The 102400-nt window shown below is 43.0% G+C and overlaps 3 protein-coding genes, 1 long non-coding RNA gene and 1 pseudogene across 7 annotated transcripts; 3 read left to right on the top strand and 2 right to left on the bottom strand.

Moving 5' to 3' along the window:
• The first annotated feature begins 15447 nt into the window (after positions 1-15447).
• On the top strand, positions 15448-17523 carry LOC311150130 (SPRY domain-containing protein 4-like; annotated as a pseudogene). The gene is made up of 3 exons (XR_014615669.1): positions 15448-15580; positions 16469-16948; positions 17272-17523. The product of XR_014615669.1 is annotated as an SPRY domain-containing protein 4-like (transcript).
• A 264-nt stretch (positions 17524-17787) lies between these two features.
• On the bottom strand, positions 17788-42752 carry LOC311150113 (glutaminase kidney isoform, mitochondrial-like). The gene is made up of 18 exons (XM_084187399.1): positions 40226-42752; positions 37164-37248; positions 35420-35541; positions 32762-32891; positions 32495-32574; positions 32080-32243; positions 31153-31211; positions 29436-29468; positions 29279-29337; positions 29097-29163; positions 28920-28970; positions 28077-28253; positions 27488-27619; positions 27070-27162; positions 21953-22014; positions 21532-21608; positions 21251-21314; positions 17788-20944 (listed from the first exon to the last, which is right to left on the bottom strand). Exons 1-18 carry the CDS (start codon positions 40432-40434, stop codon positions 20788-20790), a joined length of 1821 nt encoding a protein of 606 aa, XP_084043525.1. The 5' UTR covers positions 40435-42752; the 3' UTR covers positions 17788-20787.
• LOC311150140 lies at positions 37469-38530 on the top strand. Of its 3 annotated transcripts, none has more exons than XR_014615077.1 (3): positions 37469-37561; positions 37619-38072; positions 38463-38530. It is a non-coding gene; the product is annotated as an uncharacterized lncRNA (long non-coding RNA). The 3 variants fall into 3 exon arrangements; XR_014615078.1 differs by having other exon boundaries at positions 37494-37577; positions 37609-38072; XR_014615079.1 differs by having other exon boundaries at positions 37499-37561; positions 37614-38072.
• On the top strand, positions 40640-89395 carry LOC311150108 (uncharacterized protein; the record flags this gene model as incomplete). The annotated part of the gene is made up of 54 exons (XM_084187394.1): positions 40640-40721; positions 42071-42161; positions 67655-67674; positions 67942-67974; positions 68924-68956; positions 69130-69183; positions 69758-69859; positions 70340-70417; positions 71068-71112; positions 71444-71497; positions 72226-72279; positions 73042-73095; positions 73341-73394; positions 73593-73646; positions 73782-73826; positions 73946-73999; positions 74568-74612; positions 74971-75024; positions 75414-75512; positions 75640-75684; positions 75832-75930; positions 76116-76169; positions 76292-76399; positions 76538-76591; positions 76895-76993; positions 77145-77198; positions 77416-77514; positions 77713-77766; positions 77965-78018; positions 78324-78377; positions 78496-78549; positions 78976-79020; positions 79177-79275; positions 79455-79562; positions 79688-79741; positions 79892-79945; positions 80058-80111; positions 80603-80656; positions 80763-80870; positions 81067-81120; positions 81227-81280; positions 81399-81560; positions 81838-81945; positions 84996-85103; positions 85646-85699; positions 86320-86427; positions 86514-86567; positions 86687-86794; positions 86961-87014; positions 87637-87744; positions 87852-88140; positions 88351-88538; positions 88832-89068; positions 89249-89395. The coding sequence occupies exons 5-54, from the start codon at positions 68954-68956 to the stop codon at positions 89393-89395; spliced, it is 4086 nt and encodes a 1361-aa protein (XP_084043520.1). The 5' UTR covers positions 40640-40721; positions 42071-42161; positions 67655-67674; positions 67942-67974; positions 68924-68953.
• A 1946-nt stretch (positions 89396-91341) lies between these two features.
• LOC311150117 (aladin-like) lies at positions 91342-101166 on the bottom strand. Its single transcript, XM_084187407.1, has 17 exons — positions 101015-101166; positions 100685-100799; positions 100359-100486; positions 100209-100264; positions 99991-100082; positions 99850-99896; positions 94571-94669; positions 93819-93962; positions 93586-93706; positions 93329-93453; positions 93171-93231; positions 93000-93090; positions 92774-92867; positions 92624-92691; positions 92445-92523; positions 92245-92329; positions 91342-91910 (listed from the first exon to the last, which is right to left on the bottom strand). The coding sequence occupies exons 2-17, from the start codon at positions 100784-100786 to the stop codon at positions 91755-91757; spliced, it is 1548 nt and encodes a 515-aa protein (XP_084043533.1). The 5' UTR covers positions 100787-100799; positions 101015-101166; the 3' UTR covers positions 91342-91754.
• Positions 101167-102400: the final 1234 nt, after the last annotated feature.

The raw sequence follows: 102400 nt of genomic DNA on the forward strand, positions 1-102400 counted from the left end.
TCCAATGCACCTGTCAATAAAAGTAATAGCTATTTAACGACTAGTCGCCCGAACGTGCAGAAAACCAGCGTGAGATTTGCTGTCGCGTGGTTATCATCATTCAAAAGGCGGGATGCAAAAACCCACCAAGGTTTCCCTCCTCCAAGTCAGGCGCGCATGAATTCACAGTAAGAGTTAAAAATAAACCAAATAATTATAGAGTATGATTCACCAAGGTGATCCTATTTCCCGTATAAAAGTCCCCATCCTCAGTGGACGGCGTTGGGAGACGCTGTGCTGTCTTGTCAAGTCCAGGTAGCCGATCTAAAAAAAAAAGTGCAAGGCAATAGCCTACAGCGGTGAATAATATGGACCACGTCGGTCGTAGATGAGGAGGCAGTAGCCTACAGCGGTGAAAAATATGGACCACGTCTGTCGCAGATGAGGAGTTAGTGAACTAGGTCTCGTCCGTGTTGAATGTCCAGCTTCAGTTCCTGGTTGAAGAGTAGGCTAGCTTGTTCATATCCATCGTTCCGTTGCGTCTGTCTGTTGGCAGAACCGCGGTTTTATATCCGCAGGGGAGAGGTCCGAGACTGGAGAAGTTCCTAGGGACTGGGGGCTTCGCGGTTGGATTGGTCGGTTGTGACTTGCGAGCGTTTTTTCTTAATGCGTAGTTTCTAGCAATGGTAGGTGGCAGTGAGAGCAGAGTGCAAGGGAGCGGACCTGTCCTGCACACTGAGAGATGTTAACTGTGGCATGCAGTTGTGATCTATGAGTAAACTCTTCTATCATGCAAGCAAATGATGGAGAATGCAACAGAATGCACCCGCCCTATCATTATTTCAATCTCTCCCTCTCTCTCTCAGGGTGTAGTGGGTGTAAAAGCCTGTGTACATTTGTGTAGGCATAGGCCTATGTGAGTAATATGGACTCAGTGAGATTATCCATAACACCAAATATATATATATATATATATATATATATATATATATATATATATATATATATATATATATATATATATATATATATATATATATATATATTTGGCTAAGGTGTATGTAAACCTCCGACTTCAACTGCACATACAATATACAGTTGATCCCTTTAGCGCGTATCGTTGAAAGCTAGCTCACCTATACTGTAGTTTGCTTTTAAAAGGTAGTAGCTAGGTTACCATCTGGGGTAGGCTAGTGCAGTTGTTATACTAACCCTAGGAAGCCACAGTGTGCAGCTACAGGGTGTAGCAGTGGGCTTCTGGTGTTTCAGTGGTGGGCTGAAGCAAGATTGCACACCTGTCTCTAGTCAAAAAGACCAGGGTTGCTGACAATGTCTACAGATGCCTTTAATGCAACAGTGAGAATATAGATATATATGTATATATACAGTGAATTATAAGTGAAATAATCTGTCTGTAAACAATTGTTGGAAAAATTACTTGTGTCATGCACAAAGTATATGTCCTAACCGACTTGCCAAAACTATAGTTTGTTAACAAGAAATGTGTGGAGTGGTTGAAAAACGAGTTTTAATGACGCCAACCTAAGTGTATGCAAACTTCCGACTTCAACTGTATATGCGTGTTCATCAATAAACCAAGACACAATTAGCCCCCAATGGGATACTGGCATGAAAAATGAATCTAGTTCTGTAACATGGGAGTAATCCATGCCTTACTAATATAACAAAATATTTATTATGTGCTATTAAATATGTATTGCGCATCTCTCCAATGAACCAGGGATGTGGACGAGCACTTATAAAAGCCTCGCTAAATGGAAGTGTTTCATTTGACACTGGTAGAGTATTGAGGGACACTCCTAGCTACCTCTAAGATATCATTGACTTGAGTCAGTGCTTGAGTTTAAAAATGAATAGCTATTTCTGTATTAAAATTAACACCTGTAAGTAATTGACTGGCTGCACATTCTTAAAAATAAAGACAATTTCCCCACACCAAGAAAACATTAGGCCTATATTCAAAGCAAATAGTTTTCTTCTTGTCATTGACTGATAACCTACACCTATCCCTCCACCTGCAACCTGGACTCAGGGGTAGACATAACATAGTAAATGAAATTCCGGGACGCTCAAATTAGTCAATGTTATGTTTGGTATGGTATGTATTAATTTGTGCATGTCTATCATCCATTTTGTATGATATGTTACGAATTACAATTCGTATGATATGTTACGAATTGCAATTTGTTCAATAAGTTATGAATATGCAATAGGTATGATATGTTACGAATTCCAATTTGTTGTGGCTAACATTAGCTAGGTAGTGTCCCAGATTTTCATTTACTATGTTACGTCTAGTCTATGAGACCAGCCTGATCCCTCTCCTGACATAGGCCTAATGGTAACAAAAGAAAACTAGAAAGTCAAATATCTTATGAAGATGTGTTGGCTACAGGCCTACTTAAACATTTGAAACAACTTAGTCATTGGTTTTAGAAGCCATAATCTAAATAAAAGTGTATGCCTACCGCGGGACAGAGCCCACCTGTCTGTTGAGCCATCACCAGTCAAATCAGTACTATGGACAGTGCCTAACCAGGTTTCAATGGTATGTGTAAATGTAATCCAGTGTGTTCAATGCAGTCTCCGCTCCCGTAGATGGCGCCATTTAGAAATAATCCTAGCTAGATGAAGATTTACCAAGAAGGAAATAGCTCTGCCAGAGACGGAAGAGGAAGCGAGACACCCCACTCACAGTTTTTTTCTGGTTTAATGAAAGTTAATTAACTAAGTAGACCAGACCCAGCAGCTGCTATTGCATTGGTGTCTATGGGAGACACACCCATTGAAGTAGACTGGAACTAACCATTGTTTTCAATGGGTTGCTCCCTCAGCCAGTGATAGATCTAGGTTTGCTTGAGAGGGTAAGAGCTGTTGAGGAAGAAGTAGATTCAGTTGTAAATGAACATTTAAGAACACAGCACTATGCTTTCTTGAACATATTCACAGATGGATCTAAGGACCCTAAATCAGGGAGGCAGGTGCAGCTTTTAGTGTTCCTGAGTTTAAGGTGGCAGTGACAAAAAGAGCAAAGGATAATTTATCTGTTAACACAATGGAGTTTCTGGCCATACTCTTGGCTGCAGAGTGGGTGGAGGAGGTGAGGCCAGACAGGGTAGTCATCTGCTCTGACTCCTGTGCAGCACTGATGAGCTTAAATTAGTTTGTGTCTCGGAGCAGACATGATGTATTGTATGAGGTTTTGCAGTGCTTGTATAGGGTAAGACAGATGGGGGTATTTGTGATGTTCCTCTGGGTACCAGCTCATGAGGGAGTAGAGGGGAATGAGGAGGTGGAGGTTCTCGCCAAGCAGGCTCTTAAACATCCTAATGTTGAGATGAAATTGTCAATCAGTAAAGCAGAAGCCAAGGGGTTGATAAAAACAGTGGTTAAAAACAAATGGCAAGAGCTGTGGAACAGGGAGAGAAAGGGAAGACACCTGTATAAGATCCAGGAAAAGAGAGGGGCAGGGTGGTCCTCAGGTCGAGAGAGAAGGCGGGAAAGTCTAATTGCAAGGCTGAGACTGGGACACACAAGGCTCAATAGTACATTGAAATTGGTGGGAAAACATCAGACTGGGAGGTGTGATCATTGTCAGGAGGAGATGGAGATAGTGGAACATGTTCTATTTCAGTGCCAGCAATATGGGAGGGGAATGGAGCGATTGTTATTAGATTTAAGGAGTAATGAGGTTGAAAGCCAAGATTAAGTGAAATGCTGGGGAAATCTTCAAAGGATGTAGTATTTAATTATGTATTTAATTTCCTTAGGGAGATGAGAATATTGGGTAGGATTTAGACCTTCCCTGTCTCTGGTCCACACTCCAGTCCAGTTGGTGGCGGTAATGCACCTTAAAGTTGGTTGCCAACCGCCATATAAAATCCACAGAAGAAAAAGAAGAAGAAGAAGAAGAAGGTAAGCTGTTCAAAAAGAAGTGGTAGGCCACACAAGCTCACAGAACGGGACCACAGAGTGCTGAAGCACGTAGCGCAAAAACATTGTCTGTCCTTGGTTGCAACACTCACCGAATTCCAAAATGCCTCTGGAAGCAACGTCAGCACAATAACTGTTCGTCTGGAGCTTATTGAAATAGGTTTCCATGGCCAAGCAGCCACACACAAACTTAAGATCACCATGCGCAATGCCAAGCGTCGGCTGGAGTGGTGTAAAGCTTGCCGCCATTGGACTCTGGAGCAGTGGAAATGCGTTCTCTGGAGTGATGAATCACGCTTCACCATGTGGCAGTCCGACGGATGAATCAGGGTTTGGCGGATGCCAGGAGAATGCTACCTGCCCGAAGGCATAGTGCCAACTGTAAAGTTTGGTGGAGGAGGAATAATGGTTTTTCATGGTTCGGGCTAGGACGCTTATTTCCAGTGAAGGGAAATTCTAGATGATTCTGTGCTTCCAACTTTGTGGCAACAGTTTGGGGAAGACCCTTTCCTGTTTCAGCATTACAATGCCCCCGTGCACAAAGCGAGGTCCATACAGAAATCGTTTCTCGAGATTGATGTGGAAGAACTTGACTGGCCTGCACAGAGCCCTGGTTGCAGACAGTCTGAATAGCTTTTTTACAACTATAGCTAATACAGTGGCTTGCGAAAGTATTCACCCCCCTTGGCATTTTTCCTATTTTGTTGCCTTACAACCTGGAATTAAAATGGATTTGTTGGGGGTTTGTATCATTTAATTTACACAACATGCCTACCACTTTTAAGATGCAAAATATGTTTTTATTGTGAAACAAACAAGAAATAAGACAAAAAAACTGAAAACTTGAGCGTGCAAAACTATTCACCCCCCCAAAGTCAATACTTTGTAGAGGCAACTTTTGCAGCAATTACAGCTGCAAGTCTCTTGGGGTATGTCTATAAGCTTGGCACATCTAGCCACTGGGATTTTTGCCCATTCATCAAGGCAAGACTGCTCCAGCTCCTTCAAGTTGAATGGGTTCCACTGGTGTACAGCAATCTTTAAGTCATACCACAGATTCTCAATTGGATTGAGGTCTGGGTTTTGACTAGGCCATTCCAAGACATTTAAATGTTTCCCCTTAAACCACTCGAGTGTTGCTTTAGCAGTATGCTTAGGGTCATTGTCCTGCTGGAAGGTCAACCTCTGTCCCAGTCTCAAATATCTGGACGACTGAAAGAGGTTTCCCTCAAGAATTTCCCTGTATTTAGCGCCATCCATCATTCCTTCAATTCTGACCAGTTTCCCAGTCCCTGCCAATGAAAAACATCCCCACAGCATGATGCTGTCACCACCATCTTCACTGTGGGGATGGTGTTCTCGGGGTGATGAGAGGTGTTAGGTTTGCGCCAGACAAAGCGTTTTCCTTGATGACCAAAAAGCTCAACTTTAGTCTCATCTGACCAGAGTACCTTCTTCCATATGTTTGGGGAGTCTCCCACATGCCTTTTGCCGAACACCAAACGTTTTTTCTTATTTTTTTCTTTAAGCAATGTCTTTTTTCTGGCCACTCTTCCGAAAGCCCAGCTCTGTGGAGTGTACGGCTTAAAGTGGTCCTATGGACAGATACTCCAATCTCCGCTGTGGAGCTTTGCAGCTCCTTCAGGGTTTTCTTTGGTCTCTTTGTTGCCTCTCTGATTAATGCCCTCCTTGCCTGGTCCGTGAGTTTTGGTGGGCGGCCCTCTCTTGGCAGGTTTGTTGTGGTGCCATATTCTTTCCATTTTTTTATAATGGATTTAATGGTGCTCCGTGGGATGTTCAAAGTTTCGGATATTTTTTATAACCCAGCCCTGATCTGTACTTCTCCACAACTTTGTCCCTGACCTGTTTGGAGAGCTCCTTGGTCTTCACAGTGCCGCTTGCTTGGTGGTGCCCCTTGCTTAGTAGTGTTGCAGACTCTGGGGCCTTTCAGAACGGGTGTATATATACTGAGATCGTGTGACAGATCATGTGACACTTAGATTGCACACAGGTGAACTTTATTTAACTAATTATGTGACTTCTGAAGGTAATTGGTTGCACTATATCTTATTTAGGGGCTTCATAACAAAGGGGGTGAATACATATCCACGCACCACTTTTCCGTAATTTTCTTTTAGTTATTTTTTTCATTCCATTTCACCACTTTTGACTATTTTGTGTATGTCCATTACAGTGGGGAAAAAACGTATTTAGTCAGCCACCAATTGTGCAAGTTCTCCCACTTAAAAATATGAGAGAGGCCTGTAATTTTCATCATAGGTACACGTCAACTATGACAGACAAAATGAGGAAAAAAAATCCAGAAAATCACATTGTAGGATTTTTAATGAATTTATTTGCAAATTATGGTGGAAAATAAGTATTTAGTCAATAACAAAAGTTTCTCAATACTTTGTTATATACCCTTTGTTGGCAACGACACAGGTAAAACGTTTTCTGTAAGTCTTCACAAGGTTTTCACACACTGTTGCTGGTATTTTGGCCCATTCCTCCATGCAGATCTCCTCTAGAGCAGTGATGTTTTGGGGCTGTCGCTGGGCAACACGGACTTTCAACTCCCGCCAAAGATTTTCTATGGGGTTGAGATCTGGAGACTGGCTAGGCCACTCCAGGACCTTGAAATGCTTCATACGAAGCCACTCCTTCGTTGCCCGGGCGGTGTGTTTGGGATCATTGTCATGCTGAAAGACCCAGCCACGTTTCATCTTCAATACCCTTGCTGATGGAAGGAGGTTTTCACTCAAAATATCACGATACATGGCCCCATTCATTCTTTCCTTTACACGGATCAGTCGTCCTGGTCCCTTTGCTGAAAAACAGCCCCAAAGCATGATGTTTCCACCCCCATGCTTCACAGTAGGTATGGTGTTCTTTGGATGCAACTCAGCATTCTTTGTCCTCCAAACACGACGAGTTGAGTTTTTACCAAAAAGTTTCATCTGACCATATGACATTCTCCCAATCCTCTTCTGGATCATCCAAATGCACTCTAGCAAACTTCAGACGGGCCTGGACATGTACTGGCTTAAGCAGGGGGACACGTCTGTCACTGCAGGATTTGAGTCCCTGGCGGCGTAGTGTGTTACTGATGGTAGGCTTTGTTACTTTGGTCCCAGCTCTCTGCAGGTCATTCACTAGGTCCCCCCGTGTGGTTCTGGGATTTTTGCTTACCGTTCTTGTGATCATTTTGACCCCACGGGGTGAGATCTTGCGTGGAGCCCCAGATCGAGGGAGATTATCAGTGGTCTTGTATGTCTTCCATTTCCTAATAATTGCTCCCACAGTTGATTTCTTCAAACCAAGCTGCTTACCTATTGCAGATTCAGTCTTCCCAGCCTGGTGCAGGTGTACAATTTTGTTTCTGGTGTCCTTTGACAGCTCTTTGGTCTTGGCCATAGTGGAGTTTGGAGTGTGACTGTTTGAGGTTGTGGACAGGTGTCTTTTATACTGATAACAAGTTCAAACAGGTGCCATTAATACAAGTAACGAGTGGAGGACAGAGGAGCCTCTTAAAGAAGAAGTTACAGGTCTGTGAGAGCCAGAAATCTTGCTTGTTTGTAGGTGACCAAATACTTATTTTCCACCATAATTTGCAAATAAATTCATTAAAAATCCTACAATGTGATTTTCTGGATTTTTTTTCCTCAATTTGTCTATCATAGTTGACATGTACCTATGATGAAAATTACAGGCATTTCTCATCTTTTTAAGTGGGAGAACTTGCACAATTGGTGGCTGACTAAATACTTTTTTTCCCCACTGTACATGAAATCCAAATAAAAATCCATTTAATTTACAGCTTGTAATGCAACAAAATAGGAAAAACGCCAAGGGGATGAATACTTTTGCAAGGCACTGTACATTAGTTAGCAAGTTACCTTTTCAATCAGGTTGCTATGGGGAGAGTCAAGTCCAGTAGTTTTACTCACAACAGGGGATTCAAGTAGATGCTTCTTCATTTGAAAAAGTGTCTGAGTCAACTGTGCTAAAGATGCTGAAAGAACCTGACCATTCCAAATCAACTGGCCTTGACAACATTCCTGACAGATTTCTAAGGGATGCTGCGGTAATTATCACCCCCTGTGTAACTCACATTGTAAATCTGTCTATTGAACTAGGGTTTTTTCCCAGTGAACTAAAACTTGCAAGGGTCATTCCTCTATATAAAAAAGGGAATAAGTTAGATCATGGAAACTATCGGCCGTCTCAATCCTGTGTATTTTATCGAAGGTCATGGAAAATATTATGTTTGAGCAGATTGATAGTTATATTTCCTTACATAACCTACTATATGAGCTCCAATCTGGCTTTAGGAAATCCCATTCCACCGACACTTGCCTACTATATTTAACTGACCTTATCAGGAAGGAGGGACATTTTGAGGTATGGTTATGTTAGCTCTCCAAAAGGCATTTGATACAGTGGATCATGAGATTCTGTTAATCAAACTAAGAGCCATGGGCTTTAACAACTTAACCGTAAAATGGGTTAGTTCTTATCTGCAAGGAAGAAAACAGATGGTGGATGTGGATGGGACCCTGTCTAAACCCAAAATCTTGAACTGCGGGGTAACCCAAGGGAGTGTGCTGGGTCCACTTTTCTTTCAGTTGTAAATAAATTATCTGAAATATGCCTGTACATGTGACATTTTCCTCTATGCAGATAATTATGCACTGTTGGTTTCCCACAAAGACAAAAATGTGGTTGAGAAAGCCCTCAGAGCTGAATTTCTGAATGTCAGTAAATGGCTATATGACAATAAACTGTCACTTCACCTTGGAAAAACATATTGTTCGGGTCCAAAGTTAAACTGAGGAAATCCCCTGGTTTTAAGGTGGTAGTAGGTGATATAGTAGTCACAGAAAAAGACTAAATTCTAAAATTGATTTTTTTTTTTTAAGAATCCTCATCAATCTACACACAATACCCCATAATGACAAAGCAAAACAGGTTTAAAAAAACACAACAAAAAACAGAAATACCTTATTCACATTAGCATTCAGACCCTTTGCTATGAGACTCGAAATTGAGCTCAGGTGCATCCTGTTCCATTGATCATCCTTGAGATGTTTCTACAACTTTGTTGGAGTCCACCTGTGGTAAATGTAATTGATTGGACATGATTTGGAAAGGCACACACCTGTCTATATAAGGTCCCAGAGTTGAAAGTGCATGTCAGAGCAAAAACAAAGCCATGAGGTCGAAGGAATTGTCTGTAGAGCTCAGAGACAGGATTGTGTCGAGGCACAGATCTGGGGAAGGGTACCAAAACCTGATGGTCACTCTGACAGAGCTTCAGAGTTCCTCTGTGGAGATGGGAAAACCTTCCAGAAGGACAACCATCTCTACAGCACTCCACCAATCAGGCCTTTATGGTAGAGTGGCCAGACGGAAGCCACTCCTCTGTAAAAGGCACATGACAGCCCGCTCGGAGTTTGCCAAAAGGCACCTAAAGGACACTCAGACCATGAGAAACAAGATTCTCTGGTCTGATGAAAACAAGATTGAACTCTTTGGCCTGAATGCCAAGTGTCAAGTCTGGAGGAAACCTAGCACCATCCCTACAGTGAAGCATGATGGTGGCAGCATCATGCTGTGGGGATGTTTTTCAGCGGCAGGGACTGGGAGACTAGACAGGATTGAGGGAAAGATGAACGGAGCAAAGTACAGAGAGATCCTTGATGAAAACCTGCTCCAGAGCGCTCAGGACCTCAGACTGGGGCGAAGGTTCACCTTCCAACAGGACAACGACCCTAAGCACACAGCCAAGACAACGCAGGAGTGGCTTTGGGGCAAGTCTCTGAATGTCCTTGAGTGGCCCAGCCAGAGCCCGGACTTAAACCCGATCGAACATCTCTGGAAAGACCTGAAAATAGCTGTGCAGCGACGCTCCCCATCCAACCTGACAGAGCTTGAGTGGATTTGCAGAGAATAATGGGATACCCAAGAAGACACAAGGCTGTAATCGCTGCCAAAGGTGCTTCAACAAAGTACTGAGTAAAGGGTCTGAATACTTGTGTAAATGTGATAGTTCAGTTTTTAATTTTTAATACATTTGCAAAAATGTCTAAAAACCTGTTTTTGCTTTGTCATTATGGGCTATTATGTGTAGTTTGATGAGGGGAAAACACGATTTAATCAATTTTAGAATAAGGCTGTAATGTAACAACATTTTGAAAAGTCAAGGGGTCTGAATACTTTCCGAATGCACTGTATCTTGGATGTGTGCTAGATAACCATCTGACATGGCAGAGCATGGCACAAAAAGTTATCTCCAAAGTGAACCATAAAATTAGGTTTCTGGCAAGAACCTCCAAATATCTGGATAAGAATGCAATGGTGGCATTGGCAGGGGCTCTTGTTCAGTGCGACTTTGACTATGCTTGCTCTTCCTGGTACAATAGTACCCCCAAGATAATTACAAATAAATTGATTATTCTTAAACTTCCAGCACGTACTGACCATTCCCACTTTGAAAGCCTTAGATGGCTCAAAGTGGAGCAGAGAGTCTCTCAGATTAAATTGTGTCTTGTACATAAGATTGTGCACAGTATGGTCCCCAGGTACCGGACAGAGAAGTGGAGCCGGCCGGCTTCACCCTGGTCAGAGCGGACCGCGATCTGACACAGTCACAGGGAAAATCGATCCTGGTAAGAGAGCGACTCTGTACCCCCGACATTGAACTGCTTTCTGTGTCACTGCGACCTTACTATCTGCCCCGTGAGTTCCCCCAATTGTTTGTTACCGTTGTGTACTGTTGATAATCACAAGTTTACTGGAGAACTGAGACCAAGTAGAGACTTTGGACAGGGTGGATATGGTATAATAAAGGCAGTTTATTCAGAGGTAAAGATATCTGGAATCGCGTGCACGGACTCGTTCGTCAAACTCTTAGGGAGCTATCTGAAGAGAGCCCCGAAAACATTGTGTGCAGACATTTTATACAATAAATGATGTAGGTTGAATCTAGTAGTTCTGATCTTCTGATTGGTCCTGATGAGTTGGGCGAGGTCCCCTCCACTGTTGCATTGGCTCTGAGTCGGGTTCTCTGTCTTCAAATGTTCAGCCTAAAGAGAGGGGATTTTTTTGTGTGTGTGTGTGTGTGTGTTTAACAGTGATGATGTGTGTGTGTGTGTGTGTTATCAGTGATGATGTGTGTGTGTGTGTGTGTGTGTGTGTGTGTGTCCTCAGAGCAAGAACTCGTGAGTTGGAAGAACTGAGAGACCTATGGCGTGGGTGTTGTCCTTGGCCACCTGCTGACAAGGCTGACAAGATAGGACTCTTTTGTCCATTGTTATAGGATAGGAACAGCATTGATTGAAAACAAATGCCCAACACAAAATGGGTCATGCACAAGATTTTAGTCAGACCAAGCTATAACATTATATATTTACTACGACAGTACATTCAACCAAAAGCTAATATAACAAAGGCATCAGAGATTATTTATAATCTGTCACAGAAACTGGAATCCATCTCCCCAGATCAGTCAATAAATGCTTCTGGTATTGATTTATATGCTGCCCCTGTCTTCATGTTGTTGCTGGACATATCTTTTTTAAAATGTGTGTAGGTCACCTAAATCATCAGAAAAATTGCCCCTCCTGAGAATTTTTTCAGGAGCCGCCACTGGGTTGGAGTCATTAAAACTTGTTTTTCAACCGCTCCACAAATGTCTTGTTAACAAACTACAGTTTTGGCAAGTCGGTTAGGACATCTACTTTGTGCATGACACAAGTAATTTTTCCAACAATTGTTTACAGACAGATTATTTCACTTAATTCACTGTATCACAATTCCAGTGGGTCAGAAGATTACATACACTAAGTTGACTGTGCCTTTAAACAGCTTGGAAAATTCCAGATAATGATGTCATGACTTTAGAAGCTTCTGATAGGCTAATTGACATAATTTGAGTCAATTGGAGGTGTACCTGTGAATGTATTTCAAGGCCTACCTTCAAACTTTGCTTGACATCATGGGAAAATCAAAAGAAATCAGCCAAGACCTCAGAAGAAAAAGTCTGGTTCATCCTTGGGAGCAATTTCCAAACGCCTGAAGGTACCACGTTCATGTGTACAAACAATAGTATGCAAGTATAAACACCATGGGACCACGCAGCCATCATACCGCTCAGGAAGCAGACGCGTTCTGTCTCCTAGAGATGAACGTACTTTGGTGCGAAAAGTGCAAATCAATCCCAGAACAACAGCAAAGGACCTTGTGAAGATGCTGGAGGAAACAGGTACAAAAGTATCTATATCCACAGTAAAACGAGTCCTATATCGACATAACCTGAAAGGCCGCTCAGCAAGGAATAAGCAACTGCTCCAAAACCGCCATAAAAAAGCCAGACTACGGGTTTGCAACTGCACAAAGATCGTACTGTTTGGAGAAATGTCCTCTGGTCTGATGAAACAAAAATAGAACTGTTTCGCCATAATGACCATCGTTATGTTTGGAGGAAAAAGGGGGGACTTGCAAGCCGAAGAACACCATCCCAACCGCGAAGCATGGGGGTGGCAGCATCATGCTGTGGGGGTGCTTTGCTGCAGGAGGGGCTGGTGCACTTCACAAAATAGATGGCATCATGAGGATGTCACGATTCTCTAAAGCAGAACCCAGAAGCAGACCAGGACAAGGCAAGTAGAACGAAGGTGAGTATTTATTTACAGACTCAAATATGGAAGCAGAATAATCCAGGAGACGGAGCGGGCAGCGGAGGTGAGTTGGTGGGAGTGAATAGGCAGATCCAATGGTGTCACAGAAGCCACCGACGACCAGGCAGGAGTGGGATGAATGTTCCGGGAGAATGACTGTAGACAGAGTAAACGGAGGTGAGTACACGGCAAGCAAAAAGTACAGAACAACAAAACTAACTCTAGTAAACTTGAGGCTAATACGCTGACACAACATACTGTTCATGGCTAACGATCCGGCAGGGAATGGATGTCAGGTCAGAACTTATGAAGTGGAGAGGTGATGATCAGGACCAGGTGTGCAAATAGCTGATGAGATGCAGGTAATCTAGAGATATCCCTCCTAGCCTCGTCGCCCGGCAAACAGACAGGGTGCGTTCAGGAACCTCAGGAAACAGACTCCAAGACAGAGAACAGGCAACTCAGGCAAAAACAGACTCAGGAAGCGGGATTCATGACAGAGGAAGGAAAATAAGGTGGATATATTGAAGCAACATCTCAAGACATCAGTCAGGAAGTTAAAGCTTGGGCGCAAATGGGTCTTCCAAATGGACAATGACCCCAAGCATACTTCCAAAGTTGTGGCAAAATGGCTTAAGGACAACAAAGTCAAGGTATTGGAGTGGCCATCACAAAGCCCTGACTTCAATCCTATAGAAAATGTGTGGGCAGAACTGAAAAAGCGTGTGCGAGCAAGGAGGCCTACAAACCTGACTCAGTTACACCAGCTCTGTCAGGAGGAATGGGCCAAAATTCACCCAACTTATTGTGGGAAGCTTGTGGAAGGCTACCCAAAACGTTTGACCCAAGTTAAACGATTTAAAGGCAATGCTACCAAATACTAATTGAGTGTATGTAAACTTCTGACCCACTGGGAATGTGATACAATAAATAAAAGCTGAAATAAATAATTCTCTCAACTATTATTCTCACATTTCACATTCTTAAAATAGAGTGGTGATCCTAACTGACCTAAGACAGGGAATCTTTACTAGGATTAAATGTCAGGAATTGTGAAAAACTGAGTTTAAATGTATTTGGCTAAGGTGTATGTAAACTTCCGACTTCAACTGTATGTAACTACTTTAACTTGTGCCGGGATAACCATAACTATTCCACTAGAAGGAGTGAAACTGACGTTGTTCCTTTTACATTTACATTTTAGTCATTTAGCAGACGCTCTTATCCAGAGCGACTTACAGTTAGTGAATGCATAATTTTTTTTTTTTTTTTCCTACCCCCTGTGGGAATCGAACCCACAACCCTGGCGTTACAAACGCCATGCTCTATCAACTGAGCTACATCCCTGCCGGACATTCCCTCCCCTACCCTGGACGACGCTGGGCCAATTGCGCGCCGCCCCATGGGTCTCCCGGTCGCGCCGGCTACGACAGAGCCTGGATTCGAACCAGGATCTCTAGTGGCACAGCTAGCACTGCGCTGCAGTGCCTTAGACCACTGCGCCACTCGGGAGACGAAAGTATCTTTTAGATTTACTGGGAAATAAACTTTATTGTACTCAGCTGCCATTGTTTGGAATAGTCTTCCAAAGAATTTGAAACGTATAACCTCCATAGGTAGTTTCAAGTTCTCACTGAAAAATTGCTAAATAGTAGCATGTCTCAAAAGTGAGTCGTAAGATTATAGTACGTGGCTGAGAAGGAAATGCCCGGGATAGCAAATAGTCTGCCTTTTGGTGCCTGTTGTGTATCATATTGTGATTGTCTTATATATATTAGGGATTGATTGTTTTATATATTAAGGGTATGTGAGACAAGGGAGATGTTTACTAGGAAATGGAACTGTAGTAAATATCTCACATTATGAAACAAACAACAACTTTGTCTGTCATTGTCTGTTGCCACTACAATTGCCGCCTAACCTTGCTGCATCCCCCTTCCCCCTCCAAAAGGACCACAATAAAAATAAGCTTTTAAGCTTTATTGTGTTATCCTTGATGATTTTCTTAAATTGTATGTGGAGGCGTCACCGGCTGGAGAGCCCTTATGTATGTATTTCTAAAATGGTCTAATAAATGCAATCAATCAATCTGAACGCCGACTGCGAGCCAGGCCTAACTGCCCAATATCAGTGCCCGACCTCACCAATGCTCTTGTGGCTGAATGGAAGCAAGTCCCCACAGCAATGTTCAAATATCTAGTGGAAAGCCTTCCCAGAAGAGTGGAGGCTGTAATAGCAGCAAAGGGGGGATCAACTCCATATTAATGCCCATGATTTTGGAATGAGATGTTCGACGAGCAGGTGTCCACATACTTTTGGTCATGTAGTGTATGCGCTTCAGTAAGGTAGGTTTCTTGGCATTCATAGCTATGGTTGTCAGATGTACTGTAGAAATAGATCGAAAGTCACAGAAAATAGAGGTTGTGGTGGCAGCGGCAGAGAAATACTTGGGATTATAAGGTTTTACTGCAGAACAGTTGCAGGGGGTGTTGAATGGTAGTGTTCTGTCCTCACAGACCGTTGGTCTGGAGTAGGATTGTATAGAGTAAATAGTGGAATGAGGTGGTGTTTTTTTGTTTTTTTAGAGAGGGCTAATAGTTGGCAGGGTAATTTTTCCTTTTCCCCAATTTTATAGTACCGTATCACAAATAATTTAATGTAAGTAGGCCGTGAATGGCCTCACACTCCATCCAGTACAATAGGTGGCGGTGTACGCACCTTAAATTGGATGCGAACTGCCAACACAACCCCAAAGAAGAAGAAGAAGAACCGTTTTCAATTTTAAACTACCTTCATTTTGTCAACCATCTTTGGCTCTGATGTGTAAGTGAAGATGGCGATGCTCTTTGGCATGGGACATTATTGTCGCCTGGCAGGACGAGTTGTGAGTGCACTGTCCCACAGACAAATGCATGTGACGCTTCTTCCAGCGACAACATGGTATAGCACCCAAACGACTGGCGATAGTGAGTAGAACCTTGCACTGTGACTGCAAGGGCCCGAGGGGACACTGAGCGACGCGCCCTTTGCCTTAGTTTTAACGCATAGCGAACTTGAGGTCCGAGCAGGGGAGATTGCATAATAACAATTCTGACCACCTGCTTGTTTTGCCTTGACATCCACGCATGTGTAGGCCTATTTTTGAAAGTTTCCGTGCGTCAATTAACTTTAGTTTTGAAATCTGACATTTCATCAAGTTTACAGAATTTACAACAGAACATCGTTTTGAAAAGTTAGGTTACATTGTGGTTGGAAGGGCAAGTAAACTGCATTTCAGCTTTCTATAGTGTAGTTGAATACAGTAACTCAAATCGGTTTGATAGTAAATCACTGGTGGTTACCGGTAGGCCGCATTCCCGATCCTCAGACGGTGGTCAATTTCGAGATGTGTCATGCCGATCATAAATACCCGACGTCCTGCCAGCTACGGTGACATTGTGTTGATTAGCAATTGTAGTTCAAAGGTTTACAATGTGGATTTCAATTCATTACCGACAGGATGTCATCTGAACATCACACACCCAGTTTGGCCTTGTTATGTCGTATAACGCTTTGGGGGAGATAAATACGTTTTATGAACAATTTATTAGCCTATTATGCAAGATAAAGATAATATTTAAATAATGTTTTTAGATATCGCATGCCATGTATGTCTCCACTTTCACCAAGCATAAGCCTATGTATTTGCTCTCTAGAGCAGGGTTTCCCAAACTCGGTCCTGGGGCCTCCCCTGGGTGCACGTTTTGGTTTTTGCCCTAGCGCTAGCGCCCAGGACAGAGTTTGGGAAACCATGCTCTAGAGAACATTCTGTAGTTGTCAGTATCTATTAATAATTTCTGATCTTCTCTCTGTAGATCTGCAGTTTAAGTTGGATGACAGGACAGCCCACAGCAGTCTGGAACTTTTTAAGAAGGACACAGGTGTCATCTACCGCATCTTGGGCCTGGACCCCAGCCATGTCCAACAAAACTGTGAGCGCTTCCATGATTGGGCCGTAGTGTTCGGAGACGGGCAAATCACAGGTGGCTGCCACTAATGGGAGGAGACGGTGGAAAAGTCCTCAGAGTTCCGTTTGGGTGTGGCCTTGGTGGCGATGTCACGGGACGACTGCGTGGGCACCAACAGCTCCTCCTAGGTGTTCGGCTATGTCCAGCGCAAGTGGTTCGCCATGACAACCAACCAGAGAGTGCCAGTGCCACTGGTGGGGAAGCCTGACCGCGTGGGCATCCTGTTGGACTACGAGGCCGGCCTGATAAGCCTGGTGGACATCCCGAAGGCCAAGGTGATCCACAGCTTGAGGGCCATGTTCAGGGGGCCTCTCTGCCCAGCATTAGGCTTTTTACATTTACATTTTAGTCATTTAGCAGACGCTCTTATCCAGAGCGACTTACAGTTAAGTGAGTGCATACATTTTCATACTGGCCCCCCATGGGAATCGAACCCACAACCCCGGTGTTGCAAACGCCATGCTCTACCAACTGAGCTACATCCCTGCCGGCCATTCCCTCCCCTCCCCTGGACGACGCTGGCTAATTGTGCGCCGCCCCATGGGTCTCCCGGTCGCGGCCGGCTACGACAGTCTGGATTCAAACCAGGATCTCTAGTGGCACAGATAGCACTGCGATGCAGTGCCTTACACCACTGCGCCACTCGGGAGGCTTGTGGGATGGAGAGCTGCTTACACACTCAGGTCTGGGGGAGCCTGAATGCTTGAAGTGAAGCATAAGTATCTCTCTACTGATGATGAAAATATGGTAGGGAGGAAGATAGTGGTGATGGCAAGGTGAGAGGGGGACAGGAATGGCGATGTGCATTCTGACAACTTGGTTTTTGTCAACTGAACACTTACAGCAGGCAGCACTTAAATGTCTTTCAATATTCTCCATCAGAATTTGGAGAACAGGGAGTTTGTCCAATGTGTCGTTTCACTGCCATACAGACTCAGGAAACTCATCACAATAAGCTGTGTTTTTGTTACCTCTTGTGTAATATTTTTTACATGTGAAATAATATGTAGCCGTCTTGTGTGTAATGAGATCATTAGGTACTGGGAATGTTACTACTATTGCTTAAAGTCCTGACATCCTCCATTATCTTGTCAAACTTCAATAAACCAAAACCATGCCTTTTTTAGACTTTTGATATGATAAATTGTATGCCGAAATAAAAACTGTTGCACATTTTCACTCATATTTATTTACAGCAGAGCATAACATACGTCAATCAAGCACACATTGACACTTTAACCTGAGGAAGCAGTCTGTAGAACAGCAGCACTTAATCACAGTAAGAAAATCCTGGATGTATCTTTGGTTCTATAACATATCAAAACAGTCTGTTCTGCAGTGAATAGACATTCATCTAAATTTGTGGATTAATGTACATGTAACAGGAAACGCTGATGGGACACTATCATACATGAATATTAATTAGTCTCAATCACTCAAAAGATCCCATTTAGACATGTTTCTATAGTAACATAAAAGTTGTTTATCTTATCTTAGGCCAATTCATGTTAAGTATTCACACAAGGAAAAAAGACCAGAATGAAAATTGTCAAATATCCCATCCTCACGTCTTCAGACCTGCTTATGAAACTGTTTCTACTTCCTATTGAGGTAGATTAATATATAATTTCCCACTTAATATATTTATAGCCTGGTAATATGTAATGTTACAATGCTGTGTACGTTATGCAGTCATATGTACAGTGTAATGAAATCCCTTAACAAAATATCAATGCTTCATACATGATTAAAAACATTGTATAAATAAAGTACAAACAGTGGTCACATACAGTCGCCATATATACATAACGTGTGTCACAGTGGCATTTTAAGTGACGAGTAAGGACAAAGTGTGTGTGTGTACTTACATCAATAACTGCTAAGTTCACCTGAGGGGTATACTACAAAGCAAGATCAATGACTTAGCCAGCCAAAATATTCAGAAATAACTTTTAAAAAATAAATAAAGATAAGCATGAAATGTGCATGGTCTAATTGACTCAACAACCAAAATCATATCTAAGTTTAGGTTTCTTAATGAACCAGAAAATCTATAGTTATTTCTGGTTGTTAATCAAAGTTAGCTGGCTAATGCATTGATCCTGCTTTTTAGTATACCCCCCTGACTAGCAACTGATCACTTGTTGGTGTCATCTCAACTTTATACAGTGCTACCTTGATTCTGTCCACTCCTAAAGACTCCTAAAGCTTTTATGTGCAGCGTCTGGGACAAAGAAAGTGCGCTTGTGACCTTTATACATAGTGACGTGTGACCATATCAAATATATTCACTCACTTAGCTACAACTCTTCATGACTCTTGGCACAAAATGGCTGCATTTCATTACGAAACGTTGTCGCCCATCTATAGCTGAAGTCGGAAGTTTACATATACCTTAGCCAAATACATTTAAACTCAGTTTTTCACAATTCCTGACATTTAATCCTAGTAAAAATTGCACTTTATTTTAAGAATGTGAAATGTGAGAATAATAGTAGAGAGAATGATTTATTTCAGCTTTTATTTATTGTATCACATTCCCAGTGGGTCAGAAGTTTACATACACTCAATTAGTATTTGGTAGCATTGCCTTTAAATTGTTTAACTTGGGTCAAACGTTTTGGGTAGCCTTCCACAAGCTTCCCACAATAAGTTGGGTGAATTTTGGCCCATTCCTCCTGACAGAATTGGTGTAACGGAGTCAGGTTTGTAGGCCTCCTTGCTCGCACACACTTTTTCAGTTCTGCCCACACATTTTCTATAGGATTGAGGTCAGGGCTTTGTGATGGCCACTCCAATACCTTGACTTTGTTGTCCTTTAGCCATTTTGCCACAACTTTGGAAGTATGCTTGGGGTCATTGTCCATTTGGAAGACCCATTTGCGCCCAAGCTTTAACTTCCTGAGTGATGTCTTGAGATGTTGCTTCAATATATCAACCTTATTTTCCTTCCTCATGATGCCATCTATTTTGTGAAGTGCAGCAGTCCCTCCTGCAGCAAAGCACCCCCACAGCATGATGCTGCCACCCCCGTGCTTCACGGTTGGGATGGTGTTCTTCGGCTTGCAAGCATCCTCCTTTTTCCTCCAAACATAGCGATGGTCATTATGGCCAAACATTTCTATTTTTGTTTCATCAGACCAGAGGACATTTCTCCAAAAAGTACGATCTTTGTCCCCATGTGCAGTTGCAAACCGTAGTCTGGCTTTTATATGGCGGTTTTGGAGCAGTGGCTTCTTCCTTGCTGAGCGGCCTTTCAGGTTATGTCGATATAGGACCTGTTTTACTGTGGATATAGATACTTTTGTACCTGTTTCCTCCAGCATCTTCACAAGGTCCTTTACTGTTGTTCTGGGATTGATTTGCACTTTTCGCACCAAAGTACGTTCATCTCTAGGAGACAGAAAGCGTCTCCTTCCTGAGCGGTATGACGGCTGCGTGGTCCCATGGTGTTTATACTTGCGTATTATTGTTTGTACAGATGAATGTGGTACCTTCAGGTGTTTGGAAATTGCTCCCAAGGATGAACCAGACTTGTGGAGGTCTACAATTTTTCTTCTGAGGTCTTGGCTGATTTCTTTTGATTATCCCATGATGTCAAGCAAAGAGGCACTGAGTTTGAAGGTAGGCCTTGAGATACATCCACAGGTACACCTCCAACTGACTCAAATGATGTCAATTAGCCTATCAGAAGCTTCTAAAACCATGACATAATTTTCTGGAATTTTCCAAGCTGTTTAAAGGCACAGTCAACTTAGTGTATGTAAACTTCTGACCCACTGGAGTTGTGATACAGTGAATTATAAGTGAAATAATCTGTCTGTAAACAATTGTTGGAAAGATTACTTGTGTCATGCACAAAGTAGATGTCCTAACCGACTTGCCAAAACTATAGTTTGTTAACAAGACATTTGTGGAGTGGTTGAAAAACGAGTTTTAATGACTCCAACCTAAGTGTATGTAAACTTCCGACTTCAACTGTACCTGAGAAGATGTTAGTTATAGCTTTCCGCCATATTGTTTTAACCAACCCAGTCTTATCAGATCTGTTATGGGGAGTGCTTGTGAACAAGGATATAGGGGAAGGGGGACAACTATCTGGAATGAAACTCTGCAAATGCCTCTTGTATTAAATACAATATGGTTAGACATCTCTCCTGTCTAGCTCAAACCACAACCTTCACTGTGTCTAATTTTCTCTGGTCTTCGGTTTCTGACTGGGACCCATTACTGCATGGATACATCCGCTGGTACTCCGTCAAGGCCGACACCACCCCGTCATGACCAAACTGCCTGGCATCATCCAGGGGTGTGTTTCCCCACCTGATAGAGAGAGCGATATAAGCGGTCAGGAAAAAGCTTTGAAATACCGCTGCAGAGGCAAATGTGATGCAAGGCAAAGGAAACAAGGGATAGTGTGCTAAGTAATGCTCCGACTGAGTCTCAGAACAAATCAGGTCATAATAGCCCTTGACTAGTCTGGTGTAGTTGGGTGATTTTAAAGACCTGGACACTTTTAAAACCACCAGTCTCCATTATGCATTCTTCAAGGACCTTTACAATGGAACATTTCTCAGAGATGTGTGAGTTATTGAAAGTGACAGGCAGATGATGAAGTGGTGTCCCTACCTATCCTTTATATGGGGGTTCACTTTACACGTCTCTGTTAGGAAGATCACCGCTTCCACATGACCTGAACAAACAGGAAGGAATAATTAAATCTCAATATACGGTAATGAGTTTGTGCAACCAACCATTGATGCATTCACATATCTATAGTTATCCCAGCGAAGCCATCCACTCCAATTAAACCAAAGCAGACACACTTGAATTACAACTGTGAACAATAAGGTGAAGTACATGTTATGTGGGAGAACAGTATTATCCTCCCCCAAAATATATAGGTTCACCTTCAGCTGACGCCACGTGGAGACCTGTACGAGAATCATAGTCTTTCTCCTCCATGTCAACAGCCGAGAGAGCAAACCTAAAGGGGAGGACAGGAGCGAGAGAATGAAGAAAAGAAAAGAAGAGAACAACAAATGGTTAATTGGAATGACAGATGGCGGAGACTTAGAGATAATTGATTTGAGACAAATTACTTTGTGAAAAGCTCTATAGTATTTATGAAGTTAACTGAAAATGATTTGATACCAGGGGTGGTCTGTTCCATGCTGCACATAAATGTATTATTGACGCCATATTCTTCTTGTCTATCTGGCGCCAGCGCTTGCTTATGAAAAGGCAAACTACAATTTCTTGCAAATCAGGACCAACTATAATGGGTTGGGTTTATTTAACTAGTCTACACTCCCAAGAACCTGTCTTTACCTCCTCAGGGCAGAGACATCACCACTGTAAGCTGCAAACATCAGGTTCACCACTGACTTGTTCTGATGGGGCAGAAGAAAACATCACAATAATATGCCATTTAGCAGACGCTTTTATCCAAAGCGACTTACAGTCATGCATACATTTTATTTTTATTTTTTGTGAATGGGTGGTCTCGGGGTTCGAACCCACTACCTTGGCGTTACAAGCGCCGTGCTCTACCAGCTGAGCTACAGAGGACCACAATGATGGGTTATCAACATAGAAGAAGGATATTGAAGCACAGAGATGTTTCAGATATTGTGACGGAAGCATAAACATTACACATGAATCTTCCCAAGAGGTACAGTACATTTGAGAAACATTTAGTTGGTATTCTTAGGGCCCGATTCCAATTTAGGAAATTATGCCTTTCTTATGCACTTCTCAGTAGTTGGTATTCAGACTTAGCTTATAAAGGTGTGTAATGGGCTTTGCAGGCGTGGATCCCTTGTGCGCTCTGAATAAAAGTAATTCAACCGCAGAAAACCCTCCCACTTGCTGGCCAACAGATTTTCTCGTGGAGTTTTCAATTAAATATGGTTTTCAGTACATTTATCTTAAGCCATCCCTTTAAATACGGTGTACCTTTAATTTGAATTTTGTCGACAGACTAGAAAACATCAAGAGAACAGGTGCAGAAAATAGGGATCAATGAAAGAATGCCATCTATGCATCTTCATCTCCGTTTCAGCACCAACTGGTAGATAAAAAAATACTCTGACTTTGTAGATTATTTAGGCACCTTTTAGGGTTAGGAAAGTATGTTTGAAACATTTTTTTAAAAGTTTGGAGAGCCTTTATGCACAAAATATATTGTTGAATAAACAGTGGTTTGATTCAACCTGAAAGTTGTCACATTCAAGTTCAATCCATTAAATATTGTAAGGTGGAAAAAAGTTTACAATAGGGGTTGAACAAGTCCTATAAATAAATCTACTCTAATTCTCACTAAGCATGGAACTGTATGACAACGGTCCAGTCGTCATGAACCGTGCGCCAGGCTCCTGGTTTAACCTGCTACTTGTGGTCTGAGTTCCATAATGATTCAAATAGTCTACATGTCCCAACTTATTGCCCAATATTAGCCTAATATGATCTACTAATGCTAGCGAGCCTAAGGAACAACTTACATAGACGTGACAGAGGAAAGAAAGGTCAACGGAATGGAATGATGCTAAATGTAAGCTACAAATTAGATAAAACTAACACTAAAGTGACAGTTATAAATGTATGTGGCTCCCGAGAGTGGCTAATAATTAACATGATACAAATTGTAAAATAAAACAGAGAAAAGCCTGGGCATAGGCTATAATTAAAACATTCTAAAGCGCATACATCAACTCGGCAGGTTTAGCCCTACAGAAGCCTATAGTTTGGGTGTCCAAATTTCATCCACAGAAATTATGAGGGCACGCAAATAAAATTCAGAATAATGTCACAGCTATTTATATCCTATTTCACTGTGGAAAAGGGGCTTGTTGATATCATTTTCAGTTTGCTTCCATATGGACGGTTTCACATTCCTCTCCAGGGATCATAAGGAAAAATCACCTATAACTATTGCTATGTGTATTTACAATCCCCTTCTTCAAACTGATTACTCATTTACCTAGGGTCCGGTCGAAATTTAAGCAATTGTTACCTGGAAGAAAATGGGGGGAGGGTCATGCTTTTTCAATTTCAGTCAGGGGGAGGGTTTAGTATTTTTTTATTTAGTCCAAGGGACTGTCATGTAATTTGTAATCGATTAAATGTCAGTATTTGGGAATTTTCTTATTGAATCTGACTATGTGTAACTTTGGTGTATAACCCTGCTTTCTCTCTCTTTCTCATTTTCATCACTGAGCCCGGCTGGGTGGGCATTTCGCTTTTACCTTTCCATTGGCTGTTCGATCAGTCCCTCTATTTGCTTGGCGTATCCAGAACGTGGGCATGTAGAGTATCTGGTGAATCAAATAGCGCTTGTCGTGATGACGTAGGGAGCTAGCGCGCAACAAGAACAGAGGTAGGAATGCCACAATTCAAAACAACTGGGAATTCTGAAATCTCCGACTTTAGTGTGTTCAAGACAACTGTGAAAAAAAACGAATTCTGACTGGGAAAATAGTTTTGAACGGTCATCCAACTTGGAATTCAAAGTCGGAAACTCTGGCATCTTTCTAGAGCTCCAACTTTCCGACCTGAAGATCACTGACGTCATGAATTGACCTCGTTAATTTTTTTCCCCACAGTTATCTTGAAAGCACCATAAAAATGTGTTTTATCACAACAACAAGCATGGTGTCGCACAAGTATGCAAGGACCACAGCTCGTGAAAAAAGTTATCTTCACAATAATTAAGGGTTTCTTTGCAGTTGGTCTGCTGAAGAGAGTCTAGAAAAGTTCAATGTAATTTTGGAGTCGAAAAGAGATGGTCCCTCAATGCAGAAAAAAGTGAATGGATTAAATCGGGTGTTGGAGGAATTGCTACCGAATAGGGAGGACAACAGTCCATGTGGATGGCTGGACTATCTCTATGCCTACGAGTTGCCTACGAGTTGTCTTTTTTCAAGTGATATGTTTATCTTAGGCTACCTGTAATGTCATATAAATCCGATTTAAAAACATTGGGTAGGCCTATAGGCTATTCACTGCAGTATTATTCCTAATAATTCCTCTTTAGCTCTTGGAGTCCCAGGAAAAGCTAGACTAGCCCTACAATAGCTTGTTTTATTCATTCTGTTGAAAAATGTTTCTTAAACTGAACGAAATGGGGAGGGACCACCATATGAGTAGCCTGCTAATGTACCTTTCTGGACCTTGTAAACCGTCGAGAATAGACCCATAACTGATCCAAATGGTTGCAAAATTAGGCCTAGGCTGCATGGTATTCCCTCTATATAGCTCAATTTTGGTGTATTTTATTTTACTATTTTAGTAACACAAGTGCAAGCATTTCATGGTAAAACCAGTTGTATTTAGAGCATGTGACAAATACAATTTGATTTGATTTTATGCAGTTATTTCGGCATGAAGCATTCAAAACAGCAGTTTGAGCGGTCTTTCTCTTCACTGTAATCAGAGGGATAATATCAATACTATGCATGCCAGTCTCTCTTGGCTAAAAGTAAAGGAGAGACTGACTGCATCACTTTTTGTTTTTAGAAGAAGCATTAATTGTTTGCATAGTCAACATACACACAGCACTGACACACAGACTTACCCCACCAGCTGCTATGTGTGACATTTTGCATTTATGTAATTCTGTCAGTAAGCTGTTCTTGTCTATTCATGTTCTGTATTATGTCATGTTTTGTGTGGACCCAAGGAAGAGCAGCTGCTGCAATTGCCACAGCTAATGGGGATCCTAATAAAATAAAAATAATTACAAACATTCAAATTAGCCTACATCCCTGTAGTTTACAGCCCTAGCCAATAATTGTGTACTCATTTGATAACAATAATACTTTCCTCATTGCACTGTTGTTGTTGTAGCCTAGGTAGAATAATGTTATTGTCTAAAAACGTAGGCCTAATCAACAGTGGAGCTTTGTGTGCCCGACTGCTGCAGAGCGCAGCCAGGAGGAACGCACAGATCTGCCATTTCATCATCTGTTGAACTTTTTTTTCTTGCACTTTGACAGGTAAATATTTATAGGCCTAATATTTAGTTAATGAGTGGCCTAATATCTAGCTAATATTTAGCTTCTTCGGCTACACAACTCTAGCCTCTCTTTTCCAGCTATAGGCAAGGACGCAAGCCTCTCCACTATTCCTCATCTCGTGAAATCCCACGAAAAGCTATAGGCTACAAATACTAAAAGGCTTTTCGTGGAGAGAAGCAGGCTTGCTCTTGCTAATTGCTGAATGTAAAATAGGCCTAGGCCAAAATAACTGTCGGGGAAAGTTGCAGAGAGAGAGAGTGCATCACTGGCCAGTGATGATAACGTTGTTGCACTGATGTAGCCTATTAAATGGTTGCACAGGACAGACAGTGATGAGCACAGTGAAAAATAAGATCCAAATGAATTGACATCCATTAGAAAAATGGAAATCACTTGCAAACCACTTGAGCAACGAGGCAAGCAATTGCATGATTTAAAAGATGCGCAGGCTGAACAGAGTTTGTTGTTGAATTTCTACATTTAGTTTAAATACAAGTTTCTATATAATGTTTTTCATTAGGCTACGTGTAGCCTACATTGAAGTATTATTTGCAGTTGTCACTTTGACAATGAAGACACCCTGAAGCACTGAATGCTCTGTATTACCACCTTACGCCTACAGCGTGCAGTAGGATGATTGGATCAGTTGACTGACAGGTGTAGGCTACTGTAGAATGATAAACGTTCCTCTAGTGTGGATGCTCGCCAACGTTTTATAGTTATGTATAATTTATCGCTATAGTTATCGTCCTTGGTGTGGACGGCCCTTAACGCTTAAATTGGTAAATGCCGCCCTCTAGCAGATAACATGACTATGGTATCAATACAGTATTGGTTCTCAACCAGGGGTTGGTTTAATAGAAATCAAGACTGCAACATTGATAGTCAATTAAAAAGGGATTTAATATACCCTGCTGTTTTGTTTTAATTATCATTTTGGAGGGGGAGGGTTACATATATATTTTTGAAATGCTCGGGGAGGGCCAAGTAAAAATATATTTTCCTCAGGGGGAGGTATAACGTTCACTCCCCTAGCTCTTATCAACAGCTCTTATCCACTTATAAATTACAGTGTGCATGGAGAATGCTGTTATTTCTATCAGAAAAAAGAAAGATGCTTTTTCCACTTGGAACCAGCAGGTTCGTTCGACCTTATTCATGGTTTCCTCTCGCGTAAAGGTGGTAGAATTACGAGGGAATTAAGTCAAGGTCAGAATACGGCTTATCTGTGTAGACACACCTCTGCCACACCTTCATTTCTTAGATCTCCACCCCGAACGAATAGCGGTTGACTAGCATGCTATTCTCATGCTTAAGTTCAAGTTCAGAATACGCAGAGAGAGAAAAAAGCATAAAAAGAGAATAATGTTCCATTTACACACTCTTAACTCGGGCCGGAATCGGGACATTAGTGCATACTCTATCCCTTACCCTATCATCAAGTGAGAGTCTGCGAGGGTCCAGCTTCCTTGCAAAGTGTCTCAGGTTGTCGTAGTTGTGGAAGTTAAAGAGAGAAACCAGCTCCTGCTCAATCAGCAGATAGAATGGGAAAATGACAGATTTTTCTACTATTCAATGTTCTATTCTTTTTTAATCTACCAATTTTACAATGTCTAATACAGCAAAAAATATATAAACTCAGGTATGACATTGAAATGACTTTTGATATGTCAAAAAACAAGGTCATCACTGAGAATAAATATCTACTGCTGGGTATGGTAAAAACTAAAATTGTACATTTACATTTTAGTCATTTAGCAGATGCTCTTATCCAGAGCGAATAAAAGTTAGTGAGTGCATACATTTTCATACTTATCATAGGGGATTGAAATTCTTCTTGTCTGCATACCTGACAGAAGTGAATGCCTCGGACACTATTTCCGACACGGTCTAACGGAGGAGACCAACACATTATTCCCATGACATTAGGGACCACCAGCAGCACTGCACCCGACACGCCAGACTTGGCAGGCAAACCCACCTGGAAAAAAAGATGGGACAAACAGCAAGAATGAAGTTTAGTATGACACTTATCACCGGGTGCATCTGAAATAGTCTAAAATAGATACCTCTCCCTGTCTCCTCTCTTTTAACTGCACTGATCTGACAACACAGGATAGGTGAGAGCAATATGGCACCTCTAAGATAAAGGGGAACGTTCTAACTGACCACATACAGTATGATAAGCAAAGATGTTGGATAAATGAAAATGTCCCACTCAGGCAGTTTACCATTGAAAAAAATGGTCAGTTCCGGTTTGCTTAACAGGGTGGCTATCCCATAGGCACCAATGCATTAGCAGCTGGGTCTGGTCTGCTTAGTTCATTGACTGTATATGAACCAGAAGAAATGAGATGGGGATGTCTCACTTCCTCTTTCGTCTCTGTGATAAAGGCACCTCAGGTCATTGACCTCTTGTCTGTTTCTCAGTGACTCACATGGAAGGCGAACTGGCCAGAGAAGTCGTACATTCCGCAGGAGTGCATGAGGCTTAGGGTGTTCCGCACGGCCTCTGCACTCAGCACCCGCTCGCCTGTGATTGGACAGATGCCCCCGTTGGCCAGTGTGGCGGCCATGACACTGCCTGACTCACAGGTCACCTCGATGGAACACAGCTGAGAGGAAAACAGAGAACAGTTGAGACCTCTGGTTTATTGTACAGGCAGGGTTGAGGAGTAACTGATTGTAATCAGGTACATGTAATATGATTACAAAATAAACTGTAAATGTAATCTTACTTAACCAGCAAAAATATTGTAATCAGATTACAGATACTTTTGAAAAACTAGATGATTACTTATTGGATTATTTTAAATTCAGAAAGGATGTTTGTGAAAAAATACATTATGACACCTTTCTGTTTTCTCAATGACATTCAATTCAGCATTGAAAAAAGGCACAAGTTTAAGTTTGTTCCACCTGAGTGAGTCTGACCACAAGTCAGAGACCACTATGATGACACACCAAATGCATTTGATGGATCCTTTTTGTCTTCTTCTAATGCCTCTTAAGAGGAAAGTAATCCAAAAGTAACTGAAAGTAATCAGATTATGTTACTGATTTACTGAGTTTGGGAAATCCATAAGTTATGTTACTGATTCCAATTTTGGACAGGTAACTAGTAACTGCAATGGAATACATTTAGAAAGTAAGCTACCCAACCCTGTGTACAGGGTAGCACTTTACTCACATACAGAGTGTTTCCACCAGGGACACACACTAGGAAAAAGCTAAAGACCGTCTTGGCTACATCAGCAAATCTCTTTAAACATGAGTCTCACCTGGAAGTAGAAGTCGAGGGCTGCAATCATATCTGCATTCTCAGGAAAGCACTACCAGGCAAAATGAGAGAGAGGCCACCGTTTCAGGACACAATCAGCAGGTAGCATAACTCATAGTTTTAGAGTTTAGGAATTGGTATAACTATTGGGAAGACTCTGTGAAGCTCAAACACTCACTTTTTTCTCCTTCAGATAGTAACCAATAGCAAAATTCCTATCCCCGGTCTCCTTCTCTGATTGAAAACTGTGAAGGCAAAACATTAAAAGCTGTTTATCACACCACAAATTACAGTTACTGTATGGTCTGAAATATTAGATAATTTCATTTTTCATACTATAACGTTCAATTTGACACTCACGTGGCGTTGCTGAAGCCCACATACTCTGTGCCAGCAATCTTCTTTAAGTATTCCATTACCTATGATAAAAGATGTATGTCAGTTTTTCCATTACATTTTTACTAATAAGAAGCAATTGTAGACATGACAGAAGTCTGAAACCTTAAAGGATACTCACATAATCAAATCTCTCTGCCTTATTCGAGTTAGGCTGTAAAAATAAAGAAGAAGAAGGAAATCACTTTCGTACAGTGTTCTTGTGCTGTAGTAATTCTTTATTGACACTATATAGAGAGCTGTTCTGTCCCTAGGTGTCAGTGTTTGTGTTTTTTTTGCACCAAGGGCACAGTGTGCTGGTGAGTTAGACAGATTCTGGGTGGGTGTGTGGGGTAGGATTAGTCGCTGTGTCCGTCTGTCCGTCCGTCCGCGTGATGTGATGAGTATGACATGGGCTAGCAGCTCGAGGGCAGATTATTGCCCTGCTTAAGTTTCAGGGTCCAGTGAAAGATCACTAGCAAGTCGTTAAGTCACCATAATGGGCAGAGACTGGTACTTCACCATCCTACTCTTGTTGAGTGATCCTCAAGGAATAGGTTTCTTCAGATGTGGTGCAACCCTGGGTTTATTGGTCAGTGACACTCTGATGAAGTGCTTCTGAGTGATGACACGTCTTTCATTTTATTTTTTGGTAGTTACAGTCTTGTCCCATCGCTGCAACTCCAGTACGGACTCGGGAGAGGCAAAGGTCAAGAGCCATGCGTCCTCCGAAACACGACCCCGCCAAGCCGCACTGCTTCTTGACACACTGCTCGCTTAACCCGGAAGCCAGCCGCACCAATGTGTCGGAGGAAACGCTGTACAGCTGGCGACCGAAGTCAGCGTGCATGCGCCCGGCCGCCACAAGAAGTCACTAGAGCGTGATGGGACAAGGACGCGGCCCGCTGCGCCACTCAGGAGGCTGATGACACGTCTTTCCACTCATAACTTCAGAGAGTTCTGCTCTCTCTGAAAGATGAAGTGAACTTTGCGCATTATTTATAAATGAATTGCATAAACTCCAAATAAAACGTGCTAGAAGTGCTACACTGACTTGGAAGAGTACAAGTCCTCCCCTCAACTTGCCTAGTGCAGTATGTGCTATACACTATTAGCCAATGAAATGACTCAGCCATCTCTATCTGTTCTCTCTCCCTGTACTTAAAGTTGTCAAAGACATAAATCATAATACTTATAATTGTCAGACATAAACACATACCCACACAATCACACATACAGTTTGTAAGTCGCTCTGGATAAGAGCGTCTGCTAAATGACGTAAATGTAAATGTAAATGTACAGTGTCTCACCAACAGACAAACACACCTTCTCTTCCCAGCCGTCTCATTGGCCCGGCTAACACACACACCCATCCTGTCAGTCCCACCCTCCCCCACTAATGTATGTGACCTGCATGGCCTAAGAGGCAGCTGGAGAAGACAGGCAGCTAGGCAGGGAGAGGAAAACATAGCAGAATAGAGGTCCATGTCTATATAGAGGCCTGCCCTCTTTCCCCACTGCTGTAGCTGTTAGAATGAGGGTAATGCTGACTGATAGGGATGGTTGGTGAGTCAGCTGGTGATAGCTTACTGACCTCTGTCCACACTGTATTGGGCCATAGGGTGAATTGGTCAATGATTGAGGGTGGTCTGACTGTGACACTTGGCTGTACTAGTTACAACAGATTTCCTGATTTCCTGTATATTTGATGTTGGAGTGGATTTGGTGTACAGCAGTTTGTAATGTACTCCTGATATTGTTTCAGTTAGCTAGCAAAGATTTGATCTGTACTCTAATTCCAAAACCTCATGAAAGGTTATAGGAGATTATAACGTCAGTGCACCCAGGAATCCCCTTACCTTGAGCAGAGAACTGATGACGATAGCCCCCGCATTCACCATAGGGTTGTGTGGTTTATCTGTCCAAAGAGAGAGAGGACAATGCTATCACTGTCGTGCATTCCACCACCACCATATAACCTAAAGATATGGCCGCTAAAAAAAAATCCACTAATATAGTGAACACATGTATGTGCGTGCCAGAGGTGAACATGTGTAATGACACCTAGCCAGCCTTAGCCAGCTTAGAGGGAACCTGCAGATAAGATGTCTTGACTTGTTAATGATCAGATGTCCTGTTCTTGCTTGTTCCTGCTCTATCGACTATCTCACCAGTCAAGACCTACAGCATGTTGTAATCATTGATCAATGTTTCTCAATCACCTCCCACTGGGCAAAAACTGGTTGAATCAATGTTGTACCCACGCCATTGCAAATCAATGTGATGATGCTGAATCAACGTGGGAAAATTATTGAATTTGCAAAAAGTCATCAATGTTTGGGAATTTAGTCATTTTTTTACCCAACTTTTAACCTAAATCCAATCTCATGGGGAAGTTTTTTGTTGATTTCATGTTGAATTCATGTTAGTTGACAACAACCAAATTTCAATCAAAACTAGACGTTGACCTGACATCTGTGCCCAGTGGGCTGTAGTTGCAGAGAGGTTGGTTCTCTTCTCTTTACACAGTTGTTTACTGAAATGTGTAATTGTTTGCTTCCACAGTGTAATGAACTATTTATTACCCTGCGATCGAGTTAGCTTAGATCAGGAGATAGGTCAGAGTTATAATTTGAGAGTTCAATGTAAGACAGTTTTTTCCTCAGTACTCCTCAGATGCATTCAAGTGTGGGGCATCTACACAGAAGTGGACACAGAGACATTTAGTAGGTATGTGAGCCTAGCCATAGGCAGACAGGGACAGGGTTAGGGTTCATCTCTCTCACCCTCCTCATTCAGTGACAGCTGGTTGAACTTGAGTCCGCTAGGCTCTTTGCCCACGTAACGGTGCACATGCTCAGTGCCGATCTCGTGCACAGCGATTGCGTACTCCAGTGGCTTCACACATGATTGAAGACAGAATGGAACCTTGGTGTCACCTGCAGAATGTCTGATTCACACCAGCAGGGGAGAGATCATGGGACAGTGAGAGGAGGGCTGAGGTGACAACAGATACAGTGGAGGATTTTGTATAAACAAGGTGGGCAGATACTGATAGGGCAAGATGAGGGGATGACATGTGGACTGCCTGTTCAATGCTCTTCATTTCAGTAACATGGGTTATGTGTCATGATGGAGGGCAGTGGTGATATACTGTAAAAAGATACTATGCACATAGATCAGATGATGCTGTAATCTTACCTTTGTCCATCCACGGTGCATAGAGACACTCCCCACAGATCAGGGCTGAATTTAGCCAGTTGAGGAATGTAATCTGCTACCTAAGCAAAGACACACACAAAATAATGGAATGGAGGAGTGTCATGTATGTCAAAGTCAGGTACTGTATGTATAGTACATGTGTGCATGTATGCACGAATGTAGTGTGTGTATGCTTTCATTCAGTACGTGTGTGAGTGAGATTATTTATGCCAATGTGCATAGTGTAGGCATCCTAACAGAACTCACATGTCCCCCCTCCTGCCTCTGGGTACTGTAGTACAGCTGGTCGATGTTGGACGCAAACACTTCAAAGTCTGGGATGATGAACTTCCTCCTGAACGCCTGGGTCAGCAGCAGGATGTTAGCACCCACACACCTGAAACACGACACACATTCATAAATATCACACATCAAAACTTTGTTTATCACATAGGTAATGGCTAAGTGTGACTCAGCTGGTGGAGTGTGGCGCTTGCAACACTAGAGTTGTTGGTTTGATTCCTGCTTGGGCCAACCGCAGGAAGATGTTTTGCGTTGGTGGTGCTGGGGAGTATTTTTGTCCACTCATACAGGAGTAATAAAGTCCTAGTTCACACAGGAGTAATATACATTTGTGAAGAATTGTATTTAAAATATATATATATACATTATATTATTTTATATTTTTTTCAATTTATGATGGGTGCTGCTGCACCCTCAGCACCCCTACTTCCCGAGGCTATGCCTAGCGATAACCTCTGCTGAGGCTGTTATGGTTTTCAGGGGAAATGGAAAGAGAGCCTGTGATGTGACTTCCACTTTTGGACGTTAACAAGGCGACTCTCCATTTAAACTCCTCCTCCACATTTACTGGGTTGGTTGAACAGTGCAGAAGAGAACCTCCCCCCACAGTTTGTTTTCTTCTTGTCAAGACCAGTATGTAGGGGATCTAGTTTCAGGCGTTTCTTTTACTCCTGCTACGTTTGATTAGCCTAGCGGTTAGAGTGTTGAGCCAGTAACCGAAAGGTCGCTAGTTCGTAATCCCTGAGCCGACAAGGTGAAAATCTGTTGAAGTGCTCTTGACCAAGTCACTTAACTCTAATTGCTCCAGGGTTGCCATTAATGGCAGACCTGGCCGTGACCCTACTCTCCGAGGGTGTGTCAGGGAGTGTAGGGATATGTAAAAAACATGGTTTTCCAATTCACACTTGTAGTAATATACACTTGTACAAATATAAGCACCCACCAAATTATTATTAATAACCATACAAAAAATGTCAGTCACTTTAGATTATTTACAGTATATAGTATTACTACTTTATTAATACACACAGTGACCTTTAGCACTGATACACGGCTGCTGACTCCTATGCGGCGTCTAGGAGTCAGCCATGTATCAGGGCTAAGTGGAACAGACACACTACTGATCCTATGATGAAATCCTAATGACATCAACAATATAAAACTGGACCCCAACTGGGACCAAATTAAATGCTGAGAATAGACAGCCTATCATATTGTAGATACACACCTGTCTTTACCATTATATATAAACAAAGTGCTAACTTTAGTAAGCACTGATGTGATGTGATCTCACAGAATGGCATTCACAGTCTCTCATAGCTGGGTTGAGCTGAAAGATCCGTCCCCCGTTGCTTGTTAATACACAACTTGTTTAGAGTTTGGGACACTGGGGAGGCAAATATAGCGATTGCATAATTTACACATTCACCAGAAATGGGAGTTTTTTTATTTCTAGTGGCCTTTTTCTAGTGACCACCTCAGAGTGTTCCTCAATGGGAAGAAAATATTTAATCACAACACAATATTGTTCTTCTCTTCTCTATTACTTTATTTGTGTCTTTGGCTCTAGTTTCTAAATAATACCAAGTACAACACCAAGTCTCAATCTAAGATGAGCAAAGGGATGGTAGATATGCAGTGTTCAATCACAGGAACATAGTTATTCAATGGAAGAAGAAGTCCACCAGACAGGACTCAGTGACCCACTACTGTAGCAGGCCAGAGTCTGAATCATCACTGCATTCATTAAGTTAGCTTTGCCACTTAGGAAGTAATACTGTTTGGACAGCAGTCTAGATTCCCTCGGAGCTTGTTGATAAGCTGAGCTCCTAATACAACTGGCACCGTCTGCAGTTCACTCACTATGCTGGACTTTCATTAGCTCCCGTCCAGACCTAAGCCCTGCACAGATGTCATACTCTGTTCGCCAACAATTCCAGAGCTCTCTCTCTCTGCATCTCTCAGTGTGTGTGTGTGTGTGTGTGTGTGTGTGTGTGTGTGTGTGTGTGTGTGTGTGTGTGTGTGTGTGTGTGTGTGTGTGTGTGTGTGTGTGTGTGTGCGTGCGTGTGTGTGTGTGCATGAGTAAGGTTCAGAGGCAGCTGTTGGCCATAAAACTACAGACGCTGTCACTCTGTCTTTGCCTCACATTAACCCCAACACAAACACTACAATACAACCACAATCAAACATCCTTGACTCTTAACCTTTCATAACAAATCTCTACCTGTCCACTGTAGAGGCATGCAGAGCAGACATAAATACACACAGAGATAGTGGGGGGAAAGTATTGGAAGTTTCTAGTCAACACTGGGGGCAATAGCAAAGATAGTTCCTTCGCACATTGAAATACCATATAAATGTCACTTTCATAAAATTGCTATGTAAAAATGGGATAAAGTGTGTGTGATGTTTTGCCAATCCGCCTGAAGAATGAGAATATGGTATGTGTGATCGAGAAAGACATAATACATTATGCTAACTTTATGAATTAAAGAATCATAGTGTTTACTATAGTAAATAATCTCTTCATACCATCCTACTAGAGGATGTATATGGTAAGATAAAAGAGCCAAATAAGGCTATGTCCATCCCATCCAAAATAGAAAATAGAGCATAACTCACTTCCTGAAAAGTTTCTGGTCCATCATGACTGTTCCGGCAGATTCCCGCATTGACTGGCGCAGCTGATGCATACAATCCCTCAGCCTGGGATCAGATGTCCACAAACCTGTGCTCCTCAACGCCTGGAGGAAGGAGAGACGAACATTTAGAGAACGAGAGTGAGACAGATTTTTAGCCAAACTCCTGTGTCACTGTTCCCTGTCATGCCAAACACATACAGCATAGCATAACAATAAATAACAGATCTCCCTCCTCCAAACTGAGATCAATCCAAGGTCAAAGCAGATGGCATCTGTGTAGTAGTAGTTCTTTAAAGGTGTGAATGATGTAAGAATACCAAGCTTTGCATCATTCTGAAATAAAAGATTAAACAGGGCATACATACTATACTCTGAATGCTCTGGTTGAGGTACAACTTTGTGTCGTTCAACTGCTTGAGAATGCAGTGTCCAGATACAGTAGTTATTTTTCATATCATATACTCCCTTACCTCTGTGACTAACCACTAGAAATTCCTGTGCATCTACCCAACCCCAGTCTATCCTTAGTGGTGGAGAGATTGGCAGACCTGGGGTTTGAACCCCTGCTTCCAGGGGCAAGGTGTAGTCCAGAATTGTCAGTGTTGCCCACCACGGGACCAAACTCCATCACCCCATCCCTGTGTTACAGCCATCTAAAAGCTATGACCAGTGTTTCTGTGATACAATGTTAAAATGCTATGTTGATGAAGACACAAAGGTCATAAGACAATGTCCACTGTAGTTCCTCGGACAAAGCGAAAGCCAACGTGAACCCAGGGGAGTAAATGGTCACAGGTCTGAGCCAATGGCCTGTCAAATATCACGCTGTGCCCCAACACCACCCAGTCTTTTAATAGACCCCTGTACCCTATACTGTTAAGTATTAATTTGAGTATGCATATGAGAGGCACCAAGCAAGGGTCTGAAGGTGTGAATTATGGTGTAAAAGCACTGGGAGTGGTCGTGGACACTGGACACAGAGTTTCTTCACACATCGTAAAATGACTGTGGGTCAGTGTGCGTGCAACTATGGATGAATGTGCTTCTATGACATTCTCACCAACTGAGCTACGACTTCTGTGATGTTCTTCTCGACTCATGTGACCAACATTCCAGAGGTCCTTAGGCTATTGTTGCTTGGAAATGGCTGGTGGTCATTGATGAGGTAAACAAAGTTGTTAACACCTAGCTTGAACTCTGTTTCATTTGTGAGGTGATGTCAGAGCAGTTCAACCACCGCCTTTTTAATCAGCTTATACTGAGTTATCATTGTTTAAGACGTCAATCATTTTGGGGTTTAAGAGGATTCACTTCTAGCCTCGACGACGAGGCTACACCTGTCTATTAGTCATAAAGTTATACAAGGCGTTTCCTCAACACTTTTAAAACCTGAACCTGAACTGGGCAGGTGACATGGTGTGATGAATTCCTGCCTGGCTCGTCTTACACTCTCTGGGGTTTGATCGGTATGCATTTAGCTCAAGTGAAAACAACAAGGCCAAAGGTCTCTTTAGGAACTAGAATGTGTTGTGGTACAGGCAGTACTGTGTCAACTTTAAAAGGACGTCACGGAAAGTCAAGGGAACTGTCAATACAATCAGAAAAAAGGGCATTCCAGATTTTTAAAAAGGTTAAATAACCAGAAAAAAACTCTGTACTGTATATAGGTTAGGTGTTGTATGGTGTCGCACAGTGAGAGAGGACGTGATTAGATGGAGACTCACAGAGACGAACTGAGAGACAGAGATCATCTCTTTGCCCTCTGTGATGGTGTAGAAGAGAAGGTCCATCCCAGAGATCAAGCTGTTCCTGTGAAGACCAGACAGCACAGTGCATGCACCATGTCACAATACTAGTGTAGGTCTTACAGGGACATTCTTAAAGATCACCACTGCATACACGTTTTACACTGTGTTTTGATTATTGACTAATCTGTAGAACTTTTCTCAAGACATACTGTACATGTGCAAAAGAGCACTTAATCATTGACAACTGTGTATGAACAAATGTTCTATGTTTTTCTTTTCACCCCAGCACCAAAAGGAGAGTGTAGTAGAGTGTGTAGTATAGTGTAGGCCTAGTGTAGTGTAGTGTAGTGTAGGCCTAGTGTAGTGTAGTGTAGGCCTAGTGTAGTGTAGGCCTAGTGTAGTGTAGTGTAGTGTAGTGTAGTGTAGTGTAGTGTAGGCCTAGTGTAGTGTAGTGTAGTATAGTGTAGTGTAGTGTAGTGTAGGCCTAGTGTAGTGTAGTGTAGTGTAGTGTAGTGTAGTGTAGTGTAGTGTAGGCCTAGTGTAGTGTAGTATAGTGTAGTGTAGTGTAGTGTAGGCCTAGTGTAGTGTAGTGTAGGCCTAGTGTAGTGTAGTGTAGGCCTAGTGTAGTGTAGTATAGTGTAGGCCTAGTGTAGTGTAGTGTAGGCCTAGTGTAGTGTAGTGTAGTGTAGTGTAGTGTAGGCCTAGTGTAGTGTAGGCCTAGTGTAGTGTAGTGTAAGTGTAGTGTAGTGTAGTGTAGTGTAGGACTAGTGTAGTGTAGTGTAGGCCTAGTGTAGTGTAGTGTAGTGTAGTGTAGTGTGGTGTAGTGTAGTGTAGTGTAGGCCTAGTGTAGTGTAGTGTAGTGTAGTGTAGTGTAGTGTAGTGTAGGCCTAGGCCTAGGCCTAGGCCTAGTGTAGTGTAGTGTAGTGTAGGCCTAGTAATAAATAATAATAATAATATGCCATTTAGCAGACGCTTTTATCCAAAGCGACTTACAGTCATGCGTGCATACATTTTTGTGTATGGGTGGTCCCGGGGATCGAACCCACTACCTTGGCGTTACAAGCGCCGTGCTCTACCAGTTGAGCTACAGAGGACCTATACACTAGGCCTACACTACACTACACTACACTACACTACACTACACTAGGCCTACACTACACTACACTACACCTAGTGTAGTGTAGTGTAGTGTAGTGTAGTGTAGTGTAGTGTAGTGTAGTGTAGTGTGGTGTAGTGTAGTGTAGTGTAGTGTAAGTGTAGTGTAGTGTAGTGTAGGCCTAGTGTAGTGTAGTGTAGTGTAGGCCTAGTGTAGTGTAGTGTAGTGTGGTGTAGTGTAGTGTAGTGTAGTGTAGTGTAGTGTAGTGTAGGCCTAGTGTAGTGTAGTGTAGTGTAGTGTAGGCCTAGTGTAGTGTAGTGTAGTGTAGGCCTAGTGTAGTGTAGTGTAGTGTAGGCCTAGTGTAGTATAGTGTAGTGTGGGCCTAGTGTAGTGTAGTGTAGGCCTAGTGTAGTGTAATGTAGTGTAGTGTGGTGTAGTGTGGTGTAGTGTAGGCCTAGTGTAGTGTAGTGTAGTGTAGTGTAGGCCTAGTGTAGTGTGGTGTAGTGTAGTGTAGTGTAGTGTAGTGTAGTGTAGTGTAAGTGTAGTGTAGTGTAGTGTAGGCCTAGTGTAGTGTAGTGTAGGCCTAGTGTAGTGTAGTGTAGTGTAGGCCTAGTGTAGTGTAGTGTAGTGTAGTGTAGTGTAGTGTAGTGTAGTGTAGGCCTAGTGTAGTGTAGGCCTAGTGTAGTGTAGTTTACACTCTTAGAAAAAAGGGTTCGGAAATGTATTTTTTTCGGCTGTCCCCATTGGAGAACCCTTTCTGGTTCCAGGTAGAATCCTTTTTGGTTCCAGGTAGAACTATTTTGGGTTCCATGTAGAACCCTCTAGGGTTCTACCTGGAACCAAAAGGGTTTTACCTGGAACCAAAAAGGGTTTCTTAAAGGGTTCTCCTATGGGGACCGCCAAAGAACCCTTTTAGGTTCTAGATAGCACCTTTCCTTTCTAAGAGTGTAGTGTAGTGTAGCCTATAGTAGTGTAGCCTATAGTAGTGTAGCGTAGGCCTAGTGTAGTGTAGTGTGCTGTAGTGTAGTGTAGTGTATAGTAGTGTAGTTCATGTTAATATCTGCTTTCAAACCAATTCCACTGACTACTCAGCTCGAAGTTCTTAAATGTAGTCTATGATGAAATTAGTTTTCGACTGGGCCTATTTGTTACCCTTGTTTGCATTGAGTAGCCTATAATTGGGAATTAAATGTCCACTTCGTCTCCAAAACAAACTATCTGAAGATAAAAGTCTAATTTCATGTTCTGTAGACAGCCTAACTTGAATACAAAATCAGTAACTCATTATTAGGATGTCAACAATATAATTTAACTCTGAGACAACTTGTTACAACTTTCTAACTACAGGTAACTGCCAAAATAAAGGAAACACCAACATAAAGTGTCTTAATAGGGCGTTGGGCCACCACGAGCCAGAACAGCTTCAATGCATCTTGCCATATATTCTATAAGTGTCTGGAACTCTATCGGAGGGATGCGACACCATTCTTCCACAAGAAATTTCATAATTCTGTGTTTTGTTGATGGTGGTGGAAAACGCTGTCTCAGGTGCCGCTCCAGAATCTCCCATAAGTGTTCAATTGGGTTGAGATCTGGTGATTGAGATGGCTATGGCATATGGTTTACATCGTTTGCATGCTCCTCAAACCATTTAGTGACCACTGTGCCCTGTGGATGGGGGCATTGTAATTATATGTGGGCATAGCCATGGTAGCCAAAATAATGGCCACAATAATGGCCAGCCCAGCCTTTTATACATGACCCTAAGCACGATGGGATGTTAATTGCTTCATTAACTCAGGAACCACATCTGTGTGGAAGCACCTGCTTTCAATACGTTGTATCCCTCATTTACTCAAGTGTTTCCATTATTTTGGCAGTTACCTGTATATCCTGTACATATTCCCTTATTGGTAGATAATGTGACTGAGTAAGTATTTACCTGCACTCAGCTTGGTCCAAATCATTGACAGCTTGATGATGTTGCTTACTGTTGTGGTGCAGTGCTGCACTCGTGCAGAACAGCTGAAAGGGTTGCTGGCTCCTGGATAAAACATTGCTGTCACTCCCAACTAGTGCGGAGTTGACAGCATGTTTAAGCAGTTGTAAAACTCCCGCATTAGTAGTACGCAGACGTTTAAGACAATGCATTATTAAAGGGTGGATCGCAACCAAAATAAATATATCGCTGGGTTAAGTTAACAAAGTTAGAATAGAATAAAAACTGTAGAGACATCAGATCTGTATCCAGTGCTTCGTTCCTCGGAGGCTTTATATCAGTTGTTATGCATGCGAGCGCAACTAAGGACATGATACTGTCGCGTGGGGGGTGGAGTTGTGACTGGCAGAAGTTGGTCGACAGATTAAATGGGCCAGTGCCCAATGACAGCTGAATCCAGACCGGGAAGAGCGTGAGACATGTACGATCCATGGACCAGGTATGATTTCAATGACGTATTGAGTGGTGAGGGGCACATTACAAATCTACTTTTAGGCTACTTTTCTTCTGAGCAGTATCTATGGAAAACATTGCCAAAACCTTTAAAAGCCTTGCTATGTAGGATGTATTATTATGTAACCTTGTTTGTTGTTCACAACTGTTGAACCTGTAAATAAATGTGAATATATAAATTATACTATTATCCACAATTATTTGAATTCAACTGCTTACAATTTGATAGCCACATTGGCTAGCCACATTGGCTATAGTGAAATGAAGGCTACCAATAAGGCGCAGAGATGGCATTGGGAATTTTCTAATAATTTGTAGCTTGTGTAGCGACACCATATGGTAGTGTATCACACTACATGTGGGCCTACTATTAGCTCGTAGCCTACTATGCCATAGTCTATGCCCCATCATCTGTGTAGTGATGACATTAGCGGACATTTTTACTTGTTATGTTTGCATATCATCATATTACATTCATATTAACATTATTATAATCCCCCTTTACACAAAGCGGTTTGCTACTACACTGTAATTACACTGTAATAGAGGTCTGCGCAGGACTGATTTTTTGGTACAGTGCTGCTCGCTCCCGCGAGATTTCATACCGCATCCGCCCGCTCCCCAGGTTTTTGCCGGCATCCCACCTGCACCCGCTAGATCTCATCCAGCTCCTGCCCAGTCCCGCAATGTTAAAATTACACATCTTCAAAACCACATGCATTATAATGTGCAATGAATGCATGATTTCATAAGACAAAGTATTTGTATTAAAACAAACTCGAGTGTAAACAAACACATTTGAAGCAGCCCAGACAAACAGTCTCTGCAAGACAGAATATTAAAAAAAAAAAGTGGAACGAGTTCACCTTGTAAACTTTCCGATTCCAAAATAATCTCAACTCGAACTGTCAGTAAAATAAAGGAAAGGCAACACAGGCTATTGATAGGCTGACTAGTGACCAATCATAATAGCCATTATTTCATTACCTTTAGAAAATGATTAACAACATAGTTTCCAGTGAGAACTGCAAGCTGACAATTGCTTTTATAATTGCTTTTATAATTAATCACAAGTGACCACATAAACTCAATCACATCGGAGAATTGTTTTTGCCACCACTACTGTTTGAAGCAGGCGCGCGAGCCGGTTGTGTAACTTGAGCCCCGGTTAGAGGCTGGGAGAGGGTAGGGACACAAGCAGCCAGAATGACAGAGAGTGATTAATGTGATATATAAGTGATTTTATAACAATTCACAGCGCATTTAAAATGACGATACGACCATTATGAAATCATATTTTAATTCCGAATGTGTGGTTCTGACCGCCCTCTGCAGCATGAACCATTCTGACCAAGCCACACACTTCTCTGTCGGGGTCCCGCGGTAATGAAGGGCCCTACACTGTAACTACCGCTGTAGCTACCATGTAAGTATTGGTGTCGGTACACGTGATGAAATGGACCAAATTATCAAATGATACCCTTACATTTCATGTTCAATTAAATCTAGGCCTACATCAACCTTGTAGTTAGTGTGGTTATCTGTATGGAGCTTATAGCCAACTTCTGATATAGATTTATGGATTTAAATTACATTCCATGTTTAAAATAACAACCTGTCCCTATTTGCCCTATAATACCCTTTCAAATCCATAACCTTGAAAAACAGTAAACACACAATCATTTTTAGATCAGTAGGGCAGGGCAGTAGGCGGTTTTAATTTCCAGGCCGCGGCAACTCCATAATAATAATAATTTTGTGGGTGCTTATATTTGTCCTATTTCACACATGTATAAGTGTTCATGTTACCCCATAATAAACTAGTAAGACCTGTTCTGCTGTCTGTTTACATCCCTGCCTGTAGGTGTCACACTCACTCCAGGTCTCAGGTCAGGGTTGATTGCCACTGTCTGTGTGTCTATTGTATCCACGAGAGGACATCTCTCAGGGGTCTGTCACACACACACACACACACACACACACACACACACACACACACACACACACACACACACACACACACACACACACACACACACACACACACACACACACACACACACACACACACACACACACACACACACACACACACACACACACACACACACACACACACACACACACACACACACACACAGTGTTCCTACCCACAAGCCTTTGAGTGAAGGGACTGGCTTCCTGTCTTGTACTTCAGTCTGTCTGGGCAGCCTGCCCACGCATCACTGCTCACCTCCCACTGGGCACAGACTTCAGTTCAATGTCTAGTTTTGATTTACATTTGGCTGAGTTGTCAACTAACGTGAACTCAACGTGAAATCAACCAAAAATGTCACCCTGTCATTGAATTTAGGTTAAAAGTTCAGTGAAAAAAAGACGAAATTCCCTAATGTTGATGACTTTTTGGAAATCCAATCAGTTTTCCACGTTGATTTAACATCATCACATTTAGTTTTTGGTTGAAATGACGTGGAAACAATGTTGATTCAATCGGTTTTTGCCCAGTGGGCTCTCTGTACCTCTCGGATCCTTCATGTGCTCAGTATTTGTGTACAACACACTAACAGACCTTTTCTTCAGCATGATCAATAATATAATAATAATATAATATGCCATTTAGCAGACGCTTTTATCCAAAGCGACTTACAGTCATGCGTGCATACATTTTTGTGTATGGGTGGTCCCGGGGATCGAACCCACTACCTTGGCGTTACAAGCGCCGTGCTCTACCAGCTGAGCTACAATATTACCTCCATTCCCAAATAAACGAGGCCTCATTCGGCGCTGGTGCAGCCTTTGGATTTGCCTCCATAGGCATGCGACCTCCAAAAGGGTTACATGCTAGAATAGCCTCTCTTGGGAAATGATTTGACTGGTTAAGCCATTACGGGCTACTAGAGTAAACATAAGATAATAGGAACCTACACAGGTGCATTTATAAACTTTTTCTCAAATCTTTAAACAGTTACCTTATTGGATATCTATCTCTAATGTAATATGAAAAAACTAATTAAGGAGAGGATCATCATAAATTGGGGGATTACATTTACCAAGATTCTAACAAGAGGAGCTCACTTCAAGGCACTTTGCATTCAGGAGACATGATTGTTGTCATGCAGACAGTCAAGGCCCCCAATGGTCCCCAGACTCCCCACCCATCAGTCCTCGTAGTTGAAAAATTCCTGCACACACCCGAGTGGCGCAGTGGTCTAAGGCACTGCATTGCAGTGCTAGCTGTGCCACTAGAGATCCTGGTTCGAATCCAGGCTCTGTCGTAGCTGGCTGTGACCGGGAGACCCATGGGGAGGCGCACAAGTTGTCCAGGGTAGGGTAGGGAATGGCTGGCAGGGATGTAGCTCAGTTGGTAGAGCATGGCGTTTGCAACGCCAGGGTTGTGGGTTCGTTTCCCACGGGGGAACAGTATGAAAAATACAAAAATTATGTATGCACTCACTAACTGTAAGTCGCTCTGGATAAGAGCGTCTGCTAAATGACTAAAATGTAAATGATATTATATTACATGAGTTTTAGACCGTATAGGCTGTACTGCCGATAACCGTTCAGACTCTGCCACTCTCCTCCTGGTGAGTAGAATGCTATGGTATCCACTTCCAGTCCAGATTGACTCTAAGAGGGGACATAATATTACCTCCATTCCCAAATAAACGAGGCCTCATTCGGCGCTGGTGCAGCCTTTGGATTTGCCTCCGTAGGCATGCGACCTCCAAAAGGGTTACATGCTAACCCATGGTCTCCCTGCACTACCTCTGCCGGTTGTAGCTTCTCTGTTTTCAGGAGAAAATGTTTTCCATTCCTCGGCCCATGAATGCCAGCTTTGTCCCCCCAGCCTCCATCTTGTGTAAGAAAGCCCCCATGCCCCGCTCTCCATGCCTGCACAAACTTCACCTCCCCCTTCACCGTCTCACACAGGAAAATAAACATACTCGGAGGAGCCTGCTGCTTTGAGTCGGCCTCAGTAGTCTGTCAGCCTGGATAAAGCCCTGGAGCTTAGAAGAACCCAAAATGGACGGTCAGTTTGGAAGAGTTGAAGGTCGGTGATGCTGTATTTGGGCAGAAATATGAGGTCAAAAAGTAATCCAGTGAAATATAGTAGTTAACAGATTCACCTAAAAAGTCACCATGTTTTTTCTTTATCAGAAAGTGTTATGCACAACATGCAGTGGGCCTTTGCCTAAGGCTACAGTGGCCAGCTAAATGGGCAGCTTGATTGAGATGACGAGGAAACAATGTGAAGAACCATACTCATGATATCCTGGATTTAGGAGAAACTGCTATAGATTTCTGTTGGGTCCAAAGCTTGTCTGGGATTCCTTTAGCAGTTCAGAGTGTCTCAAATAGTGCTATCTACGTGGCTAATAGCAATGGACGATTTCACACAAGCACATTTCAGAGAGTGCACACGACCCTAAAACACAACTACTTCATGAAGTGCTAAAGAAGAGATCAAAGAGGAGTGTTTTGCCCACAGTCTCCAATTACGCTGTTGTTCTCTGAGGAAGAGGGGATGTTGTTTGTTTTTCTGACCCTCCCTAAACCCTCTTGGGCAAGAGGTAGGCCTTTCTTGCTTTGCACCGCAGAAGGTTAGAATGATGTTGAAAAAAAGCCAGTGATGAAAAAAAGTGTCAGTGACACCTTCATTTGATGCTTTTCCTTTCCGAAGGGAATTTTTACTTTCCAATCTCAACATATCCCCCCGCTTTCAACTTTAGATTACTTGTTAGGTGTTCATTTGGTATTGGTCATAGCGAGAGCAAAATTTGAATTGTGAGTGGTGAAACAAAACTTTCTAATTAGAGAATGTTAAATGCTTGTAGACATATAATGAATAGTTAGATCAATAATAGATCAAATTAAAGTACACAGCCCATTAATCCATCTACCACCCAGCGTGAATGGAATACCCACTCTTTGCCAAATTTACTCTCTCCCACATTCCTCCACATAGTGACACACGGACGTACAGGCCTGGCAGTGCACTCACACACACACATTTACATTTTAGTAATTTAGCAGACATTCTTATCCAGAGCGACACACACACACACACACACACACACACACACACACACACACACACACACACACACACACACACACACACACACACACACACACACACAGGCCTGGCAGACACCAACAGGATGGTAACTACGTAAAAACTGAAGCTTTGTTGTGCCATGCCAGACCATGATGAGTGAAAACTAAATGACTCATCATAAAACATTCATGCAATATATTCCCAGTAGTGGAGCTCAAACAGATACAAATACATGCCAAACCCAAGCTCTTCTAAATGGTGACTGGACAGTGGATGGCCAGAGCTAGAGTAGTCAGTCAGTTCTACCAGACTTCCACTAGAGGAAGTTTTTTCACCAAGACATCTTCACACCAGAGATGTGCACTGACATCCAAGTATTCTCCTCATTCTCCTCAGCAGAAGTTAAGAGTTCCTCCAGTTGAACACAGTGCAATTGTACAGTGTTGAAAAAAAAAATAACCCTTGTATCTGATCACCTTTCTGGTCCCATGGTTTCTGGTAATCTATTATTTGGGTAACTTATCCAACTTTCAAAATGCACCATTTACGAAATTATAATAGAAAAGGATACAATAAGTAAGATATTTTATAGACAGAGAATGTACTTGCATACAGGCCCTGTCCAGATACCGCTCCCCTGCTCTCAGTGTACTTAGCAAACCACAGCCACGCCTCCACAGCGGTCACTGTGCCGAAACCTAGACACCCTCTAGACCCCTGGAGCCTCTGTGCAGCTCGTACAGTCCTGAAAGATCAACCCCCCTCCCTCTCCTTCCGTCACCACCACCCCTTCCCATACCCCCCTAACCCCAACCCCTCCATCCTCCTACTTTCCCCACCCTTCCTCAATCCCCCATCCTCACCAGGCAGCTATCCCCACTGCCCTGCCATCTCGCAGCATTCCGTGGGCCCTGCACACAGAGGCCTATTGTGTGCTCAGGGAGATGGAGGCAGCGTACAGTTAGGGGAAACAGAGAAATAGAATGTCTAGAATGGACAGGCTTTTCTTTTTTTGAGAACTCTGTTTAATAAGTTTTACACACACACAGACAAGACAAAGCAATATAAATAATATACTCAACTAGACAAAAATACAAATAATACATATAAAAAAAAAAAAAAAAAAAAAAAAAATAATAACTTTAAAGATACCATACTTTAGACAAGTTAAACACACCAGGCAGAAGGCTACAAAAGGTTAAAGGGCAATCTCTAGTATAGGGACAGAGCAAATACCTCACCATTGTTCCTGTAAACAGTTAAGGGATGGGGTGGAGAAATGCAACCACTCACAGACAGTCAAGGCCACAGACCAATCATCCACTGGACCAAAAATAAAAAGTTACAATGCTTTAAAAATAAAAAATGAATATTGATAATTTTATGTAGGCGTGAACAGAATTAAAAAAATTAAAATAACTGGGAAAAACAAGCTCACACCTTAGTCTCTGCCCGGGCGAGATGAACAGGGCATCCGCAGGTCACAATCAATAAGCACATCAACCGTAATGCCCCCCACCCCCACCCCAGAAAAAAAACACAGAGAAATGCTCATCCAACCCCTAAGTCACAGGGGGGTCAAATATAGACTTATTTTGGTTTTAATAGGAATGCTATCAGAGGATGGACTGTTTAAAGTAAGACCGGAATGGAGCCCAAGCCTCATTAAACAGTTTGGGGTTCCCACGTGAATTGAATTTAATTTTTTCTAGCTTCATAGAGCACAACACATCTCTCACCCAATATTTATAAGATGGGGGAGCTGCCATCTTCCAGTTCTGTAGTATTAGCCGTCTAGCTAAAAGAGTTGTATAAGCAACAGTGTCCGACTGGATTCTTGACAGGGGGGTGCTTATGGGCAGTACTCCAAAAAGGGCTGTAAGGGGAGAGGGATCTATAACAGTGTTATATATATCAGAGAAACATTTAAATATTAATTCCCAGAAACCTGACAGTTTATGACAGCCCCAGAACATATGCAACAGTGTGGCCGGTTCAATTTTACATTTGACACAGGTAGGATCAAAATCAGAGAATATTCTTCCAAGTATGGCCCCAGACCAGTGGATACGGTGAACCACCTTGAATTGGATGAGGCTGTGTCTAGTGCTAAAAGAGGACGAATGCACCCTGCGCAGCACAGATTCCCAGGTGTCTTCCCCAAGTTCCTCCCCCAAATCCTTTTCCCATCGAGTCTTTAAAGGCACCAAAGAAGGGTTCTGTAAGTCATGAATGATTGCATATACATCTGAAATTGCGCCCCTAGGAAGCTTGTTCAGCTCCAGGATGCTCTCTATAGCTGTATTCACAGGCCTATGGGGAAATTCAGGTGTGTTAGCTCTGACAAAGTTCCTAGTCTGGAGATAGCGGAAAAAGTGGGATTGGGGGAGGTTGAACCTTTCCTGTAGCTGAGCAAAAGAGGCAAATGTATCATCAAAGAATAATTGGGCTAGTGAGGAGAGGCCTAGTGAGTGCCAGATGTCAAAAGCCCCATCATTCAAAGATGGAGGAAATAAAATGTTCTGATTGATTGGGCCTGATAGAGAAAAGCCTCGGAGGCCAAAGGCTAAGCGGAACTGATTCCAAATTTTAAGAGACTGCTTTACAATTGGGTTGACACACCTTTTGCCAAGGGACACTGGGAGAGACGAGCACAACACAGAAGAAAGTGCAGCAGGTTTACACGATTCAGACTCCATCTGGACCCAGATTGGTCTAGGGCCAGTAGGATCAGTCTGCAGCCAGTACAGAAGGGCTCTGAAATTTGCAGCCCAATAGTATGTCTGAAAATTTGGTAGAGCTAAACCCCCCAATGACTTAGGCTTCTGTAAATGTTTCCTACCAATCCGTGGTACCTTGCCATCCCAAATAAAATGCATGAATGTTTGATCCAGTGAAATAAAAAAAGACTTTGGAATAAAAATGGGTAGACATTGAAATAAATATAGAAATTTGGGCAACACACTCATTTTAATGACATTAATCCTTCCGATAAGAGAAAGAGGTAGCGCTTTCCAAAAAGCAAAAGATTGTTTCAAACTGTCTGCTAGAGCAACCAAGTTTTCCTGAAACAGATTTGAATATTTCCTTGTCACTTTGACTCCCAAGTAGGTGAATTGATCCCGGACAATCCTAAACTGAGAGCTTGTAAAAGAGCACTTTAAAGCAGCCTTGTTTACAGGAAAAAGCTCACTCTTGCCTAGATTCAGCTTGTACCCTGAGATTGATCCAAACCTTTTAAGAACAGATAAGGCGCGTGGCAATGAGGTATCAGGGTTAGAGATAAACAAAAGGAGGTCATCCGCATATAGCGAGACTTTCTGCTCTGAGCCCGTCCGGGTTATTCCTTGAATGGCATCATTAGAGCGTAATGCAATGGCGAGAGGTTCGATTGCCAAAGCAAACAACAAGGGGGAGAGTGGACAGCCCTGTCTGGATCCGCGGTGCAAGGGAAAATAGTCAGAGGACAAGTTGTTAGTCCGTACCGAAGCCATGGGGGAAAAATAAAGAATCTTTATCCACGTAATGAATTTGGGGCCAAAGCCAAATCTATAAAGGGTGGCTGTTAGGTAATCCCACTCAACGCGGTCAAATGCTTTTTCTGCATCAAGTGAGACCACCACCTCTGGGTCCTCCGACGCAGGGGAGTACAGTATATTCATAAGGCGCCTAATATTGAAAAACAAATGCCTATTTCTCACAAAGCCAGTCTGGTCAGAGTGTATTACTTGATGCAGCGAGCCTTCCATACGGATGGCTAAAAGCTTGGCTAGGATTTTGTAATCACAGTTTAAAAGCGAGATTGGGCGAAAGGATCCACATTCCATAGGGTCTTTGTTTTTCTTTAATAGTAATGAAATTGAAGCTTGATAAAGACTAGGCGGTAGCTTTGAGGTATTAAGGCACTCTGCAAATAGTCGAAACAAGAATGGGCAAAGCAGACCAGAAAACGTCCTGTAAAATTCGGTTGGAAAACCATCCGGACCCGGTGATTTACCGCTTTTCATTGCGGACACTGCTGTTGCAATCTCCTCAGGTGTAAATTCTTCTTCTAGATAGTCATGGGTGTCTGTATCAATTGAAGGCATATTCAGGCCATTAAAGAAGGAATCAATCAGCAAAGGGTCTTGAGGGGATTCAGAGGTGTATAGCGCAGAATAAAATTGTTTGAATTGATCATTGATCTCTTTATGTATAACTGTGGTGGCACCAGACGGGGTCCTTATTTGTGGGATTAAACGTGAGGCCTCAGATTTACGGATCTGATGTGCAAGGAGTTTACTGGCCTTGTCGCCTTGTTCATACACTCTGTACCGAGCTCGCAAGAGTAGCTGTTCAGCTTGCCTGGTAGAAAGCTCATCAAATTCAGATTGGAGTAGTTGGCGCTCTTTATGCAGATCAGAGGAAGGAACCGTGGCATACTTCTCATCCAATGTGGCTATGGATTCGCTCAGGTCCCGAAGTCGCTGAGAGCGAACTCTGTTTTGGTTGGCTGTATAAGAAATAATTTGGCCACGTAGGTATGCTTTGAGAGACTCCCATATGGTAGAGCAGGACATACCTGGTGTTGAATTAGTTTCTAGGAATAAGGTGATTTCAGAAGAAATGAAATTGACAAACTCCTTATCTGAGAGTAAAATGGGGTTAAGACGCCATTGATAACACATAGGAGGTCGCTGGGGAAACTCTAGTTCAAGCACTAATGGCGAATGGTCCGAAATAACAATACTCTTGTAAGTACACTGCCGAAGGTTAGGCAAAAGTTTTTTGTCCAAAAAGAAGTAATCAATTCGGGAGTATGTTTGATGAACATGAGAATAAAAGGAATACTGTCTATCTGTAGGATGTAGGAAACGCCAGGCCTCAAACATGGCATATTTCTGAAGAAAGGCTTGAATAAGTAGGGCACATTTAGATGGGCCTGTAGTTGTTCGTGAGGACTTGTCAAGAACTGGGGACATTTTGCAGTTGAAATCCCCCCCTAAAATCAATAAATGAGAGTCTAAATTGGGTATAGCAGACAAAAAGGAAGAAATGAAACTTGTGTCATCCCAATTGGGAGCATAAACACTAGCCAAAACAAGAGGGGTAGAAAACAGTTTACCGGTTACTATGACGTATCGTCCCTTAGGATCAGCGATAACCTCAGAAGCTACAAAGGGAGTGACTTTATCAACCAAAATGGCAGCCCCTCTTGATTTACTATGAAAGTTAGAGTGGAACACTTGACCAACCCAGTCCCTACACATCCTGAAGTGCTCACCAGTCCTCAAGTGAGTCTCTTGTAGAAATGCAACATTTGCATTCAAACCCTTTAAGTGTGTCAACACCCTCTTACGTTTCACTGGGTTATTAACCCCTTTGGTGTTCCACGAAATGTATTTGATCGCATTGTTTCGGCCCCTCTGGGCATTCCCGTTATACAACCCCGTCATTAGAGCATAGAATGGAAAAGCAATGAGCGCCCAGAAACCCCAGAATAACTTGTCTCAGAGTAATAATGTACGGTGGTAGATGTTGAGAAAAAGTACCGAAAAAAAAACAAAAAAGACAGAATGACAACATTAGAACTGAACAATTCAACCCCTCCCCCCACCCCCTCCCCCCATCCCAGACAGTACCTCCCCAAACGAGGTACAAGCCTAAATAGAGCATGTTCTCTTCGCACAGTATGTCTGTGAGAGTGCGGTCTTAAACCTAAACCCACAGTCCCGCTCTTTAAAGTCGTGTTTTGTTAGTGGATCAAACAGCAAAAAGAGATAATCATTTTTTAAATAAAAGAAATTAAGGTGAATCCCTTGTGCAGACGAAATTACAAAAGCACCACTTGTAGATGTATATAATTATATTCCCAGTCTTATAACAGGCATTTGAGAGAGAAAATAAAGAAAATAAATAGAATGTGTAACGGCTCTCAGCCGAAAACCTAATTTGAAGTAAGGAAATCGTAGTAAGACAATCAAAAATGATAATAATTATTATTATTATAATAGTTGTCTAGTTGAATGCTGAGACAGCTTACAACCAAGACCAAAAAACTACGTGTGCGCAACGTTTAACGCTTGCTGGGCATAAATGACGCTCTGAGCCTTAAAATTTAAGTGAAGACCCCAAAAAAACGTGTCGCCTCGGGAAGCATTTACTGTTTACTGGGTCAATGCAAACGGATGCAGTAAGCAAATAACCAAGAATATTTTGAGTCACTGAGACACTATGTAAACAAACTGAATAGGTGAGCAAGACAGCCTAGAAAACACAGGAGTATAGTAAAACCGCAATACAATGAGATTAAAATGACTGAATGCTTGTAAGGCAAGCACACTAGATGATCAAAACATTAGATCACATCAAATAAGCCTGAATGGGTACGCCAACCCCCCAACTATACAAAATTAGCATGTTGTAGCTAAACATAGTTGTACCACAGGTGGGTTACTTACTATCCACAGTTCGCTAGCAACAGTTGCTGATCTATGAGCAAGTTCAAGACTTCTTGATGTGACGTTGAATGTGAGAGAGAGCCTCATCCGGAGATTCAAATGTGTAGTCTTTACCATCATGAGATAGCCATAAACGGGCCGGGAATCGCAGTCCGTACTTCACACCTGGATGGTCCCGAAGTAGTCGTTTGGCCTGTCCGAAGGCTGCGCGCTGCCTGGAAACAGTGGGGGAGTAGTCCTGGTAGATGGAGGACCTCTGTCCTTGAAAGCTCAGAGTGGTATTGCGGGCTCGTCGGAGAATCTCCATCTTCTCATGGAAAAAGTGCACTCGAAGAATTATGTCACGGGGCCTCTCCCCCTCCCGGGGCTTTGGGCGCAGCGACCGGTGGGCACGATCAATCAGGGGCTTTTCATCCAAGGCTAGAACATCCTTCAGCAGCCCAGAAACGAAATCCGTGGCGCGAGGCATTTCCGCTGACTCTGGGACTGATACAAGTCTCAGGTTATTGCGGCGAGAGAATCCCTCCAAACTTACACAGCTCTCCTTCACCTTTTTCAAGTCCGCAGCTAGGCGTTTCACGTCAGCCTCCAGGGATGTAGTTAAGTCGGAGACATTTGTAGCGAAGGTCTCCAGTGCTGCGATCGTTGTAGTGTGCGACTCCATTGTTGTTTTGAGTGATGCGATTGCCGGCACTGTCTCGTTCCGCAGGATGGTTAAATCTGCTTTTAAAGTATCAGAAACCTCCTTTATTCGGGCCTCAATCGTAGCAACCACCTCCGTTTTCATTTCAACTATCTCAGAGCGTAGTAGTTTGATGGCCTCGAGAATGTTCACTTCAGCGCCGCCAGGCCAAGCCGCCCCCCCGGGTAGAGTATCAGTCCCCGGGTCGTCAGGCTCAGGGGAGGGCGGTGATGAGAGTGTGTCTTGTAGGCCGGGTTTTCTCAAAGTCATGCTTTTGGCCTTATGTTTCGTCGACATGCTGATATTTGGAAGTAAAGTAGTCTTGGTTTTTACGGGAAGGGATCACCAAAATAATATATGAAAATAAATACGGTTTTGCTGCAAAATTCACATAAACTTTAAAAATACCACGGGAGCAAACGGAAAACACGTCAGTCGCACATGGCGTCCCTCCAATCCCCCTGGACAGGCTTTTCTATCACAGGTTTAGTTCTCTGGATGGACCTAGGCGACCAGTGTGGTGGCACAGTTGAATTGACCCATTGTTGTAATCTAAAGGTATAGAATAGTTGGCCTACATTGAGAAATGCAGCAGTGTGTATCAGTAAAACTGAACATTCCAAATAAGTCCCCAAAATGGCCGTCTAGTAGGCAAACAGTTGAACGATGCCTTCAGTGCAGATTGCAGTGCTATATATTCCAGTTCAATGTTAGGTACTTCTGATTCCCCATCATCATGATCACCTTTAAGATGCAGTGGACAGAAGCAAGAATTCCATATTCCCTTCGAGCCCTCTTCTCTTTCATTCCCAATCTCTCATTTTCTCCTACAATGTTTATCTTAGAAATCTGCCACTGTCATCTGAGTTACCACCTCTGTAGTCTTTATCAACCTCCTTACATTTTAGTCATTTAGCAGACGCTCTTATCCAGAGCGACTTACAGTTAGTGAGTGCATACATGTTTTTTTTTTTCATACTGGCCCCCCGTGGGAAACAAACCCACAACCCTGACGTTGCAAGCGCCATGCTCTACCAACTGAGCTACATGGGACCTTCTATGGTAACAGTAATGTGAGGATGTGGATTGGAATCTGAGAGGAAGAAAAACTCTGAATAGCGTTGATGGGATATTAAGTGATTGAGGGATCCCGGAGTAGGTGGACCACCACCTATGTATGATTGAAAACAGCTGCATTTATCATAAAACCCTGCTATGAAGTAAGAAGTGATCACTACCTCCGTACCTTATCAGTTTTCCTAACAATTTACTATAATTAATTTACAATTACTAGAGTAATTACTGAATTACTACAAAGGTATAAGAACAATTTAATGTATAATTTTATACTTTTTATGCTACTTGACCCGTAGCACTCACGTCTGTAGCCATGAAGTGCTTTGAAAGGCTGGTCATGGCTCACATCAAAACCATTATCCTAGAAACCCCAGACACTCCAATTTGCATACCGCCCCAACAGATCCACAGATGATGCAATCTCTATTGCACTCCACACTGCCCTTTCCCACCTGGACAAGAGGAACACCTACGTGAGGATGCTATTCATTGACTACAGCTCTGCGTTCAACACCATAGTGCCCTCAAAACTCATCACTAAGCTAAGAACCCTGGGACTAAATACCTCCCTCTGCAACTGGATCCTGGACTTCCTGACGGGCCCAGGTGGTAAGGGTAGGTAACAACACATCTGCCACGCTGATCCTCAACACGGGGGCCCCTCAGGGGTGCGTGCGCAGTCCCCTCCTGTACTCCCTGTTCACCCATGACTGCATGGCCAGGCACGACTCCAACACCATCATTATGTTTGCCGACGACACAACAGTGGTAGGCCTGATCACCGACAACGATGAGACAGCCTATAGGGAGGAGGTCAGAGACCTGGCCGCGTGGTGCCAGGATAACAACCTCTCCCTCAACGTGATCAAGACAAAGGAGATGATTGTGGACTACAGGAAAAAAAAGAGGACTGAGCACACCCCCTTTCTCATCGACGGGGCTGTAGTGGAACAGGTTGAGAGCTTCAAGTTCCTTGGTGTCCACATCATGGTCCAAACACAACAAGACAGTCATGAAGAGGGCACGCCAAAGCCTATTCCCCCTCAGGAGACTGAAAAGATTTGACATGGGTCCCCAGATCCTCAAAAAGTTCTACAGCTGCACCATCGAGAGCATCCTGACTGGTTGCATCACTGCCTGGAATGGCAACTGCTCAGCCTCCGACCGCAAGGCACTACCGAGGGTAGTGCGTACGGCCCAGTACATCACTGGGGCCAAGCTTCCTGCCATCCAGGACCTCTATACCAGGTGGTGTCAGAGGAAGGCCCTAAAAATTGTCAAAGACTCCAACCACCCTAGTCATAGACTGTTCTCTCTGATACTGCATGGCAAGCGGTACCGGAGCATCAAGTCTATGTCCAAAAGGCTTCTTAATAGCTTCTACCCCCAAGCCATAAGACTCCTGAACAGCTAATCATGGCCACCCGGACTATTTGCATTGTCCCCCCCACCCCACCCCACCCCCTCTTTTTCACGCTGCTGCTACTCTGGTTATTATCTATGCATAGTCACTTTAACTCTACACACATGTACAGTGAGGGAAAAAAGTATTTGATCCCCTGCTGATTTTGTACGTTTGCCCACTGACAAAGACATGATCAGACTATAATTTTAATGTTAGGTTTATTTGAACAGTGAGAGACAGAATAACAACAAAAAAATCCAGAAAAACGCATGTCAAAAATGTTATAAATTGATTTGCATTCGTAATCACAGAGGTCAGATCTTTCTTGTAGTTGGCCACCAGGTTTGCACACATCTCAGGAGGGATTTTGTCCCACTCCTCTTTGCAGATCTTCTCCAAGTCATTAAGGTTTTGAGCCTGACGTTTGGCAACTCAAACCTTCAGCTCCCTCCACAGTTTTTCTATGGGATTAAGGTCTGGAGACTGGCTAGGCCACTCCAGGACCTTAATGTGCTTCTTCTTGAGCCACTCCTTTGTTGCCTTGGCCGTGTGTTTTGGGTCATTGTCATGCTGGAATACCCATCCACGACCCATTTTCAATGCCCTGGCTGAGGGAAGGAGGTTCTCATCCAAGATTTGACGGTACATGGCCCCGTCCATCGTCCCTTTGATGCGGTGAAGTTGTCCTGTCCCCTTAGCAGAAAAACACCCCCAAAGCATAATGTTTCCACCTCCATGTTTGACGGTGGGGATGGTGTTCTTGGGGTCATAGGCAGCATTCCTCCTTCTCCAAACACGGCGAGTTGAGTTGATGCCAAAGAGCTCAATTTTGGTCTCATCTGACCACAACACTTTCACCCAATTCTCCTCTGAATCATTCAGATGTTCATTGGCAAACTTCAGAAGGGCCTGTATATGTGCTTTCTTGAGCAGGGGGACCTTGCGGGCGCTGCAGGATTTCAGTCCTTCACGGCGTAGTGTGTTACCAATTGTTTTCTTGGTGACCATGGTCCTAGCGGCCTTGAGATCATTGACAAGATCCTCCCGTGTAGTTCTGGGCTGATTCCTCACCGTTCTCATGATCATTGCAACTCCACGAGGTGAGATCTTGCATGGAGCCCCAGGCAGAGGGAGATTGACAGTTCTTTTGTGTTTCTTCCATTTGCGAATAATCGCACCAACTGTTGTCACCTTCTCACCAAGCTGCTTGGCGATGGTCTTGTAGCCCATTCCAGCCTTGTGTAGGTCTACAATCTTGTCCCTGACATCCTTGGAGAGCTCTTTGGTCTTGGCCATGGTGGAGAGTTTGGAATCTGATTGATTGATTGCTTCTGTGGACAGGTGTCTTTTATACAGGTAACAAGCTGAGATTAGGAGCACTCCCTTTAAGAGTGTGCTCCTAATCTCAGCTCGTTACCTGTATAAAAGACACCTGGGAGCCAGAAATCTTTCTGATTGAGAGGGGGTCAAATACTTATTTCCCTCATTAAAATGCAAATCAATTTATAACATTTTTGACATGCGTTTTTCTGGATTTTGTTGTTGTTATTCTGTCTCTCACTGTTCAAATAAACCTACCATTAAAATTATAGACTGATCATTTCTTTGTCAGTGGGCAAACATACAAAATCAGCAGGGGATCAAATACTTTTTTCCCTCACTGTACATATTACCTCGACTATATTTTACATAACACATTTTTTCTTAAAACTGCATTGTTGGTTAAGGGCTTGTAAGTAAGCATTTCACTGTAAGGTCTACACCTGTTGTATTCGGCGCATGTGGCAAATAAAATTTGATTTGATTTGATTTCATATAATGAGATATTTTGCAAGCAAAGGGAAGTCCCATTATCTATTCAAGTAGAATAAATGTGCTTTGGGGCTATACACCTTTTTTTCTCTAAAGATTGGCCCTTAAATCAAGACACCTTCCCCTTAAACCAATGCTGACCCTCCATCTTCATTCATGTAACCAGGCCTTTGACCTGACTTGACCTGGTAAACTGGGAATGTGTTATGGAGAAGGAGAGTGTGCTGTGGTCTATTGTCTCAATAGAACATATTGTAGCAACCTTAACCCAACACCTAGTGACCTCGTCAAGATGTTCGGACCTCTTGGCGTAACGATTAAAGTGTTGGCTTGACAGTCACTGGACCCGGGTTTGAGTCCCTGTTGGGACTACCCCCCAAATTCACTACAATATTATTGGTTCAGCTGGGACAGGCACTTTAAATTCCAGAGAGATTAATGTGAACTGGACTTTGCTGGGGTCATCGGCAAATTGGGCATCCTTGATGGTCATTTAAAACAAAGCTAATCTCTCTGACAGACATTCAGAGCTAGCTGCTCGCTATAGTTGCTTCAAGAATAGACAATAGCATGGTCAGAAATGAGGATGGTATTGGACAATATGCTTCCTATGCTCTTACATAACAACTGATTTCCGATCAACTCTCCCTTCCCCAATCCTAACCTTAACCAATATTCACTAAACAATAAAACTGTCCCTGGATCAGTTGTTACAGTAAGAGCAGAACGTGACCCAGGGTGAGATGGATGGAGGGTTCAGGCTCTTTCTTCCCTGTATGAGTAATGAGGGGGCTCTCTATTAGGTCATGATCCTGGAAGGACTGTGCCTTTCGACTCAACAAAGACCCGCTTTCAGGCTCTCTCACCTGGCCCTATCTGCCACAGAGAGGTACATGATAAAGATCATACATACAGACATTTCATCCCCTTTCATCTCCATCCACCACTGCAGGGCTTCACAATGAAGAGAGTCTGACGTGTTATCTTGTCTCTATCAGGAATGTTATGGTTCTGGCGAAGAAGCGAACACTGCCATGGCCCATTCTGTTTGCCTGGAGGGGCTGTTGGGCATCTGAACACATTGTGGCATGTTAGCATTACTATATCAGCAACAAGCTCCATGTATTAGTGGACATTACTGTCATGAAGGGCAATGTGGTCACAGGGCAATGACGCTGCCACCACCATGCTTCATTGTGGGGATGGTGTTCTAGGGTGATGAGAGGTGTTGGGTTTGCGCCAGACATAGCATTTTCCTTGATGGCCAAAAAGCTCAATTTTAGTCTCATTTGACCAGAGTACCTTCTTCCATATGTTTGGGGAGTCTCCCACATGGCTTTTGGCGAACACCAAACGTGTTAGATTATTTTTCTCTTTAAGCAATGGCTTTTTTCTGGCCACTCTTCCATAAAGCCCAGCTCTGTGGAGTGTACGGCTTAAAGTGGTCCTATGGACAGATACTCCAATCTCCGCTGTGGAGCTTTGCATCTCCTTCAGGGTTATCTTTTCAGGGTCTCTTTGTTGCCTCTCTGATTAATGCCGTCCTTGTCTGTTCCGTGAGTTTTGGTGGGTGGCCCTCTCTTGGCAGGTTTGTTGTGGTGCCATATTCTTTCCATTTTTTAATAATGGATTTAATGGTGCTCTGTGGGATGTTCAAGGTTTCGGATATTTTTTTATAACCCAACCCTGATCTGTACTTCTCCACAACTTTGTCCCTGACCTGTTTGGAGAGCTCCTTGGTCTTCATGGTGCCGCTTGCTTGGTGGTGCCCCTTGCTTAGTGGTGTTGCAGACTCTGGGGCCTTTCAGAACAGGTGTATATATACTGAGATCATGTGACAGATCATGTGACACTTAGATTGCACACAAGTGGACTTTATTTAACTAATTATATGACTTCTGAAGGTTGCACCAGATCTTATTTAGGGGCTTCATAACAAAGAGGGTGAATACATATGCACGCACCACTTTTCCGTTATTAATTTATTTGTTATTTTTTTCATTCCACTTCACCAATTTGGACTATTTTGTGTATGTCCATTACATGAAATCCAAATAAAAATCCATTTAAATTACAGGTTGTAATGCAACAAAATAGGAAAAACACCAAGGGGGATGAATACTTTTGCAAGGCACTGTACATGTAGTTCAACTAGTAATTTAACTACATTTTGCAGTAGCTTGGTGGTGGTTGAACTAAATAAAAATCAACATACTACTTTTTTTGCTCAAATAAAATATGGGTGACGTAGGCAATCATTTACTTTCTCAGCATCAGACCTGCCTGATTATCACTTGAAACATTGTTTGTTGTGTTTAATAGGATAAATTACACATTCTGTTTTACATGTGACCCCAAAGTGATCTATTCTTGCAATTTATAGTCTATGACATTTCAAATGTACATATGATAATTTTTCACGAAGTAGTTTGGATGAAGTGAACTACTTTTTCAAAGTAACTTTAGTAAAGTAAACTATTTTTCCTTGGGTAGCTTTAGTGTAGCTTAACTTCTTCCAGTGTGAAGTAATTGGTAGCTTGGTAAACGATATTTTCAGAGTAGATTCCCAACACTGTTGATGAGTAGCTACAGCTCGTTATAGTTGGTTTATATATTTTGTTCACTGTTTAATTGTTTTCAAGCCAACAGTATTACTGGATATTAACAACATTTACTGGAAATGCCGTCAACACGCCTACAGTTTTCAGCCCTTAATATCCATTGCAAACAGTGGTGGAAGACATCTTCTTTTAACTGGTTCTCACAGCCTCATGTTAACTGGTCTTTGCCCAAAGAGGCCTCTTGTCGAAACTCTGACTGACCCTTAGTACACGGTCATTGACTGGAGTGCTCTACACACCCAGAGATTGCTTCAGGTCGTGCAATAATTAGATACCCATAAAGCCATAATCCAAGAATCTTTCTAGAATCTGACAGGTTAGATTTAGTTAATCCTCAGTGACACGCTGGCCAGTTCCAATGCCTTCAGCGCTCCCTACAGTAGTTCACACCATGGTCCACTTAATCTACCCTCAACTCCTATTGTTAGCAACGTTTTTTTTTGTTTTTTTTTACACATGTAGGTTTGTTTCAGGGCCAGAGGATGAACACCATGTTTAGTAACAAAGGTGTGTAACAATTTTTATAATTCTTAGAGAAAGAGGCAGAGACAATTCTCTGTTCAAATGTTGAAATTTTAGGCCTACAACATTTGCCATGCACAACCAATGCTGAGTGTGAGGGCCTGTATAGGCAGACAGCTCAGCAGTTTAATTCACTTTCAGGTGTGAGTGACATGATTGACAGTCGGCTAGGCAAACCAAGTGAGGAGATCTGATTCCAACCTTCCTCTTGGGAGAATCCATGGACTTTCAAGCACTATTTCAGAGATGTGTGGGATTTAACCAGCTAACTTCACACAGGAGCTGATCTGTTTCTCACCTGTATGGGTCCTAGGGAGTTGACATAAATTGCAACTGTATGTGACATAATCAGAGCTACACTACCATTACCACATCAATAGTAATTTATTCAGATCACATATTAGGTTATTGAGTTACAAATGTGTATTAATACACCCATAAAATAGAGTTGGCTATTTTACATGCCAATAAAATGAAGCCAATGAATGAGTGTAGACCTACTCTTATCCAGTGAAGGCCTCAATGCACCTCGCCACCTGCAAACGGTAAAATCATAATTATGTTGTTGACGACTTTCTTAATAGGTCTAGGCCTACCTCAAATATTCTAATCTCCATATTGTGAAGCTGTCTATCGATATGAGTTTGGCAGGTGAGTGGCCATACACTCCATGCTATTGTAATGGGGTGTTGGGAGAGAACCAAAAAGTGTGACTTACAGGTAGCCTACCTCATCTCCACATGTCACAGGAGGAATGGGAGAGAGAGGTCCCTGGGAGAATAGAAGCTGATAGAGTGGAGGGGAGGGAGATGTGGGTTGAGTTTCAGCTCCACTGGGGGTCGGGGGGAGGACTGGTATTTTGGAATATACGAAGATTCGTAGAAGGCACAGTGGACATAAAACTGCGGTTCTTGCTCTGACGCGGTGGGTGTAAAGTGCCGTCTGGGGCCCCGCGTTGGATTCCACTTCGATTTTGGAAGGTTGACTGCATGGTTCCCTTGTAGTCTCTGGGAACACACAATTACACACCACTGAGAGAGCTGCGTCTGCTCTGTCCCATCTTTTTTCTCACCCAAGGTCCTGCATGTCTAATATTTAGACATGTTCAGCTTTGTGGATTCACGGACTGTTCTGCTACTCGTAGCATCCCAAGTTGTTTTACTATCCATTGTCAGATGTCAGGAAGAGGATGACCGTAAGTTGCATCTTTCTGTTGAATCTTCTTTTGCAAAAGTTTGGATTCTTCTGATGATCGCATTTTATCAACTCATCTTTTTCTTTTTGTACGTCTGTGGCACTACCTTGGCATTTCAACTTTACAGTTTCTGCACAATTCTCGCCTGCAAAATGAATAGGCAGAGTGTTGAATGTAAAACTGCTGCAAACAAGATATGATATACAAGATATATCAACATTGACATTGATGGAGGGGCACAAACTCAGAAAAGTATCTGTCTGTCATTGGTGGAATTGTACAATTATGAATTACAATTCTTGCAGATACAATTCAGAGATTAAATATGATTTATCTGGACTGTTATACAGTCCATGATATCAAATTAAGAAATTACTATTTAAATAATGGTATTGAATTGAACAGTATATCCTAATACTGGTTTGATTTTGACATAGTTAATAACAATATTTTAATTACATTGTAAGTGTCTGCAGATATACAGGGCCTATGCATTGAAAGAGTTGACATTCCTTTTGGGAGGATAGGTGAGGCTATCAAGGCACATCTGTGTGGGATGGAGGACTAGGTGAACAAGTGTCAGTTTATTTCACTACTGGATATTCACTGTGGAACCCGTCGCTGCACAAGCGCTCTCTCTAGTTGTGGTGCCAGTATTTAACAGCACAAATCTATTTACATCAGACAGACACAGTGGCTCTCTTGAGATGCTTTGGCAGTTCCAGAGATTTTTAGGCAATTTAGATAACTTTTACTGTTGTCCAGCGTGGCATTTACCCTCCTGAGAAAACAACATGATCAGTTCTGATTTCAAATGAATAGTTATATTGTTTAAGGTGACTATTTGTTAGAATAGAGTGATTGAAATTGCTTGAGTTTCTGGGTGGTGGCTGAAATACAGTAGATGACATAGTTCATAATTTAAAGAGACAGGGTCAGACACAGATTGACCCCAGACTAGTAGGCTCAAAGGGTAGCAGGAAGTGAAAGGCAGTTGGTCACTTAATGAGAGAGGAGTGGGTGTTTTATGAAGAAACTATGGAACAGGATACTCTCTGTATGTTGCTAGAGAGATGGGCTATACTACATCATGCAATGTGTAATATATAATGTGCTGCTTTACAATCAACATATTCATGGCCCTGTGTTACATAGCCTCTCATTTTTCATCCATTTAGTACTTCAAATAACAGCATGTAGGGGCCACATGCCCAGTGTGCTGGTAGTTTTAAGCATTTAGTAATGAATTAGGGATTGTGTGTCCATATATATATATCTCACCACAACTCAAAGAAAAGTTGTGGAACACATCTTATGTGGGGAAAGCTTAAATGGACTACTCATGTTATATAGTATAGTTTGGTAGCAGGTACGTGCTAAGAACCACTTTCACACTAATGCAAGAAAAACAAATAGTTGTATTTAGCCTAGCAGGCCAATCCTTAGACCTTTTGCATGAAAGCTCCCCATTCTCAATTCTCCAATGTGTTTGAACTGGTGCTTGACCCAGCTATGAGATCCAGATGGAGAATTTTAAAAGGACCCCCTGTTTACTTAAGGCAGCAGCTTGTCAATTGGGCACAGTCTCCCAATGTGAGGGACTCATTCATGCAGGTCCATTGGTCACCAGAGAGTGCAGCAGGCCTACAGGTTAAATATACTTACTCCACTGCGCGAAATACCTACTACTGGCTTTAAATGGCACTGCTAAATGTACTCTTTGTTGGTTGCATTGAAGCTGCTTCCTGCATATGATTACTGTAATCTGAATGGATGTTTTTGGTGCTTTGGCTTCTTTCTAAATCTAGCAGTTTGGGTGTAGGATAAATAAACCTGGGGGAGGCTTCCTGAGATGTGCTGCTTTATGAAAATAAACCACAGGCTGGTGGTTAGATCTTGTGAGACTGAGGCCCCCAGGTAAAACCAATGTCCCGAATCAGCACCCATCCAGACCAGTGCCTTGAAAGATCCTGTCTGCTCATGCTGCCAATCCATGTTGTAGCATTTTGAGATTAGTCTATTAGTGCTAATACCTGGATATGATGGACATATTGATGCCATACGTTTTTGATTAATTATGCTGATATGCTTCTGTCTTTAATGTGGTTGATAATTAATGATTTTGTGTGATGCTGGACATTGATGTGTGAAAACTGTTGATAGTCCCCCATTGGGGGTGGAGACTCCCTCAAGCGTTGTGTGAAGTCATGTGTGTGAGAGTGTTGTGATGCTGTGCATGTGGTGTGAATGAGGCCTCATGTTAAGCTGATAACTTGTGTCTCTCTCCCTCCTCCTCCCAACTGCCACCACTCACCTCCACCCCCGTCTCTCTGTGACCCCCACCCCTCTCCTCCACCCCATCTTGCCCGCAATGCCCATCCTGCTCGCCCTCTACCTTATCCTGCCAAAAAAAAGACCCATGGCCCCCCTCATGCTCCCTCCTCCTCACCTATCTACTATGATCACTGTTGTGCCCCCCCCCCCCATCCTACCACCCACACATCCCTGTTTACCCCTTTCCTGACACTTCCCCCATCCACCACTACCCTCCACCCCATCTCTGCCCCATGCCCTCTGTACCACTCCCTGGTGATGGCCACAGAGGGGGCAGGGAGCTGCATCCAGGAAGAACATCGCTATAATGATAAGGATGTGTGGAAGTCAGAGTCCTGTCGTATCTGTGTGTGCGACAGCGGGTCAATGCTGTGTGATGAGATAATCTGCGTGGAGATAAAAGAGTGTGCCAACCCCATCATCCAACCCGGAGAGTGCTGCCCTATCTGCCCTGCTGCCCCCACTGGTTGGAATTTATTTGGATTCATCAGACCAAAGGACAGATTTCCACCAGTCTAATGTGCATTGCTCATGTTTCTTGGCCCAAGCAAGTCTCTTCTTATTATTGGTGTCCTTTAGTAGTGGTTGCTTTGCAGCAATTCGACCAAGAAGGCCTGATTCACGCAATCTCCTCTGAACAGTTGATGATGAGATGTGTCTGTTACTTGAACTCTGTTAAGCATTTATTTGGGCTGCAATCTGAGATGCAGTTAACACTAATGAATGTATCCTCTGCAGCAGCGGTAACTCTGGGTCTTCCTTTCCTGTGGCAGTCCTCATGAGAGCCAGTTTCATGTAGCTCTGTAGCTCAGCTGGTAGAGCACGGCGCTTGTAACGCCAAGGTAGTGGGTTCGATCCCCGGGACCACCCATACACAAAAAAAAAATGTATGCACGCATGACTGTAAGTCGCTTTGGATAAAAGCGTCTGCTAAATGGCTTATTATTATCATAGCGCTTGGTGATTTTTGCGACTGCACTTGAAGACAGTTCTTGACATTTTCCGGATTGACTGACCTTCATGTCTTAAAGTGATGATGGACTGTCATTTCTCTTTGCTTATTTGAGCTGTTCTTGCCATAATATGGACTTGGTCTTTTACCAAATAGGGCTATCTTCTGTATAGCACCCCTACCTTGTCACAACACAACTGATTCGCTCAAACACATTAAGAAGGAAAGAAATTCCACTAATTAACTTTTAACAAGGCACACCTGTTAATAGAAACGCATTCCAGGTGACTACCTCATGAAGCTGGTTGAGAGAATGTCAAGAGTGTGCAAAGGGTGGCTACTTTGAAGAATCTCAAATGTGCAGTATCTCACAAAAGTGAGTACACCCCTCACCTTTTTGTAAATATTTGAGTATATCTATAACCCTGAAGAAATGACACTTTGCTACAATGTAAAGTAGTGAGTGTACAGCTTGTATAACAGTGTAAATGTGCTGTCCCCTCAAAATAACTCAACACACAGCCATTAATGTCTAAACCGCTGGCAACAAAAGTGAGTACACCCCTAAGTGAAAATGTCCAAATTGGGCCCAATTAGCCATTTTTCCTCCCCGGTGTCATGTGACTCGTTAGTGTTACAAGGTCTCAGGTGTGAATGGGGAGCAGGTGTGTTAAATTTGGTGTCATCGCTCTCACACTCCCTCATACTGGTCACTGGAAGTTCAACATGGCACCTCATGGCAAAGAACTCTCTAAGGATCTGAAAAAAAGAATTGTTGCTCTACATAAAGATGGCCTGGGCTATAAGAAGATTGCCAAGACCCTGAAACTGAGCTGCAGCACGGTGGCCAAGACCATGCAGCGGTTTAACAGGACAGGTTCCACTCAGAACAGGCCTCGCCATGGTCGACCAAAGAAGTTGAGTGCACGTGCTCAGCGTCATATCCAGAGGTTATCTTTGGGAAATAGACATATGAGTGCTGCCAGCATTGCTGCAGAGGTTGAAGGGGTGGGGGGTCAGCCTGTCAGTGCTCAGACCATACGCCGCACACTGCATCAAATTGGTCTGCATGACTGTCGTCCTAGAAGGAAGCCTCTTCTAAAGATGATGCACAAGAAAGCCCGCAAACAGTTTGCTGAAGACAAGCAGACTAAGGACATGGATTACTGGAACCATGTCCTGTGGTCTGATGAGACCAAGATAAACTTATTTGGTTCAGATGGTGTCAAGTGTGTGTGGCGGCAACCAGGTGAGGAGTACAAAGACAAGTGTGTCTTGCCTACAGTCAAGCATGGTGGTGGGAGTGTCATGGTCTGGGGCTGCATGAGTGCTGCCGGCACTGGGGAGCTACAGTTCATTGAGGGAACCATGAATGCCAACATGTACTGTGACATACTGAAGCAGAGCATGATCCCCTCCCTTCGGAAACTGGGCCACAGGGCAGTATTCCAACATGATAACGACCCCAAACACACCTCCAAGACGACCACTGCCTTGCTAAAGAAGCTGAGGGTAAAGGTGATGGACTGGCCAAGCATGTCTCCAGACCTAAACCCTATTGAGCATCTGTGGGGCATCCTCAAACGGAAGGTGGAGGAGAGCAAGGTCTCTAACATCCACCAGCTCTGTGATGTCATCATGGAGGAGTGGAAGAGGACTCCAGTGGCAACCTGTGAAGCTCTGGTGAACTCCATGCATGGGTTAAAGCAGTGCTGGAAAATGATGGTGGCCACACAAAATATTGACACTTTGGGCCCAATTTGGACATTTTCACTTAGGGGTGTACTCACTTTTGTTGCCAGCGGTTTAGACATTAATGGCTGTGTGTTGTGGTATTTTGAGGGGACAGCAAGCTGTACACTCACTACTTTACATTGTAGCAAAGTGTCATTTCTTCAGTGTTGTCACATGAAAAGATATACTCAAATATTTACAAAAATGTGAGGGGTGTACTCACTTTTGTGAGATACTGTAAATATATTATTTGTTTAACACTTTTTTGGTTACTACATGATTCCATATGTGTCATTTCATAGTTTTGATGTCTTCACTATTATTCTACAATGTAGAAAATAGTCAAAATAAAGAAAAACCCTGGAATGAGTAGGTGTGTCCAAACTTTTGACTGGTACTGTACATGTGAGAGTCATTATTGTACTTCACTTTACCAGACTTGACCCAACCTACTCCCAGGCTCAACACACAATATATAACATTAACAAAGAGAAGAAATGCAAAGATAATATTGAGTGCGAATGTACTTACTATTAAGATTCGAGGATTTATTCACTTTGAATGTAGAATAGTCATATTTGCTCATCAAACACCACAACTAAGCCAAAGCTGTTTTCACATTTCAGTCATTGTCTATGTGTTATGTCTTTCTTCTCTGAAACAATAATTTTCATGCATTTTGAAAGATTTAGAAGTCTCTTTAAAAACTAAACTGTAATGACTTTAAGTGCTTGAAGATATTTATCATCAGTCTATCATAATAACCATGTAATGTGCCATTTCATAACAGGATACTTTCCTCCTAAGGCCATTTATGCTTTTAACTTCATAGGCTGTGTCAATGTACTCAGTTGTAGGCTCCAAAATATGCTATAGAGACAAATATTTTTGGTATCCAATACACTCTGAGGATTTGATCCAAACATCTGTCCCACCCCTTGGCTTTGCTTGCTTCTGCACCATCTCCCTCAACATGGAACTACAGCTTACCCTCCAACACACTCTACAGCTATTGGCAGTCTCAAGTTCACCCTTTTTTAATGTTGTTTTCTCTCTCTTCCTCATCCCACCCATCTGCAACATCAGACGTGGCGATTGGTGCTAAGGTGAGACCATGGGCAACGATGATATGATAGCTACTCTGAAAGCTGTTATGGACAAATCACAATACAAGGGTATTTTCTGTTGTTGGATCAGCAATGTGTTATTTTAGACCGTGTTATCAGACTGTATCATATTACGTGATCATCTAAACACTGCATCCACACACTCAAACTAAACAACACTTTAGACGTACATGATTTGAGTATTTGTCTTAATACAGGTACGTTTAAATGATGACCACTGACTTTCTTGTTAATGTACTCTATTAGGGCCAGAAAGGGGAACCCGGCGAGATTGCAGATGTAAGTATGCACCCTCAGCCTTACAGTGTAGTAAAATTATTTAGCTGCTATTCTTGACACAGGGAACCTCTTGATTTTTATTATCTCACGCACTGATTTCTTCTCAGTATTGTTCATGTATACAGTAGCTTATGGGCTGCTGTATACAAGGTCATGCACTATAGCTCATGCTTACTCAGAAAGACATCAGAATATTTTTTTGTCAATCAAATCAAAGTGATAAAGGGATGTTTGGTAAGTGAAGGCACTGAAGGTTTGTTTTAAGTACCCATGCATGCCATTGCCAAGCATTCGCGAACAATGGCATATAACGTTTTTCAAGACTATGTGACTATGTTACAATAGCCTCACTTACAACTCACATACATGCAGTAAAGCTATCCAAGTCAGTTTTAAATCAGTATCTGGGTTGACTCTCCTCAGTATCTTGGATGGACAGTCAACATTCCATTGAGTGTTACAGATTACCAATTTGCCCATTGTTCTTCTTTTTTTTGGGAATCATGTGATTCCAAGAGAGCCAAAGCCTCCAGTTGATAAGTGATTAGCTACCATGCTTTGAACCTGGTGGTTTTAGACAAATATTTTTTTAGGGCCTTGAATGACAACATGGAAGGAAGCTTACATTCCTAGGACATAATGGATCCAAACCAATCATCATACGTCCATTTAGTTACTGGTATGCAAGGATTCTTAGAAAACGAACCCTGACAAGCAGAAGATGTTTTCAGCTAAACTAACTTGTCTGTCAACAGACTTCCTGGTAAAGTCTATTTTGTGTTATTTGTCCATGGCCACAGTGTCCTGGAATGTTCTTTCCCAACATCTTAGCTATTCAAATCAGTGCAACCCCACACTGTATCAAAAACATCAGGCCTTTGACAAGACTACTTTCATCCCAACAAGTATTGATATCTGAACAAGCTATCCTTTCTGTTCCTTTATCCAGGTTGTAGGAGCAAATGGACCAGCAGGCCCTATGGTAAACATACTCTCAAATATGTATTTGCTCCATGAAATATTATATGTGTTGTATCTTGCCTTGCAGAATATCTTTGATGAGTTCTGATGTGCATCTTGCCCCAGAACATTATCATTGATGAAGTACTCTGTGTGTTGAGCATATTGCCCATCCTAATATGTTTGTTTGCGCAGGGCCCCCCAGGCGAGCAGGGACCACGTGGAGCAGCCGGAGATAAGGGTGATAAGGTAAGACAGAATCCCTGTAACTTTAAGGGATCCGTCTGTGGTATGGACTGAAATCAGGGCTAACCATTCAACATCTGTAATTGCTGTGAGAGATCACTGCATAGTTTATTATGTATGAGACTTTGAATTTAGCTCCATGATAGTAAGATATATATGCTGCCTTATTTTGGAAAACCTCCCCAAATGGAGAAGATTCCCCTTTATAACGGCTAAAATAATACAATAAGATTCAAACAACATAGTGGCATGCATCCCTAAAGCACCTCAATATGTTCTCTGCAGTTATTCCACCACTGGCCAGGCTAGTAATGCAGCAAATTGAAAGGTTAATTTATGCATTACAGTTGATTGACTGGTTGATTGGTTGATTGGTTGGTTGGTTGATTGAGTGATTTGTTGATTGATTCCGAACAGAATAACATTCAGTAACAGTCTCCTAAGGCAGCCTCAACACCATCAAAGCCATGCAACAATATCGATCACTCACTTTTCCCAATTAAAGGTCATAATACTGAACATGTTTAGGTATTGAACCCATTGTTGATTGTGTTTGTCCCTCTCTCCTTTTCCCTAGGGAAATGTTGGCCCCAGAGGTAGAGATGGCGAGCCTGGCACCCCCGGGAACCCCGGACCCCCTGGCCCACCCGGACCTAACGGACCCCCAGGCCTTGGCGGGGTAAGTGGCATAAGACAGAGGAGAGGACAGTAGATCAGATGAGAGAGGACGTCACAGCCACAAATCTCTGTGCCTATGTCTTTGTCTGTGTGGTGCAGAGAAGCACTCTGCACTCCCTGTTGACAGACTGTAGCAGTAGAGTATCTGGAAAATTCTGCGTGTGTGTGTGTGTATGTGTGTGGGTGAAAGAGACTAAGCTCTATTTGTTAGTAGAATAAGGATAGAGAAAGAAAGATGGATGGATGACACATTACTAAGCTACTGTACCACAGTAAATCTCACCAATATTATCCCTCCTGGCAACTACTAAGTAAATCTGCCACCATATTTTTTGTTGCGCCAGAGAAGTGGTGAGGTCAAATATCATGTATGGCAAAAATACAGCCTGTGAAAGCTTTGGTAGATACCAGGGGGCAGTGAATCTACTGTAGACACTCAATTCAGTAACAATGTCTCTTTACCTTTGTTGTGTTTCTGCAGAACTTTGCTGCTCAGATGGCTGGTGGATTCGATGAGAAAGCTGGAGGCGCACAGATGGGAGTGATGCAAGGACCTATGGTAAGGGGACAGGAGACGTTACTCTACATGAATTTAACAGAATCCAGAGGGATTAAAAATACTTTAAAATTAATGAATGAAACATGTAAAATAATAGTGTTAAGCTAAAGAGATAGGTAGGCATATGATGAATGTAGGGTGGTAGTAGCATGCTGTATTACAGACTTGAAGACCGTATTGAAGCCAGACTGCCACCTTGTGGTAAAATTGAACTACTGTATGGAACATACTGTAGTATAGAGTGTGCTGTCCTATTGGTATAGAATATTCTATAGTGACAGCCAGTAATGAATATACAGAAATGATCATGAAGTATATCTTATTTATATTATCTATGGACTATGAATTTACGTATCTATGGATACGTACTGCAGCATTTGGAAGCATATGGCACCCCCCATCCCCCATAAGAGTCAACCTAGAGTATATTATGCCATCCATCGACCCATTGACATATACTGTATAACCATAGCCTGAGAACTAACTAATTGTGCAACATCATAAGACACATACACCATGCTATTCGAATACAATGGCTTGCCTGACAATTCAAAGGGTTTTGTCATAAGACATGACTAATTAGCAAATATCCCAATAGTCTTTGAGCTATAAATTGTTATAAATATTATGTATTTCCTCTCCCTCTGTAGGGCCCTATGGGTCCCCGTGGTCCACCAGGCCCTTCTGGAGCCCCTGTAAGTATACACACCATCATTACTGTGGGCTGGACACCTCTCTAAGCCCTAGTAATAACCATAACAGAAGGATAATGTTGTTTAATTGCTACAGTAAATTAATAGCTAATAGCTACAGACATTGTGTTAGATGTCTATGTACATACGACTCAGTGCTGTAGAATATTGCTTGACCCTTTAGAATTCTGTATTGAATGGTTAAGACATTATTTTATGGACTATCTGTATTCTAATATGCAGTATTGATCCCTATTGTGGACACCCTAAGCTAATAGCAATATGCAGACTATCAGGATGTCTTTGACTAAATGTTCCTTCTAATCAATTCCAGGGCCCACAAGGTTTCCAAGGTAACCCCGGAGAGACTGGAGAGCCAGGCCCAGCTGTGAGTATCCAAAACTATCCCAGGGTGCACCACAAATCTCTGTGTCACGATGCCAATATAGAAATAGAATGCGTAGATCTTGGCAGCAGCACCACCACATTCTAGTATTAGCTATCTAGGGAGCCATTTTCTATTTTACGCTATATGATTGCATACTTACCACATGAAACAGAGAAATGAGGGTTTATAGTGAAAGTGTCTAATAAACCCACTCAGATGGGCAATATAATGAATCAATTCTCACCCTCAGCACTGATAGTTGTTTTATGCATGTAGTTTCTATAAATGGCCCTTATCCGACCCAGTTTGACCTATAATCCCTGACCTGTAGAAGTGGATGGAATGTCTGCCCATGTGAGGATCACATGGACCTCCATCCCCAACAGAGCTCAAGTGAAAATCACCAACATCATTACCCTTCATTAAAATCAAACCACCAGCAACAAGAAAATGCCACCGTCCTGTACATGCTGTGAATGTCAGAAATAGACAGGGTTCCCTTTTTAACATAACTGCCTGCTACATAACAGTTTCATTAGAGTTGGCATTAAGACTTCGAAGTCAAGGTTGAAGGCACTTAAGTTATGATGTAAATGTGGAATGGCATTGTTTCATTTTAGTTAACTATAGGAAGGTAGCTTCTTACAGTAGTTTGTTCTTAGTCACAACAATTAAGCCTACAACCTCCAGCCTAAACAATAACAACCACCTCTCTCTCCTTATACTAGGGCCCACTGGGACCCCACGGACCCCCTGGACCTTCTGGCAAACCAGGAAGTGATGTAAGTATTGTCATCTACATTAACAAAACCAGAACCATGCCAGGCTTAAACCAGATCCATGGCTCAGGTCTGAGTTCTGTTGTCAAAGCCATGCTCAAGTAGAGCACAAGCACAGACCATGTTATTTTCACTCTGAGGACAACGAGGACAAAAAGCTTCACTATCAGATGTAGAGCTCTAAATATGCTGTGTTACTTCAACTTCCTCATATGTACATAGAGCACATTATCCTTTGGAAAACAAAGCTCTTACCACCTGCCCAAACTATCATAAACATATTGACTTGCCATACTCCAGTAGCCTGAGAGACAGTCTGTTTCTGCTCTCTTGCCAACTTCTTATGGAATTGTCATGCTTGACAATGAGAATGGAGAAGGCAAAAGGACAAACAGATCTGGGACAGGCCATACTCCAGTGTCCCTTGTTCCATCATGAAGAGTGGACCTTGTTTCTTCCCCACTGTTTAAAACCACAAGCATGATTCTCTTTGACACAGTATCACAAAGCAGTTCACAAAGCACCACACTTGCCTACCATTGTCCCCCATTGAATATCTATAGTGCAAATAATCTTCTGCTCTATGTCCACAATCTGCAGTCCCATATTTACCTCCCCCCACCCCCATCACGTACACCTGTGCATTATCTTCCTCTAGCTGAATGAATCCGCTTGAAATATAAAAAGTTAAATTAGACATTTATTATTCAGTTGATAAACTCCTGATAATCATAATCAATCATTTCTCCCTCTCTTTATTTCTAGGGTGAGGCTGGCAAACCTGGAAAGGATGGTGAGCGTGGACCTGCAGGACCTCAGGTAAACAGAGAGACAGAGGATAGTCCCAAAAAGTATACAAATCCATATCCAAAACATTAGAGCACATTACCATGGATCATCGTTCTCTAGTTTTTTATCATCAATTGCCTTTGTTACATCTTCATATTTACAGATCAATTCAATAAAAAATTGAATATCTTAAGAAAGATAGAAGTTCCTTTAACAGATGAATCCCACACAGAATCCTTTAGTATCCAATTTCCTAATTTATCTCTTTATTTCAGGGAGCTCGTGGATTCCCCGGAACTCCTGGTCTTCCTGGAATCAAAGGACACAGAGTGGGTGTTTCATTATGCTTCATTTATAATCACTACTCCATCAGAAATGATATTATGATGTTACACGTCCAACATGATTAGCAAGATAATATATTAGCTAATTAGTGTTAATTAATCAGTCTAATGAGGCTGATGTAGATGATGTGACTCTTTGCTGTGTCTGTCTGTCTGTCTGTCTGTCTGTCTGTCTGTGTGTAGGGTCACCCTGGTCTGGATGGAGCTAAGGGAGAGGGCGGTGCTGCTGGAGCCAAGGTAAGACTGCTGCCTAGTCTTCTACTCATCAAATTGTTGAATTTCTATTCCTGTGTCTATTTGTGTCTGACTATCTGACTGACTGTCTGATTAGCAGTCTGATTGGCTGACAGATTGACTGTCTCGTCTCCATAGGGTGAGGGTGGTGCTCCCGGAGAGAACGGCGCACCTGGACCAATGGTAAGAGAGCGTTACACCTGTGCATTACCTGAATATTATGAGTAAAAGCTCTTATTCGCCTACTGTATCTCTTAACGTGACCAAGCTGAGTGTTCATCTCGTGTCTCTGTCTCCTGTAGGGACCACGTGGTCTGCCTGGCGAGAGAGGCCGTCCCGGACCTTCTGGAGCTGCTGTGAGTAACACAGACGTGACTTTAACTCTCTCTGATTTAAATACATTTACATTTTACATTTTAGTCATTTAGCAGACGCTCTTATCCAGAGCGACTTACAGTTAGTGAGTGCATACATTTTTTCATACTGGCCCCCCGTGGGAAACGAACCCACAACCCTGGCGTTGCAAGCGCCATGCTCTACCAACTGAGCTACACGGGGCTAATACACTCTTGAATAATACATGAACTCAACAATCCAGGTAATAATACACCAAATGATCCAAATCCCTGAATGATATGCCTAATAGCTTTGAACATTTATGTCCCCAATCCCAATCAATCCTAACCAGACCCAGTGACATTCTGTACACTAGCCTACCAGACAATCCCAGCCCAGTGTTTAGGACTTTCTCTTTGGTTAATGTTAACACCTGATGACCTACTCAATATGTGCTGTGTAGCAAATCAATTAATCAAAATTACAATTATGTTTAGGTAAGCGTGCTCAATGGTGTAAATGTGTCCATCGATTATCACCCACAGTACTGTACCATCATAATGTCTCCCATGTCTGCTCTCTCCTCAGGGTGCCCGTGGTAATGATGGCTTGCCTGGCCCTGCTGGTCCTCCCGTACGTATGGCACTCTTCATGTTGCTTCCTCACTGTTTCAAAGACATATAGGTTTTATTATTATTGTACAACAGTGGTTTCCATCCAGGGGTACTCCGGGTAGAGCAAAATTAAGTTGGTGGTACAGTAACCGAAAAAGGTTGGGAACCACTGGTTGTACAAGATACCATCAATGCAATGCAGAAATCAATTATGCACTTCACGTATTACAACACAATCACAATTGTACCCATTTTCAAATACTTTTGAATAGATTTAGAATTGGTTGACTGTTTCTTCCAGTCAATGTTGTATTTTTGTGAAATAATAGCAAAACCAGGATGTAGTACGTTTGTGAACTGACCTCTGATCCCTACAGGGGCCTGTTGGACCTTCTGGAGCACCCGGTTTCCCTGGATCCCCAGGAGCAAAGGTTTGTACTATTTACAATTATGTGTCTATAGTGCATCATGTCAGTCATAACCCGATTGAACCCAATGGAAGCCTATTGATGTGACAAACGGTGTGTCTGTTGATTTCCCAATCATCATGGAGGTCAGACATTTAATTTCACTACAACGCTAGTGAAAGCTCTGATACGATGATCAATAATGATAAGCTGCAATGAGATGAGATTCTCACAGAGTCACTCTACCTCAAGGACATATTGAACAGTCACTGTATATCTATCGATCACATCTCTGGGAGACAAACTCCAATCACCATACCATTTGACTTCATCACTGAGTACAGTTTGAATAACAGTTACACAGTAAAGCAACAGCAGTCCTAATGGTCATCTGAATCTCTTCCATCCTACAGGGAGAATCTGGCCCCACTGGTGCCCGTGGAGCTGAGGGCGCACAGGGACCCCGCGGAGAGGCTGGCACACCCGGATCTCCTGGACCCGCTGGCGCCTCTGTACGTAACATCCAGGCCATCTGTGATAGAGTCTGAAGTGGATAATCTCATACTGATGATCTCTCATCATTTAACTGATGCATTGTTTTCATCTCGTAACCTTGTCTCTGTTCCTCTGTTCCTTTAGGGCAACCCTGGTACTGATGGTATCCCCGGAGCTAAAGGATCTGCTGTAAGCATATTCTTACACTATATGGGTTTAGAATGTACTCTCTACACGCTTTATATACTCAGCATGAAATAAACACTGCTCTTATTTCATTATCAGTCTACTACTCAGTCAGTAATACTCAATTACTTTCTCTCTCTCTTTCTGTAGGGCGCTTCTGGAATTGCTGGTGCACCTGGTTTCCCAGGACCCCGTGGCCCCCCCGGACCTCAGGGAGCAACAGGACCTCTTGGGCCCAAGGGACAGTCTGTAAGTTCCCTATATTCACTCCAAAACCTGGACACACCAATTATATGTTGGTGGTGCTGTAGGTTGGTTTACATTGGTTAGTCTTGGAGGGTGTATGGGGAGGTGGGGTCATGACAGATAATGTGCTGTGGATCACATTGCTCCTATTTCAGCTGTTTTTGACTTTGCCCCTGTTTATGTTGTAGGGAGACCCCGGTATTCCTGGCTTCAAAGGAGAGGCTGGTCCCAAGGGAGAGCTTGTGAGTTCTGTTTTGATGGAACATATATCATTCATATCAAATCTGCACTTTTTCATTCTACTGAGATGGAGCTGGAAGTATGTTTGGAATTAATCTGGTATCTTCTTGGTCACCCCCTGTAGGGCCCTGCTGGTCCCCAAGGTGCCCCTGGCCCTGCTGGAGAGGAGGGCAAGAGAGGAGCAAGAGGAGAGCCCGGTGCTGCTGGACCACTTGGACCTCCTGGCGAGAGAGTAAGGATCTGAACCATCACAGATCTCACCACAGATTTTGTTTTGTTTTTGTTCTTAGTCATTGGGTCATATCAGTTCTTCCCATATCCTATTCCTCATCTTGGAAATCTTCTCTCTTCTCTCTGTCCTTGTTTCTAGGGAGCTCCCGGTAACCGTGGTTTCCCAGGTCAGGATGGTCTTGCTGGTTCTAAGGTAGGTCTTACAATGCTGATTTGACACTTTTACAGTTCTCAATGCCACGTCTCACCTGATATGCAGGAATGGAGTAGTTGCAAAATCACAATAACAACAAATTCTAAATAATGAGTCCCTAACTGTAAGATGTTGTTGTAGACTGCTGAGTAGTTTCAAAACAACCAAACCTGTTATATTGTACTACTGTTATCCTATTGTAGCAGCTATGATTAATACAATAGCCAGTCACAATTTATAAACCATGTAGTTTAAGCTTGAGTGATAAATGCATATAATACTAATACCTCTCTTCCTCCCCAGGGAGCCCCTGGTGACCGTGGTGTTCCCGGCGTGGGTGGGCCTAAGGGAGGCACTGGTGACCCCGGCCGCACAGGAGAGCCTGGTCTTCCTGGAGCCAGAGTGAGTAGTAGTACCCCTGGTCCCCACCACCGCCATCATCACAATCAGCCAGAACAGTCATACACAAGAGCTGTGGCTCATCATGGCTTTAAATTGGTGTCCGTCTTCATGTATTAGGTTGACACTCTCTCATTATGTGTGATGCTCACAGGGTCTCACTGGTCGCCCTGGAGATGCTGGTCCTCAAGGCAAAGTTGGTCCTGGTGTAAGTATGCATCTTTTACCGTCTAGACCACATACTGTATTCCACTCAAACATTTTGCCATACAATTAACCAAGATTTGGTGCAGTAATACAGAGTTTTCCTTTCTAAACCCATGAGATGTACAAGATATCACTGGAGATCTTGTACATGTAATACCATGTACGAGATCTCGAGTGATGTTGACATGCTCCTCTCTCCTCGGTATGTGGTACTGTAGGGTGCTGCTGGTGAGGACGGTCGCCCCGGCCCACCTGGTCCTCAGGGAGCACGTGGCCAGCCTGGTGTGATGGGATTCCCCGGACCAAAGGGAGCCAATGTAAGTGTCACAGGGGTTTCCAATAAAGTTTTGATACCCAGAGGGAAGAAATTGCCTGTAGATCTGCCTCCAGCACCAGATACAGACAGTATCTGACAGTACAGGCACAGAACTATGTAAACGTCCCCTTTAAGTCCCCTTGCACTTGATGTCCATGCTTCTTCTCTGTGACTGACCAGTGTTTTTTTCCTTCGACAGGGTGAGCCTGGCAAGGCAGGAGAGAAGGGTCTTGTGGGTCGTCAAGGTCTGATAGTAAGTAGATTAACGTTTTAGATTATCTTCCTGTAACCCTTGGTCTTAGCAAAGTTGAGTTCATATCTGTACAATTTTGGTGTGTAAGCCCCACAAAGTTTGAAGAAATAAAACAGTGGAGGACCGGACATCGATCCATGTCTTTCCTTTGCAGTGGTGGTTCATGAAGAACTGATAAATGTTTCTCTCTCTGAAAAGGGTCTGGCTGGTAAAGATGGTGAGACTGGTGCTGCTGGACCTCTCGGCCCTCCTGTAAGTGTTCAACCTCTGACAGACATATTGTAAAATACAACACAGCAATATGAACTCTTTTAGACAGTTCTTAAGGAGACATCTATTTTAGACATGACAACTGCACCCCATAGTAATATAATCAATTTCTTTGGTGCACCCATAACAACATAAGTGTAGCCATAGTATCTGTAATAGCTAGCATCTCTCTTTGAGCACGAGAATGCAATGGCATTCCCAAACTTACACACAGCTCCACAAGGTGCTAATGCTGTGTGAATCACCTGATCACCAGTTTTGATCACCTGAGTTTGCTTCCATCCCAGGGACCTGCTGGAGAGAGAGGAGAGCAAGGAGCTGCTGGACCTTCAGGCTTCCAGGTGAGTTCACCTTACTTTTCTGGATCGGCTAGAACATAAATGATTATATTCGGAATAACTTGATGTCAATTTTTTATGATGTCATAGGAATCACTGATTGTCTTGTGTTGTTGTGCAGGGTCTGCCCGGACCTGCTGGCCCCCCAGGAGAGGGAGGCAAGCCTGGTGATGCGGTGAGTGTCCACACTGCCACAGCAACACACCAGGCCTGTCCAGGTCCCTGATTATTGAACACATTAGGAACATCTAACCATGTTACTCACATCATTTTTTATTTACATTTTACTCATTTAGCAGACGCTCTTATCCAGAGCGACTTACATGAGCAATTAGGGTTAAGTACCTTGCTCAAGGGTACATCGACAGATTTTTCACCTAGTCGGCCAGGGGATTAGAACCAGCGACCTTTCGGTTACTGGCACAAAGCTCTTAACCACTAAGCTACCTGCCGCCCTACATCACATTTGTTATCAAACACCTCAGCACTTTATCCTGATCAAGTTATACTAGCAAACACAAGCACCTGCTGTATTCTAAATGTATTATTTATCTACTGTAAAAGTACGCAGCTACAATGTCTCTCTCCTCTCTCTCTGCAGGGTGTTCCTGGAGAGGCTGGTGCTGCTGGTGCTACTGGACCTAGAGTGAGTTTTCATTTTTACAATAAGTCTGATTTAGATGTTTTTCTCTCTTACTGTCATAATCATCTACTTAGCCACCGCCATCTACTTGTCAAACCTTTAAGTCTGTAGTCCTTCCTGTTTCTGCCTCTCACCTCCTGTCTCTCTGCTCCCTTATAGGGTGAGCGTGGCTTCCCTGGTGAGAGGGGCGGTGCTGGACCCCAGGGTCTGCAGGGACCTCGTGGACTTCCTGGAACTCCCGGAAGTGATGGACCGAAGGTTAGGAGCCACTCCTTTCAGCCAACCTTGTCTTCAATAAGAGTTTCCGCTGTTATTGGGCACTTGGAGAACTTCTGAATCCCTATAGTCTGGCAATCACAATGCCACTACTGAAGAGAGAAACATCAGAAACAGTGTGATCAGCCATCTTCTAAATCCATGTTCCTCCTCTCTGACAGGGAGCAATTGGGCCAGCTGGTGGTGCTGGAGCTCAGGGACCCCCAGGTCTGCAGGGTATGCCAGGAGAGAGGGGAGCTGGTGGAATCTCTGGAGCCAAGGGTGACAGAGTGAGTAACAACCCTAAAGAAGATACTCTAATCATAGTCGTTGAAAACTAGACGGTGGATTGCAAGGTTATATCATGGTGTCTGCTAGATACATACTAAGATGTCATGGTCTTCTGTGTCTACAGGGTGACAACGGAGAGAAAGGACCTGAGGGCGCTCCTGGAAAGGACGGTTCTAGAGTGAGTACTCAGCAGAAGCAGGGAATATAGCCACACTCTCCTGTGGCAACTCTGTCAGCATATCAAAATACAATGATCCAATGACCCCATGTGAGGTCGATAATAACCCCATCTCTCTCCTCTCCATCTTTCTTCTCTCCTCCCTCTCAGGGTTTGACTGGTCCCATTGGTCCTCCTGGCCCTGCTGGTCCCAACGGCATAAAGGTGAGAATTACCATAGGAATGACGAAATACACCTGTTATAATGTTTGTAATGTAGTAAATGTACAGTATGTGTACAGTATGGGTTTGTCACTCCTCTCTCCTTCCCTCTCAGGGTGAGGGTGGACCTTCTGGCCCAACTGGTGCTGCTGGTGCCCGTGGTGCTCCTGTAAGTTGGATCTCTCCGCCTCCAGTTTCATATAGTCCGTTTTTAGATTTGTATTAAATCAATCATGTTGTCAACATGCCCAGGTTTGAAATGTACAAAGTGAAACTACCTTAACTACAGTACAGAGAGCAGGAAGAAACTAGAGAACCAGTCCCTACCATGAAACAATGTAGAGCTCTACAGATCCAAATATTTAGTCAAAGTCACCAGACATTATGATTTCAAGATATTGTTCATATTGATTCTAAGAACACTCACTATCCAAGTTTCCCGGCATATACAGTTATGATTAGTAAAGGAATTTCCAAGTACACCATCTTGAATCCCTCAGAATGCATTTCATCCCAAAAATTTTTACTTCTTGAGTATAGCCTCCTTCACGTTCAATCACAGCACCTGCAACTTGATGGTCAGGACCACATACATGTACAGTTAGATTGTCTTTCTCTGTGGACCTGTTTTGAGCCCATCTTTCTTCTCTCTTCCTGTAGGGTGACCGTGGTGAGGGTGGTCCTCCCGGGCCTGCTGGCTTCGCTGGGCCTCCTGTGAGTAGAACCACAGCAAGCACATCAGTTTCAATGTAAACAATAATCGAATCCATATAAAACGTTGGATCTTTATTGACCTGCATTTCCATCCTCCAACCTCCAGGGTGCAGATGGTCAGCCTGGAGCCAAGGGAGAGTTGGGCGAGGCTGGACAGAAGGGAGATGGTGGTGCCCCTGGACCTCAAGGACCCTCTGGGGCACCTGGACCTGTGGTAGGTACCCCTTGAAATTCACTTTGAGATACCAAATACCTGTATGTCCCAGAGACAGATGTCTTATTGCCCAAGACATTACCATTCTATAAGTCTATAAGAAATGGAGAGTATTTGAGAACACAATTGATGCACTTCTTGTTTCTTTGTTCTTGTTTCTTTGTCTAATTGTGTTTCTGGTTGATTTTTATTCCAGGGTCCCACTGGTGTTTCTGGACCTAAAGGAGCTCGGGGTGCCCAGGGGGCTGCTGTAAGTCCACAGTTCCAATGATAAGAGATTATTACCCAATAGTAAGTGACAATATAAAATGCTATGTTCTGTAATTGCTTTTACTGAAATATTGTCTTGTTGGTAGGGTGCTACTGGTTTCCCTGGTGCTGCTGGAAGAGTTGGTTCTCCTGGTCCTAATGTGAGTATCACGTCATCACAAATATCAATAGACAATAGAAAGTCACCTTTTCATTCAGATTACCTGTGTATATCTGTGTGATTGAAATATGCTGCATCTCTCCATTTCCCTCCGTCAGGGTAACCCTGGTGCTGCTGGCCCCGCTGGTCCTGCTGGTAAAGACGGTCCTAAGGGAGTTCGAGGTGACGCTGGCACTCCAGGAAGACAGGGAGACGCTGGGCTGCGTGGAGCTGCTGGAGCCCCTGGCGAGAAGGGAGATGCTGGAGAGGATGGTCCCCCTGTGAGTCTTCCCCCTCCACTCTTATATGATATCTCATGGAGGAAATGTCACCCAGCCTTTTACCCCTTGTAGGCTTAGTAACACCAACTCAGCCACCTTGGTTATCTATCACTTCATTTCAATGTGCCTGACTTTCTAGAACTGGAGTTGTGAAGTCAATGAGCTAGAGCTGGAGTTGTGAAAATGAGCTAGAGCTGGAGTTGTGAAGTCAATGAGCAAGAGCTGGAGTTGTGAAGTCAATGTATTAAACTGATCTATTGTCTCCTCTATCTCTAAGGGTCCCGATGGTCCTTCAGGTCCCCAGGGTCTGGGTGGGTCACGTGGTATTGTTGGTCTGCCTGGGCAGCGTGGAGAGAGGGGCTTCCCTGGCCTTCCTGGTCCTTCTGTGAGTATCTCACCCCTGATAGTACTACTACACTTGCAGTAGGCTATGAACTTGAAAGCCAGGTCATCGTTACGGAACCATTGCTCTTACTGGTCCAGTTCTATGTTAAGCTCTCTTTATAAGCTATTGATTCAAAATGTTCATGACAATTGGCTTGAGAACCTTTAAATCCAGGTTCATATAACTCCCACTAGTCCTGCACCATTGAGTAGTAACTAAGCAACATAGATACCCTAATATCATATCTGGGATGACTGGAGTGATTGTCTGTGTAATATCATGGAGTCTTGATATCAACATACACTACCAGTCAAAAGTTTGGACACACCTACTCATTCAAGGATTTTTCTTTATTTTTACATTGTAGAATAATAGTGAAGACATCTAAACTATGAAATAACACATATGGAATCATGTAGTAAACAAAAAAGTGTTAAACAAATCAAAGTATATTTTATATTTGAGAATCTTCAAATAGCCACCCTTTGCCTTGATGACAGCTTTGCACACTCTTGGCATTCTCTCAACCAGCTTCACCTGGAATGCATTTCCAACAGTCTTGAAGGAGTTCCCACATATGTTGAGCACTTGTTGGCTGCTTTTCCTTCACTCTGCGGTCCAACTCATCCCAAACCATCTCAATTGGGTTGAGGTCAGGGGTTTGTGGAGGCCAGGTCATCTGATGCAGCAATCCATCACTCTCCTTCTTGGTAAAATAGCCCTTACACAGCCTGGAGGTGTGTTGGGTCATTGTCCTGTTGAAAAACAAATGATAGTCCCACTAAGCCCAAACCAGATGGGATGGCGTATAGCTGTAGAATGCTGTGGTAGCCATGCTGGTTAAGTGTGCCTTGAATTCTAAATAAATCACAGACAGTGTCACCAGCAAAGCACCCCCACACCATAACACTTCCTCCTCCATGCTTTACGTTGGAAAATACACATGCAGAGATCATCCGTTCACCCACACCGCGTCTCACAAAGGCACGGCTAGTTGGAACCCAAAATCTCAAATTTGGACTCCAGACCAAAGGACAAATTTCCACCGGTCTAATGTCCATTGCTCGTGTTTCTTGGCCCAAGCAGGTCTCTTCTTCTTATTGGTGTCCTTTAGTAGTGGTGTCTTTGCAGCAATTCGACCATGAAGGCCTGATTCACACAGTCCCCTCTGAACGGTTGATGTTGAGATGTGTCTGTTACTTGAACTCTGTGAAGCATTTATTTGGGTTGCAATTTCTGAGGCTGGTAACTCTAATGAACGTATCCTCTGCAGCAGAGTTAACTCTGGGTCTTCCATTCCTGTTGCAGTCCTCATGAGAGCCAGTTTCATCATAGCCACTTGAAGAAACTTTCAAAGTTCTTGAAATGTTCCGAATTGACTGACCTTCATGTCTTAAAGTAATGATGGACTGTCGTTTCTCTTTGCTTATTTGAGCTGTTCTTGCCATAATATGGACTTGGTATTTTACCAAATAGGGCTATCTTCTGTATACCCCTGCTACTTTGTCACAACACCACTGATTAGCTCAAATGCATTAAGAAGGAAAGAAATTACACAAATTAACTTTTAAGAAGGCACACCTGTTAATTGAAATGCATTCCAGGTGACTACCTCATGAAGCTGGTTGAGAGCATGCCAAGAGTGTGCAAAGCTGTCATCAAGGCAAAGGGTGGCTATTTGAAGAATCTCAAATATAAAATATACACTACCGTTCAAAAGATTGGGGTTAGTTGCAAAGTAAAAGCCATATCTCAGACTGGCCAATAAAAATTAAAGATTAAGATGGGCAGTCTGAGATATGGCTTTTTCTTTGCAACTCTGCCTAGAAGGTCAGCATCCCGAAGTCGCCTCTTCACTGTTGACGTTGAGACTGGTGTTTTGCGAGTACTATTTAATGAAGCTGCCAGTTGAGGACGTGTGAGGCGCCTGTTTCTCAAACTAGACACTAATGTATTTGTCCTCTTGCTCAGTTGTGCACCGGGGCCTCCCACTCCTCTTTATATTCTGGTTAGAGCCAGTTTGCGCTGTTCTGTGAAGGGAGTAGTACACAGCGTTGTACGAGATCTTCAGTTTCTTGGCAATTTCTCGCATGGAATAGCCTTAATTTCTCAGAACAAGAATAGACTGACGAGCTTCAGAAGAAAGTTATTTGTTTCTGGCCATTTTGAGCCTGTAATCGAACCCACAATTTCTGATGCTCCAGATACTCAACTAGTCTCAAGAAGGCCAGTTTTATTACTTCTTTAATCAGCACAACAGTTTTCAGCTGTGCTAACATAATTGCAAAATTGTTTTTTAATGATCAATTAGCCTTTTAAAATGATAAACTTGGATTAGCAAACACAACGTGCCAATTGGAACACAGGACTGATGTTTGCTGATAATGGGCCTCTGTACGCCTATGTAGATATTCCATAAAAAATCAGCTGTTTCCAGCAACAATAGCCATTTACAACATTAACAATGTCTACACTGTATTTCTGATCAATTTGATGTTATTTTAATGGACAAAAAAAAAAAAAGTGACCCCAAACTTTTGAACGGTAGTGTATTTTGATTTGTTTAACACTTTTGTGGTTACTACATAATTCCATATGTGTTATTTCATAGTTTTGATGTCTTCACTATTATTCTACAATGTACAAAATAGTAAAAAATAAAGAAAAACCCTTGAATGAGTAGGTGTGTCCAAACTTTTGACTGGTACTGTACATTCAATATGACAGATCTACATCAAGACTTCTTTCTCCTTAAAACTGTCACAAAGAAGTCAATCACTCAGTGACCCATTGGCTGTAACGGAGATGCATTCAAAACGTTAATTTCCATCATACTACGTCCTACAACAGACTTCTAATGGGGTTTTGCTGCTTTTCTTAGCACATAGGGGCTTTTAGCCAGTTGCTGAAGTCCTACTTTGCATGCAAATGAATAGTTAAGTCCATTAATCCATTGACTAGTCAAATGTTACATCCTTGCGGTTATAGTGATGACGTCTGACACTTACTCGCTGATGTTGAGTCTGATGTCCATGTTCTGTGTGTCCCAGGGAGAGCCCGGTAAGCAGGGAGCTCCTGGTGCTGGTGGTGATCGTGGACCCCCTGGGCCTGTGGGGCCTCCTGGACTGTCTGGACCTGCTGGTGAGCCCGGAAGAGAGGTCAGAACTAAACCACAACAACACAAGCCACAACAACAATATAAACCACAACAACAAATATAGGCCACTGTAGCTGCACGCAGCAATTACCGGGGTAAAGGCCATAGCTGCACTATAGTGCCACCAGCTGGCCAATATAATTACACCTCTAGGTTGAGCTACTGCAACAACCATAGCAACGACAACAGCAATATAAACAACAACAACAATACCCACAACAACATCAATAATCACCAGAACAACAGCAACTTTCCAAAACAAAAACCCTCCCTCCACACACATATACAATAACCACAAAACAGAAATGTAAACAATGACCACAACAGTAACAATAACAACCAAAACAAACAACAATGACACAACAGAAAACAAAAAAACACAACCACAACTACCATAGTCAATCGCAAACACCAACAGCAACCATCTGTATTTCTACAGCACCATTAACCCATGGATCCCAAACGTGTTGCTTTGGCAGCTACTTCACGACTGGAAGCCAATACATTTCATTTATTGATTAAATCTCTGTCTCTACCTCACAGGGCAATGCTGGATCTGATGGGCCCCCTGGTAGAGATGGATCCACCGGAGTCAAGGTGAGACACACCAAATTTTATAAAATGTTATTTGTCACATGCACCGAATATAACAGGTATAGGCTACAACTGTTGTATTCGGTGCATGTGACAAATAAAACACTGTGTAGTAGACCTTAGAGTGAAATCCCAGCAAACATTCCCAGAACATTAGCTAAGATTTCCATTAAGTTAGGGTTTTATCTAACATTAGGATGATAATCACAAAAACATTCAAATAATATTTTTGATAACAAAATGTTTTTGTTTTCTTATGTTTTAAATGAAATATTCAAACATTCACAAAAATGTTGTGCATAACATCTGTAACAACCACCACAGACCATTCTCCAAACGTTCTCATTAGGTTTCCAGGTAATGTAACAACACAATATACCAGTAAAGAATTAAATGTGTTCTGGGAACGTTCTTGCAATATCAGGCACACAACTGGACAGTTTATGTGTTATGAGAACATTTGCCGCATCCCAACAAATGTTCCAGGAACTTTCACATAACGAATTTTGGTTTGCTGAGATGCTTACTTTCCTGCATTATACACCAATCAGTCCAATTGATGGATAAGATATCAAATGTTCTTGAGATGTCCTTATATCCTATGATCTTCTCTCCACCTGTAGGGTGAGCGTGGTAACACTGGTCCTGCAGGTGCACCTGGTGCCCCTGGCGCTCCCGGTGCCCCCGGCCCTGTTGGCCCCCTTGGCAAGCAGGGAGACAGAGGAGAGGGAGTGAGTACCCCTACAAAACTATACACAATATGAATTAGAGAAATGTTGGTGTTTTGTAATTGATAGTACCTCACTCTTGTTTTTAGGGTGCCCAAGGACCTGCCGGACCTGCTGGACCAGCTGGTGCTAGAGGAATGGCTGTGAGTGTCAACGTTCATCATTGTGAAACGCATATACCATTCTCTAATAAACTATACCTACTGTAGCTGTACCCGCATTGGCACCCTGAGTTGTGACACTCTCTGCCTCTCTACATCAGGGACCCCAAGGACCACGTGGAGACAAGGGAGAGGCTGGCGAGACAGGAGAGAGGGGACAGAAGGGACACCGTGGCTTCACCGGTCTGCAGGGTCTTCCCGGACCTCCAGTAAGTCACCCAAATCCTCTGGCCACTCTGCACCAGTTATTATACCTCTCTATCCGCATAGAACTATATTGCCTGACTTTCAATGTAATTTGCCAGTCATTCAATACACTCCATGTGGAATAAATTATGTTCCCTGACTTCCTGACGTCATTGTCTTAACTAACAGGGCTCCGCTGGAGACCAGGGAGCTGCTGGACCTGCCGGACCTAGTGGCGCTAAGGTGAGTCCAGACGAAAGAGAAGAGGTGGTGGAGAGAAGGACAGAACACTTCTCTAATCCCTCCATATCTGATAAGACAAATAGAGACTACTCCTATACAGTAGTTATCCCATGCTATGATAATGAGGGGCACAGGCTAGTCATAATCCACCAACACCAATTATAATCTAGTTATAATCCTCCAACACCATAAGGTAGAGGATGGAAATAGCCACTGTGTTTTTAATTAGCCTATTCTATGATAACAGGGAAGGCTAATGCTTTTGTGATTACCACATGTTATGGTAGAGTGGAAGACAGACAGGAGAGGCTACTACTTTAAAAATAATCCATAAAGATTAATTACATGATAAAGAGGAGGAAAGGGCTGGCCACTACAACGTGAATCATTTTGACCCAAAGTGAGATAAATGCTACATTTGTGATGTCCGATAAGCAGGTTGTTCTTGAATTAAAGAGTGTACTCTCACTCATAATCAACAACAATTGAACAAAAACGTTATATCAGGTAAAAGTTTAAAACAATGTGAAACTAAACACTTAAGGGAGACTTCCATGCATTCATGCTATGCTAGCATCCATGTGAATGAGCCATGACTGACCCACCCTATCTATCTCCTCAGGGACCCCCTGGCCCAGTTGGTCCCGCTGGTAAGGATGGATCTAACGGTCAGCCTGGACCCCTCGGACCCCCTGGACCTCGTGGTCGTTCTGGAGAAACTGGCCCTGCTGTGAGGAACGCTTGGCAACCTTAGACTTACCTGAATATACTATATATACTGTACATGTAGCAGCAAAGTCTTCATATTTTAAACATGTCATCTCCATCCTCCTTCAGGGTCCACCTGGTAACCCCGGACCACCTGGTCCTCCTGGTCCTCCCGGCCCTGGCATCGACATGTCTGCCTTTGCTGGCCTGTCTCAGCCTGAGAAGTCTCCGGATCCCCTGAGGTACATGAGGGCTGATGAGGCGTCCAGCTCCCTGAGGCAGCACGACGTGGAGGTGGACTCCACACTCAAGTCCCTCAACAACCAGATCGAGAACCTGCGCAGCCCCGATGGTAGCCAGAAGAACCCTGCCCGCACCTGCAGAGACCTCAAACTGTGCCACCCCGAGTGGAAGAGCGGTGAGTGGGGGAACGGGCAGAGGAGAGGGAAAAGATAGTGAATGGAAAGAGAAAAGAGAGAAATGGAATTATGGAATTTTGTTTTTCATTCATTGAGGAAGATTCCCCCAAAATATACAGTGTAGAAAGGTAAGAACACGTGTATAACATGATCAGTCCAAACAGTGCTAGGGTTTGAACCATTTGTCCTCTGATCCTCTCGTTCTCCAGGCGACTACTGGGTGGATCCTAACATTGGCAGCACAGCTGACGCCATCAAGGTCTTCTGCAACATGGAGACTGGCGAGACCTGTGTGTACCCCAGCATAGCCAACGTGCCACAAAAGAACTGGTGGACAAGCAAGAGCAAGGACCGCAAACACGTCTGGTTCGGAGAGACCATGAATGGAGGATTCCACGTGAGCCTCTTCTTTATATGAATAATAATTTCACTGGCACCTTTGAGTGAAACATAGCTACTCCTTTAGTAGGATAACTTCATTTCAAGGGTTACCCTGATCATCAGTCAAACCCTTCCTCAGTGTTTCCTTTTATGAATTACAGACTGAACTTATATTTCAGCCTTGCAGATAATTGATAGACATCACATAAAGTCCTACCATCCATAAAACTATGTATGACCTCCATTTTTGTGACTGCCCTCTTCCTTACCACGTCACATTTAACCCTCCCTCTCTGGCTCCCTCTATAGTTCAGCTACGCTGAGGACAGTACCAACGCTGCCAGTATCCAGCTGACATTCCTGAGGCTGCTGTCCACGGAAGCGTCTCAGAATCTCACCTACCACTGCAAGAACAGTGTGGCCTACATGGATGCATCCACCGGCAACCTGAAGAAGAGTCTGCTGCTCCAGGGCTCCAACGAAGTTGAGATCAGAGCCGAGGGCAACAGTCGCTTCACCTACAGCGTTGTGGAGGATGGCTGCAAGGTGAGAGGGATATGCACTGTAAAGTAAGGTCAGGGAAAATATGGACATAGTAAAGTAGGACCATGGGGGAAGGCACAGTGAAGTCAAGGTCTAAAAAAACAGCATTTTTCTGTTATTGTAGTCTATGGGAATATATAGTGGTTTAATGTGCTTCAACACGTCTCTGTTGTCGTCCCACAGAAACACACAGGCCAGTGGGGCAAGACTGTCTTCGAGTACAAAACACAGAAGACCTCCCGTCTGCCCATCGTGGACATTGCTCCCATGGACATTGGAGGAGCGGACCAGGAGTTCGGTGTGGACGTGGGTGCAGTCTGCTTCTTGTAAAGTGAAATCAACACAACGGCAAAAAAACTAAAACATGAAAGAAATAACTCAACTATGAAACAATACACACACTCCACAAAAAAGAAGACAGTAACTTTTTAAAAAAGAACATTGATACTTTTTCTCTGACAAAGTGCTCTCCAAGTTGTACTCCGTGGATGTTAGCACTGAAGGGCACCGGCGTTCCAGCATTCCCTGTCAACCCACTTCCTGAGATCCAGTCATGTTTCCCATGGCCCACAGTTGACGGGAATGAGTTTGCGCCAGGAGGAAGAGGTACCAAGCCAAGGGAAGAGTGATGAAGAAACAGAAACATGACTCGATGTCACTTATTTATTGTCTAAACCTTACATGGGCAGAGGGGAGGTACAGTAGGACTGGGGGGCTTCACCATAAGAGCAACACAAGCCCCTCCCACTACAGAACACCTAAAACATCCCACTCCACCTCCCTCCCTCGTCCGCTCCCCGACCTAGCTACAAATACGCCATTTTGAATCAATGTAGACCAACAAATATTTTCAGTAATTATAAACAAGTCCAGGTGCTCCAAATGTTCTTTACCATCAAGACAAGGAGCAAAACTTTTACTGTGTATTATAAATCATTGGTTCTATTGTTGTAAAAGTCTGTGTTTATAAAAAACCAGATGGTTTTCTATATATTTCCACATTGTGTGTACATGTGTCTAGCTATATGCACACCAACACTTTTTGGAAAGTGAGGTTTCATTTGGGCTGTATTTTTCCATTGTCTTTTACCCCTTGACTGCCCATTAGAGGAAAATATCTTACTCAGTTCACAAACAACCTACATTTTCTAATAAAATTGGGGAAAGTTGTAGTCATCCTGATTGTTTAAAGCTACCTCACGCTGAAAAACAAAGTGAAAACGTTGACCTTAAATCTTGAGCTGACCAAAATTTGCTTTCGGGTGGAACTGGGGCTGAACAGCCATCTTTGCTTTGGGTTGCTCCGTCTTCAGAAGGTGCTATGAGTTCTAGAATTCAGTCACTGCCATTACCCCCCCCCAATTCCCACTAGCCTCACACCACACACACACAACCCACCCTGGAGGACAGGTGCAGCCGGCAAGGCAGAACTAAGGGGTTTCTGGGTAGCATCATATAGGATCCATGCCCCACAAATAGAATCATGGGACTCCAAGGAGAGCCGCCCAAAACAACCAGGGTGGGTTGTCTCTGTGTGTGTGAGAGTGTGTATATTTTTTTGTTACTATTAATTTTATTATGATCATGATAATTTGTTTTGTTTTTGTTTATTTTGTTACACTTTTAATTGATGTAAATTGGAAATAAAAAGGAAAAACCAAGTAACAATTAAGTTGATTTTTAATTGAGTTTATTTTAAATAAGTACAGAAATGGCATGGGGGTTGAATAGCTTTTTTTGGTAACTGAACCCAAGGTCTGTGTATTTTGTTTTTGTTATAGTTGTTGAGAGGTCAGTTACCCTTTTTGAATGTTTGTGAGTGCATTGGATGTGTGTGTAAGTATGCATGTGTGAGTGTGTTTTCCTATGAGAGAATGTCATAACACAGGAATGAAAGTACTGTATTCATTCACCGGTTTCAGGGTGGGGTTGGGCATGGTTGGCTTCTTTTTGTTTGAACTAATAGGCATAAATAAAGTAAAGAAAATGATGAGCTGAATGGAATTGTGAAGTATTTTGTACATTAACAGGAATGATGCTTCAAGACATGGTCACGTAGGTGTTTGTCAGCATTTGGTGACCCGCTTGTCTGTTTCCCTTATCCTCTACACTTCCGTTCTCCTCTCTGTCCCTCTCCATATCTTTCTGCTGAGCAATAAAAATTAGACTGAAAAGACTAAACAGTGATATATTCTTCTTTAAAGGGAAATTATTTTTGTTATTACAAACCTACATTGACATTATCACAAAATTACAAATGTTACATTTTAGTTTACCTAAATCTTTTAGATTATTCTTGACCGAAAGTGAAGGGCAAATCTGGAAGGTAAAAGACGAAACGATCCTATTAATGCCAGATTGTTTTAAGATAAGTATAGATTAAGGGAAGATACAGTATACTCCCTTACCTTAGAACATGGAGATTCTTTAAGAAACGTCATTAAAGACACAATGAAGCCTCCCGATCACCTCATTCACCTCTTTTGCAAGAAGGAAAGCCGGCGATGGCTTGACCTCATCCCACCAGCCCCTTTGCCATGTCTTGGACTAGGCATAAAAAAATACAATAATCCTCCATTTGCGTAACACTTTGTACACGTTTATTTACCAAGTGTTCAAAAAATTATAAATTCCACTTACAAACGTGATTTGAAATATGGTTTCTGTATTAGTTTGTGTGTGTGTGTGGTCAGGAGATGAGTTCGGTGTAGAGTGTCTGGTTGGCGTAGTCGGCTGGCCTGCCCTGGGACAGGGGGAGATGGGGGCTGCCTCCCAGGCCGGGCTGGGGATTCCCAGCACTCATAAAGTAGAAAGGCACGTGGGTAATCTTCCCATTAGACCAACACTGTGGAGAGACAACATCACTACAGTCACTGGGATGAGTTTAGCACCACCTAGCTAGACCTGGTGCTCTATTCACTACAGCACATCAACAGCCATGTAAAATGGAATGATCAGTGTGTAGACCATCTAGAATTTCTAGTTGAAGTCTCATTGCCCATCTTTCCCATTCAAATGACATTAATGCATAAATTACTTTGAGTAAAACAAAAAACAAATAAACTTTAAATTGAGAGTAAACTATAGCTTTAAGATCAGTTTAAGCAGCACTGTGGGGCAACATCTAAATGCCTGGTGGTCCCCTAAATGTAAAGAGTAGAGTTTATAGAGAGACTGACCACAGTGAGCTGGGCTCCATGCTGGTAGTTGGGGTTGAATCGCATCAGTCTGGGTTCTGTCCCGGCCTCCCCCTGGACAAAACCACTGACACACATAGACAGACAGTTATTACCACTGACATACAGAGATACACAACACTGATCACCACCGAGATACACTGAGACACCCTCCTGGCAATGTAATATACTAGAGCACATACCATGGCAGAAGCTTAAAAGCGGGGTTGATTTGAGTCTTGAACACTGCGATCATGGCAGGGCGGCCTGCTTCAGCATCTCCTGATGGAACAGGTAAGAGGGAGGAAGTGAGTGAAGGAGAGACGATGACAAAACACACTTTTCAACTTGGAGAAAGAGGAGAGGAGGGAAAGAGCCTGACCTTTGAGAAGCACAGCTAGTCTTTCTCCTGTCGGGTCCCATGCTAGCGACTGGATCTCTCCTCCGACCCTGACACACACAATAAGCCAATCTGTAAGGTTAATCAACAACTAGTTTAGTGAATGACTAGTTAACTCAGGCCTTTCCTTACGCCATATCTCCGTCTGGTGTATTTAAGGTGGTCTCAGACAGGTCAGCCACCACTGTTGCTGCCTTAGGCCCCCCTGACATCCCTAAGGGCATCCCTAGTGGAGAAAGAGGAAAACTTACACATCAAAACAAACAATGCAAGCACACAGCACACAGTGTAAGACAACTAAGAGGTTGGACTGCATCATATTGTACATGGAATTGTGTGTGTGTGTTTGTGTGTGTACCTGGGGTGTCAGTGAAAGTCAGGGCATAGATGACAGTCTCTCCTTGCACACTGAAGAGCAGCCGACTCCCATCAGGACTCCAACTGCCAGACTAGACAGTTACAGAGAGACAGTTAGCCAAACACACAAACACACAGACACAGACACAGACACACAGACCAGGTGTCTCACCTGACAGCGTCCCTTCAGACAAGGCCACCGCTCGCAAGTCCACATCCTGGTTTCCCAAACCCTGCAGCAACACACACATAAGACATATATAATACACATATACAGTAATACAGAAACATCAACACTACATAAAACTCTCCTGCACTACCGTCTCTGACCTGAAGAGGGAGGAGGGTGTAGCTGCCAGCACGCGACTGCCATCGGGGGACCAGGACAGGTACGTGACTCCTCCCCCTCCCACACGGTGGAGAGGCACACAGCTCTCAACAGCTACATCCCACACCTGACAGAGATAGACAGAAACAGAGACAAAGAGAGAGAGAGCACGAGAGTCACAAGGATGTTCCAACATCACAGTAAAACACTTTCACAGCTGAGTAGCAGTAGAGTAGAGGCTGAGGCTGCTGGTTCCTACCAGCATGGCAGTGTCCCTGGGAGAGGCCGACACCAGGAGTGATCCATTAGGTGACCATGCGATGGAAGTGACGGGGGAGTGGCCTGGGTGGGACAGGACCTGGGCACAGCCAGAAGAGGGCCTGTGGGAGGGAAGGAGAGATAGAAAGAGATTGAATGAGAAATAGGAAGGGCGGAGAAAGAAAGCTCAAGAGTATAATAATGACTAATGTACTGTACATAAAGCGTGTGTACCTGGTAGAGAGCGAGGTGGGGTCCACGTGCCAGATCAGCAGGCAGTTGTGACAGGCGACGGCCAGGGCAGACGCACACAGAGGCTTCCACTGCAGGGCTGCCACACTGCGCTGCAGACGGTGCTTTAGGGTAGGAGTAGTAGCACTGAGGGAGAGAGAGAGACAGAAGAAGTTTAACACCGCACTAGGTTGGTCTGACTGAATATGATTTTGAGGACATGGAAAGGACAGGAAACCGGCCCATAGGGAGATTCTCAATTGGTTTTGCTTGGCTCCTCGCGTCCTCTCCTCGCCTTTTGAAAAAGGTCAAAAATAAATTGAGGATAAGCGGCAAGGAGAGGAAACAATTGCGCTTATATGGAATACCAAAATAAATGTGTTAAGTAGTAAAAATGTAGTTGTGCTAGATATTTTATAGATAAAAGGATAAGTAGCATTTTGATTTTAAATATGTGCATTATTTTCTTCTCCAAGAACACAACAGCTGTTTCAAAGGGGCCGTGACTGGTTTCAAAACTTGTCCGCGATAGCCGCCCGTAGGATACTCTTGTGAATCCTCTGCCGAAGGATGTAATCGAGGAGGTGAGCATACTCCTCCGTTCGCCTACTAACGAAATGACACTCCTCGAACACTTATCAATTTTTGGGTCACAGAACCTTTTGCCCAATTGAGAATCTCCCATAGAGTTTAATAGTCAATGATACAGCACAATGGCAACAGACTGACAGCGGGGCCATGAGTCTGCTGCTTACCTCTTGGGGTTGTAGATCTTGATGGAGTCGTCTAGCAGGGCCACAGCACACTTCTGTGTGTGTGGGTGCCAGGCAAAGCTCCGCACTGCACAGTCCGACCTGAAACACAGGGAGCATGAACAGGGTCTGGTTGCACCAGTTGGGCGTAAAAAACGTTGGTCTTTAATAGGGCTGTTGCGGTGACGGTATTACTGCCACACCAGCAGTCAAATTCCACGTGACCGTTGAGTAACAGTAATCTCCTCCTATGCACTCTGGACATGCGTTGGTTGTACCCAACTCTCTAATGACCGGTCAGGTCACTAATGGCCTGGTACTGAGGGCTCTATTGTCCCTCTAACCACTCTTACATCAATGCAAACGCAATCGAAAATCACATAAAAGACTTATCATCAAAATAGTATCATGCTTTTAAAACTTACTTCACTGTGATCGATCAATTTGAAGAAAGAAGTTCAACAGCAGGTTGAAACTGAATGGAAAACATGGTCATTGTGGATGTTGTTTCAAAGTCAAAAACGGAAATGGACAGCGCTTTCTAAGGTGATGATTAATTAAAAACCACCCATATGCAGAGCTTATGCATACATATAGGCCTATATATGAGCCCAAGCCAAAAAAATAAGAAATTAAAATAAAGATTGTGCCGTTATACACTGAGTGTACAAAACATTAGGAACACCTGCTCTTTCCATGACATGGACTGACCAGGTGAATCCAGGTGAAAGCTATGATCCCTTATTTATGTCACCTGTTAAATCCACTTAAATCAGCGTAGATGAAGGGGAGGAGACCAGTTAAAGAAGGATTTTTAAGCCTCGAGACAATTGATACATGGATTGTGTGTGTGCGCCATTCGGAGGGTGAATGGGCAAGACAAAATATGAAAGTGCCTTTGAACGGGGTATGGTTCCAGGTGCCAGGCACACCGGTTTGAGTGTGTCAAGAACTGCACGCTGCTGGGTTTTTCACGGTCAACAGTTTCCTGTGTGTATCAAGAATGGTCCACCACCCAAAGGACATCCAGCCAACTTGACACAACTGTGAGAAGCATTGGAGTCAACATGGGCCAGCATCCCTGTGGAACGCGTTCGACAAAAGGGGGTGCAACTCAATATTAGGAAGGTGTTCCTAATGTTTTGTACACTAAGTGTACAATACATAGCCTAATAGCCTACTGCATTGGCCTACTACACATAGCAGAAAAACATATAAAATAAAATGTGTCTTTGGAACATAATTGGTCTAGCTTATACTCCAAAAATGTAACAAATTCTAGTAATCACCTTTGAGTGTGGACTGTATTATTATGCATACTGGCTGGACTGGTTAACTTATGCGACACTCCAAACTTTCTATCCATGAGTCTGAGAGAGAACGTATAGGCCTAGGCGATGCTATTGGTTCATTGATTGTGCAGGGCGGCACAAAGGGTTTGCCTACAACTACCGTGAATTTGTATTTGATGCATCAAAACAGACCTGATCTACCTGCGAGAAATTGTAATGGATGGCAACTTTAAGCCAAGTATGATTGGTGATAGATTTAAATTATGGGCTGAAAATGGACTGACCAAGTATTATCAGATGTTTACAGACAAGGGGATAGATACATTTTAGAATCTATCAATAATGTACAACCTCCAGAACTCTCAGTTTTACAATTATTTACAAGCAAGAAGCTACCTTACTAAAGCAGTGGGACCTAATAAAACACTTAGTGATATACATCTCTTAATTACACTGAACAAAAATATAAACACAACATGTAAAGTGTTGGTCCCATATTTCATGAGCTGAAATAAAAAAGATCCCAGAAATGTTCCATATGCACAAAAAGCATATTTCTCCCAGATTTTGTGAACAAATTTGTTTACATCTCTGTTAGTGAGCATTTCTCCTTTGCCAAGATAATCCATCCACCTGACAGGTGTGGCATACCAAGAAGCTGATTAAACAGCATGATAATTACACAGGTGCACCTTGTGCTGGGGACAATAAAAGGCCACTCTAAAATGTGCAGTTTTGTCACACAACACAATGCCACAGATGTCTCAAGTTGAGGGAGCGTGCAATTGGCATGCTGACTGCAGGAATGTCCATCAGAGCCGTTACCAGAGAATTTAATGTTCATTTCTCTACCATTAGCCGCCTCCAACGTCGTTTTAGAGAATTTGGCAGTATGTCCAACCAGCCTCACAACGTGTATAGCATCGTGTGGGTGAGCAGTTTGCTGATGTCAACGTTAGTGCCCCATGGTGGCGGTGGGATTATGGTATGGGCAGGCATAAGATACGGACAACGAACACAATTACATTTTATCGATGGCAATTTGAATGCATAGAGATACCGTGACGAGATCTTGAGGCCTACTGTCGTGCCATTCATCCGCAGCCATCAACTCATGTTTCAGCATGATAATGCACGGCCCTATGTCGCAAGGACCTGTACACAATTCCTGGAAGCTGAAAATGTCCCAGTTCTTCCATGGCCTGCATGCTCACCAGACATGTCACCCATTGAGCATGTTTGGGAGGCTCTGGATCGATGTGTACGACAGTTTGTTCCAGTTCCCGACAATATCCAGCAACTTCGCACAGTCATTGAAGAGGAGTGGGATAACGTTCCACAATCAACAGTTTGATCAACTCTATGCGAAAGAGATGTGTCGCGCTACATGAGGCAAATGGTGGTCACACCAGATACTGACTGGTTTTCTGATCCGCGCCCCTACTTTTCTTTTAAAGGTACAGTATTTGTGACCAACAGATGCATATCTGTATTCCCAGTCACGTGGAAAAACATAGATTAGGGCCTAATTTATTTATTTAAATTGACTGATTTCCTTATATGAACTTTAACTCAGTAAAATCTTAGAAAATGTTGCATGTTGTGTTTATATTTTTCATCAGTACAGTAATAACCCAAGAGGACTGGGAGGACATATCTAGAAACACATCCAAGACAACCACCTCTCTACTCTGGAGGGAATACTCTTGAAAATTCAGTCAAGATTTTTTATAACTCCTATAACACAATCAAAATACAACCGTGACATCACACCAACTTACTGGCGTAACTGTGGGGAGAACAGAGCTAACCACACTCACATATTTTATTCCTGCCCAGTCCTCAATCATTTCTGGATCGAAGTATACAAAGTATTGGATGATATGTTCAAATGTTTACTTTCTCTAAATCCAGAACACATACTCCTGGGGAGGACAACTCATGCACTGGTCCTCGACTCTGATAAGCCAGTATGAAAAAAATTAAAAATAATAATGTATGCACTCACTAACTGTAAGTCGCTCTGGATAAGAGCGTCTGCTAAATGACTAAAATGTAAATAAGTACCTCTTCAGAATTCTGAGAATAACAGCAGTTAAAACAGATAACTAGAAACTGGCTGAAACCGCTGGCACCCCAAATAAGCAATTGGAAAGAAACCGTTAACGAAATATGTAGTATGGAAATGACAAATCATAGAATAAGAAACAAAATTACTATTTGATATAAAGATAGGGAAAAAATTTAAATAGATGCTAAACGTGTTTATGTTAATGAACGGTTAATTACCATGAGACCAGCAGTCATTTGCTTGACAATAACAGGCTGACAAAATGTCATGACCGCCACAGCCCTAGTCTTAAATGCTAGGTCGGGTGTAGCTATGTTCCGACTTAGGGATCAGAATTTACACCTTTTTCACCAACCAAAAATAAGACTAGTTGTAGCTATGTCTGGTGTAAACAATGCGCATTCCTGAGATTTGATACTTCATAATGATGGTTGCTAGGCAGCGCCCGTTACCAGGCTGTTACCATCCTCGTGGCAGTTCTAAACTTTGTGAGGCATGTCACTTCGCAAAGCCCACCACTATGCGTTCTTAACCACAACTGGTTGGATCAATAAATATTTACTGTGGGAATGAATACCAATAAATATTTACTGTGGGAATGAATACCAATAAATATTTACTGTGGGAATGAATACCAATAAATGACAAAAATATTGGAATAAAGTAGGCTAATGTTTTAATTGGTTGCTTACTCAAACTCCCAAAGTTAACAGTTTTAAATCATTTAAAACAATAGCCAAGTGTGGTCAACTATAATTTCAGCACCGTTTTGATAGGGACAGCACCATCGTGCTGCTTTGAGACAAGCGTGGGGACTTGTCTTGATAAATCAATCAATGTCAGATTTTTGTTTTAACTGAATTGTCAGTGATCTTCTGGTCGGAAAATTGGAGCTCTAGAAAGATACCCAAGTTTGCGACTTGGAATTCCGAGTTGAATGACTGTTCAAAACCATTTTTCCCAGTCGTATCTCTTGCTTTTTTCTTTTAAGTTCCTAGTTGAACACACTGAAGTTGGAAATTTCAGAGTTCCCAGTTGTTTTGAACACAGCATTAGTCTCAGCGGAGGGAGGGAGAGAGCAGCAGAGGGTCCGCCTCTCATGGTCCCTGCTCTCTCCTTTCTTTCCTCCGGTGAGACTGACCAGAGAGAGGGGACATCGTCTTCCACCTGATGGCGAAACTCGAGTTGTACCTCTGCCTCATGCACAACAAATTAATGTTGTTCCTATGACCAGAGAATGTGAAATATTCCTCATTATTAAAATAGACACAACGAGCTGCTAATAATAATAAAAACACAGGGCTATCGATACACTTGGCTACTCATTCATCATTCATTGCAGTGCCAGTGGAAGCAGGGAGAAGTACGTTTTATGTTTTGTGATAGTGTTGAATAAAAACAGTGTTGACAGTGCTGAATAAAATCTTAGACATAAAATCACTCATAAAAACAGCTGCTCTTTGCTGTATTCTTTGACAGTCTCTCTTTCTCTGGTCAAGGTTTTAAATGTTATGAATCTCAGGAAGGCTAGTATCAAATTTTGCTGTGGCCATGGTTGTGGAAACTGTAGGCACGGTGATTTGAGCTATCCGATTGGCCAGCGCAGCAGGCACACTCGATTTAGCCAGAGATCTCCCGGTCCGCCGGGTAGGCAGAGTTTGTATTTTCAGACAAATGAAATGGTTGAAAATGGGAACCTTTTGACTACCCGCTGCACAGGGCTTCTGAATCAAGTGTACCCACCGCAAACAGCGGCGCACTAATAAAAAAAAAAAAGGAGCGCAAGTTCGTGATCGACCAGTGGGTGACCACTGCCCTAAAGTTAAGAAATAACTCATATTTGACAAGGCCATACAGGACATAAGAGAGGGTATATTTAAGGATCTAATTCGGAACTGAAACTAAAGAGGTGGTCTTACCAGCCGAGCACCTGGGAGAACTCGGCGGTCATGTCCTCGCTGCTTAACTGAAGACAAAGGGCAGACAATGACAGTCAGTTAGAGAAGCCTGCAGATTTCTATGTTAGCCATGTGAACTGACTGTGAGACTAGGCCACTTACTGTGAGATGAGGAAACAGAGAGCCGTGGAAGGAGGAGACCCACCGTAGCAAAGCCAGGGCACAGCTAGAGCTAACCCCTAGCCACTTGGGCACTGGGAACACACACACATTAAAGAGTTACACAAACTCTTGCATTATTGAACACTTTCTTATCAGAAGCGCAGTCTGCATGTAATACTTTCATGACCGTGAAATAATTAAGATAACATGGCACTCACCCTCTGCACTGGAGTTAGCTATTTCATTTAGGAGTCCAGAGAGGCCTGCATCACGCCTAGCATACAGACACAGAGGTGGGTATTAGTGAACAGGGCTTTAGAATTGACTGTGTGTGTCTCTGTCTGTCTGTGTCTGTGTGTCACACACACCAAGCCCCTGCACTCCTTGTGTACAGTGTCTCACAGTGGTCCCGAAAGGCTGCCTTGCTGCTGCTCTCTTGGCGGCTGTGAGGCTTCAGTGACTCTCGCGGGAAGTACAGATTCAGAGCATGTGAATCCTACAGCAAAAGGAAATAGATTAGACACATATCTCTCTCTCTCTCTCTCTCTCTCTCACACACACACATACACACATGGACACATACACACACGTTCCTAATATCAGGTGATAAGAGTAAACATCTAAATATTAGTGACAGTTTTTGGTAACTAGTCCTAGGATTGGCATTGATATGATAGCCTGCCTGCCCACCCACCCCAAACCAGACTGATGCTGGATCTGTGTTGGACTCGTCGTATTGAGAAGTCTCTCCATAGTCGGGCAGCGGAGGCGGGAACAGAGCCAAGGAACACATCATAACCACATTCCTCCTGAAATATACATCACATTTAGTAGCTCAACATTCAACTATCACATGCAGATGCTAGCTAAATTAGCTAACTAGTCACAAACGTTAGCTAACTTGCTATCGTTAGCTATCTAGCAAGCTTAGCTAGCTAGATTGGATTGACACTTTAGCCTTGCTAGCTAGACTGATAATTACAAAATACAACTACTCAGTCAGTTATCCATGTAATGGTGTTACCTTTCTTTTCCTGTAAAATGTAGCTAGGTTTACAGCAGCTTCAAACAGGTCAGTCAGTAAATCCCGCTGTCCTAGATTCATAAACTACGGAGGCTGTAGAAGGCATACAATACGGAGAATTTCCACAACGCGGACATACTTAGCCCAGAGGTGCTTACGCTGCTGTCATCTATCGGATAAATAGCAGCATTACAGCCTTCTGTTCACAGTTCACATTGGTGCTGTTTGTTACAAGACATGGATGAACCCAGCAAACTGTAAAAACGTGCTGGTTGTTTGCAATTTAAATGTCGTTTTGATGAGTCCATTCATGGTGTGTAGACCTTGGTGGATAAATTATAAGCTATACTGCATTTGAACCATTAATTGTGTCTGTAACTTAGAGATTTCCAAAGACAGAACTAAGTAGTCAGTGGAACAGACATGACACGAAGACATTAAACTTTGCTGAAAAGATGGAAACAACTGCTTCATTTTGTGGGGGCGATATTCACGCCCCCTTGTGGGTTTGCAACTCTGTGACGTCAATTCAGCACTGGGAAGGAGACAGCTCCCTCCCTCCCCAATCCAGCGCGCGCCTCACGTTCCATGGGTCCCCGGTTATTGATAACACAATTTGCCCGCTGGGATTCGTTCTGATAACGTGAACTCGTGGGAAGCGACTTTCATGCAATAAAACGACAGACAGTCCGGAGAGGAAAAAACGACGATTGTTCTTCATTATTTCATGTAGGAAGCTGAACCCACCCCTTACTTGACAACGCGACAGCAACCAGGCAGAAAGGTAATGGAATGTCATACTATCAATTATATTAGATCAAATATTATTATGAGATATTCAGGTGCGTTGCCTTTGTTTCATGCAGTGTACTCTGTTCACATTAGCATAGGCTACCACCAGGTCAATCTGGCAGAAAATGCATAATCGTCGATTAATATGAGAAATCATATTTCTGCAGCAGCATGATAGTCTATTACGAAATATTTTGTGTTGGTGCCAACATTCAGTAAATCTACAGACGCTGCTGCAGTTAGACTTGGCATGGACTCGTATGGTCGGGCATTAATTCACGCACGTCGACTGTGATGCTAGTGAGTGTCATCATCACATCCTTGGTTATTTAAAGATTGATCTTGCTGCACTTGTGTGCGAAAGTGCTCTTTCCCACAGGCCCAGTATTTATCCCATTTCACGCTCTCTATTCGCTCGAGCGTCGCGGTTCTCATGCGGTGGTGCAGTACAGAGTACTGGGCTGCCGTATAATGTGAATTGGGTACATGTGGCAATTTTCTCTACCGCTCTCTCTCTTACACACACACACACACACACGCACCTCAATGGGTTAGGGTTGCAATTTCGTCATATTCTGCAGAACTAAAATGGCA

This window comes from Coregonus lavaretus, assembly GCF_964263955.1.
Source record: "Coregonus lavaretus genome assembly, chromosome: 22".
Lineage (NCBI taxonomy): Eukaryota > Metazoa > Chordata > Actinopteri > Salmoniformes > Salmonidae > Coregonus > Coregonus lavaretus.

Bases quoted from the DNA above. Each gene is read 5' to 3' on its own strand.
- LOC311150113 (XM_084187399.1), bottom strand. From the start codon at position 40,434: ATGCATTGTCTTAAACGTCTGCGTACTACTAATGCGGGAGTTTTACAA. The intron at 35,542-37,163 runs GTGAGTCTCCAT...TCCTTCCTCCAG, and splicing joins CTGTCTCTCAGTTCGTCTCT to GCGTTGAGGAGCACAGGTTT. The intron at 28,971-29,096 runs GTGAGTGTTTGA...TTTGCCTGGTAG, and splicing joins ACTATCTGAAGGAGAAAAAA to TGCTTTCCTGAGAATGCAGA.
- LOC311150117 (XM_084187407.1), bottom strand. From the start codon at position 100,786: ATGATGTGTTCCTTGGCTCTGTTCCCGCCTCCGCTGCCCGACTATGGA. The intron at 92,524-92,623 runs GTCAGGCTCTTT...CTGTTCCATCAG, and splicing joins ACTAGCTGTGCTTCTCAAAG to GAGATGCTGAAGCAGGCCGC. The intron at 92,330-92,444 runs GTATGTGCTCTA...TATGTGTGTCAG, and splicing joins GCTTTTAAGCTTCTGCCATG to TGGTTTTGTCCAGGGGGAGG.